The sequence below is a fragment of the Grampus griseus genome, assembly GCF_964374135.1.
Source record: "Grampus griseus genome assembly, chromosome: 2".
Taxonomy (NCBI): Eukaryota; Metazoa; Chordata; class Mammalia; order Artiodactyla; family Delphinidae; genus Grampus; species Grampus griseus.
This window is the reverse complement of record NC_139018.1, coordinates 169,473,725-169,617,903: the sequence shown is the minus strand read 5'-3', so window position 1 is coordinate 169,617,903 and position 144,179 is coordinate 169,473,725. Positions and strand designations below refer to the sequence as shown.

General features: G+C 43.8%; 1 protein-coding gene across 3 annotated transcripts; it reads left to right on the top strand.

The window, feature by feature from the left end:
- Positions 1 to 52,216: 52,216 nt before the first annotated feature.
- FAM107B (family with sequence similarity 107 member B) lies at positions 52,217 to 138,650 on the top strand. 3 transcript variants are annotated; one of them, XM_082647368.1, is made up of 4 exons: positions 52,217 to 52,288; positions 126,037 to 126,220; positions 134,527 to 134,677; positions 135,650 to 138,650. In XM_082647368.1, the coding sequence occupies exons 2-4, from the start codon at positions 126,093 to 126,095 to the stop codon at positions 135,764 to 135,766; spliced, it is 396 nt and encodes a 131-aa protein (XP_082503494.1). In that variant the 5' UTR covers positions 52,217 to 52,288; positions 126,037 to 126,092; the 3' UTR covers positions 135,767 to 138,650. The 3 variants fall into 3 exon arrangements, with proteins under 3 accessions (XP_082503494.1, XP_082503492.1, XP_082503493.1); XM_082647366.1 differs by lacking the exon at positions 52,217 to 52,288 and adding an exon at positions 117,901 to 117,974; XM_082647367.1 differs by lacking the exon at positions 52,217 to 52,288 and adding an exon at positions 124,680 to 124,761.
- Positions 138,651 to 144,179: the final 5,529 nt, after the last annotated feature.

Genomic DNA, 144,179 nt, shown 5'->3' with positions numbered 1-144,179 from the left:
AATACTTGCAATGAAGTAGATGATGATAATGATGAAGAAATTTCAAATTCAGTAATACTGAAATAAGTAGTGTAGTTTTTTACTAGAGTATTTATGATTACCTTGGAAAATGCTATCTAGATGCATTTGCTGGTTTTTTTGTTAGTGTATAGTTAAATATGCAGCTTTGCTAAAGCTATTTACCCCATAATAGGACTTCGATTAAGATAATATGGAAAGAAACAAATCATGAGTTTATAACTTAGCTTCTGCCTATGATCGGTAATGATAATGAGATGTAATGGTCATAAAAATAAACATTAGTTGAATGGACCTCATAATAATGAAAGCTAAATCTTAATACTCTCAGCTTCTATTTTCCAATGGCTTTAATTTGGTGTTTTTTATGATGAGGGGTTAGAAGAGGGCTCCAGACGTGTTTGCTGCTCATAGAGGGTCATGTTCTTGTAATTCAATGGAAATCAGGGAGCAGAATTAAGAAAATAAAAATGGTAACAAAAAGAATATGCACAGCGAGGGGGGGGGAAGTTGGCACCCTGCTCTGATTTACATGGAGGAGAGACAATTAGCAATTATCCAGCTCTAGCATCTCCCTCTACAGCCCTCCCAAGTGTCTACCCTCGCCAGTAACAGACATTGCTTTAGTTGCGGGCCTCTTCTGATTCTCTCCCCTTGCAGATCTCTGCATGACTGACTTCTTCTCTTCAGGTAGTTCTCAGCTGGAATGTACAGTCCCAGAAGCTACCTTGTCATTCCTTGAAATCACTCTTCATCCCATTGCCGGTTTTTATTTTTTCCGTAACACTTATTAGGATCCCAAATCATCTTTCTGTTGATTGGTTTCTTTACTTACTGTCCTCTCAAGAGATTGTGGCATAGGAGTTGGGTCTGGAAAGAGAGATACGAAATCCATTTGTGAAGAGAGACACATTAGCTGGTGTGTTTATAAAGTGAAAACCAAATACTGTAAGTTGAATCCAAAGTGATATCTACTTGGAGTTCTGTCCATTTTTTTGCTGACGACCTGATCCTTTGGCAGCTGTCACCTTATCCTGAGGTCTGTAATTTATATTTGCAGGGGCCCCCCAGGGGACAATGACGGGTTAATTGGGAGTGTATTTAAATTTTACCGCCATCGTCACCTGTCCTTTGAGCTCTAATAATTCGGCATCTATGTACGTTGGAGGTTTTGTTTAATGTGACCTGCCTGTAATAGACAGAACCCTAATGCCTACTCAGAATCAGGTAGCATCCCCCCTTGACTCTATGCGTGATGTAGCTGAGCAGATAGAGTAGCCCATTTGTAACAAGTCCCTTTTAATGTGATACAGCCTGGGTTGCTGTCACCTGGTGCTTCATTTCAGCAAGACCAGTGCTGGGAAGTTTCATTAGATAGATGAGGTTTACCTTTACCTCCAGCCGGCCCTTCTGGTGCCCTGAACCTCTTCAGTGGGGTTGCTCCCCACTACCTCATCCCCCAGGTTCTCTACCTTCAGAAGGACATGCAGTCAGGCTCATACACCTCGGTGCATGTTAATTCACATCATTGTGTTGCTTCTTGTTCAGCCTGTTGGTATTTTAAGCCACAAATCTACCTGTGGAATGAAAACAATGTGGTGGTGTTAGAGGGATTTTAAACACCAGCAAACAATTAAAGAACAGGGGCATTTCTGGCTCCAACCACGATGCCTGGTTACACACTTTCTCAACCTGAGCATTGGATGGCCCTGAGTGTGGGGCCATGCAACGAAGATTCCATCAGATTTTGTGTCTGTTTACAAGTGAGGTTAGATCCTTTATCGAAAGCGCCATTTTAAAGAATTATTATATCCTTCTGATACAATATTCAAGGCAAAAGTAAAGAAAAGGATGGGAAGCTAAACTGGGTTAAGCTTATCACTCTGCACAGGCAAGGAAGCATGAAGTACTGGACCCATGAAAAATGGTGGTGAGATGGAGGTATTACGGTGAAGAGGTTTCCATATACTTAAGAGATCCTTTGATGCATCCGTGATGTTGCTCATATAATAGAGGAAAAAAAAGCAAAGATGCTTTACTGATAGTGACAAGGAGGAGGCTGTAATTCCAACCAGGGAGAACTCTACGTCAGCAAGAAGGCACAGTTTGAAGCCTGACAACGTGACCCAATAAGCCAGTTATTGGAAGGTGCTGAGGACAGGGTAGGAACTAGTCTACACGTTCTCACCTGGGTGTATGCCTTGTTTCTAAGCAGCTACTGTAGCAGAGTTGTCAGAGTTTTGGTCTGCATGGCTCAGGCCCCCCTCTCTCTCAGGTCCTTCTTTCCCTGGATAATTTCTCTTTCCGTTTTGTTTCTCCATGGAATGTGTTCCTTTCCCAGAGCCTCCTGTGATTGCTCTGACTTTTTATTGTAGGGAAGAAATTATATGATCCGCCTTCATTTAACCTCTTTTTATTCTACTGAAAGGCCCTTGGAACAAGGCAAGAATCACACACACATACAACAGCTTATAAAAGGCATCGATATTGAATAAGATGAAAACTGAGCATTACTTTTCTTAGTACAGAGACTCAGGTTTATAGCTGACAGGAAAAAACAACAGATCTTGCTTAGGCTAATCTTATTCGTAGCCAAAGGAAAAGATATTCTGTAGTACCAGTTTTCTAGAAAGAGGGAGATGAACAACTTTTCAGAGGTGGCCCATCATATCTTAATTTATTCATTCATTCATTCCCTTGTGGGCAATGAGACCAATCTATGGGACAACTATGCTTTCTTGAGAGAATTCTTTTTAAAAATTAATTGGATCCTTTCTGATGGCTGTGTTTCCCAAAAAAAAAAAAAAAAGTAATATGTGTTTTAAAAACGTTGGCTCTATCTTGCCACGTCTCTTGCCACGCATTGCTTTAGAAGCAATGCCAAGTCCTTTTGAATGCTGAAACGATTTTAAATGTGTTTAAAATCCAGGAAGACTTTGTGGAATCCTCATTAGCTTTTAGTTTGCATTCACCCTGTGCTGTTAGGGCCCCAAGATTGCAACACTTGCTTCATAAGAGGCGAGAAACCATTTTATGACTGTCAAAGAATTTCATCTGAATGTTCTCCTTTTGCGAAAGGTCACCTAGGGTGGAGTGGGCCCCAGCACACTTTCAGAGGTGGCTGTCTGTGTCATCTGCACTTAGTCAAATGTTCATTTCCTGTGGTTTGTAGGTTCTTCAAGTGTAAAGTAACGAACCCCAAACGGTTAAAGTTCTTTAACTAAAAATGGATGCGATGAGGGAAAAATATATGTATTTTTTGTAACCTTTCTGGGGAAGTGAGACCAGGGTTCCACTCTGCAGCTTCTTAAGCGACGTGATGTTACTGTGTGTGTGAGGCTGGGCCCCCGAGGAGACTCAGAAGTCAGGCTTTCCGGCTGAGAGCCCTGGGAGGTGACGAAAATGAGACCGAGCCTCTGATAATTCAGACAAAATGTCTGCTTTTACTTTCACATCATAGTAGAACCGTCCAAGTGAGGTTTCTGGCCCAGCCAACCCTATTGCAGTCAAAGTCCATTCTGATCGCGCCAACAAGTTATCTTCCTCGCTGATCTTTCTGGGGCTCCAGCCAACGAATAGAAAATTGTTCAGGTGGGGAAGTTAGAAAACAGGAGCGTGGTGCACCGCCTTTATCCTGAATTTACTTTCTTTCCATTCTCTGAAACTTGGAACAGATAATCTGAGGATTCCTGGGAGGCCTTTTATTAGAGAAAATGCTACTGGGGTTTGTAGATGACTTTCAGCAAAGTCCGTATCTTTTTTTTTTTTTTTTTTTTTTGCGGTACGCGGGCCTCTCCCTGCTGTGGCCTCTCCCGTTGCGGAGCACAGGCTGCGGACGCGCAGGCTCAGCGGCCATGGCTCACGGACCCAGCCGCTCCGCGGCATGTGGGATCTTCCCGGACCGGGACACGAACCCGTGTCCCCTGCATCGGCAGGTGGACTCTCAACCACCGCGCCACCAGGGAAGCCCAAAGTCCTTATCCTTAAACCCCTTTATGGGACTTTGCTACCATACTTTTATTTTAGTCTAAGGAATCCCACTATAACCGTGTCTACTTCAAATAATAATGATTAGATGTTACCCATCACGTACATTCTTCTGAAGCAATGATGGCAGCAACCTGCTTGCTGCTGGAGGCTCATCAAAGGAACAAAGTCCTCTGAGGGTGACACATTCCCTATTCTGAGAACTAAAACCCCACTGGACAGGAGGTCATGGGCTCTAACACGTATTCGTAGAGAGGAAGACGTTTCCAGAATTTACTTACAGATTCTGCACTATCAGGGTCAGTAGGAAAAAGTCTTTTTTTTGCCTGGGTTTTCTTCACCTGTGAAGTCAGCTGGACTTGCCCTAGAATCCGAGGAGACGTTTCTCTGGTGACTGGGGGTGGGTGGATGGGGCCGGGGGTGTTGTTTGCCTCTGTCAGGAGAGGGTGGCCAGCCACAGTAGGCTTCATGTCTGCGGTGATGGGAGACTTCCTGGCCTGCCTATTAAAGTATGTCTGTCGGCTCCCAGCTCACTACCTTTTGCATCGAGAAAGTGTCAGATGGAGGAAATTGGGTTTCCAAGTTCTCAGCGCTCTCCTAGACAAAAAGCTCTTAAGTGATGGTACCACCCACGTCTCTGAAACCACAGCGTATGTCCTCCTCAGCATCACCCAGAGAGCACTCTTGGCTTTTTCTCCTCCCCCCATGGGCAGAGAGCTAATCGTTTCCAGATCTTTTATTTAGGAAATTCAACAGACTGCTTATTGTTTGTAAATGGGAAAATACAAGTTTAGAGAAAATGAGGGTTTGCTTTAGTCCTCTGTGTTCAAGGTATACCTGATGCATTGTTGATTGATGGGCACCTGTGCCCTGAGGAGAAGCAGAAATGCACCTGCACAGCTGATGGTTGGTTTTGACACTGTGCGCATGTGCGCGGTGAGACACCCCGCCAGCTTTGTCTTGTACTACTCTCCATCCGATCCTATGTCCCCTTAGCATAGTGGACATGCAGTCAGAGAGCTTTCCAGAAGTTCATCCAGGTCATAACGTCAATCAGTTACCAGGAATGAAATCTTCAGTGCGGTAATACTTGGAGCAGAATTGCCTAATGTGTGTGTGTGTGTGTGTGAGTGTGTGACAAGATGTGTTTCTACCCTATTTCACTTTCTTTTATTACTTTGTTGTTTGGTTAAAATGTGTTATTGGGTCTTCGTAAGAGCCCCTTAGAGGACAAAGAATTGGGAAGGTGACATTAATATACAAAAGCAGCAATGATTAAAGTAGCACGTGCATTAAATAAATCAAACTGTACAGCGATGCTCTTTAAAGGTTTCCATCCTGGGGGAATCTCTCTACCCCCTTCCCACTTCCCACTTCCTTTCCCTGCACGTGAATAAGGAGATGACACTTGTGTTGCATGCAACGCAGTTGGATGCCCACCCAGCTCTCTCCTGGGAGTGTACCTTCCCTTCTGTTCTCAGGATATGCGGAGTGGGAAAATCACCATCTAGAAATTCCAGCTGATTATTGTCACAAAGGCTCTGAGGAGAGAAGACGTGAAGTTTTTACATCTCACAGATTGTTGTTGTCATTGTTTTTGTTGCCCTTTACCCATGTTTCTCTGCAAACATTTCAGTAAAGTGGCATTTTTGGTCCCGGGGCCCCTGAAATCAGCTGCTTTATTTCCTTGCTCTCCCTACCTCCAGTTCAACTTGGCTTCATGGCAGCCGTACTTTGCTACACGCTTCAGTGATTCCTGGTGGATCGGCCACTGTTCCCGAATTTGTGTATTGAAGGGGGCACAGGGTCAAGCAACATGGTTGAGAAGACAGTAAGGGGCTTGTCCTACAGCTGCTTTGGGGCAGCACTTTATGTAATACTGGGAAAATGTGATTGTCCGTATCAGAGACCGGGGAGGTGGTTTGGATGAAGTTGGGGGTGCGCCCTGTCTCCCACCTTCCACTTCAGCGCACACCTGCCCCACTTCCAGCACCTGCAGGCCTCTGCCTGAGGCTTTCTCTTCCAGAACCTGCTCTAAGACCCCTCAGGAACAGCCCTCGAGCGATCACTGGTGGGACTTGATGAACCGCTACCTCTGCTCTCTGGCCCCTTGGGGAGCACAGCTGGGGAGCACGGGCCACGCCGGCTCTCAGGGTTGCCCCACGGAGCCAAGCCCCAGTCACCCCCAGAAGTAGCTGGCTGGATAAAGCCCAGTGCCGGCTGCCCCCCTCCCATCTCTGCACCCCACTCCCCTCCTGGTGTATCCTCCACCTCCTGCAAGGAATCCGAACTACAAGAGGGTCCCTTGACAGTCTCTGCACTGAACTCATCATAACATATTTGAAAGCGTCCATGAGTCTGGTTGAAATCTCAGAAAAGAAAACCTTTCAAAAAAAATTTTTTTTAAATACCTAAATACAAAATAGCTGCTTTGATTACTACCTTATTAACTGGTCAAAATGGTGGCATCGCCAAGCTTCTTAAAATTCCCTTTTTCTGACTGCAGCCCTCTGTCCTTCCCTGTTCACTGGGGATGGGTAACACGTTCAGCTTGGTTACTGATTGCATCCATGTGAACAAGAATAACCATCTACGCTGTTTTGAACCTGGTTAAAACCAAACAGCTTAGGAAAAACACCTCTGGTTCCTTATCCTTCATCACGGAGAGATGATGGGAGGAGGAGACAATCAAACACGATAGTAAAATGTTAATGAACAACTTTCTCAAACAAATTATAGCCAAGAGCTGATATTCAGTCTACGAGCTCCACAGATATTCAGAAACAGTGAGTAATTCCGAACTCCTGCAAGTTGATTTTAACTGCTTATGGCTGATGTTACAAACAGGGCCAACTCAGCTTATAGATGTGTTTTGTTTGGCCCACAGTCTTTAAAAATTTTTTTCAATCGGTGGTCAATGTTTAAAAAGTGGAAAATGTCATGTAAAAATCTAGGTTCTGATTTCTCTCGAGAAATTTGGCCAGAGACTGGTCAAACCAGGCTTGCATCCTTAAGTGATAAAAAAAAAATCAGCTGGGGTTGCATCCTCTAGATGTTCCCTCCCCATCCTGCCTGTGGTTTGAGGAGCAGATAAGATGATGCAGAGGCTGTTGCTATAGAAACAGGAGGGAATGCTCTTCAAGCTGATGAGCACTTACCTCGGCCAGTGATCTTCACACAGTTCTCTGAAGTTCCCCGCAGTGATGGTTTCTTCTTGGTAAGAGGCTAACACTATACTCTTCAGGCTTCTCATGATTTCAGGAATGGAGGACTACCAACATTTGGCAGGTATGCAGGGTACCCCCAGGAGAAGGAACCACGTAACGGATGGGTGCAGCTGAACCGCTAGAAGTGTATACCAGCTCACACTCTGGTGACACGTGACGTTGGAGGACTCGGGGTCACCTAAGGGGCCACAGTCTTCTCCTCTGGGTCATCCTTTTGTGGGAGCTGAGGAACCACCATGTTCTCACTGAGAGGGTTGCAGCCAAAGACTTCTGTTTCTGCCTACGCTCAGCAGGCCTGATGTAACATCCCTTTGTGAGCATTTGCCCATCTGGCTGTGCGCCCGGCACCTTTCCATAGATTTTGATCAAGCATGACTCCTGTGTGTATAGTAATCGTGGAAATTTTCAGCTTTCCTATCCAAGGAGAAGTTGACAAAAGGGACAAATTGCCCTTGGCTTTTTTCAAGCTCTAGAAGCAGAACAGATCAAGGACTCAAAAAGTCAGGGTGTCACAAAGACCCAATTCTGGTATTTGGCCATCACTGTGAACACTGGGGCATCCATGCATTTGGTCCCACAGTTCATCTGTCTGTGTGTTCAGCAAGGGTGTACGGAACCTGCTGCTATGCTGGGTACTGAGATAGGGCCTGAAGTCTTGCCTTCTTGCTTTTTTGTTCACCTGGAACCAGTTACTACCCTCAACCCTAATAGCCACGTTTCCAGAAGTTCGTGCTTTGCCATTTTTTCCTGTGCCTAGACTCTTCTCATAGCTGCCCTGCTCTAAGGGGTTCACAGTATGTAGTTCCTTCCGACAATTTGCAAAGGCTTCAGGAAAATGGATAATTGTATCACTTCCTTCAGGTGACTACAACTTTCTCTGTTCTTTACCTCCTACAACCAACTGATTTTATCCTTAGTTAATGTGGTCCAGCTGCCATGTTTGATTTTTGCATATTCATGATTACATTATCTGAATTGTTCTTTTCTAACAATTGAACATAAAACATCTGGTAACCATGCCGACCTGGTACTTAACAATAATACCAGCTAACATTTATTATGTACTTGCAATTCATTAGGGACCTTGCTAAGTGCTTTACATGGATTTCTTATTTGATCCTCTTAACAGCGCTATGGAATTGGTACTATATTATTCCCACTATGCAGATAAGGGAACTCAAGTTTAAAGAGTTCATTTATCCCAACACAAGTCTGCTTGAGTCCAAAGTCCTACCCTCTTAGCCATTTCAGCAACTCTGCAAATACCAAATGTCTTCTGGACAGAGTTAAGAATTTCTGAGCAGTACCATATGAGAGGGTTGATTTTATATCCTTCTGATTTGAGCAAGTTTATCAGCAGGGATCTTAGCTCGGGTGCCCTTTAGAAAGGTTAAACTTCCGGGTTTCTTGTAAGGGAGAGCCGGGGTAGGACGAGTTCTTGGAATTTGCCCTGGGCATATAAAGTCATGCTTTGATGGAGATGAAGTAAAGAAATGAGAGTCTTTACCTTTTTTTTAAAAGTTTGGTGAAGTTGAGAATCTATGTTCTATTTTTTTAATTAATTAATTTTATTTATTTATTTTTGGCTGCGTTAGGTCTTCGTTGTTGCGCGTGGGCTTCCTCTAGTTGCAGCGAGCGGGGGATACTCTCACTTGTGGTGCGTGGGCTTCTTATTGCGGTGGCTTCTCTTGTTGCAGAGCACAGGCTCTAGGCGCATGGGCTTCAGTAGTTGTGGCATGCGGGCTCAGTAGTTGTGGCTCGCGGGCTCTAGAGCGCAGGCTCAGTAGTTGTGGCGCACAGGCTTAGTTGCTCCGTAGCATGTGGGATCTTCCCAGACCAGGGCTCGAACCCGTGTCCCCTGCACTGGCAGGTGGATTCTTAACCACTGTGCCACCAGGGAAGTCCCGAGTATCTGTGTTTTAAATCTACTTAACTCTATTGGGACATTATATTTAAATCTGGTAGAATCAAAAATAATGATAAACTTCCCTAAAACTTGGTTCTTCTATCCAATGATATGATTTCTGTTTATGGTGTCACTATCCACCTTGGTTTCAAGCTTCAAGGCCAGGTCTGATTCCTTCTTTCTACTTAACCTCTGTATCCTTCTTATCGAGTTCCTTTGTCATGTTTCTCATATCTATTCCAACTTTTTCAGTCTTGCCGTTACACTCCATTTTAGGTCATTATTCCCTCTTGTCCAAACTATTTTAATAGTTTCCTAACAGGCGTCTGTGCATCCATATTTCACCTGCTCTTAAACATCCTACACACCACTGACAGAGGATCTATTCATCTATTAAAATCACACCTAGGCTTGAAGGTCCAAGTTCAATGCTATAGTCTTGATGTAATAACGGAGGACATACCAAGAAGTAATCTCACCAAGACCTCCCTTATGGCCCATGATTTACAGCCATGTGTGGACATGTCTTACCCCTGCCAGTTGTCTATACAATACTTATATTCACCTATGCACAATTGCTCAATCCTATGGTAAGAGTGTATTTTGTTTTGTAGAAAAAACACCGAACTGTCTTCCAAGCTGTATCCTTTTGTATTCCCACCAACAATGAGTGAAATTGCATGTTGGTCCACATCCTTGTCAGGATTTAGTGGTGTCAGCGTTTTGGATTTTGGCCACTCTAGTAGGTGTGTAGAGGTATCTTGTTGTCTTTTGACTGGGTTGTTTTTATTTTTTAAATAACATTTCAATTTTCACTATGAGTATATATTATTAAATTATTAAAAATTTAGTCATATAGTAAAATGGGGAAAAGCTATTGATTTAATGTGAAGTGAAAAACAGAGGATATAAAATTATTTACCATAATTACAACTACAAAACACAAAAACCAATGCATAGCTTGCAGAGCTTTACAAAAGGGAGGGAGAGGAAACAGAATGCTCACAGCAGTTGTTTACCTTTATAGTCCTAGCTTCTAGTACCATAAGTATGCAATAAAAATTTTCATGGTTCTTAAATACATATTGGAATTAGGGATGAATTAATCTATTTTCCAAATTTGCCATAATGAGATGCTACAAGTTTTGTAATGAAAAAAATAACTGTATACAAATAAGACTGATTTCACAACCCCCAAAACAATAACATAAGGGAAGGGGCTTTAATGTTGTTTATAAAAAGATTTCAAGTGTAGCATCTACTACCACGGGGCTTCCAGAAATCTCCCTCAAGAGAGCACACCCTTCCTTCTTCCTGTTTGGAACAGTGATGGGTAATCATGGTGGCCATCTTGGACCACGTGGCAACTTTGAGGATGAAACCACATGTTAAGGATAGTGGGGGTAAAACACAGGAGAGGCCTTGGTCTCTGGGGCTCCATACCAACTCTGGACCTTTCTTTTACGTGTAAGAGCCAGAAAATAAAACTTTCCATCTCATATACACCACTGTTATTTTTGTTACTGTTCTTTGTAGCCAAACCTACTTGTCACTCGTGTTACTCTTACAAGACCAGGAAGCTTCTTGAGGGGAGGATGGTATCTGTGCATCTTTGTCTCCATCCAGGCACTCGGCACAGTGTGTGTAGAACCAAATCCTCAGTAACTCTTTGTGAAATGAAGGAATAGAATTCAAGGAACTTGGAGAACTGAGTGCAAAGCGCTGTGTGGGAGAATGCGGGCATCTGAAAATGAGTGAAACGTGCTCTCTGCTCTCAAGAAACTGATAGTAAAATCGTGTGTGCACGTGTGTTTGTGTGTGGTCACTGTTTGCATCTGACACATCGGGGTAGATAAATGCGGGAAGGGGGTTAGCCCTCTGTCTCTTTGAATAAAAACAAAATGTCCATTCACTTCTCGTTCTCTCCTGGCATCCTGGGTTCTTCAGCGCCTGCTGGAAAAGCCAGACCTTGCCTGGTGTTACTGTCACGTCTGAGCTTTGAGAGCTCTTTCCTTTCCTTCGAAGCCTGAGAAGGATTATTCTAGTGATATGTGTATAGCTGTGTGCGAGCGCACAGGAAGTGGTTCCCTAGCAACAGGAACCTCCGACTGCCTCTGAGCCTCAGCGCGGTCCCTGCCTTTTGTTTTCTCTCCTCCGTCCCGCCTGTCAGCAAGTGGCCAGAGTGACTGCACCTGCTCTGAATTAGGGGGGCCGTTCGACCCCAGCCGTTCGTTTTCTAAGTCAAAGGGCCCTGTTCCTCTTTTGGTGGCGCTTCCTCATGAGGTCTGGGGCCTGTTTTGCTCCTGGTCAGACCATAATTACCTCAGATCACACTTCCTCTTTCGTCTCTCAGATGTTGACCAGAAATGGAAAATTCTGAGATGCCCGAGGAAAAAATTGAGTTTTTATGAAAAAAAAAAAAAAACCTAGTGTTTGCACATTATTTCAAATGACCTAAATTTCTTAAGGAAAAGTTGAGTAGACTCTTTTTCCCCTGAAGAGTTCATTCTTACCCCATTCTTCACTTTGTTTTTCCGCAGAAGCCAAATTCTTCATTCCTTATATAGGTCAGCATGTCAATAGGGGGTTGAATGCACAAGATGGCTGGGGAAATAAAGTATCTTCTTACAACACTGCCTCAGTCTAGCAAAATACTAAGTTCTAGAAAGAGTCATCCTTACTGGGGGCATTGATCCTCTTCCTGTTGGGGCCCCAGAGCCCTATTTTAGAAAGTGTAAATCTGTACAGACCGTAGCACATAGCTGGAGCATGGCTTCAGAATTTGCTGACTGGAAATGCCTTGCTTCATCTTTGAATAGTAACCTGTGTGAGAACAGAGATCTTAGAGAAGATGGTCATACATCTTTACCTACCAATTGGCTGGTATCCGTTGGTAACATTGACTATTTGCTCAAACTGCTGGCAACAGGCGGCTAATTATAATTGAGCCTAACAGTCCCTAGAATTCTTATCTCTATAGCTTTTAAAATATTTTCATTCACTTATTCGTTTAACCAACAGATATTTCCAATTGAGGGTCTCCTATATGTGTCTACAGACCGTGGTGTGTCTTGTGGGAAAAACATGTCTGTAACCTTGGGGGGCGTTGTCAATTTGACAGAGGAAGTAAGACATGCACCCAAGTAACTATCAAGCAAGATCATAGACTAAACAGAGATAAAACCATACAATTACAGATGTTCCCTTAAATTGACTCTTCCCATGAGAGAGCAGTGGTGGAGACAGGGCGAACCCACCTTTCTGGGTGATCAAGCAGAATGATTATGAGTGAAGAGAGCTGAGAAGTTACATCTGTTCTGTAAACAAACAGAGGACTTAGTCTCCAAGATGATTCATCTAGCTCTTTTGATTAAACTTACATTTATTAAAACAACAAAATGAAACAGCAAAACCCCGCTGTGTTATGATATTCTGTTTCCATCCAAATGGCCTATTTTTAACCAGTGTTAAGAGCCTGACATATGTCCTCCAAAGTGGCATAAAACAGAAACCAGGAAGAGAATTTATCTGGGATCTGGGAAAAGTAAAACATAAACCCGAGCTTAGGGGAAATTTGAAAGGCCACTGTTTATCTTATTTTCCTCCCAGGCAGTATTTTCCACTAGTAAATGAGAGAGAAAGAAAAATGCATCTCAGTAGCCAAACCCTCTGGGAGCCAGGCTTTCTCGTTAATAGCCATATCCCCTACGAGCTGAGTCTATCCAGGGTAGACTGTGTGCATGGTCACGGCCGTGATCATGGTTAACCAGGAAAAACGAGGTATAAATCACTGGAGATGTGGGAAAGGAAGCACCCCCCAAAGGCAGACAGCCACAGTGTGTTCTTTCTTGGGCTGGCTGAGAATAACGGGGAGCAGACATCTAAAAGCCATTCTTAATATAGCCAGGTGACAAGCCATTGGGGATCATTTCGGACTTTTAAAGAAAGAGTCACTGCCTTCTGTGGAACTGACACTTATTAAAGACGTACAAAGTGGAGAAGGCGAGACAGACCATAAGGGAGCCTTTTGTAGCCAAAAAAGTGCTTTGCACCCTAGGGCAGAAAGGACAAAAAGCTCCCAGTCATGGAAAGTACAGAATTCCCCAAGGACGTGTCCTGAGTCCCAAGGCTGGGGCTCTGCTGTGACTAAGTGATTCCTAGGGCAGAGTTCTCTCTCCCCGCCACACTCAGGATCTTCAATTTTGAACCTAATTGCTTATAAGATCTTGGCCGATTATTATTTTTAGGATGTTGTAAACAGATTCCCCGTGACTTTTGATGAGTAAGTACCGGGCTGTATTAGTCAGGGTTCTCCAGAGAAACAGAATCAATAGGATGTGTATATACATTTAAGATTCTTTCAATCTTAACATTTTTATGTATTTATTATTTTTTAAAAGTTGAAGTATAGTTGATTTACGATGCTTCAGGGGTACAGCATGGTGATTCAGTTATACATCTATATTTTTTCATATAAAATATATGAAAATAATTTTTAGATACATATGGGGAGGAGAGACAGAGAGAAAGGGGTTTATGATAAGGACCTGGCTCATGTAACTTGGGAGGGGGTCAAGACCCAGGATCTGAAGATCTGCAGATATGGGAGAGGTCAGTCCAAAGGCCAGCAGGCTCGAGACCCAGGAAGAGCTGATGTTTCAGTTTGAGTCCAAAGGCAGGAAAAATTCTCTCTTACTCTGGGGAGGCTCAGTCTTTTTGTTCTATTTATGGCTTCAGCTGATTAGACAGTCCCACCCACATTCAAGAGGGCAATCTGCTTTACTCATCCTACTGATTTAAATGTGAATCTCATCTAAAAACCCTCACAGAAACACCCAGAATAGAGTTTGGCCAAATATCTGGGCAACCCATGGCTCAGTCAAGTTGATATATAATTAATCTCTGACAGGCTTTGCCTCCTATGCCCATTCAAACAAAGTGAGGAAATTAATATTTATTGAGCTCCTACTAGACCAGACACTCTATGTTTACCTCTTTTTATAAATAAGGGGTAGGGGACTTCCCTGGTGGTCCAGTGGTTAAGCCTTTGCCTTCCAATGCAGGGGGTACGGGTTTGATCTCTGGTTGGGGATCTAAGATCCCACATGCCTTGTGGCCAAAAAACCAAAACATAAAACAGAAGCAATAATGTAACAAATTTAATAAAGACTTAAAAAAATTAAATAAATAAATAAGGGGTAATTTATTGCCCACTTTATGTAGCTGGGCATGAAGATGACAAGACAGAGGATGTATATAAGAAAGACCTCTCCTGTCTGTCAAATAAGAAGCAACGTTTCTTCAAAACACAAACTTATAGTTCAGAAAACAAACTTAAAGAGATCAGATTTGTGGTTACCTGAGGCGAGGGGTAGGGGCAGGGGTAATTGAATAAAGATGGTGAAAAAGTACAAACTTCCAGTTGTAAGATACTTAAGTACTAGGACTGTTATGTACACTGTGATTAATATAATGAACACTGCTGTACATTATATATGAAAGCTGTTATGAGAGTAAACCCTTAGCATTCTCATCACAAGGAAAATATTTTTTCTTTTCTGTCTATATGAGATGATACATGTTCACTAAGCTTCTTGTGATCATGATGTATGTCAGTCAAATCATTATGCTGTACCCCTTAAAGATGTACAGTGCTAGGGCTTCCCTGGTGGCACAGTGGTTAAGAATCTGCCTACCAATGCAGGGAACATGGGTTTGAGCCCTGGTCCGGGAAGATCCCACATGCCGCGGAGCAACTAAGCCCATGCGCCACAACTACTGAGCCTGCGCTCTAGAGCCAGTGAGCCACAACTACTGCAGCCCGTGCGCCTAGAGCCCATGCTCCGCAACAGGAGAAGCCACCACAATGAGAAGCCCGCGCACCGCAACGAAGAGCAGCCCCCGCTCACTGCAACATTGCCTGTGCAGCAACGAAGACCCAGCACAACCAGAAAATAAATAAATAAATAAATAAAATAATAAAAAAAAGATGTACAGTGCTAGATGTCAATTACATCTCAATAAAACTGGGAAGAAGGAGGAGAAAGAGGAGGAGGAGAAATTTTCCGCATTTTGTAGTAAATACAACATACCAAAGCCTACATATGTTTAACATTCTTCATAATACTTTCACAATCATTTATTGAATTTCTCATTAAAATTCCTTGAGATCAAGTGGGACAGATATAATTTTCACTTTGCAGGTAAAGAAACTGAGTCACAGAGAAAGTAAGCAACTCGTTTACAGTCACATGGAAAATTGGAAGCAAAACCAAGATGCAATGCTCACATTTTCTGATTTCCAACGTAGAGGAAAACCTCCACCATGCTTGTAATATTTATGTCTGCTAATGCATGTGGTGCTGATGGGCCTTCACAGTGGCAGGTGTCATAAGTGGGAAAGATCATGAGCTTCCAAGTCAGACAAGCTGGATGTGGATCCCATGTCAAGCTTGGCTTGTTTCACTTCAGGGAAATTCCTTGGCTGTAAAATAGGATAACGACACTGACCTCATCAGCTAGGTGTGAGGGTAACACAATGTCATATATATGGAATGCACAAGGCCAGGTACACGGTAGAGGATTAAGTAGAGAATTAAATAAGAAGAGTGTCTAGACCATAGTAAGCATCCAATAAGTGTTAGCCCTCATCGTGACTACCGTTGTGCTGTTGTTGCTGGTCCCCAGTGTATCTTGGCCTCTCCCTTCCCAGCTCTGCCACCTTACAACACTAACAAGATTAGGTAGATAAAGAGAGAGAATAAGACAGGGAGAGGGAATATCCTTGCTTCTTTTGCTTGGTCTGTCTTCCTCATTACTGGCACCATTAGGTCATTTCTAAATACGTAATACGACAGCAGCTTTAAAAAATCTTACACTGGGCTGCTCTTTTCTTGTGTCTTTACCCAAAGTGACTTTGTTTAAATTTTCCCTTGGAATTATTTGCTGGCTGCCTGCAATGGCTGCTGAGGTCCTGTACCTGAGGGTCAGTCATCTGAAACTGGCCTAACTTGGCTTTGCATCTCTCTGTCTAACCCAGGACCAGTGCACAATACAGCAACTTGTATTTGTCCAAACCGGTGTTGGCTGAAATTATTCAGAAGTCTTACGTGTCAAAAGACCCCAACTCTCCAAATGCATTTTATCTATTTACCTTTCAAAATTGGAAGTTATTATACAGCTTAGTAATTTGAGCCATTAGGAATGGAAAGTACCAACTTGGTTATTCATCCATCTGAGAAGAAACAATTGGATCATAACTCCTTTTAGCTCCAAGTTTTCTATTAAAAAGAGAGAGAGAGAGAGAGAGAGAGAAAATGGGAAAATTATGGATCTGGGCATTTCCCTTGGAGGAAAAGGATGTACCAATAGATTTTGGAGTATTTTGTCTCCTCTGGCCTCCAGCCTGGGAATCACTCACTAGCTGTGTGGCTTTGGACAATTTGACGACTTTGCTGATCTGAGCCTCAGTCTGCTTGTCATTAAATTAAGGGATTGGGACGCATCACCTATAAGATATCTTCCAGCTTGAAAATTCCATCATGCTAGCTAGAATTTATGCAAGGTGCTATCCTAGGAAATCCAACAAGCAAAAAGAAAATTCATTGGTTTTATTTCACTTGGAGGTCATCACCTCTTTATTATCCAGTATCTGCCACCCAGTCAGGTCATACTGGGCTCCTATGAGAGCTCTACTGGTCCAAATTTGGTCAGATCTCTGCTTTATTTGCAGGAGAACTAAAGCAGATGAGAATTTCCCTTAAGAGACGTGGATCCAAAGAGGGTTCACCTAGGATGTGGTAATGTGAGCAGTGAAGGCAAATAAAAAAGGGCAATCAAGCACCTCCTATAATTCTGGAGAAATCATTCACTCTTTTGACCAACACTTACTGAGAGGCAGTGTGGTCTCGAGACAGGCTGGGACCTGTGACCCTTTGCTGCAATGCTTGCACCTGGACAAACATCTCCTTAAGCAACAAAATGCAAAGAAACTATAAGGGACTAAAAATAACTGCATGTATGTGCAGTTGGGGCAAATTATGGGCAAAAGGTACAAAAAGACAAAAATAAAGGACAAATATTGTATGATTCCATTTATAAATGGAATGTAAATCTGAAGGGAATCTGTGCGCCACTTCTGAAGAGCCAGGAGCAAAAACAGGGTACTTACTGCGCATGCCCCCTGCACACACCACCACCAGAGGGGTGGGCAAAACACCTAAGCCAGCCCTCCAGCCCGACCCCTGGACACACCCCTACCTTCACCCCGTGTAATGGACCAGCTCCCCTGAGCCTCTATTAACTACCATTCTACTTTTTTTTTTTCAAGAAACTACAATTATTTTTATTGAAAAATGTGAAAGTGAAATATTTATTGCATTTTTAACATCTTTATTGGAGTATAATTGCGTTACAATGTCGTGTTAGTTTCTGCTGTACAACAAAATGAATCAGCTCTATGTGTAAATCTATCCCCATATCCCCTCCCTCTTGTGTCTCCCTCCCACCCTTCCTATCCCACCCCTTTAGGTGGTTACAAAGCACCAAGCTGATCTCCCTGTGCTATGCGGCTGCTTCCCACTAGCTATCTATTTTACATTTGGTAGTGTATGTATGCCCATGCCACTCTCTCACTTCGTCCCAGCTTACCCTTCCCCTCCCTGTGTCCTCAAGTCCATTCTCATTCTACTTTTTATCTCTATAAAATTTTTTATTGAAGTATAGTTGATTTACAATGTGTTAGTTTCAGGGGTACAGCACAGTGATTCAGATATATATAGATATATAGATATTCTTTTCCAGATTCTTTTCCCTTACAGGTTATTACAGAATACTGAGTAGAGTTCCCTGTGCTATACAGTAGGTCCTTGTTGATTATCTATTTTGTATATAGTGATGTGTATATGTTAATCCCAGACTCCTTATTTATCCCTACCCCCCTTCCCCCTTTGGTAACCATAGTTATTTGACTACCCTAGACACCTCATATAAATGGAATCATACAATATTTGTCCTTTTGTGTCTGGCTTATTTCACTTAGCATAATATCCTCAAAGTTGATCTACATTGTAGCATGTCAGAGCTTCCTTCCTTTTAAAGGCTGAATAATATCCTATTGTATGTATCTACTACATTTTGTTTATCCATTCGTCTGTCAATGGACATTTGGGTTGTTTCCACCTTTTGACTACTGTGAATAATCCTGCTATGAACATGGGTGTACAAGTATCTGTCAGGTCCCTGCTTTCATCTCCAGAAGTGGAATTGCTGGATCACACATTAAATCTATGTCTAATTTTTAGGAACCACTCATTTTCATTTTCTTTAAATTTTTTTGTTGTGCTGTGAGGCATGTGGGATCTTAGTTCCCTGACCAGGGATTGAACCCACGTCCCCTGCAGTGGAAGCGTGGAGTCTTAACCACTGGACCACCAGGGAAGTCCCTGGGAACCACTAATTTTCCACAGCAGCTGCACCATTATACATTCTCAGTTAGCAGTGCACAAGGTTTCCATTTTCTCTACATCCTCACCCAACGCTTGTTCTTTTCCATTTTCCTGATAATAGCCATCCTAATAGGTGTAAAGCAGAAACTCACGTTTTGAGTAAAACAGTACTTTGCTGTGTAAGGCTGTCTTGTCCATCGTAGGAGGTAATATCCCTGTTACTCCAACTCACCCACTGGAGGACCACTGGTGGAGAATACTGATTTTTTTGTTTTTATAAATTATGAACAACAGCTAAACTTTCTGTTGAGTTCTTTTAGCCTCAGCGGGGCTGCTTGAAGTCTAGCTGTGCAGGGAGAGTTTAAAGGTCAGCCCAGAGATGTGCGCAAAGTTTATGCTGAAAATTTGAGGCTCCCCTCTTTCCTGTTCTCCTTTCCCAGATTTCTCCCCCTCGTTTTCTAGCTGATGTGGTTTCCCTGCCTCTGTCCTTGGGTTCTTTAGCCCAGAAAGACTGCCGGTTTCTATTCAAGGTTTTGCCACTCTTCCCTCCCCACCCCAAAGGAACCATCTGACTTCAGGCTAAAGGCTACACAAGTACAAAACTCAGCTGGTGCCACTTCTGTCCCAAATGTGGACACTCTTCTCCAGGTTTGACCTGCTTTTTGGTCACTCACCAAGCCTTCAGTGGTTGTTTTTGGATTTTATTTGAAGTTGACAGTTGTTTTCTGTGGAAGAGTTGATTCCACCATTACTGGAAGCAGAACCTTATCCTCTTTTTCAGGATCCACTCTCATCCTCTCCAAAAGCTGGTGCTGCCGTGTGAATAAACCCAGGCTTTCCAAATTTTGGACACTGAGCGTATCTTTTGAAATCTTAAGAGCTAGTTTATATGATTTTTTTAAAAATTGAGAATAAGGTCTTAAAATTGTAACTCAATTATAGAAGAAAAATCACAGTCCCCTTCACAGTGTTAAGGGGAAACTCTGCAATGGCTTCACATTCCTTTACTTCCAGGCACGTGAGTTGAGGTTTAGCCATTACAACTCATTTAACCTCTTCCCTAAATTGTATTTATGCTCCACAAAGTGGCGCTACGATTAACCGTAAATGTTCTAAATTTCTCGCTATGTGGGACAAAGGAGAAGTATGAGGAGAGGAAAAGTTGTCAGGTTTCAGATTGGAAAATTATAATTCTGAGATCTGGGGGTTAATAAGAGACTGGCCTGCCTTTCTCCATGTATTCATTGCTTAACAAATATGTGTTAGATCCGCATCACCTGTTAATTAGTTTGTTTAATGAAAACTAATTTAATCATTTGTAGATTAGTGATTAGCTAGTGTGGTCATACTTTTTAAAATTTTTTAATACAGCAGGTTCTTATTAGTTATCCATTTTATAAATATTAGTGTATACGTGTCAATCCCAATCTCCCAGTTCATCCCACCACCACCACTCACCCCCGCCACTTTCCCCCCTTGGTGTCTATATGTTTGTTCTCTACATCTGTGTCTCTATTTCTGCCCTGCAAACCGGTTCATCTGTACCATTCTTCTAGATTCCACATATATGCGTTAATATACGATATTTGTTTTTCTCTTTCTGACTTACTTCACTCTGTATGACAGTCTCTAGGTCCATCCTTGTCTCTACAAATGACCCAGTTTTGTTCCTTTTTATGGCTGAGTAATATTCCATTATAGGTATGTACCACATCTTCTTTATCCATTCCTCTGTTGATGGGCATTTAGGTTGCTTTCATGACCTGGCTATTGTAAATAGTGCTGCAGTGAACATTGGGGTGCATGTGTCTTTTTGAATTATGGTTTTCTCAGGGTATATGCCCAGTAGTGGGATTGCTGGGTCATATGGTAATTCTAATTTTAGTTTTCTAAGGAACCTCCGTACTGTTCTCCATAGTGGCTGTAATTAGTTTGTTCAATGAAAACTAATTTAATCGTTTGTGGATTAGTGAGAAGCTAGTGTGGTCATACTTTTATTCATCAATAAATTAATTTATTTCATGAATTTAATTTAGTTAGTTTATGGATGAATCAATGCAATAATTTAATTCAGCAATAAATTCCTAATCCTTATTCCAAGGCACTGCAAGATTCTGAAATGCCTTCTGAAGTATCGAGTTGATTAATTTTGTTCAGGATAGTTTTAGCATCAATTATAACTTCTTGCATTATTATTGGAAAACCAGGAGTCCATGCTTAGTACATGTATCAATTTTCTCAAGGGTTATGTAAAGGTTCCATTTTCTGTTCGTCAGTTTCACAATCAAAGACCTATGTGAATTTCCCATGATGTCTTGAAAGGGGACTTCATTCAATGAGGTGCTTTTGACTAGCTCTATGATTTCAAATTGGTTGATTATTCTGGCATACGACCCGCCAGCTCATCTTGGAACCCCTCCCCACTCTGGTACTTCTTGCCGTGTACCTCCTGGTCTCTGTCCTAAGCTGGTCAGCCTCTCAATCCCTGGGGAATGTCCCGAGTCTCTCCTTCTTTATGTCATACCCCACCTATCTTCCATCGCCCACCTTTCTACATCCCCATCCTTTCCCTAAGAAAAAAGTTACTTTTGGATTTCCTTTACGTAATAATTTTTAGATGCAAATCTTTGAATTCTATTGGAGGGGATTCTGATGGTGAAGAATCTGTACTTTTCTTCACGGACATACAACCCACATAGTCCTACAGCGACCTGAACTTAGAAGAGCCTTGCACTTGGCTTACTGCTCTGCCGTCACCATCTCAAAATACTTAAATCATTGTTTTTTAACAAGGTGCATTTTTAAGCATTTTTATTTTGTGCTATCCCCCGTAAGCTACATAACCAGTCCTGCGTTAGGGAGAGGTGCTCAGTGGGTCAGGAGTTTGCAATTCACTGGGTAGGAAAAGGAGCAGCCAGGGCTATTTATGACATCAATGGCAGGGACGGGACCAGGAAGTTAGAAGAGAAGGATACGTAGGATCACCTGTCAGCAGTGCTCTCTTTTACCTTGGGAATCTCCTTAAATCGCAGGGCCAGGGTTGGAGGACATGGTGGTAGATGCTCTTGTAGATCAATTAAGGAGCTGTTCAAATGACCACAGTCAATTCTGACCTACTCTTGAGGAATTCTACAGAAGGAATCTACCTCTAAAAATAGATTGATTTTAAAAGGGCTGCCATGGAATTTACACACTGGCTCATCTGTTTCATGGAATAAGTAAACTAATATAAAAGATAGACAAGTTTATCCCAGGAAAGCCAGGAGCAAAATCCCATCCTGTAGAAATAAAAAGTGGCAGTAAGGCACTTTGCAGGTGTTTACTGTAAGGAGATGTTACGTTGGTTCAGGAAAGATATTCTGGGAGAGTAAATTAGGAAGAGGATTGTGATACAGACCTTTTCTTTTTTTTTTTTTAACATCTTTATTGGAGTATAAGTGCTTTACAATGGTGTGTTAGTTTCTGCTTTATAACAAAGTGAATCAGTTATACGTATACATATGTTCGCATATCTCTTCCCTCTTGCGTCTCCCTCCCTCCCACCCTCCCTATCCCACCCCTCTAGGTGGTCACAGAGCACCGAGCTGATCTCCCTGTGCTATGCGGCTGCGTCCCACTAGCTATCTACCTTACGTTTGGTAGTGTATATATGTCCATGCCACTCTCTCGCTTTGTCACAGCTCACCCAGACCTTTTGAAGAGGTGCTAGGATGCTGTCAAGGCAGAACCTGAGGAAACACAGTGAGATGCATATGTGAGAAGAAAACAAAGGAAAACACGTGAGATAATTTCATACTGTCCTGGAAAAAAAAATTATCTACATTAATCTAAATAGAAAGGGCTTTGTGATGATCTGGACAACAGAAAGAGGCAGAGTTGAGACTGCAGATTAATACCTTTCTGTTTGCTTTGGGCTCATCCTTTTGTTAGTTCTCAATAAGTGTAAAAGAGTCATAAAAGTCCATCAGGTAAACCATTTAAAACAGACTAGATCCCATTAGAATTCAAGGACTTTCAAACAATAGCATTTGAAGGCTCTAGCTGAAGTTCTTTCTTTTAATAATTGACTGCTCTGAGGAGAGTTCATTTCAGAACATGGTTTTGAAAACGAGAGCTGAGTAAAGACGTACATACGTAAAATTCAGCTCTGCCGAGGTGCAGTGTTTTATTTCTTATTTGTTGGGATTCTTTGGGAGCAGCGGGCATTTGTAGGCAATCCTTTTGAGAATGGTTACTGTGGTCAATCTAGCAAGACAACTATTTTTCTGCAAGTCTATTTCCACTGTGCCTTTTAACACGGAAGGAGAAGGGATGCCGCGTTGAACTCAACAACCAAGTTTGAACATTGCGTTCAAGGCACTAAGTGCTTCCTTTAATACAAACTGCTGAAGTGAGCCAGGGAAGTACATTTTGGTCTTTTCTTGAAAGCCTTGCCTATTGAAATGAGCCTGAAGTATGGAGAGTAGGAAATTCTGCAGCCAAGAAAGCCCTGTCTGTCCACAGCATCCTGCGGAAGAAGATAAAACTCCATCCGAGTTTTACCATGTTACAGAGTGTTCACCGACTGTGAAACCTCAAAGAACATATATATTATATATATATGTATATATATGTATATATATATACACATGTTTTTTTCATGTATCTTAGGTGAAAAGATTGTTCGTACTTCCGTGACTTCTGTGTTTTTTAATATTAATACTTGATTTTTAAAAGTAAATTGAAAAGTCATGATTTTTCCTTAAGTTTATAAATCTTATTTTGCTTTAAACAAGATGCCAATAAATTTCTAAAAGTCACTTTAAAGGCTCTTCGATTCATCTTGGGTCCCATTTAAAACCTAAACTCCTCTAAACATTTAAAATTACATCTATAGTTATTCCGTTTATATAGCTTTATTTCTAAGTCCTTCAGTTGTTTCTGTAACGCCAAAATTTCCCAAAACTTACTTAAGTAATATAAATCTAATATATATAATATGATAACATCTACATTATACATAGTATCTACTTACATATAATGTTCAGTTCTCCAAAACGGTTCAATACCATTTACAAATTAGGTTTTAGCTTGTCAGCTTAAAAACCATGAGTTTGAATCAGGTATCCACGCCAACTATTCTTTTAGACAATACAAACATTTCAAATGCAAGGTACACAAAATTTTACATGCAATATAACACAAAAAAATGTAAATACTATGAATTGCATTTACTCAATTATCTTTAATAGCTCAGCCAAGATGGATTCCAGTGAGAAGGATTCCGGGAGACCAGTGACAATAAACATGTAATTTCTTTTCCGTTCAACTTCATGGAACCCGTGAATTCTATCTAAAAGAGCCCAGGAAAGCCGAAGCAAGAAGAATTATCTTGCGGAGCACAGGCTCCGGACGCGCAAGCTCAGCGGCCATGGCTCATGGGTCGAGCCGCTTCGCGGCATGTGGGATCTTCCCGGACAGGGGCACAAACCCGTGTCCCCTGCATCGGCAGGCGGACTCTCAACCACTGCGCCACCAGGGAAACCCAAGAAAAATTATCTTTAGACTTCATTCTAAGCTGGCCTGGTATTAAACATACCCACCAAGGAACCAATTATACTTTCCCACATTGATTTCATTTTTCTTTCCAAGTATTTTTTGGCAGTACTGTTCCGAGGAAGTGGGATTTCCATTCCAAGTGCATTGGGTGACCTCACAGATTGAGCAGCATGTGAATTAGAGAGACTGGCCTGAGTACCAAATGAAGAGCTCGAGACATCCAGCATAAATTTTTTCACCAATAGACTGTCATATTGAGCCTTTTTTAAAAAAAAAAAATTGAGGTGACATTCATGTTACATAAAATTAACAATTTTAAAATAAAAAATTCAGCAGCATTCACAATGTGTGAAACCACCCCTTTTTTAAAATTGTAAGACATTTCCGTCCCTCCAAAATAAAGCCCTGTTCCCACTAAGCAGTTAGTCCCTGTTACTCACTACCCCTGGCCCCAGGGAACCACCAATCTGCTTCTGATTTCTATGGTTTTACCTATTCTGGGTGTTTCATATAAATGGAAGCATACAACATGTGAATGTTTGTGTCTGGCTTCTTTCACTTAGCTTGTTTTTGAGATTCATCCACGTTGTAGTATGTATCACTACTTTATTCATTTCTGTGGCTGAATAATATTCCATTTTTTGGATACACCACAATTTGTGTATTCATTTATCCATTGATGGACATTTGGGTTGTTTCCCCCTTTGGACTCTTGTGAATAATCCTGCTATGAACGCGCCTGTACATGCATTTGTGTGAACACCTGTTTTCAATTCTCTCAGGTATATACCTAGGAGTGGAATTGCTGGGTCGTGTGTGTGATAATTCTGTGTTTTGCTTTTTGAGCCAAACTGTTTTCCACAGCAGCTGAACTGTTTTATATACCCACTAGCAAGGTGAGAGGGTTCCAATTTCTCCATCCTACCCAACACTTGTTACTTTCCATTAAAAAAAATGATAGCCATCTTCGTGGTTGTGAAGCGGTATCTTATTATGGTTTTGATTTGCACTTCCTTAATGACGAATGATGTCTGAGACTATTTTATTAATAGTTTCTGTCGAGGGGGTACGCCAAGTCAATGTCCTACACTGTAGGTCCTCTGAATTCATGCTCGTTCTTTTGTAATTACTCTCAGTTGTGTCCTAGATTATGGCAAATTATATGTGATCTTCCCTCCAAACTCCAATTCCATCCCCCTTCTTTGCTCCACAGCCTAATAGGATTCAACCAATCTGTTTAATGCTTGTTTCTACTCTAAATTCTTTTAACGTTCTTTCTATCTGGCAGAGCTGCTACTTTAAACAGCTATATCTGTACGACCTCCTTTCGCTTCTGCACGTCTCTCCCGTCTGTTTAGCTGCAGGGTCAATTTCTAAAGTCATTCTGATGATAATATTGTAAGTATAACATTAAACATATTGGGAGGTAGGAAATTTCAGACTGTGATAAAAGTATGTTTTGGCAGAATCAGATGGCAGTACTTTAAGAATGAATAACCATTCATTTAGGAAATTTTCCTTTTGAATCAAATGACCATGATTGAGACCACAGTGTTCAAGAACTGGCAATTAACCTAAATTGCCTGGGTGGTCAGTTGATGCCTGGGAGGAACTAGGCCCACTGGTGCCTGCCTTGCAAATGTCCTTTCTGAAGTCACCTTCGGGCCATGGTCATATCTAATTAGGAGCATCCTGGGAGGGGAGAGATGTCGACGAGAACAGAGAGCATAGCCAATTGGTGCAGAGGAAAATCAGGATTATAGATGAGGATTTATAGTGTGACGTCCAAGAGATGGAGCGAGGCAAAAACAGCTCATGTGGAGACAGATCAGAAACGAATTCAGAGCTCACTGATCATGTCCTCAGTAGTACTTTTTATGCATGGCCCAAAGAGCTTTGCTGAGGTACGCGGAGATTGATAAGACACCTAAAGCTATAAAACGATCCATCTCAAATCCAGTCTGTTTCCATGAAAGTCAGGTCCTGCGGTAACTAGGACCTCAGGTGAGAAACCAAGTAGCAGAAGCGTTGGGGGAGACTGTATTCTTGCCTCTACACCCCAAGATCTCCAGCTCTTGGACAATTGTCTGGTACAATTGAAAACTCTAAATTGCCACTCAGATATAAAACAGCATTGTTTTTATTGTTCCCCTAATGAATTGTATATTGAAGACAGAGGAGAGTGGAGGGGTCTGAGTTAATTCAAGCTATAAGAAGGGTCTTGTGTTAAATCCAGGGCCACCCAGGGACTGGCGGTGGCCAGCAGTGGTCAGCCCTCAAAAAACTAAATAAGATCATCACCGTAACAGGAGATGGCTTTTCTCTTCTCTTCTGCTTTGCCAGCTGCAAAATAACCACTGTCTTAAAAGAATCCAAAGAGTCCCAAGTGTATTCCTGGGGGACCCAGTGTCCCCAGCCTCCTGTTGGCCCTAATGAAGGAGGAGGATGTGATTTGCTTTGATGCACAGCTGTAGGTTTTTTAATGAGGTAGGCAAGAGATCAGATTCCATTAGGACATCTCCTTTTAAGCCTAGATTATTCAGCAGCCCTGTTGAAATTAACAGTTCATTTATCTACGAGCAGCTGCACGCAGGGTTGGACGGTTTTGCTTGTAGTGTCAAACTGAGTGGGGCTGGGCTAAGGCACTCCTGAATATTTATTTAATTCAGTTATTCCTCTGTGCCACTTTTGTTTCTGCTTCTAAGCAATAGTACTAGATTTTGAAATTGCTAGAATTTCACCATAAAAATGACTAAGAAACTTGATCTAGATTGTAAACCGCAGCTCGGTTCTAACCGGAGACAAATCCTTTCTGTCCCACCTGCTTGTTCCTCTTCCACGCGACATTAATGCCATTTTGGCACATCGTGTCCCAGCTGCAAAGCAGGGCTGGTCCCTCCTGTTTGCCTGTTCTGATGAGCTCCCTGCAAGGCTGCCAGGATGGTCACATTCATGACTGTCAGGGACTGGCTGGAAATACACACTCCGTATTTCAGAGCAGGGGCCAAGCTCTGCCCACTGTTCGGGGAAGGTGTATGTGGTTAGATGATGCTTTGTCAGGGATCAAAGAAGAAGGAATGAAGGATGACCCTGGCATGGGGCAGAGATTTGGTGCCACGCTGGAAAATTGGCAGGGCTAGGAGGGATTCTCACACACACACACACACACACACACACACACAGAAGTGACATTCTGATCAACAGAATTATTGTCATGCATTTAGTACAATGGGCCACCAGGAGCACAAGTGTTTCTCACTCTTGAATATTTACTGATCAAGTTAAACTTTGTTCTGTATGTGCTTTAGGCTTACAAGACCTCTGCATTGCTATTTTTTAATATTTTATTTTATTTGTTTTAAAAAATTAAATACAATTTTTAAAGGTCACTTTACAACGATTACAAAATGTTGGCTGTCTTCCTCGTGTTGCACAACAGATCCTTGAGCCTGTCCTACACCCGATAGTTTGTACCTCCCACTCCCACCCCAATAGTGCCCCTCCCCCCTCCCTACTAAGACATCTGCATTATTTAAAAAATTTTTTTCCATATCTGTTTTTCTTTTTTAGCATTTTTTTATACAGCAGGTTCTTATTAGTTATCTTTTTATACATATTAGTGTATCTATAAGACACCTGCATTACTGATTTAACAGTTTCACTTTTCTCCCTGCATGTGTCAGCTGCTTGAACTGTTTTACCACATTTGTTATAAACGCAGCTTCTGTGTCCAAATATGGAGTTCTATGCAGGGACGTTCAAGCTCCTTGGGAGCTGACCCCCAAGTTCTTTTCACTTTGAGGTGAAATGGGCTAAACAAGTCCTGGGCCCAGCGGAAACTGGCTCCGTCATTTCTTCTCCAGTGTTTTCAGCCAGCGTTGGAAGGTCTTCCAGCCGTCTCCCGATAGGTTTCATGGTTTTATTTACTGTTCTCATTATCACTAGGTTATTTGCATTGTTCATGGGTCTCTTTCAGCACTTCCAGTGGTTATTTAATTGTCCTCCACGTGTTTTCTGACCTGGGCACCAGCCTCAGCTGCCTCTACTTTGTTTCCCGTTTGCTAGGAACCATTTGGGGACAAACACCGCGGTAGCGGATAACACAGGCAACTGACATTTTACATGCCTCCATTACTCAAAAGGATGCTTTGTAACTGATGTTGGCAAGTTCATTAAAAAGTGAAAAAACCTTTTACTCTTAAAAAAGTAAAGTTTAAAAAACGTTAAAACTTTTTTTAAAGAAGTTTAAAAAACTAGGATAAAGAATAAAAAGTATTTTATTTATATGCAAAAACAGCAATCTATCTCAAATCAGTCGCCATTTTCTTACTAGAGACTACGTTAGATGGCTCCATACATTAAAATCTAGAACAGACAAAGGAGGTTCACAATCCTCACTAACATAAAATATGCAGAAATAGCCTTTTTCGGCACATGTACAAGAATCATGAATGTCTTTTCTGGGTTATTCATATAAACAACTCGGATATATGATGAAATATGCCATGTTCATGGATTAGGAAATAGAACGTAACTAAAATATTAGTTCTTTTAAAATTAATTTATAAATTTGCAATAATTACATCAAAATTTCAAGAGGAGCTTTTGAAACTAGATAAAATTTTTTAGATTTCATATGAAAGAATAAATGATGAAAGGAGTTCAGAAAATTTTGAAAAAGAAGAGTAATGGGTAAAGAAAGTTTAACCCTACCAAATACTAAAACATGTTATAGAGTTCTAATAATGTAAAGAACATGGTACTATCAAATATGTAAGAATCAAGTACGTAATAAATAAGGCATTCCAAATGAATAAGGAGAAGGGGAAGATCTGTTTGATAAATCGTTCTGAAACAATTCCAGAATGATGAAAGTGTAAAATTTTTTAATAACTAATAATAAATTACATCATAAAAAATAATAAACATTAAGTAAGCAAATTTGCCAGTCATGGGAGGGGGGAAAAATAGCACCTCAACTTAAAAACAAAGGAGCAGGGCTTCCCTGGTGGTGTAGTGGTTGGGAGCCTGCCTGCCAATTCAGGGGGCACGGGTTCGTGCCCTGGTCCGGGAGGATCCCACGTGCCGCGGAGCGGCTGGGCCCGTGGGCCATGGCCGCTGAGCCTGCGTGTCTGGAGCCTGTGCTCCGCAATGGGAGAGACCACAACAGTGAGAGGCCCGCGTACTGCAAAAAAAAAAAAAAAAAAGGAGCAGATTGCGAGATTTAAAGATCTAAAATTTTCAAAATTCTGTCAAAAAAAAAAAAACTATAAACCTTAATAGTAAGGAATATCTGGATAAAATATTTGCAAGACAAATCATCATGCTCTTGCATGAACTAAGCACTGAAAGAACTGGAGATACACATGGCTAACACTTAAAAATAAACGTCTTCCTTACCAATAATCAAAGAAGTAAAAACAAATTTAAACAAAATAACGAGTTTTTAATTCTTCAAAATAGTAGACATTTTAAGCAATAAAAATAGCCAATGCTGCAAAAAAACCCCAAAACAACGGTGTCCTCAGCATAGAGAACAGACTGGTGGTTGCCAAGGGGGAGGGGGTTAGGGGAGGGATGGATTGGGAGTTTGGGGTTAGCAGATGCAAACTATTATATAAGAATGGATAAACAACAAGGTCCTACTGTATAGCACAGGGCACTACATCCAATCTCCTGGGATAAACCATAATGGAAAACTATATAAAAAAGAATGTATACATATGTATAACTGAGTCACTTTGCTGTACAGCAGAAATTAACACAACATTGTAAATCAACTATACTTCAATAAAAAAATATTGATAAAATTTGGAAACTGGAGAGGACCTCTGATATCACCTTGGTGAAATGCATGAATGACAGTGGGGTAAGAATCTAGCCTTAGTTCCTTTGAAAAAACGTTGGACTCCAGTGATCATAGGGCTTTTGGGATTTCCCAGCTATAGGGGTCCACTGACTGAGTGTAAGATATTTAGCACATACTCATTATTTAGCTATGAGCCAGATAAAATTTCATAATTAAAACTAAAGTGTGTAAAATTATAAATTTATTTTTCTAAAAAAAACAAACCACAAAATATTATCTCATGCTCTAACATGCTAGGCCTAGTAACATAATATAATCACTAGAAATAATGTCAATGAATGGAATAATTTTTCAACCCTATGCTGTTTTATCATAACAAATAAAGGCTTCTGTCTACTTTCCACATTAAAAAAAAGTAGTATCCTCAGCAATGTTGAGTATTACTGTTGGGAAAGATGAGTTTGACACTTTTGTTAAACAGTGGGAAAATTAAGGGAAAATGGAGAGTTTTGTATGCCTTTAGAACACAAAGCCCACCTGTGGGGTATTTAGCTTGAAGTCTCAACTCATCAAATCTTCCGTATATATCTGTGATGATTTTGTGCCCGTCCCCGTACCTCTGTGCTGTTCACTCTCCTTGGAATATTTGTGCCTTGTCCATCTTTGATGTCCTTTAAACAGGTCTCCACTTAGCCACCTACTGGATTAATGGTCACTCTAAATTCTCTCGGTAGGATGTATACGGTGAATCCCATGGCATCCTAGACTCTTGCAGCTGGTAGGCTGTTCTCCACACACTTCTGCATCTACTGCTTGAATTGTTTTTTATCCTGAGAAAAAGATGTGTTTGTTTCAAACTTGTTTACACCTGTTGTTATTGTAATACCGTAATATAATTAGACATGAAATAAGTCAACAAGGTGCGAGTGCCAAAAGAAAGGGGGTGGTTATTATGAAGATAAAATCAGATGCTTGGAAAATAAGGAAGATGAGCTGCTGAAGACAAATTGTTGTCAGATTAGGTGTGGGCAAGAGAATTATACAAGACGAGTGAAGTAGTAAAAATCAAGAAGGACTCTGTACTCAGATTGCTTTGCAATTCTCTCCCCATTCTTGCTCCCATTAAAAAAAACAAACTGGAAATTGTGTAGTTAATGCATTATGGGTGTGATCTGTGCAGGAAAGAAGGCAAGGAAGCTCCAATTAGAAGGCTTACGCTTAATAGAAAATCTTGACACTACAACAAAGTAAACCAGTGAATAAACACCCCGTATGAGTTTATGTGGAATTAAGTGTTCAAGGCATAGATTGTTTTTATGTAACTGCCTGCTCTGATTAACTGCCCATCTACCTGAACTTAGAGCCGCTGAAAGGATGTCCAGGGTACAAGTCCTTTATCAGACATCTTGGGTGCAGTCTCCTCCAGGAAGCTTTCTCTGGCTTTCCTCTCCAGCCTGGGTGAAGCCTCCCGCATCCTGGCTCCCAGCTGTTCGTCCATCACAGCATCTTATTACATCGTAACTATTTGCTTAGTTGTCTGTCTCCTTCACTGGGCTGTGAGCTTGCTGAGAGCAATGAACTCATTTTTAATTTCCAGATTCTTAGGTCTTGAAACACTGCCTGGCCCCAGTGTGAATGCACGAATGCTTATGAATTGAAGGTTGAAAAACAGATTTCATTAAAGGTGTTGATGGAATAACCAAGATTAAAAAAATAAAAACCAGGTGTGTCACTTTATGGAAAGATTATGGAAAAACTTTGTTGGTATAAGGGAGTTGTTTCTCTGGATTTAGATGTGTTCTGTAAAGAGCTTAAAGATCAAGTACCTGGGAGTCACAGAGTAACATGAATAGATTTTATTGTTAGTGTGTGCTGTCTGGACATATCGTCTCTTAACCGCAAGATATTTTTATATCTTTTCGCCTTGCAGAATTTTTGCCCCCTTTCCTTTTTGCCTTCCACGTGCTGTATTCTGTTTCCAGCAGCTAACAAGGAAGCTGTGGAACTTGGCTGGTGCCACCCCACATCAACTGGGACAGCCTCAAAGAATCTGAATCCTTCCATTATAAATCTTGTTTATTCTCCTTCCTCTCTTCCCTAACCTCAAATCAACATATGCATCTAGTCTGGGAGTCTAGGGGAGTTCTCAAGGCCATGTATCCTGTTTCCTTTAATAGACTTGCAGCCTAAGCTAAGAATTATCTTTTCTTCCCCCATCCTTTACATTCTTTAATTCCTTGGTCTTAACTCTTTAATCAAATGTCTTGCTTTAATATTCCCTTGCCCTGTGGCATTTGGCTTATGTCTAGCCACAAAACGTTCCATTTCGTATAAATTTTAAAAAGTGGCCTGCAAGAGGAAATATTTCATCCAAAGTAAATTGTATAGTTTGAACACTTAGGGCTTAGAACCAAAGAGTCCGCAGTAGGAGTCAATCAAGGAACACAAATGACACAGGCACAGTTTAAGAGAAAAGTTTTTTAATGAATTCATTCAGTATAAGCAGCAGTTTAATGGGTGCTTTGCAAACATATAAATATGGAACTGAATGTCATTCTTCTCATTTGCTGCAGGCATGCCACTTCCCCTGGAGTCCCCTGAAAGGATTATCAAATATGAAAAACAGAGACTCTAAAAAATAAAACTTCTTATTGCAAATGAATGATTATCTACATTAAGAATCCCAAAGGAATCTCAAAAAAAAAACGCCAAAAAACTCCTAGAAGTAGTATGAGAGTTTATCAAGTTCATAGGGTACACGGTCAATATATGCAAATCAATGGTATTTCTATATAGTAGCAATAAATAATTAGAAGTTGACATTTTAAAAATGTATCATTTAGAATAGCATCAAAACCATGAAATATGTAGGGATAACTTTAACAAAATATGTGCAAGGTCTGTATGCTGAAAAGTACAAAACAGTAATGGGAGAAATCTAAAAAGCCCTAACTAAATGGAAAGATATACCATGTTTATAGATCAGAAGATGAAATATTAAGATGTCAGTTCTCCCCAAATCAAGCTACAGATTTAATATCATCTCAATTAAAATTCCAGGAAGATTTTTGAAAAAAAGTTGACATGTTGATTCTAAGGTGTATATGGAAAAACAAAGGACCTAGCGTAACCAAAGTAACTTTGAAGAAAACCAAAGTTGGATGACTCACACTACTTGATTTTAATACTTATTTTAAAGCAAGAAAAATAATGCTGTGTGGTAGTGACAAAAGGAGAGATCTAGAGATACATGCAACAGAATGGAAAGTCCAAAAATATACTCACATTTATATAGTCAGTTGATTTCCAACGAAGCTACCAAGGTAATTCGATATATAAAAAATGGTCTTTTTAACAAATGGGACTGGAGCAATTGTACATCCATGTACAAAAAAAAAAAAGTGAAACTCACCCTTACCTAGCATCCTATGCAAAAATTAATAGAAATATTAACTGAAATAGATAATAGATCAAAATGTAAAAGCAAAAATCTATAAAACTTCTAGAAGAAAACATAAGAGAAAATATTTTTGACCTCGGTTTGGGCAAAGGTTTTTTTAGCTATGACACAAAAACACAAACCATAAAAGAAAAAATGGATAAGTAAGACATCATTAAATTTAGTTTTTTCTTCTTCAAAAGACACTGTTAAGAAAATAAAAAGAGAAGTCACAGGAAGGGATAAAACACCCACAAAACATACACCTGATAACAGGTAAAAGAACGCTTAAGACTCAGTCACTAAGAAAACACACAACCAATAACAGCTGGATAAAAGACCTAAACAGATATTTCACTAGAGAAGATATATGGATGGCAAGTAAGCACATGAAAAGATGATCAACATCATAAACCATTAGGGAAATGAAAATTAAAACCACAAAGAGATATCACTACATACTTATTAGAAGGGGTAAAATAAAAAACAGGACGACACCAAGTGCTGACAGGTGGTAGAACAACCGGACCTCTCATGCATCACTGATGGGAATGTAAACACAGGCAGTGTGGAAAATGGTCTGGCAGCTCCTATCTGGCAAAATATACACTTCCCATGTGCATTATTTTCTAAGATTGTTGTATAAAGTATCACAAACGAGGTGGCTTAAAACAACAGATATCTGTCATCTCACACTTCTGGTGGCTAGAAGTGTGAAATCAAGTTGTCCCCTCATAAGGATACCAATTAGATTAAGGGCCCACCCTACTGCAGTAGGACTTCATCTTAATTAATTACATCTGCAATGCTTTATTTCCAAATAAGATCATGTTCTGGGGTACTGGGGGTTAGAACTTTAACATATCTTTTTGGGGGGACACAACTCAACTCATGACACCATAAAACCCAACGATCCTACTCCTAGGCATTTACTTAAGAGAAATGAAAACATATGTCTTCACAAAGACCTGTACAAAATGTTTACAGCAGCTTTATTCATAGTCACCCAACAATGGAAATGATGGAAACTTTCAACTATAAATGGATAAATTGTGGTACGTCCATACAGTGGAATACCACTTGGCAATAAAAGAACCAAACTACTATTACATCCAAGAACACGGATGAATCTCAAAACTTCATGTTAAATGAAAGAAGCCATACAGGAAAGACTGCAAACTGTATCATACCATTCACCCAACATTCCAGAAAAGGCAAAAACTATGAGGCAAAAATCAGAGGCGTAACTGCAGGGACTAAAGGTGGGAGGAGAGTATTGATCACAAAGCGGCCTGAAACAACCTTTTCAGGTGATGAAAATATTCTCTATCGTAATTGTGGTGGTGGTTATACAACCATATATATTTGTCAAAATTCATAGAGCTGTACATTAAAAAGAGTAAATTTTACCGTGTGTAAATTATACCTCAAGAAAACTTTCACAAAAATTCTTACATACTGCAGTTTGAAAATCAAAAGTACTTACAAAAATAAGTCCCGAGATTCTGTGAGCTCTCACTGTAGGCAGTCTGCATATGAACTATTCAGATTTGAGGAATTAAAGTTTCTAACAGAGATTGTTGGACATATTAGGATTAACTGGAATTAGTGAAGGTCAGTATATCTTCCCCTGGCTGGGAATCAGGAAGGGAAATCTCCAAGAGTCAAGGTTTGTACTTTTGGAGAATGGCCCTCTGATAATGATAGGAGCAATCCTCAAAACAACCTGAGATTTAGAAAATCTAAATGTTGAGCAGTAACAAGGCTCCAGCCAGGCCCTTGTGTGAGCCTGGGGCTATTTCTTTGACTTCTACCTGAATGTTCACTACCTGTTATTTCTAGTCTCCCAACAGCCCTTCCTGAGATGGGCTGTGCTCTGCCTTTCCTACCAGGACGATTACTCTTGCTATTCATGGGTCTTGGGTCTGAACTTATCATTCAATTGTTGTCTGAACTCAAACATAGACACTTACTTCTATGTTTCCTCAATTCAAAGAAGCCATCAATTGTGAAATTATGATACAGGTACACCTCAGAAATATTGCAGGTTCTCTTTCAGACCACAGCAATAAAGTGAATGTCACAATAAGGTGAGTCACACGAATTTTTTGGTTTCCCAGTACATGTAAACGTTCTGTTTATGTTCTCCTGTAGTCTATTAAGTGTGCAATAGCATTATGTCTAAAAAAACAATGTGCATTCCTTAATTTAAAAAAATACGTTATTGCTAAAAAATGCTAACCATCATCTGAGCCTTCAGCAAGTCATCAAAGGTCACTGATCACAGACCGTCATTAACAAATATAATCGTAATAAGAAAGTTGAACATATTGTGAGAATTCTAAAATGTGACACAGAAACACAGAGTCAGCAAATGCTGTTGGAAGAATGGCACCGATGGACTTGCTCAATGCAGGGTTGACACAAACCTTCAATTTGTAAAAAAAAGAAAGAAAGAAAGAGAGAAAGGAAGAAAAGCACATGAAGTCCAGTGAAACGAGGTCTGCCATTTCCCCACTATCCGAAAGCAGAGCCTATGAAACCTTTTGTAAGCTGAAATGGTGTAAAGTGAAGAAGGAATTATACCTTATCCATCTTGCTAATGGTTGCACAAAATTAATTGAGTTAAAGCAGAGATGCTTACAGACATAGTTCAAAGCTATAGAGACTTGATGCTGAGATGCTGAATGCGGTTCCCGGGGAAGGAGATGGCGGCGCCCCTCTCCTGGCCTGGATGCTCACCGCCTTTGTAACAACCTGTTGCGAAACAGCCGCTGAACACTATTTTGGCGTTTTGCCTTTTTTTCATAAAAGCAAAAATCTGCTTCGGAGGATTCCTTTTGGTTAGCGAAAACAGGTACTAATGTAAGTCTTTCATAAAAGCAAAGTGGTGTAAAGCCAATTTTCAAGGATACTTGTATGAAGTTCCAATGACAGAATGTACAAGTTTATGTTAAATGGTATTCGGTGCGTGCCACTTTTGTTTTTTAGACTGTGTCTCCTGCATGGCTTGACTCCTTCTTGAGCCAGACCAGGGCTCTCTCTCACTTGGCCGTTTCAAGTTTAAGAGACATCTGTCTTCCCCAGGGAAAAGGCCCCAGTCCTCAGATGCACCCCCTCCCCCTTCTCTTTGTAGATCCTCTTAACACACAACAACCACTTATAAGGTGCCCAGCAAGAATCTCACACCTGCCTCAACAGGAAGGTTTGTTTCCTGAGCCTTGAATTCACGGTGAAAACCAAGGCATGACCTTCAAAAAAAAAAAAAACTTAAAATATCCTGTGTCTTTCTCCCTGCTAATTTCCTGTCCTTTCCAGCCTCTTTATTTCCTCTTCTCCTCTCCCACCCCACTCCTATCCCCCGTAAGTCCTTCCCGGCCCCTCTCCCGCTTACCGTTCCCTCTCCCCTTCCTTCTCCTCTTATCTGCTCCCCTGCACTTCTGATTCTTACTTTATTTTTGTGCTTTTGCTACTCTCTCTTTAACTATTATAAGGGATTCAAGTGTATCTTTTTTTAATCTATTTTTTATTGAAGTATAGTTGAATGACAATGCCGTGTTAATGACTGCTGTACAGCAAAGTGACTCAGGTATGCATATATACACAGTCTTTTCGATATACGTTTCCATTATGGTTTATCACAGAAGATTGAATATAGTTCCCTCTGCTATACGGGAGGACCTTGCTGTTCATCCATTCTATATATACCAGTTTGCATCTGCTACAGGGTTGCTGTTCTTATTCAATCAAGTCTTGTGTTCTCAGAAGCCTAGGAGAAAATCTGCCACAAACTTGCCAACGGTATACTCCCCAAGTGCCTCCACTTTTTTATACCAGGCGGACCCAGGCGAAGGACAATACCCTTTATCAGCCTCTGGGCGTGATTCAAGCTCATGCATATTCATGTTTCTACCTCATTAGTAGTCCCCTGGGCTGACTCTGTGTCATCGGGAGAGCATTGAGAATTGTGGAAATCTCAGTTAAACAATGTCCCTTGTCTTTGCATTTGCTTCCATCTATTTTGAAGCACAAGTTTCCAGTTGCTCCATAGAACTGCTAATCAGATTCTTTTCCTATACAGAAAACTGAGTCTTAAAAACAGCCATTCCTGCAAATGGGCAATGCGCCTTTATCAAAATTCCCAATAAAGACCCAGCTCTGCCTGCCACAAGGAGATCAGAATCATTTTTGAAATAACGTCTCTGAGAACCTTTCTATGACACAGCGGGGAAATATCTAACATCTTTTGGAAGGATTTAAAATAATTGCTATAAAAATGTTTGAAGGAATAAACTGATAAGCAGAGTTTTGGGTGATTATTTCTATAATTGGGAAGTAATATAATGATCCTTTAAGTAATTCCATCATACTGATTTTCAATATAATTCAACCAATATCTATCTAGTTTCTCTCATGGCTCTCTCACTGTGCTAAAAACACCAACCGGATGAAATATCGATTCCTGTCTGCCTTCAAGATTTTCAAGGTAATTAGGGGAAAAAAAAAGATACGTACAAAAATATCATAATATGTGACAGATAACAAGTTTGTTGCCTTCTAGAGGGTAGATAACTTGCTTATATTTATTTATTTATTTTTGGCTGCATTGGGTCTTCGTTGCTGCACGTGGGCTTTCTCTGGTTGTGGCAAGCGGGGGCTACTCTTCGTTGTGGTGCGCGGGTTTCTCATTGCGATGGCTTCTCTTGTTGTGGAGCACAGGCTCTAGGCGCGCGGGCTTCAGTAGTTGTGGCACGTGGGCTCAGTAGTTGTGGCTTGCGGGCTCTAGAGCACAGGCTCAGTAGTTGTGGCACACAGGGCTTAGTTGCTCCGCGGCATGTGGGATCTTCCCGGACCAGGGCTCGAGCCCGTGTCCCCTGCGTTGGCAAGCGGATCTTAACCACTGCACCACCAGGGAAGTCCCCGTGCTTTTTAGTTAATGTGTTGTTGTCCCAAATCTAGCTCATTCCTTTGCACACAAGGACACTTAATGAGTGTTTGAAAAATACTGGGTGTTATAAGGAAAATAAAAGAAGCAACGAATCCAGATTACAAAAGTTAGAGACTGTCTTGTGGGGAAAGTAGGGCTTGAGCTGAAACTTAATGCACAGGTAGAATTTGGATCTGTTAAAAGGGGGAGGAATAGCATTCCTGCCCCAGGGAACAGCATGAACAGCGTTCAGAGGTGGGGGGCAAGTGTGTTCATGCCAACGGGAGGGAAACTGCCTGAGCAGAATCTCCCCTTTAGCGAGGTCAGGGTTTAATATTCAAAAGACCAATAAGGATAATCATTAATTCTCTCCATACGGGATCATTCCCATCAGCTTACAAAGAAAGTAACAAGAATTACACCCAGGCCTCAACATGCCATCAATTCCTTCCAATTTAAAAACAAAACAAACAATAAATAGAATCTCTATATTTCCCTCCACCTACCTCCCTAGAAAAAGCTGCCTATACCAGCTTCCTCCAGTTCCTCCCCTCCCATTCTTTCTTTCCTTTTTTTTAAAATTGAAATTTAGTTGATTTATAATATTGTGTTAGTTTCAGGTATAGAACAAAGTGATTCAGATATATATATATATAATATTATCTTCCATTCTAGGTAATTTCAACATATTGAATACATTCCCTGTGTTATACAGTAAATCCTTGTTGCTTACCTATTTTATATCTAGTAGTGTGTATCTGTTAATCCCAAGCTACTAATTTATTGCCCCCTTTCCCCTTTGGTAACGATAAGTTTGTTTTCTACGTCTGTGAGTCTGTTTCTGTTTGGTAAATAGATTCATTTGTATTATTTTTTAGATTTCACATATAAGTGATGTCATCCAATATTTGTTTTTCTCTGTCTGGCTTACTTCACTTAGTATGAGAATCTCTACGTCCATCCATGTTGCTGCAAATGGCAAAATTTCCTTCTTTTTTAGGGCTGAGTCATATTCCATTGCATATATGTGCCACATCTTCTTTATCCATTCCTCTGTCGATGGACACTTAGGTCGCTTCCATGACTTGGCTACTGTAAATAGTGCTGCAGTGAATATTGCCTCCCATTCTTTCTTGAGCTGCCCCATCCAGGTCTCCACGCCTGTTGCTCCACCAGTGACATGGAGTGTGTAAATCCAATGGTCAGTTCTCAACCCCCGTCTTGCTGGGCTCCAGCAGTGTTTGAGATAGCTGACCACTCTAGCCTTCTTGAAACACTGGTCTCGGCTGGCCTCCAGAACGCTAGTCTCTTGGTTTTCATTCCCTGTCACTGGCTGTGCATTCTCAGTCTCTTTTACTACTTTCCAGTTACCTCCCTGATCTTTAAATGCCAGGTGGTCCAGGGTGCAGACCTAAGTCATTTTCTTGGTGATATATGCAGTCTTCTGGCTTTCAGTGTCATACACCCACAGATGACTCCTAAATGTATAGCCACAGCCTGGACCTCTCCTCTTAATTCTAAACCCATATCCAAGTACAGTTGACCCTTGCACAACGCGGGTTTTAGGGGCACAGACCCTTCTTGGAGTCGAAAATCCGAGTATAATTGGCAGTCGGCCCTCCATATCCGCAGCTCCTCATGGGCAGATTCAGCCAGCCAAGACTATGTAGTGTGCATTTAGGGAAAAAATCCCGGTATAAGTGGGCCTGTGCAGTCCAAACCCATGTGGTTCCAGGGTCAGCTCTACTTACTTGATCTTTTCACTTGGATCACTGAGGGCGTCTCAGACTCAATGTACCCAAAGTTGAACTTCTGATATTCTCACCTAGGGCGGTTCCTCTCATAGGCTCCCCCTTCTCAGAAAAAGGAAACGCCATCCTTCCCAAGTCCTCAGGCCCCAAACTTTGGAGTCACCCTTGACTCTTTCTTTCCTCCCTCCCATTCACCGTCTCATAATCCATCAGCAAATCCAGCTGGTTCTACCTTCACAATACCATTATGTGACCGTTTCTCATCGCTCTGATTCCAACCACCACATTCTCTCTCCCAGATGAATGCACAGCCTTCCAAGTTGTTCTTTCTGCTTCCACCTTTGGTCCCCTGAGTCTATCTTCACCCCGGCAACTGGGTGATCCCTTGAAAATGTACATCAAATAGGTCTCTCCTCTGCTCAAAACCCTGCCGTGGCTTCCCAGCGCATTCAGAGTGAAAGCCAGATGCCCTTCAGCAGCTGACAGGGCCTTCCATGCTCTGACCTCATTATTCATCATCTCTCATGGACCCTGCCCTTCGGCTTTGCCACCTTCCTACTGTTCCTTGAATTTACCGTGTGTGTCAGCCTCATGACCTCTGCACTGTTCTTCCAGCTACCTACAAAACTTTGCCTGCACAAGGAACACCTTCATAGCCTTCAGGTGTTTGCTGAAATGCCACTTTCTCGGAGAAACCTTCTCTTGCCACCCTATTTAAAATTGCACATTGCCACCACCACTTTCTATCTCCTTCCCAGCTTAATTTATTTTATTTTATTTATTTTTTATTTTTATTGGGGTATAGTGGATTTACAATGTTCTGTTAGTTTCAGGTGTATAGCAAAGTGAATCTGTTATACATATACATATATCCACTCCTTTTTAGATTCTTTTCCCATATAGGTCATTACAGAGTAATGAGTAGAGTTCCCTGTGCTATACTGTAGGTCCTTATTAGTTACCTATCCAGCTTAACTTTTTTTCTATAGCATAGCCGTAACGAATGCTATCAAACATACTATATGCCTTTCTATTGTTCTTCTCTTCTCTTCTCTTCTCTTCTCTTTCCTGTTTGACTCCTTGGTCTAGAGTATGCATCGGATAAAGGCAGGGATTTTTCTCTGTTGTGTTCACTATTGTATTCTCAGGAACTAGAATAGAACAGAGCCTGGAACAAAGAACGTACTTGAGAAATATTGTTAAGTGAATAAATCCCCATTTTACTGATGGGAAAAACTGAGCCTTAGAGAAGATGAATAATTTGGCCAAGGTTACTCAGCTGCTAAGCAGGGGATATAGGACACAAACTCCCATCATTTGGTCTGGGGACCTGATCACTGTAGTATTCGGTCCTCTGGTAGGCAAAGCAAGCCTTCTTTGTCTTACACAGGGCATGGAACTGTTCTCCAGGCATTTTTTATTATATTATTTTATAACTTCCATAATGTGAAAAAATTTGATTTTTTTCCCATTGTTGGGAGTTACAACTTGCTCAAAAATAAATGACAATAAAAGAACATATTAATGCTAAATCCACATGTCACTTTGTAGATTACAAAAAAAAAGGTTTTATTTGGTAATTCAGTTCTATTTTGAGAAGATAAGAAAAGTCAGGAATTGAATTAAATTTATTATCCAAAGTAGTACAATAGATCAGAAAAATTTCATGAAAGAAGAAATATTCAGAGTTGTTCAGGACTTGGCTTACTTATTTTCATCCTAATCATACAAAGAACATAGCTAATTAGGAAAAAGTTGTCTAGACATATGTTTTGAGAGCTGTTCATAACCAATAATATTTAAGACCCAGGTCTTTCTAAAACCATAAGAAGCTAAATACTATTTCTGAAGATGTGTACAGTTCTTCTTTGAAAGTAATAACTCTGATCAGTAACTATAATTCATGAGAAAATGCATTCTTCTATAAAAGTAAACTTCCCCTGCCTCTATATATTTTCTTAATTTTCAGCTCAGCTGAATTCATTAACGTTGGCTCCTTATGACAACTGTTTGAGGGAAAAGAAAGCCATTTGAAAAACAAAAACTGTATATATTTACAGTATGTAACATGCTGATTTGATACACACATACATAGTGAAATGATTACTACAGTCAAGCTAATTAACATAATCTCACATAGTTACCATTTTGTCTGTGTGTGTGTGTGTGTGTGTGTGTGTGTGTGATGAGAGCACTTGAAATCTATTCTCTTAGGAAATTTCCAGTACACAATACAATATTATTAACTATAGTCACCATGCTGTATATTATACCTGTAGGCTTATTCTTCCTACATAACTGCAACTTAGTACCCTTTGACCAGCATTTCTCCATTTCCCCTGCCTTCTTGCCCCTAGTAATGGCCATTCTGTTCTCTGCTTCTGTGTATTTGACTCTTTTATATTCCACATATAAGTGCGATCATGCAGTTCTGTTCTTTCTGTGTCTGACTTATTTTATTTTATTTTATTTTATTTTATTTATTTATTTTTTTGCGGTACGTGGACCTCTCACTGCTGTGGCCTCTCCCCTCGCGGAGCACAGGCTCTGGACGCGCAGGCTCAGCGGCCATGGCTCACAGGCCCAGCCGCTCTGCGGCATGTGAGATCTTCCCAGACCGGGGCATGAACCCGTGTCCCCTGCATCGGCAGGCGGACTCTCAACCACTGCACCACCAGGGAAGCCCCATATTTTCATAATGTCCTCCAGGTTCATCCACATTGTTGCAAATGGCAGGTTTTGTTTTGTATTGTTTTGGGGTTTTTTTGGCCGCGACATGCGGCATGTGGGATCTTAGTTCTCCGACCAGAGATGTAACCCGTGCCCCCAGCAGTGGGAGCGTGGAGTCTTAACCACTGGACTGCCAGGGAAGTCCCTCTTTTTCTTTTTAAGGCTGAGTAATATTCCATTGTATATACACATCACAATTTCTTTACTCATGGACAGACATTTAGGCTGTTTTCTTGATACACAATCTTGGCAACTGTGAATAATTCTGCAGTGAACCCGGGGGTGCAGATATTGTATCTCTTCAAAGTACTGATTTCATTTCCTTTGTGTGTACACCCAGAAGAGGGATTGCTGGATCATACGGTAGTTCTATTTTTAAGAAAACAATTTCCTAAAGAAAGAAGTAACTTGGAATTTTAATCAAGGAAAAACCAGAGGCCTGGGTCTGAGGGAGGAAGGCTTACATAACTTGTTATATTGGGTGGGGCCTGCTGGTGCCATGGCTTGGGCGATAGTGTTTGCTATGTGGGGCATATGGGAGGAGAGTAGTCCGTAGATGTCCATTCAATGAGGATTAAGTATCTGTGGTCCAGGCAGAATTTGCTAGAGATGGAGAGGAACGTGTGGATATGAGAGGAATATAGTGAAAGCAATGGATTGGTTTTGTGACCCAAGTGGACGTAGGGCCCGAGAGGAAATGAAGATTACCTAAAGTGGTAGGACTGATAGTGTCAGGGGTCCTCTTGATAAGGGGGGGTGGTGAGTAGGGAAGTTGTGAGTAAACAGGGAAGTTCTGCTTTTAATTGGTCACGTTGATAAGCTGTCTCTCAGAAAGATTAAGCATATCTCTGAGCCATGAATATCATTAATCATTCTGAAAATCAGTTTCCATAGTACTGGGCTCCTCCTATTCTGCAAGAAAATCTTAATTGCTGATCCCATTCATCAGTAGCATGTGGGACTCTCCCAGTTTCCTATTTCATTCTGAGTTGGTTGTGGCAAGTTGAATTTTTCTGGGAATTTTTCCATTTCACTTAAATTTTCAGATAAAGCTGTCCCTAGTGTTTCTGTATTCTCTTTTGAGTATCTTCGAGTATCAATAGTTATGCCTCCATTTTCATTCCTAATATTATTTTGACTTTGTCTCTCTTTCTGTCTCTCATCATTTTGGACAAAGTTTTGTCCATTTTATTGGTCTTTTAAAGAAAAAGTTTCATTCTACCTTTGTATTTCTCTCATTTATCCTTTTAAGTAGTTGTTTATGCACTCATGTAGATGAGAGCAGATGGCTTAAGCAGTTGTTGAGAGGAACGATCTGGGAAAAGCAGGTGCATGTCAAAGTACAGTTTCTTGCAATGTGTCTCAGCTGTTGACTTGCAGAAGGGCAGTCGTCAGGTCAAGCTGGAATAAGAACCAAGGCAGGTTGTTTCGGTGACTGAGAAACGCCTGGGGAGGATTACCAAACATCTCCAGAAACGAGCCTTCAGCTACCCCCGAAGGACTCTGCCCTTTTGTCAGTCATTCTTTCTCTCTTTCCTTATCAAGTTTAGCTCCTTATTAATTTAACATTATCCAGCTACAGTTAATATTAGGTAGCATTTGGTGGAACACATAAAAGAATGTTATTGCTCGAAGAGCATCTTTTAAAGCACAGGAATCATTAGCACTTCAAACGTATGGCAATTCTCTAGGCAGAGTTAATAAGCAAGCTTTCTCTGGCAAGATTTAACATTAACTGCATTTTGGACTTTAGGTGCAAGCCCAGAGTGGACTGAGCAGTCCTCCCTTTGCAGCCAAGATGGGACAGCAGCAGAAAAACCATTAATGCTGAAATTTTTAGATATAGCATATATGTATACACACACCTCTCTCTATATACATGTATATACATATGTGTGTGTGTGCGTAATAGTGCTGTAATTTTTACATGGAACATGCATTTATCTAGATTTATGTTGCAATAAAATCATTAACCACTAAGTCCAGAGGAAATAGCCTGCAGTGAGTTAAATATCTTGTCCAAAGTCACAAAGCTAGTTGGTAGCAGAGCCAAGATTTAGATCCCTTCTGCCCTAGCCTAGTCTTTTTTCTATAATTCCATGGACTTACTTTATTGCATTGCTTAAAAGGCAGGTAAGTATATATAAATGGCATTCAACTAGTTATTACCAATTCAAGCATTTTAAGGGATACTTCCTGCTAGAACTGTATCTGGAATGTAGAGCAAGAAGAAAAAGAAGTTGAAGCAAAATGTAGAGTGTTCTCAGTGAATTGGCCACTTGTTTTCTGTGCTAGTTATTCGAATCAGGAAGCGTATAGGAATTATCTTTATTATGCTTACGTGCAGAGATTGTTTACTCATTAATATTTACTATTAAGACATCTTAATATTTTTGACAGGATGAGCGTCTGAGTGTTTTTTCCCCTCCCTTTGCTTTTAGAGATTTTAGTTTTAATGTACAGGAAGACAGTCAGGAAATCCTCTTTTTCTGGTTTTGGATTTATGTAAAGAAAAAGACGTAAAACTCAGATCTTTGCATCATGCCCTAGTTGTTTATGTGACTAACAGCTGTTTCTTTTGACTCTTAGGCGATATTTAGTTGCAGATATTAATCACCATTATATTATAGAGTCCCTTTGATTTTAAAATTATGAATAACAAAGAGCAAGTGTTTTGTGAAAAAGGAAATCAAACATTTGAGGCAACTCATATATTAAAGGTTTTGAAATGACAACTCTCCTGAATTTTAAACTGTCTAGAAATGGCATAGTGTTCAGTTACACTATGAAGCACGGCTCTGTTGTGGAGTTTGCCAAATGCTTTGTAGCAGATAACTAACTATTAAAGGGGAGAGTGTTCATTTTTCTTAGTGGTACCATTAGCATATTTAATGAAGTGATTCCATTCCTGCGCTCACAAATGCTCATGCAAAGAGGCTATTTTAAAATAACAGCTCATGGGGCTTCCCTGGTGGCGCAGTGGTTGAGAGTCCGCCTGCCCATGCAGGGGACACGGGTTCGTGCCCCGGTCCGCGAAGACCCCACATGCCGCGGAGCGGCTGGGCCCGTGAGCCATGGCCGCTGAGCCTGCGCGTCCGGAGCCTGTGCTCCGCAACGGGAGAGGCCACAACAGTGAGAGGCCCGCGTACCGCAAATAAATAAATAAATAAATAAATAAATAAATAAATAAATAAATAAATAAATAAATAAATAAATAAAATAACAGCTCATGATCTTGCTTATAGCACATGCTTTTTGATTTGAGTCTGTCATTTTGATCCTTTCTAAGTACTACTAATTTTAAAAGGTACATATACGCTGTATTTGCTTGGCAAGCCATACATCTTTTCACAAAACACTTCCACAAATGAGTTCTATAAGTCTCTTCATTGAAAAGCATTATCTTCATGGTTATAGAATATTGCATTAGTGTGATGCAACAATGGTGCAAAGCAGTTAAGCAAAATCAAGGAAACACTTATGTGCATATTATTATGCTGTTTAAGTGATAAAATTAGTGTGCCATATTCTTAACTTTGTTTTCTTTTCCTAGTTTTTCAGTAGTCAGGTCATCACAGTTTAATGAAGACTTAGGACCCCTTGAGCTGTGTGGGAGCTAGCTTATTAACCTAACTGGGATTCCTTCTCAGGCCTGGCTTCTTCTGGTTTACCTAAGTAGCTGAGGAGCTTGTATGTGATACCTCCCCAAGGCCTCCATCTTCTGCCCGCCCTCACATCTGTAAGTTTTATACTAAAGAACATCTGTCCATCTGCCTATCAGTCCATCTATTTATATTCTGGATTGTATGGGCAGAATTCTGTCCCCTGGTATACACATACCTTCTCCCAGTCACTCAGTTATACACCAATCTAGGTACTGCTGGGAAGGGATTTTGCAACTCAAAGGAAGGTCTCAAATCAGTTGACCTTAAGATTGGGAGATGATCTGGGTGGGCCTGACCTAATCACATGAGCACTCTAAACCTGAGTCTAGAGGCAGAGATGGATGTGGGTGGAGATGAAGGGGGGCAGAGATTAGAAGCACCAAAGGATTTGCTGGGTGCTTGCTCACTAGATGATGGAAAAGGCCTCCTTAGTAAGGTATGTGGGCAGCTTTTAAGAGCTGAGAGTGCCTCCCAGTTCAGCCAAAGGAAGATGGGAACCTCAGTCTTACAACCACAAGGAACTGAATTCTGCCAACAGGACCTTGAGCTCCAGATGAAGTGAGCCATGAGTCCTGCCAACATCTTGATTTCTGCTTTGTGGGACCTTGGGTCGAGAATCCATCCAGGCCGTGCCTGACTAAAGCTGTGATGAGCTAATATATGTGGGCTAATTCTGTGGTAATTAGTTATGCAGCAACAGATAACTAATACACTGATTTAGAACCTGGTCAACCTTAGCTTCTTTAGCGTCCTAAAGCCTTTGTCCTTTCCTCCCCGCCTCTCATTCTTATATGAAACCAGAAGCAAAAAAGCAGAAATCACATACATACTTTAATCTCTCTGTTCAGGACGTGAGACCAGTAGCAATTTATTGAATCTGTTGTCGGTTTTATGTTTAATTGCAAAGGGTTTTGGCTGGTTTATAATCAGGATTTCCCTGAGACGACTGCTATCACCTGTCACAGCTACCCTCCATGCTGGAGTTCCTTAACTCTGATGCAGGGGAAGATTATTTGCAAACATGGCTACAACAACTCCTCCAATCGTACATAGCATCCTTGCACTCAGGTCCCTTTGAAATATGACCACCGCTTTGCCATCAAGGGGTGGAGCCCCCAAACCTTGGATATGGGCTAGGTCTGTGATATTTTCGAATGACAGAATGTAGCAGAGGTTAGACCTCGAGAGGCCTGATGGCTTCCTCTTTCACCCTCTTGGACCAGCTGCCCCGGGAGGAAGTCACCGTGAGCCTGCACCTGAGGGACCCAAGCAGACAACTCCTGTCAACATCTGGACTTTGAGGCCACTCAGGACAAGCTGTTCCCTAGCCAACCTCCCAGTGACAGCTAAACGCATGGTAGAGCCAAACAGAACAGAAAGCAGAGCAAAAACAAGGTATCCCAGCTGAGCCTCATTCAAATTGCCAATCCACAGCACTGTGAGCAAATCATTCATTCTTATGTTAAGCCACTATGTTTTGATGTGATGTGTTAGGCATTAATAGATAGCTGATACAGATATTAAAGAACATGACTTTAAAAATATGAATTGAAAATTAAGATTTTATTTCATTTTGAATGGATTATTCAAATGGTCTTTTTGAACGGATTATTCAAATGGTCACGGACACAGTGCAAAATTTAAGATACAGAACAGTATACATATAAAAATAAATTTCCCTCCTCTAGGGCAATGTTAAGCCTTTCTCATCCGTTTGGAGTTCTGCAGGATGATGGTTCGGGCATAAAGCAACTCTTTCAAGATTGTGTATAAGGAAAATGACCAAGTGGGAGATAAAGGACAACATATCTCATTCCAAGTTGATTTGCTTTGTTCCACTTTATGTCCCCACATGTTCATCTCTGCTTTCCTCACTTTTCCTTAGGAATGAATTTAAAAGACCCCCTATGTCAAAGCAAGAGGATGAGGTTAAAGTTGAGTATATGGGTGGTCTTGCGGGTGAGTGTTATAAGGTGGAAAATTATTATGTATGTTTTGCCGTAAAGTACGATTAGAGAATCTAACACCAGTGATTGGTTAAAGGACTCAAAAGCCACTCAGGGGAGAATTTTCTTTGTTTTGTATGTGGAGAAAGTGAGCAAAGGGCCTCTATATACCTGGTGAAGTGTGTCAGCCCAATAGTAGAAACCCAAGGAGGTACCACGGGCTCACCTGACCTTCCTGGGATTCTGTCCACATCCAGAATATGGAATCTACAGGATATCAGATTCAGGCTGAGAGTTAGGTGTCACCTGACATACTCCTGGGAGGTCTAGCTGTGCCCTGAAAATCCAGGCTTATTTATTGGACAAACATCTATCATGCCTCTACTGTGGTCCAGGCACTGTTGATAGAGGCTGTGGATACAAGTATAAATATCACTCTGGTCCATAATCTTTAAGTTCTTATTTCCAGAGTCCACCCACAGTGACTCCAGGGGCCCCAAGCCAAATTGGATACTTGATCCTGCCTGGATTAAAATCCCCCTAAGATTCTCAGGAATGTGAAATACGAGCCCCAAACAGTAGACTTAATGAATGGGTGTTGGCATCCTGTCTTTTAATAAAGCTTTGATTCAAGAAGTTCAAAGTAAATATTTGACGTACTTTTTTGTTTTTGGTTTAAAAGAAATAATGGTTCCTGATACAAAGGTAAGGCCAAGGCTGAGATCCTTGGGCATTAATACCTCAGTCTATGGAATAAGCTGTTTCTCACCAGGGCAGGGAAAAGGCTGTGTGGTCACTTATCACGTCTAGACACTCTGTCCACTGCCCTGGCATCATAGTAGTTTGTCCAGGCTGCTTTGAGGGGGGGTACATTATAGGCTCACTAGTGGGTCCATGCTTTTCTAGTGTTAAGAGTCTAGAATCTAATGCATTAGTCTGCTGAGCTGCCATAACAGTGGCTTAAACAACAGTCATTTATCTTCTCACAGTTTTGGAGGATGGAAGTCCAAGATCAAGGTGTCAGCAGTGTTGGTTTCTGGTGAGGCCTCTTCCTGGCTTGCAGATGACTACCTTCTAGCTGTGTCTTCACATGGCCTCCTTGTGTGCACAGAGAGACAGATCTCTGGTATCTCTTCCTCTTCTTATGAGGTCACCAGTCCTACTGGATTAGGTCCCCAACCTCATGACCTCATTTAACCTTAATCACCTCCCTAAAGGCCCCATCTCCAAATACAGTCACATTGGGGGGTTAGGGTTTCAACACATGAATTTGGGGAAGACACAATTCAGTCCCTAACATTTGTTATTTGCCAGATACTGGGTTAGGCAGGAGGATGTAAAGATATGTGTATCTATCAAGTATAAACTCTGCTCAAGGAGAGCACTTTTTTTTTTTTTTTTTTTTTTTTTGCGGTATGTGGGCCTCTCACTGTTGTGGCTAATCCCATTGCGGAGCACAGGCTCCGGACGCGCAGGCTCAGTGGCCATGGCTCACGGTCCCAGCCGCTCCGCGGCCCGTGGGATCCTCCTGGACTGGGGCACGAACCCGTGTCCCTTGCATTGGCAGGCGGACTCTCAACCACTGCGCCACCAGGGAAGCCCCAAGAGCACATATTTATAATACAGTGCACTAGTTATAAGGCCGTGCTAGGTATGGGAAGGGCAGAAAAGGTCCATTCAGTTTGAGCAGGTCAGCAAGTCTTCTCAGAGCAACTTGGATCTCAGACAGGAGAGAAGCTCTTGGGGGTAGGGGGGGTATGAAGGTGTGCTGGGTAGAGGGGAGGCATAGAAAAGCCTAACAGGTGACAGATTCTTTCATCCAGTCCTCATAGTCACAAAACAGGGCCGTTTAGCAAATACAACACTCTGGCTGAGTGGCACCATGGGTGTTTGTTTGGGGGATACAGCAAGAGCCTAGGGAAGTCATCAAGGTGATATCAAGAGGTACGCTGTGCTACGGGGTACCGTACGAAGGAGCTTGAACTTGGCCATGTGGTAGGGATTGGGCATCCCTTAAAGGGTTTTGAGAGCAGATGTGCAAGTGGAATGTTCACTGGGGAAGCAGTTTGGAGGAAAAGCATATGTGAGATTGGGGTCTGGGGACAGCTGGGGGGCTACTGCCACAGTGTGTTGACAGACCCCAAAGGCCAGCTGGGGCAGAGCCAGTGGGATGGGGACTGGAAGGGCTATCAAGCCGTCACACAGAACGTGCAGGACTTGGAATTGTCTCCCCTGTGAGGAGTGAGGGCAAAATCTAGGCTGGATCCCAGGTTCTGGTTTAGTGACTGGTGTATCCATTGTGAAGAACAGAACCAACATAACCCAAGAATGGGAGGGAAGTAAGACTTGCGGGAAACACCGTGGATAAAGTTCACACAGGTCAATTTCTTGGGTTGGGAAGGAGCCCATCTCTCTAAATCCTCTGGCAGGTGACCCCACCCCTCAGTGGGCTTCAAGGCCTAGGGATGACCAGGCTCTTGAAGTACTGTGACTTTCCAACATTTTTGGAGTAAGTAATTGGTTTACCAAAATCCATAATTGATATGACTTTTCTGTGTGATTGTGACCCAAGCTGTTTCAGTCAGAAAAGCTTCCCAGTAAATAAGCCCTTATTCATCTGTTGCCAAGAAAATTCAAAAGCTTTTGCTCTAAAATCCATTACCTGCTGTCTTTATTGTTTGTTACTCTGAAACATATCTCCCATTTTTTTACCTGCTGTGATTCACGTAGATTGTAATCTAAGAGTCTCGGGGTTGGGCAGAGAAGCGATTTGCTGTAAGGGAGCTGAGAAAAACGAAAATCCGAGAGGGAAAAAAACAAACCCTTTTCTCCTTCGCATAAGTTTTTTTTTTTTTTTTTTGCGCGGTACGCGGGCCTCTCACTGTTGCGGCCTCTCCCGTCGCGGAGCACAAGCTCCGAACGCGCAGGCTCAGCGGCAATGGCCCACGGGCCCATGTGCTCCGCGGCATGTAGGGTCTTCGCGGACCGGGGCACGAACCCGCGTTCCCCGCATCGGCAGGCAGACTCTCAACCACTGCGCCACCAGGAAACCCCCTTCGCATAACTTTAAATCTCCAATTACCCTTTGAAGAGCGAGGGCGAGGGGGAGGAGTCTGAGCAAATTCCCAGGTCACTGGGTTTCAGGCTCTGGCTGGACAGTACATCTGATTCCGTGTCCCTCTGAGTTTTCTTCGGTGACGTGTTGGCAGAATTTCAATGGGGACAGTCTCTCTGAATGTCACAGGAGTGGAGTGGCGATGGAGGCCAGACACCCACCAATCAACCAGTCCCGAATACTTGCGGTCGTGTGTGTGTGTGTGTGTGTGTGTGTGAGAGAGAGAGAGAGAGAGAGAGAGAGACAGACAGACAGACAGACAGACAGACACAGAGAGAGATCTTTGATTGTGGGCCTCGCAAACGGGCGCCTGTCACCTTTAATTTCCCATTTCTCTCTCTCTCATCCGGTGACACTCAGTTTTTTTCTTCCAATATTCCCTCTGCTTTGAGAGATTCCGAAGCCAACCAAACTAAAACCACAGAACGAAAACCTCCAGGAATCAAACTGACAGACTTTTTCCCGGCGCAGTCCCCGCGGGCCGCGGTCCGGAGCGCCGAGCTGCAGCCAGCGCGACGGGGCGTGTCCGGGGCGTGGCCTCAGCAGCCTAGCTCCGCCCAGCCTCGCCGCTTAATTCGGACGCGCGGGGCCGCGGGGTGTGAAAGAGCTTCTTTGCGCTGGACTGGCCGTGCCGCCGCCGCCGCCGCCGCCGTCGGAGCCGCAGTCGGAGCCGCCGCCCGCGCCGCCTCCCGGACGCCCTGAGCCGCCGGGCCGCTGGGCGCCGCCGCGGCCGCCCGGAGCGAGCGCCGCGGAGGGAGCCGCGCGCCTTTGTGCGCGCGCCGAGGTGGGTTCGCCTACCGCACTTACTTTGCACACAAAGACTGGGAGCGCGGGGGAGGCGGGGTGCCCGCCGGGGCCACTGCGCGGCCGGCCGGTCAGCCGCCCGGCTCCGACCCTTGACGCGAGGGTACCCCGGGCGGGAAGGGCCGCCGGGCTTCCCCTCCCCGTGGCCGGCGCTGGGCGGGGGTCCCTGCGTGCGCTGGAGGACGGCGCGCCGGGCGGTGGGCGTGCGGGGAGCCCGGGCCACCCCGCACCGTGCCGGGGACGAGCCCGGGGTGCGGGGTCGGGGCGTGGCAGGGGTCGCGCGCGGGGGTACCCGAGGCTCGGGAGTGCAGGGGATGGGGGGGTGGGCGCCGCGAGGGAGGCGAGCCTGAGCGGCCGCTCCGCTCGGCTTATTGTTGCTTCCTCGGCCCTGAAAATGGAGAGACCCTGCCTGGAGCGGGGATGCGCTGCCCACCGGGTGCGCCGCGCGCGGCCAGATGCCGAGCCCTGGGCGCCCGGCTCGCCCCCTGCAGCCCCGGCCGCCGCGGAGCCTCCTCCTCCTGGGCAAACAGAGGAGGGGCCGTGGAGGCTTTGCGCCGCTGGTTTAAAGGTGACCGGGGCACCGTTTCCAAACAGTCTGCAAGTAACTTTTCTATTTTTGCCTCTTCTCCGCTCCCGCTACTCCAGTGAACCCAGTATGTTGGGTGGCGTCTGCCCCCAAGGAGTCCTAAAATTTTGGTTCTCTTAACTTCTCCTCAAGCATCTTCAGGTCCCTCGGGGATGGCGTGGATGCGTCTGGCCAAGTTTTGACTTGCTGTGTAGGGGATGGTAACAGTCCCTCTGAAATGCGAAGCGGAATCCCGCAGAGGATAAATGCGGTATCTTTTTCTCTGCAGCAAGATACCATACCTTTCTTTCCTTGAAAAGACTTGACTTAATGACAGTAGAGCAAAGTTATTTAATGAAAATGAGTTTGATATTCAAGATAAATACAGAAAACCGGAATGCGGCCTGTTAGACTTTATATTTTTAACTTGAGGATTTCTTGCTAACAGGTACTTAGTTTCCCCGCCGGCCATGTGCCCTCTCCATCACTTTGGAGATTTTAGCTGTCCAAGTTGCTTTAAGTTGAAATAGTATCTGGAGGGCCTGTCTAGAGAAGATTTCTTAGTGCTAGTCTTTTCCAGTTTAAAACTTTTAAGTATAAAATTATATATATTTATTAAAAAATTGAAAAGAAATAGAGGGGAAAAAAAAGTCACTCATGTACCAAACCACCCAAACATACCCGGAGGATAAAGGCATCTTTGCTTCATTTATGGCTTGGCAGCCATGGTGTGGAAATGCATGTGTGTGAATGAATAAATCAGGGAGTTACTGATTATTAATCTTTACCACTCTTATCAGCCTAAAACACAATCTCTAATAACCGTAGTCTACAGCAGTGTTTTGCCAACAAGTCGTTTGAAGTGTTTTTCCTCATAGCCTTGCAGATAACCACCTATACAGAAGGGGGAGGGAAGAGAAAAAACAATGCAAGTTCCACTTAATAGGGAAGAACGGACAGATAGAAGCGTTTAATGTACTATATTCTTTGGATTTCAGGAGTAGTTTCAGATTGGCTTTTTTTTTTTAATAAAAGTAAACCTTTTGGCTTTTAACATATTCAAAAAAATAAAATTGTGTTCTGAGATCCATGAGAAATATGTGATGGAAAGGAACTCTTTGTAGAACAAGGAATAGCCATGGTTTTGTAGCTGGTGACTTGCTTGCTTCTAAAAGACCTTGCGCCACGTGCCTGTGTTCTGTGAAAAAACAAAAACAAAAAACACATTGTTCCACCCCAGATTTAGCCACTGAATGCTTTTGTCATTACATACTTTTATTTTCCACTTGTAAAATGTTCCGACATTTAATTTCTCCAATATGCAAAGTTAAAAAGAGGTTTTGGAGACAACTGTTAGAAGTACTAGACTGATCACTAGGATGATGCAATACTTTTTGAAATCAGAAGAATTTGCAAGGAGGAAGTTGTGGTTATGTACTGTCAGGTGCAATCTTTGTTCCTGTTTCTAACGTGGGGCTCCTTAATCTGTGAGTGTGCTTGGACGGGTTATGGTGCAGTACAGTCAGCCCTCCGTATCCCCAAGTTTCACATCCCCACATTCAAACAACCAAGGATCGAATCCGCAGGTGCCAAACCCACGGACACAGAGGGCCGACTGTATTCATTTTACTGCACCATTTTATATCAGGGACTTGAGCATCTGCGGATTTAGGTATCCTCGGGGGTCCTGGAACCAATACCCTGTGGATATGGAGGGTCAACGGCAGTGACCTGTGAGTGACTGTGTAAAGTGTGTAATCTGCTGTAATAATGGCACCTCTCTCCAACCATAAGTCAAAAGAAACTAAAATAGGGGCCATCAGAATCTCTCAATCTCATTTTTCAACCCTGCTATGACCTTGAACGGTCTGAGCAGCACAGCCAAGCTGGACGTGAGGTTAGAGTTGAGCTGTTTTGCTCTTAAAAGTTCTGCTGCCTCGCAGGGTGGAGAGAAAAGTTTGGGAGTGGTCCAGGGTTACAGACTCGTATGGCTCTTTGTGATGGCCAGACACCTGTCCCTGTTGCCTGGAGATTCCATTCATGGGATGTTTAGAAGCAGACTTGGTTTGTGCTTGAGAGAAGTGCTCTGAGAGATCCGGGTCCTGAACTGTAAGTGGTAGGATGGATGCTGTCCACCCTCCCTCCCTCCCTCCCTCTCTCGCTTCCTTCCTGTTACTTTTTTTTTTTAACATCTTTATTTGAGTATAATTGCTTTACAATGGTGTGTTAGTTTCTGCTGTATCACAGAGTGAATCAGCTATATGCATACATATATCCCCATATCCCCTCCCTCTTGCATCTCCCTCCCACCTTCCCTATCCCACCCCTCTAGGTGGTCACAAAGCACCGAGCTGATCTCCCTGTGCTATGCGGCTGCTTCCCACTAGCTATTTAATGCCACATGTAAAGGTGGAAAAGACTTTTAAAGATTTTTTTGGGGGAGTGGTTAAGGCATGGAAAACTTTTCTCCAAAAAGAGGGGACATAGTAGGTTAGTAATATAGCTTCATATTCTTAATGCCCCATCTGCCCCTTCCCTCCAGAATTCTCTATGCAAATGTTTGGAGAAAAGGGGCCAGGAGGTTTGGTTGGGTGAGGTCTAGATTTTAGGCATTTTTAGAAGTCCCCGGATATCTTGAGATATTGACTTGTCAGCCTTCTTTAAGTCTGGAGAAAGTAGCTGTGAGCACTGACCCGTTTTTGCATCTCACTTTGGGCTCATGTCATGTAGGGAAAGCTCTGTGCAGCTAAGGAGTCCGTGTGCGCAGCCCCGGGCCACTTAGTGCTGGGATGACCTGATGATGAGACTTCCCTGCGTTTTTTTTGTGTAATTTCCTTGTTTAAGCTTGGCCTTGTTTTGCTTTTCCTTTGTGAAGCAGACCAGTTTCTCCCCTTTTCCTTCTTGTGCAAGAGGTGCTGGGCCCCATCCGTCTGAACTTTAAACTTTTCCTTACACTCAGTACCTAGGGAGCTCCGCTGAAAAGGAGTCGATGCTTTCCACTGCATCTGATGCTGCTGATTGCTAGATCCCATCAGTAAAAGAAAGAAAATGATTGGCCAGCTGCCACTTAGTCCTGGTAAATCGTCGAGTGGTTATTTTTGAGGCTGCTGGGGGAAGCTTTGTTTTCTATTCATTCCTTCATTGAACAGACATTTCCTTATTGCTTCCCGTGTGCCCGCACTGCCCTTGCATCGGGCATACCGCAGTTGACAAGTCCCAGGGGGTCCCTGTCCACATGGCAGGGCAGGGGAGGAAGATATTTAAAGAATTGCATGAGTTACACAGACATTGTCTGATGACCGTGATATTAAGAGCTGTGAAGGGAAGGTAGCACTTTGTGAATTAAGGCATCTCAGCAAGAATGATGGAAATCCCACCTAAGGCTGCGGGACTGGGTTTCTGACTCTAAGGTGAAGGGTAGGGGGAGAGGCGTGAAGGGTAGGGCGAGAGGCGTGGAGGGCACCGAGTGTGATTTGCCCGGGGCTGATCAGTTTAAGAGCAAGGTGTAGGGGCTTGGCGGAAGAGATTTGCAGGACTGTTTGGTTGTGTTTAGAATTCGGCTGAGGGGTTGGGACGCTTTCTAGGGCAGAATTGAGGAGGGACTGGGAAATTGTAGTCTTGTTTGCGTGTTCTTGCTGAAGGTAAACCTGCCAGCCGGTGGCCCTGGGAAGCCAGCTGTGGTGGGGACATGGCGCGCCCACCCCAGGTTCTGTTACAAATGAAAAGGTAAGAGGGGGATGTGGGGAAATCGTGGGAAGACTTATTTAAGAATGTTTTCCAGACTCAGGTGAACTGTAGGAAGGAAAATGGAGAGCAATGTAGAAAAAGGAAGGACTGCTGCTTTAACACAAGGTGGACTCTTTAGCAGTTCCATCCTTCCAAGGATCTCATTTAAGGCCAAGCAGCTGGTCAGAGCAGTTGTAAAGCAGTAGCTGTGGTCTGTGTTGTGTGTGCCTGGGGAGAGGTGGGAGGGACGCGTACTTTGGTGACAGTAATTGTCCCTACCCACCGCATAGTCTAAGAGTTTTGTGGTGTGAAGAAAAGCTCCCTCCACCCTTAGAGCCATGAAACAATGTGATTCTGGGCTGTCCTCAGTGCTATTCCTGGTCATGCTACTGAATTATAAATCCTTAGCAGTTGTTACACGGAGAAATCTTAAATGGGGAATTGCAGAGCCTAGGCAGAAGATAGAAAAAGTGCAGGTAGACCAGCTGTCCGCATCCTGGTGGGTGGTAGGTGCGCGTTGTCTGGAGGATTTTTCTCGCCTCGTTCTCTGTTCTCCTTTCTGTTGTCAATGCCAAGTGTGTGATAGTGGAGCCTCTGTGGCCCTGTTCAGTGCCAGCCCTGGGCGGAAGAGGTGGGGTTGGGGAACGGGGCGTGTTAACGAATGTGCCATACAGTTTGGAGCTTTGAAACCAGGTGTGTCTGAGCTAGTACCAGGCCCCGGCTTTGTGACCCCCACAAGTTACAGAGCCCCCGGGGGCTTTAGTGCTCTTGTTTGTGAGATGAACTTTGTAAGATCTACCTCCGAGGGCCTGAAGCCCCAAACACGTGGTCCCTGAGCGTGGCCGGCCAGAGGCGTTTAGGCTTTTGCTTTGTCGCCCACAGATTTTTGGTAACAGTGATGATGCCAAGATGCCGATGAGGGACACTGGTGCGGGGTGGCAGAGGACGAGGGGCTTCTCCCTTCTCTCCTTATCTGACCTTTCAGGATGCCTTCACGCCTTCAGGAGGGTTTTAGAGATCCTGGCTTTGCTATCAGAAATGGCATGTTTCATTCTATTCTTGGACACAGGTTCTGGCACCCTTCATAAAGCGACGTAACCAAGTGTCCGGGAGAGAGGCCGTGATCCTGTGGTGTCAGCTTTTCTGTGTCGTTATTAGTATATATGTAACACAGCGCACTCTGTGAGCGTTCAGATTAAAACTCACGTTTTATCCAGGTTTTTGAGGCATCTGGGCCTGATACATGCTCATGAGTTTACAAAACCATGCAGTGCTCTTACAAACTCCCACTGTATAAATAATCAGAAGTTGTTTCTGGATGTCTAATGGAGAGGTACGAAAATTCCCCTGTGCTGGAGGAGGTTAAGAGTGTCATTGTGAATATGGATATATAGAAGGACTTTCTTTAGAATGTTCTTTTCCCTTACAACTTAATGTCATTTAAAATAGATAAAGTGGGACTTCCCTGGTGGTGTGGTGCTTAAGAATCCGCCTGCCAATGCAGGGCACACGGTTCGAGCCCTGGTCCGGGAAGATCCCACATGCCATGGAGCAACTAAGCCCGTGTGCCACAACTACTGAGCCCACGAGTCACAACTACTGAGCCTGCCCTCTAGAGCCCGAGAGTCACAAATACTGAGCCTACATGCTGCAACTACTGAAGCCTGCGTGCCTGGAGCCCATGCTCTGCAACGAGAAGCCACTGCAATGAGAAGCCCATGCAATGCAGCAAAGAGTAGCCCCCTGCTCGCCGCAACTAGAGAAAGCCCGCATGTAGCAACGAAGACCCAACGCAGCCAAAAGAATAAAAAATAAATAAATTTAAAAAGTAAATAAATAGGGGCTGCCCTGGTGGCGCAGTGGTTGGGAGTCTGCCTGCCGATGCAGGGGACACGGGTTCGTGCCCCGGTCCGGGAAGATCCCACATGCCACGGAGCGGCTGGGCCCGTGAGCCATGGCGCTGAGCCTGCGCGTCCGGAGCCTGTGCTGCGCAACGGGAGAGGCCACAACAGTGAGAGGCCCGCGTACCGAAAAAAAAAAAAAAAAAGTAAATTAATAAAATAAAACAGATAAAGCTGTGGTCAGGGTTCTTTGTCTTCCTTTCCTTTTTTCACGGATGCCCAGAGTAGTGTAGTGTGTTGGAAAGAGGGAGGCCTAGTGTTCTAAAATGTTCGGAATCCTGGGCCCAGGGACACCATTAATTAGTACGCATGTGGTTTTCGAGCAGGTCATTTATTTCTCTTTCTCTACTTTCTCATTTATGAAATGCAGATAATCACCCTTGCCTACCTCTTAGAGTGGTCTTAGGGTGAGTTGGAAGCCTGCCTTTGTTTTACCTGGTGGAACGCTTGGGACCATCAGTTGTCGTTCCTGGGACTGCCATAGGGTTCAATAGCGTGCCAGCCACCCCTTCTAGGATCAGGTGACTCTTGCCGGGTGAGAGGAGGCAGGGCACAGGATGGTCAGGGGGACTGGCCGCAGTGTCCTTCGCGTTCCTGCTGGGGGCGGGCAGGGAGCATCGGTTATTCTGTGCTCGTGGAACGTGGCACCGTGGACGTGTACTAGACTGTCAGACTAGAGTGCAACCTGGCTTAGGCAGGTAACCTCGTAGGGCTTCCATATTCTGATCTGTGAACTGTAATTATAATAAATATTTTTATTATTACCAACTAACAGTTCTTGGGCACTTCCTATGTGGCAGGTGTTGTGCTGAGTGCTTCGTGAGAGTTCTTTATTCCTTCAGCAAGTATTTAACGTGTTTTTCTCTATGCCAGACCCTGTGCCAGACTGTGGGGCACGTGGGTAGGACAGTGTCAAAATCCTGCTTGCGTGGAGCTTGTCTTCTAGTGGGAAGACAGAGTGTAAAGGAGAACGTAGATGATGTGATTCCAGGCAGTGTCACTGCTGTGGAGGAAATGAGGTGGAGGGGTTGGAGTCCGGCAGGGGCAGAGGTGGGGTTTTTAGTAGGGTGAGGCCCCTCTGAGGAGAACTTGAGCTCTGAATGAGGGAAGGGGTGAGCCTCACCCCCGTCCGTCTGTGCAGAGGCAAGGGCGGATAACGGCCCAGGGGCCAGAGGTGCTCATCAGGTGGGGCCTGCGGGCTGTAGGAGACCAGGGGAGGGTCCTGAGCAGGAGATGGTGGAGATCAGCCTTGTGTGTGTAAATACCCGCCTGCAGCCGTAACTGCAGAGGCCAGAGTGGAGGCAGGCGGACCCGTGGGAGGCTTCTGTGAGTCCCCGAGGACTGGGGTGGAGCTGGTGAGAAGTGGGTGGATGGATACCTGAAATATCCTGAGGATGGAACCCTCAGGACTTGGTCATGGATTGGGGCAGATATGGGAAAGGGGAGAAGTCATGAGTGATACCTCTGTGTTTAGCCTCAACCCCTGGGTGAAGGGGGCACCGTTTATTGATCTGGGAAACTTGGGGGAGGATTATAGATGTGCTCCAACAGCTCTGACAGGAATACTGTTAGGGTTGCCATTTCACAGATGTGGAACCTGAGGATTAGAGAAGTAACAAGTTTGCTGTAGGACTAAGCCGGGTCAGGATTAGGATCCAGGGCTGGTCCTGGCCCGAGCCTAGCGTCCTCAGCTGTTTGGCTGTGCTCTGCAGAATATGTGAGTTTGCTGTCAGAATAGATTGGTGTGAAAGGACTTGTGCAGGCACTGTGAAAGCACATCTTTTTTTCCCTCAGTACAGCTTATTGAGGTATCAGTTATGTACCGTGCAATTCACCCATTACAAGCATACAGTTCCATGATTTTTAGTCAGTTTGTACTGTTGAGCACCATCACCCCAGTCCAGTTTTAGACTCTGTAGTCAATTCCTCTTTCCATCCCCAGTTTCAGGCAGACACTGATCTTCTGTGTCTAAGGTTATGCCTTTTCTAGAAATTTCCTACACAGAGAATCATACAATATGTGGCCTTTTGTGTCCAGTTTTGTTCATTTAACAGAGTGTTTCTGAGGTCCATTCATTGTGGCACACCGTGTCTGCTCTTAAGGAACATTTTTTGCCTTGGCCAGAAAGAGGTACTCTGTGCTGATGAGAATGATTTCCAGGGAGATGGGCCTTCAGATGATGAAACATAATGATGGCTAGCATTTCCTGAGCATTTCCGATTATGCCAGGTGTGGTTTCATTCATTATCTTCTGTGGTCTTCCAAGAAGTTCTGTGAGGGAGGTACCGTTAGTGTTAGTGTTTTACATATGAGGAAAGTAAGCATAGAGAGATGAAGGAGCTTGCCCCAGGTTCTAAGAGCTGGGATCAAATTTGGGCCTCCTCTCTGCAGAACTTTGCCTCGGCCAAGACTCAAGACTCCACATTCCCTTAACCCTGTTGATAAAACTTTTTTTGCGGTACGTGGGCCTCTCACTGTTGTGGCCTCTCCCGTTGCGGAGCACAGGCTCCGGACGCGCAGGCTCAGCGGCCATGGCTCACGGGCCCAGCCGCTTCGCGGCATGTGGGATCCTCCCGGACCGGGGCACAAACCCGTGTGCCCTGCATCGGCAGGCGGACTCTCAACCACTGCGCCACCAGGGAAGCCCTTGATAAAACTTTTGACTCTTAGCCTCAGAAAGGGCTTGGAATCCCAGTTGGAATAAGGCACTTAGCAGGTAAATCTAAAACTGTAGCTTTAAGGAGGATATTTATGACTGCGTTTTAGTTTGGGCATCATCACATGGAAAGGATGATGTCTTAAAGTGATCCTTTAGTGAAGGAGCTTCCTTAGGTATGGTGTGAGCGTGGCACCAAATTCCAAACACAGAATTATGTCATTAGGCAGAGCTTGTGTTTTTGAGTTGGTCTTAAATATTACGTTTATCAGAAGTACCATTTTTTTGGTATGAAGTTTCCCAAGGCTGTTACCTTGTTATTAATGGGTGGAATTAGGCATCATGTATTTTTCAAAGTGTTTTATGTCATTATATTAGATGCTAATACAATTTTCCCTTCTATGTAACAATCCTGCATTTAAACAGTAGTTTTTCCAATTCATGTATAGTCCATATTGGAGGATTTTGTGCTCCCCATTGCAGAGGAGTTCTTTGTGCATCACAAATATCTGAACGTTTTGAGAAGATTTTTAAACACTTCATACCTTTCTGTCTGTACACTTGGGTGTTCATCTTGCTTCCTTCTCTCCCATTTCATAGGTACCCTGCTTGCTTCAAATGTTAACTTCTCTGTTCAGAGCATGGATTTTACGCTGTTTACATGAATGGGTTTCCTGTGAAGCCCAAGGCTGCTAGAATCCTGTTGGCTATAATTGTGCTCAGGAACCTGTACATTTCCTCTCTAGATTGCCCCAGGTACTGCCTCTTTTTCTACCAACGAGGATCTCCTGCATCTTCTTACTGAGAGTTTCCCCTTCCTGAGCAGAGCTGGATGTGGCCCAGCCATCCATGGCTCAGTTTCTGCTCACGGGCCCCGCCCTTTCAATTGGAGAGTGGCTGAATTGCAGTTCCAGACCATCAGAAGGCAAGGGGTGGGGCAGCCCCGGAATATGTAGGACTCCCCATCTTCCCTGCATTGATTTCACCCCTCATTAGCTTAAAAATGTCTTTTGATAGTTGGTTTCTCACACCAGGGTCTGAACAAAGCTCACACATTGCATTTGATATGCTCCATCCTGTTCTCCCTGTTACTGCTTTGTGGAAGAAGCTAGTCCGTTGTCTTGCAGACGGTCCCGCATTCTGGATTTGGTGAGAGTTTTCTCTTTAAACGTGTTCCACCAACCTCTGTATTTCTGTAACCTGAAAGTTAGAACGAAAGCTTTATTAGATTTGTTGATGTAAAACAACCAGTTATTTTCCCAGCAAAATGGCTTTGTTTGAGAACAGCAAAGAATCGCATTTTGGGACCTAAAACTTATGGCGACCCACAGGTAAGTCCAGAGAACAGAGAAGAGGAACAATCTTTTCTAGAGGAGAAGGATTTGGCCGGGACTGTTATAAACAAAGAGTCCATTGGAGGAAACTGGGAATTCAAAGTATAGTGGCTTTTCATTGGGTGACTTGTGACAGCCTCTCATTGGCTGGGCTGTTGCCAGGCGTAGAAACCCTTCTTTCCTCCTGCTGAGTGGTAAAGTAATAACCTTCTTTCTGTTGGAGATGCAGAGGTATCTCTTTTACTTGGGGTCTGCAGTTGACATAGAGTGGTAGGGCATGAAAACTCCCCCTTCTGGCTTCCTGATTCCATTTTAAATGAGGTTTCTGTTTATTATTTTTCATAGATTCACGTTCAGGTTTAGGGGGGCAAGATTAGTTTGTTGGCCGTGTTGTACACTTCGTGTCCCATCGTCTCAGGACGGTGTCTGGTTGTCTCCCTTGTAGTGATATTGAGGTTGATCGTTGGGTCCATGTGCTGGGAGTTTGATCCTTTCATTGTGAATTTCCACATCAACCTTTCTCCCAGGGTCTGTTAGCTTTCATTGAGGACTGTTGCCTGAATTGATCATTTCATTAGAGGTTGTTGATTCTCCTCTCTTAATGAGCCTGTTAGTGAGTGTGAGATGAGATTTAAACTGGCCAGGGTGTCTGCTTAGGGACAGCTAAAGAATTAACAGAGAAGCAATGATTGGCTTGGCTTTATCCAAGCATAGCAAATACTTCCAATACTCAATACTTCATTAGAGCTAATTGCTATTTGCACCACCTTTTATGAATGTTACTGTGCCAGGTTGATTTTATTGTAAGTTTTGTTTAGCAGCAATGTTAAATTCTGTCCGTATTTGCTAACTTGGGTGCTTGGCCATCACCTAAATTAAGAGGTTATGACATGGGTTTATGGGTGAGAATGCCAAGTGATGGTGTAGACCATGATAGATTGTGTTCTTCAATAATCATGTAAAATTTCCTGACACGTAAGGACACGTATGCCTCATCTTTCCTTATAAAAGAAGTAAGTCACTGATGAGTTTTAAAATATAGGAGGTGGATGATAAATCTGAAATAGCTGAGTTTCCGTTCTGCCTAGATGGAAGAGAAATGGACCTCTGCTGGCAGCTTTCAACTTCATTGTTAAGATCAGAAAGGATGGATTATTGCAATGTGTCCAGCAGGAAGTAATTGGGAGTTTCTTTTATAGGCGGGGGTGGGGTTGGAGGGTGGGGGGGTCGTAGTAAATGATTTAATTTGTGTGTGCTCCATCAGCTGCCAGGGGCCACTGGGACATGTTACAGTAGCAATCTGATTTGGGGACAGTCGCAACATTTGAAGGCCCCTGGGATGGAAATATATCGATTCTCCTGTTACAGGCAAGCCTGCCTTTTGCCAGCACATGTTCCTGGAAACCACAGTGTGCAAACAGTCTTCATAAAGCGGTTCTAGGATCCCCACAGGCACAGTATCATGATTAGGAGTTGTGCCTTGACTAGACCCTTGGTATCAAATAAATCGTGGCTATGACCAGTAAATCATAAAGGTGTGACAACTAGACACCTCAAAGAATTTGAAATTAGAAACTACCCTGCATTATCACAGAGGGTTTGAGCTTGGGGAAGCCTTAGAGATCAAGGGATCATCTAATCTAGACTCCTTATTTCTTTTGGTGAATAAACCACCGCTCAGACGCGTCAACTAGCTTGCCCAAGACCACACAGCTCGTTATTGGTTGAGTTGGAACTAAAACTCATCCCAGAATAACAATCACTGACACGTGGGTGTTTCCTAAGCACGTGCTAAATGCTTTACATGCGTCGTTTCTGTGATCCTTATCCCATGGTGCAGGACTTTAATGGACCGTATGTTACTGAGGAGCACACTGAGGCCTAGAGACTGTAGTTTATCCTAGATAACACAGAACTCAGCTACGTTGGCCCTCCATACCCATGGGTTCTGCATCCGTGGTTTCAACCAACTTCTGATTAAAAAAAAAAAAAATTTCTGGAAAGTTCCAAAAGGCAAAACTTGAATTTGCCATGCCCTGGTAATTATTTACATAACATCTACATTGTATGTACAACAATTTACATAGTATTTACATTGTATTAGGTATTATAAGTAATCCAGAGTTGATTTAAAGCGTATGGGAGGATGTGCTTACGTTATATGCAAATACTTTATGTAAGGAACTTGTGCATCCGTGGATTTTGGTATCCACAGGGATCCTGGAACCAGTTCCCTGCCAATACTGAGGGACGACTCTATTCACTACAGAAAATGTGGTTTATCCACCCTATGGTACTGTCTTCTATGTTCGCCATTTCTTCTTTCCTTCCTCTCGTTCTCCTCCTCGTCCTCTTATTATCAATATTATTATTATTATTCTAACTTTATTATTCTTTTTTTTTTTTTTTTGGTGGTACGCTGGCCTCTCACTGTTGTGGCCTCTCCCGTTGCGGAGCACAGGCTCCGGACGCGCAGGCTCAGCGGCCATGGCTCACGGACCCAGCCGCTCCGCGGCATGTGGGATCTTCCCGGACCGGGCACGAACCCGTGTCCCCTGCATCGGCAGGCGGACTCTCAACCACTGCGCCACCAGGGAAGCCCTAACTTGATTATTCTTATGAAAGGAATTATTCCTAATGGCCCATAAACTTTGCCTTTCCATGGCTTTCCATTTACTCTAAAGATCTATATTAAACCCACCAGCTCTAATATATTGTAAATATAGTCAACGGAAAGTGATGCACTAGCTATAATAAAGGTTGAAACAATAAGTAACTTTGCTTGAATTCTTAGCATTTAAAAGAGCTTTTGGGGCTTCCCTGGTGGCGCAGTGGTTGAGAGTCCACCTGCTGATGCAGGGGAAGCGGGTTCGTGCCCCGGTCCGGGAAGATCCCACATGCCGCGGAGCGGCTGGGCTCGGGAGCCATGGCCGCTGAGCCTAAGCGTCCGGAGCCTGTGCTCCGCAGCGGGAGAGGCCACAACAGTGAGAGGCCTCCGTACCGCAAAAAAAAAAAAGAGCTTTTGGAACTGAAAAACTTCCTTTGATCATTCTTTAAAAAAAGAAGATCACCACTTATCCTTTAAGTACTTGAAAACATCACCAGGATATTTCCTTGCAGCAGGTCTGGAGAGCAAAAGTTCCTTCCGCGAGAGCCTCCGCATCTCTTGCTGCCTCTTTACTCCCTCCTCTCTCTAACCTTCCTCCTTCAATCACGTTAGGGACAGTCCTATGGCAGAGATCTTGGCAGGAACAGGTCTACTTTTAGGAGCAAGGGTGTGAAGGGTGGTGGGTGGGGAGCAGAGGTGGTGAGAAGTAGCCTCTGGAACTGGGAGAGGGTGTTGGTGTTGAGTGGTACGCTCTCGTTTTGAAGCCTGCATGGCTCTCACCTTGTTTCCGCCCATGCTGCCCACACAGAGCCCGGTGTGGGTGCCAGAGAGGGGGCATTTCAACTGCATGAACTGTGTCACCTGAGTACATAATGGAGCGGGGAAGTGCGGAGACCCTGGTAACATCCAGGGAGATCTCTACTTGGATGTGGTTTGTACCCTGGCCCAGGGGTGACTTTAAACAGTTTGTGATAAAACAAAAACAGTTGGCTTGGCAGCTCTCCGAATAGGTGCCCAGGTAGAATTTTTTATTTGTTTATTTTAAATCCTTTTAAATTGCAGTTCTTCATGAGCTTCCTGTGTCAGACATGCAGCTGAATCTTTAATGATGGGCACTACCAACACTGCTTTTTTCCCCTCTCCATTTGCGCTCGAAACAAAGCTGCCTGCAGGTATGGTCTGGAAGATGCTGCATGCATGGGCTTCTCAGTGGATGGTGGAGCTGATTCATTTCAAATACTGCCTATTTATAGCCTCTTCAGAATAATGGTGAGACGGTAGATGTTCTCTCTACCACCGCCATGTAGGTTAACATGACTTTTTAAATGGAGATAAATTACGTTTTACTCACAGATGACTCATTTCATAGTCCTTTTTAAATACACACCCTGCCGTTTCTCTGAAGTGTGTCACTTTAATAATCAGCCCGTGCTGGAGCATTCTCAGTAAGCTGTAGGCTTGGAAGGGGGACGAGGCCTTCCAAAACCTGGAGCTCTGTATGGGAAACTGGTGCTCAGGGAAGCTGAGGACCCCAGCATCTTACAAGTCTCCTTAGTGCAGATCTAGGACCAGAACTCTCTTCCCTTGACTGCTAATTCAGCACGAGGCTTCCTTTGCTCTGACCTGCCTTGCCTACCCTCACCTACCCCCATGGACCGGCACTTGCCGCCACAAAAGAACAAAAGCAAAAACGAAAGAGAAAACGTCCTCGTTACCGGCATCCTGTAATGTGGGCGATGATTTTATTGCAGAAAAAAAATAATGTTTTAAAGAAAAACCTCAGGTAGTTCTGTCATCCTAAAAACCTTTCTTTTCTTAGTTCTTGTCCGTTCTAATACAAACTCTTAAAAACGTTAAACGTTAAAAATAGTTATTTATACCATAAGCAGAAGCCGAGGTGTTTATTGAAATGTCTGAGAACTCTCTTTGCTGATGTTGTCTGTTGTGCCCGTTTTGAGTTTTAGGGCTAAGCTACTTCCTGTGTGTGAATAAATACATGACGTCTTTCTCTGTAAACAAATACATGAGACTATATTTCTCTAAATTAAAGAATCAATATATGCGTTCTTTCCACGATTTTGGAGGAGAGCTTCGCACATCACCGTTCCCTGTAAGTCTTCTTTCAAGTGTTTGTTGTCATTGGCTGGTTCTGACATTGGCACGCTAGAAAGAGCATGAACCTCATGTCTGGTGGACCTCTGTGAGCCCAGATTTTCTCATCTCTACAATGTGAGTATTAGGCAGGTAAGTCACCTGGCCGGTGTCTGCACGCAGGTGTTGACTAATGTTAGTGTCCTCCCTGTGTCTGCTCTGCTTACACTCGTGTCTGGATGTGATGTCATACCTGATTATTTTCACCCACCCGATAGAACAAAATGATTCAATTCCATTAGGACTCAATTCAAGGTTGCCCCAGGTTTGGAGTGACTGTCTGCTTCACCCATACCGTCCTCATGGGCCTTCTACACCTGAAGCGCTGAGCCTGTTGTATAAGCAGAGGTAGATAGAGAGATGGGTTAGGAAGCTGGGGATGAATGGCCAAAGCTGGAGCTCTGGAGCCTAATTGGAGAGTGGACGAGGGACCACTGGGCTCAGGGGTGTGGATATGGCTGTGAGTCAGCTTGGGTGCTTGACTCAGCCCATAGCAGTGGGCTGGGGTGAACAGAGGTTTAGGACCTATAGGCAGGCAGGGTTCTTAGAAACAAAGACAGGTTCTGTAGAGGAGGAAGGTTTTCAGTGGCCCAGGATGGAAGTGAAGTAGGGAGGATGTGACAGAAGTGAGAGTGAAGCTGTGGGTCAGGCATCTGAGCCACGGAGGAGAGAATCAGGTCAGTAGGTCACCAATAGCCAGGAGTCCACAAGGGTGCTGAATAAAGGCTCTCACCTGTTCATTTGTCGGTTCATGGGCTCCTGTAAATGCAGGAACTGATTGCTGAGTGAGGGCCCTGCACCTCCAGGCAAGCGGGATCCAGGGTCAACGGTGCATGGCAGGAGAGCAGCCGGGGTCAACGGTGGGACCCAGGGTCAACGGTGCATGGCAGGAGAGCAGCCAGGGTCAACGGTGGGACCCAGGGTCAACGGTGCATGGCAGGAGAGCAGCCAGGGTCAACGGTGGGACCCAGGGTCAATGGTGCATGGCAGGAGAGCAGCCACCTGGTCCCTCCTGGTTTGTTGGCGGAGGAGCTTGGTACGCACGCGTCTTCTTTGTCCAGTGTAACTATTAGTAGAGCCTCACCCACACCCAGAGTGACCTGGTCTGGTTGATAGATCATGTAGTCACCCTTCGTACATGTCCTCAGTTGCAGGTAAGTATTTGCTGTGTGCATGAAAAAAATCCCGATCAGAAGTTGGTCTGACGTGAGGTTCTGTGGTGAGCCCGAGGCTCATTACCTGCCTCACTGAGGGAGCTTGGCTACCACCTCTTTGCTCCTTAATTGAACTCTGAAGAACATTCTGCATTACGTTTTTCCACGTCCTTTTCTCTCTTGGTTTGTCTTCAATGATGGTCTGTTTCGGCAGTGATCCGCTAACACCGTAAACAGTCATCTAGCTGCACCCGCAGGCATCTCTAATTGCACCTGTTTGCCGGGAGCTCCTCAGGAGACCCTGCTGTCCCCCTGGGGCTCCCTGGGGTGCAGTAGCCCGACCTGAGTAACACCTTGGTGTCAGGGGTTGGTGAAGAAAGGAGGAAGAGTAGGATGCTTTGCCTTCTTTTACTGGTCATCCTGCTGAGAGGGGTTTTGACGTCTTGTTTGAGGGTCTGGGTATTGGGGCGTGGGACAGGGGAGGTAGGTAGGGTGGGGTAAGTAGGGCTCAGGGTGCCGTCATGAGGCTGTTACCAACACACCCCAGGTATTTCTGGTTCCCTTTGGCCTGGATTCTCTGTGCCTTCCGGTAAGAGCTTCATTCCCCAGAAAGAGAGTTGACGGGCTCAGTGATACCACCGTCGCACAGGATTAGCCAGTCAGGTAGTTTGATGGCTTTGTTTGTGATGAGATGGGGGGAAGGACTCCGAGGGCTTGCGTGCCCCGGGCTGAGAGAGCGGACGTCGGCTGCACTTCGCCCCTGTGGGAGGTACTTCCGTACCTTTGGATTTCTCTGTGGTCACTTGCTTGCGGACTGCGCTTTTCCATCTCTGATTGGAAACTCCGAGGGCAGGACCTTGTCATCCTAATCTCGTCCTACCCAGCGTCAGGGCTTCTTCCTAAGTCACTGCTGCTGTTCAGGGTCGGTCATGGATGCTGGCTTCAGACCCTGAGCGTGGCTGTCTGTTGAATGGTGCTGGACCAGCTTCATAAAGTTCATACAGCACCTGAGGAGGGCTGGGCATCTGCAGTCAGGCTTTGTTTCAGACTCAGTGTGGGTCAGCATCTGAGATGTGCAGGAGTCCCTCGAAGTTCCTTTTAACAGCATCGTTTTTGTATCATTTTCTTCCCACGTTTCCTGAGCTCAAAACCATCCTTTTTAAGGACTTGCCTTGAAACACACACACAGACACGCACACGCCACCACCGCCAACAACAACACAACAGATCCTTTTAGGGGAAAGTGTTGTCCTGTACTGTATCCCCAGGCCCTGGAGCTCAAGAAGAATTGGCCTTATGATACACTGCAGAGGGTCCCAGCCGTGTCGAAATACAGAAGACCTTCTGGTGGGTGGACGATCTTGTGTGTCTGTGTGTTTTCCTTTCCTTTGCTTCTGTTGGTGAATTACTTCCACTGTGAACTTCTCCCCATCCTTGCTGGCAGGATGTTGGCAAGTAAATGTGCAGGTTGGTTGGGTGGGACCCTGTCTTCTTCCTGCACCCCACCCACTCTGTCTTTACAATTTGGGTGGGGTGCCGTGTCAGACCACGACTTCCGTGACCCCCGCCTTTTTTTTTTTTAACATCTTTATTAGAGTAGAATTGCTTTACAATGGTGTGTCAGTTTCTGCTTTATAACAAAGTGAATCCCGCGACCCCTTTTTAAAAAACTAGAACAAACAGAGAGCTGTGCCACCAACTTGTGACCTCCCCTCGATGAAAGGATATTAAAATGGAAAAGGGCAGTGGGCGGGTGGGCGGTTGCTTGCCCAGGAAAGTGAGTTTGCATCGTGTTTTCAGAGTTCTGTGGTCCATACCATGCTTCTGCATTTCATGTCACTTGCGGTTAATGAATAGCAGATACTTTTCCTGTAATCTTTTTGGTTCTGGGTTGCATCCATTTCCCCAAAGAGTCCTGGATCTTAAATAAGACCCAGACTGTCTTATTAGCTAAGTGGAAAAGGAAATGTCCTCCCTGCTCTGCCTGGGTAACTTCCGTCTAATGTGTATTTTTCTCTGTGCAGTTTCTTTAAATAGAGAAGCAGTGTGAATTGGTGGGCTCTGAATCACGCTGCTTGGTTCCACCTTCTGGGCCTGCAGTTTACTAGCTTTATCAGTGAAATGGGGATAATAATAGAACACACTTCGTAGAGTTTTACAGGAATGCAGCTAGTGCACCAGCAGAGTGCCTGCATATAAGGCAGCACTCAGTTCAGCGTTGAAAAATGTGGGTATTGATAATAACATAAACCTCAGTACTCCGGTGCTGTGTTTGGAACTGTTATCCATCTCCTAGGGGTATGGTCACCGTCTATTCTTTAATCATGATCAGAGCGAATTGTTTGAGAACTTGTGCATGCATTTCTGGGGTTGACAAGGAAGAATATTTGAAATTGGGAGTGGCCCAGAAAACCCGGATCCCTTGGATAACTTGCAGCGAACAGGATGCTGGTAATATGCTCTCTGGTCGGAGACTGGGTTTTATTTTAATGTACCTGGAGTCTTATCTGCTGTCACCAGGACTGCGTCAACAGAATGCCCGAGCTGAAACGGTCAACCTCAGCAAACATCGCATGGAATTTTAAAACCATCTTCCTCAACACCCTTAAGTGTGCCTCCTTACTGTAGTGGCTTTGATTTCAGAACCTGCAGGGGTGGACCCCTGCAGAGGAGCCCAAGTCACACGTCCCCTGGGACCTCCCGATGGTTTTATCAGGCTGGGCGGGGGACTTCTTTCAGCCTCTTTCAGGCCAGTTGATTCCCACAGCCTTTGGTGGCGTGGAACTCTGAGACCTAAATCATCCGCTGCTACAAGTGAGAGTGTGTCAGGAGCTGGCCGCGCCCTGTCACCTCGCAGACCTAGTTTCCAGCCACTTTCCTCTTCCATGCGCTCCAGCCACACTGGCCTCTTTTCTGTTCTTCTTCGTCACCCTTTACAGAATCAGCTCCCTGACCCTCTTACCCTGCTCATGTGTCCTCTTCCCCCAGGTGCTTGCAGACACCTTGTCTGTCCACCCGTTTCTCGCCCGTCTTTCCCCTGCCCTCGCCCCATCACCAGAATAGAAAGTCCACGAAACCAGGGTTTCCGGCACCGAGACACTGCTTTGTTCTCACAGGCGGGCCTTTGCTGGAGCTCCAGGTGCCCTTTCGGTAGGTGGGGTGGCCTCTCCTACCTCCAAAGCAGCACAGGGTAAGAGGTCGTTAGGTTTTTTAAAAAAATTTATTTAGTTAATTTATTTTTGGCTGCGTTGGGTCTTCATTGCTGCTCGTGGGCTTCTCTTGTTGCGGAGCATGGGCTCTAGGCGTGTGGACTTCAGTAGTTGTGGCTCGTGGGCTCAGTAGTTGTGGCTCGTGGGCTTAGTTGCTCCGCGGCATGTGGGATCTTCCTGGACCAGGGATTGAACCTGTGTCCCCTGCATTGGCAGGCGGATTCTTAACCACTGCGCCCACCCAAGAGGTGGAAGCCCACCCAAGGAGGTCGTTAGGTTTTAATCACCGAGGGTAACCGAATCTTCTGTGTTCTCAATATGCCGGCAGAGGGAAATACTTGGGAAGAACATTCTGCAGAATACTTTGTTTTAGGTTCCATCTGGGCATGACGTCAGGATCTTGGGAGGCTAGATGTGAGGATCAGGTTAGCATCACCTTTCAGTGAATTAAAATGAAGGTAAGGCCGGTGAATTCAAGGCCAGGCATAATCCTATGCCTTTGGCCTTTAACGTGTTTTTTTGTATTTAATAGAAAATAGCCATGTGTTCAATGCCCTTTTATTTGTGGGTAAATGAGTATAGGATATTAGCCACAGTGTTGCCCCTTGTTCTTTATATAAAGTCCAAGTGGGGAACTTCTTTGAGACTATTGTTAATGCTGTGATATTTTTTTCTTTCTCTTGGGAAGGAAGGTGAAATGCCACTTTTTTTCCTATGAGAAGTATATAACTTTTTGGGGGGGGGTTCTGGCCACTAGGAAGCTCAAAACCACCTTTAACACTCAGATCTGGAAATTGTATTAGCCCTGGTGTATCCCACTTTGGCTGTTGCTTCTGTAGTGTGGCCTTAATGTTTAAATTCTGTTTATCTAGTTGCCTGTATGACTTGTTTCGAGGCATCCTGAATATTCTTTGGAAAGAGCTAGAGGATGACACAGCAGTTTTGTCTCCCCTCATCTCCTAATGAGAGGTATTGAATAGCCCACTTGCCTTTGAAATTCTGTTGCCTTGTGTGTTTTTGCTTGGGTAATGCAACTGACAGAAATTTCTTTATTTGCTTCGGTAGAATTTCCATTTCTTTGGTTGATAAACCCAAGGAAGCCATTTTAGGGTACTTTCCAGCCGGATAGGGAAGTAGGAACTTGTAAATAGTCGGAGTACAATTTCGAGGTGACTTTCTCACTGGTTTTATCTGGTTTATTCCAGTTGCGAGATTTTGGTTACTTTGCAATTGAAGGCTTTAACATAAATACGCACTGTTGTAGGGAGACCAGATAACTCACATCTGCATATTAAAATACAATTTCTTAGGCGTTGCTGTTTCCAGAGGATTCGAATGTTTTCGTTCAGTAACTTAGGCACCTTCCTGTGTTCAAAGATTTACCCTAATTGCTGTGAATGTTTACAAGCGATGCTTGAATAGCTGAACCTACTTTCGAGAAGCTTATATTCTAATAAATTAGTTTTCATTGGTGTCAAATTGGTACCTATTTCATAAGCAATTATGGAAATATCTTTCCCCTTAGAGGATCAGTTCATTTACTGACTTGAGTTTAACGTGTCATACGATGAGTAGGTCTTTTCCAGGTGTTTGGAACGGAGGTTTTTCTGAGAGACAGAAATTAATAGAAAGTGAGTGTGGTATTTTGCTGTGTTATGATTTTGGGAAAGTCTTAAAATGAAATTTGTGAACAAGGCTCTCATTTTTAGCATGCATTGAAATGAAAATATTCTGTACTTTGTGGAGAGTCTGCATGGAAAAGGCGCTTAAGATAGTGCTAAGTCGCAGATGAATTAAATCACTGCATTCTTACATTTGATTCCACCTGTATACAGTGTTTGATATCAGCAATGCTTTGTCGGGCAAGATGTACATATTTCTCTTCTGCCTCTTTCTCCCTCATTTTAGTCTCTTCCAAAATAGTCTTGTTTTTCTTTTACTCAACAGGAATTCCTAAGTAAATACTTCTTCTGGTGACTGAGGTGGAGTTTGTGTTCTCTTCTTGCCTTGTCAGTGGCCCCTAGTTGCTTTCTATGGAGAACAGATCCTGAATGAAGGATGCTGTACTTATAGCAAGGATGAAAAGTGAACAGTTGGCGAGATCCCATCTCTCGTCAAGTCTGAGATGGACTTTTTTTTCTCCCAGTGAAGACTGGTCATATTTATAAGATGGTGGTCTTATTTCAGAATCTCCAAAGGAAATTGTATCTGTGATAGAGAAGGATCTTGTTTATTCTAGATTTTCCTTCACTGGCTTTGAGAAAATTACTCAAAGAGGTTTGGCAAAGTGAAGAAAGATGAAAAATGGATTGAGTTGGTGGAATGTGTTAATTCACCTGATGTTCGGTAAACTCCTAATGTAAGACCCAGCGGCCTGGGCATATAGGTAAGGATGCAGGATATCTACCCTCGAGGAGCTTACATCTAGTTAGGGAGGCTGAGCCCATACTTTGAGTTAACAAGTATGTCAAAGTAGTTGCTCATTCTGTTCAAAGAAAAGTTGGTACCACTTTGCTTTTTGAACTTTCCTGATTGGAAGAAAGCTTGGTACTTCCATGCACTTGCTCTGGGCCTGAGACTCGGGGCCCACGATGAGCTTTTTATACATAAAAATAGGTGTCAGCTTGAGGACTGAGTTCGGTTGGGAAGCACTGGGAAAAGGACCATCCTTAGGTGGTATTAGTCATAGAACCTTTACTGAAGCTTGGTTTAACTCGTTCTATTTCCCAGCCTGCTGCAGCCCCAGAAATGTTTATTGCTGGACAAGGTTTATTTGGAGGAAAAAAAGACTTTCATACTGGAGCTGTATGTGAATAGAAAACTGGATTATAAGTAGATACGTTTATTCATATTTGTGGTAAAAACTTTGGGCCTACTTAACCGGAGTTCCCACTGTGGACGTGTGTTGTCACGGTATAAGTATAGGTTTATAGATCTAAGTTTAAAGGACATTTAGGGAAACTGGATCTGAGATTAAGGTGAAGGAATAAGGCCCCTCCTACCTTCTTGAGGGCTGAACTCCTCAGATCTCAACTTAAAAAGCCAGGGCAAACACCGTGATATTAATCAGCGTACCTTTGAAATGAAAGGGGTTTTTTAAAAAGAAACAATTGTTTGATCAAAAGAAGCCTTGCCTGATTATTTTCATTTTTGACCTACTGCTTGAAAATGGTGTTTAAATTTCTTCAGTTTCCTTATTTTTAATAGAGGCGACACATTACTGATCCCAAAATACTTTGGGAAGATTTAATCTACTCAAATACCCTTTCTCCATTCAGTGTTCTGATCATTTCTCCTCTATTTAACTAACTTTTCATAGTGTTTCACCCTTTTTATCAACACGTATTTTTTTTGAGCATTACGACTCTCTTTCATTTTGTAATAAACATCCTTATTTCTGTTTTATAGCTGGAAAAAACTAAGGTTCAGTAGTGTAAGTTGAACACACTGTTTGGATTCTAATTGTTTTAGGAAAAAAATGCCCAGTCTTCTCTCCTCTGTTTCTGCTTGACTGTGGCGCAGCTGCTGTGCTAAACACCTTCTGACAGCAGATGTTTGGGGGTTTTCCGCCCCCAAGCAATTGTCTGGGGCACCAGCTGGGTGTCCTGCAATTTACTCTATTCTGTTACTATCTACCTGGAAGTTGGTCCCAGGAGACCGCCCCCTCCCCTCTTCACATGCCCATCTCAAGTTGTAGGTCCCCAGGTTACCCACAACTTCTGTTTGACTCGGCTACAAATTGGAGGTCCCCATGACCTCGTCCGCCTCCGATTCAGTTATTTGCTAGAACAGCTCACAGAACTCAGGGAAACACATTTACCAGTTTTTTTTTAAAGGGTAAGGATATAGATGAACAGCCAGATACAGAGGACAAGATCTGGGAAGGTCCCCGAGCACAGGAGTTTCTGTCCCTATGGATTTGGGGTGTGTCACCCTCCCAGTATACGGACGTGTTCACCAACCCGGAGGCACTCTGAACCCCATACTCTGGGGATTTTTATGGAGGCTTCCTCACACAGGCATGATCAATAAGTAACTCTATTTCCAGCCCCTCTCCCTTCAGCAGAGGAGTGGGGAGTGAGGCTCAAAATTCCAAGCTTCGAATCATGGTGTGGTCTTTCTGGTGAGCAGCCCCCATCCGGGAGCCGGTCCAGAGTCACCTCATTAGAACGAAGGATGCTCTCAGTGCTCTTATCATTTAGGCATTTACAAGGGTTTCAGGAGCTCTGTGTAAGGGACAGGATCAAAGACCAAATATTAGAAGAGACGCCCCCAGTTGCTCTTCTTTAGGAGTTCTCTGCCTAGAACTGGGGGCAGGGACCAATATATATATTTTCTGTTATCTCACACTAATGCTACAGATGACAGATTACTTCCCAATTGTGCTGATTTCACCAGGATTACATAGTATAGAAAGCCTTCATCTTTTAGGGGAATTTCTCAGTTGTTGACTGCTTTCTAACTCAGGTTTTTTTGTTTTTAATTTTTGCTTTTAACTGTGATAAAATATATATAACATAAAATTTACCATCTTAGGCACTCAGCACATTCACGTTGTTGCGTAACCAGCACTATCGTCCATCTGCAGAACTTTTTCATCTTCCCAAATGGAAACTGTACCCATTAAACGCTAACTCCCTGTTCTCCCCTCCCCCAGCCCCTGCACCCACCGTTCTGCTTTCTATCCCTGTGAAAATGACTACTCTAGGTTTTTCATATAAGTGGAATCACACAGTATTTGTTTTCTTGTGGCTTGATTTATTTCTCTTAACATAAGGTCTTCATCCATGGTTCATCCATGTTGTAGCATGTGTCCGAATTTCAGTCCTTTTTAAGCTAAACAGTATTCCATTGTAGGTATCAGATACATTTTGTTTACACATTCATCTGTTGATGGATCTAACTCTGTTTTTTATACTGTGGGTCACAATCAGCATTTTACAACATAAAATACAGTAGGAAATGTTTGCCTATATTAGGGATCAGTACTGTTTTGTGAAGTGTGTGTGTGTGTATGTGTGCGTGTGTTGTACTAAGTCCTATTGATTTTTTACTTTTTTTTTTTTTTTTTTTTTGCGGTACGTGGGCCTCTCACTGTTGTGGCCTCTCCCATTGCGGAGCACAGGCTCCGGACGCGCAGGCTCAGCGGCCATGGCTCACGGGCCCAGCTGCTCCGCGGCATGTGGGATCCTCCCGGACCAGGGCACGAACCTGTGTCCCCCGCATCGGCAGGCGGACTCTCAACCACTGCGCCACCAGGGAAGCCCTGCTTTTTTACATTTTTTACAGGCAGAGTAGAGTGGAACACGTTGGTATCTCCCGGGTCTCATGCCACTTCTCACATAGAGAGGTCTGCAGTGTTTCCCATGTTTTGAGTGGGGTGGACTAGGAAAGAACGAGCAGGAAGAATAGGTGAACTCATGGGGCGTGGTTGTTTGTTTTAAGTGTCACATGTCCACAGTGATACACTTGGAAGGAATTCAGGTGAACCCAATAGCCAGAGAGCATTGTTTGTAAACAGTTTTCAGGGTTTTCCGTGGAACCTCTTTCTCCTGTCTTCCTGGGGTGCTTCCACCCCCCCCCACCGCCGTACACCCCGCAGGGCACTCAATGAGGCAGGGCTGCGTCACCGGGAGAGCCTGCAGCTCCCGTGTGACGGGCTTGAGGCAGAAGCTGTCATGGACTGTGGACCAGAGCTGAAGTCAGTTCACTGAATATTATGTCTCATTCACGCCTCCACGGTTGTCCTTTCACTCTTTGCCTAGCTCTAGATTTGATATTTCCTACTAATTTCGTACCAACAGTCTAAACCCTCCTTGGTTTAGAGGGGCAGACCCTTCAGCCCAGAGGTCACTCAGGTATTTGGACAGAATTGGGACTAGCGCTCAAGGCCTTTCTTCCACTGATGCCATTTTTCTCACTGTATTAAACGCTTCCCCCCAAATAGAAGCATCAGAGCATATTTTATGAGTGGACCGTCTCGTCATGAATTACGATCCTTAGGAGCGCAGATTTGCATTGTCTCAAAAGCCTGGATGGGATGTGCCTTGTGGGGTTACAGGCAACGTTAGAACTCCACCTCCGCTCGTTGGGGAGGGGATTTGTCAGTAGTTGGAAAGGTGAATGGAGAGTGATCAAGGTGTGCGAATGTCGGGCTGGGGATGGTGCACATGCAGACCTGGGGAGATCCTGGTGTGTTTGGGGCGTGCGTGTGTGTGTGTGTGTGTGTGGTCACACCACTTAATGAGGGAGCTGATTCTTAGGGGGAAATGTTTGCTTTTGTTGATAGATTTCACTTAGCTTGTATAGAGGGTACTTGCTTGCAAGCAAGCTCTGCTGATCTTTTCTGCACACGTGCTGGCAGAGACAGCGTGTTCCATCTGGAAGGTCGGTAACTGGTACCAGGGTTGGAACAGTTTGTTTTTCATTGTTTGCTGTCCTTTCTGTGCCCGATGAGGTCATACAGTTGCACACAGAGCTGATGCAAACTTTCCTGCTTTCCGAAGTTGCTACAACATCTCCCTTTGAACTTTAACTCTGTTTTGATTTCCAGTAAGAGAGCTTCTTGGCGGGGTGAGGGGCAGTGGTGGTAAATCCTTGTTCTGGGTGCTTTTCTTTATTGCTAGATAAAAGTCCTGCTGTTGGGAGGCGCGTTCTTACTGTGATCTTTTTATTTGTTGCCTTGAACAAGGAGCCTGCACACATCCAAAGAGATCAGTGTTCATTCTCCATGACGTTTGGTTGCTTCTGCCTTGAGTAGGTGACAAGTGTGGGGTGATTTTCTGGGCAAAGTTTATCTTACTAAAGGATAATTTTTAAAATGTTGGATATTGATGATGAAAGCATAAATACGTGTTTATCTGAGGTCATAATAAACCTTGAGATCTTCCCCTGGGCCACTGAAGAATCTAGTCTTTCAAATGTGTGAACTTGAGCTTGTGGATTTAACAAAACAGCAGATCTAAACAAGACTAAATAAAAAGTCACATCTTGTTATGGTTTTGGATGTCGTGTCTTTGCCAGGGAGAGAGTTCTGTAAGAGGCTGTCTGCCTTGCAGTCATAAACTACCTTTTTTTCCCCCGACGATTTCTTCCAGTGCCCAGCCATCTCTGTCAAACTCTGGATGAGTTGCCCTTGGCTCACCTTTTAAAACTATCTTTTGATGTTGAGTAGGTTTTGTCTCCCTTCTTTTATCCAGGCTCCATTCAGTGTCTGGGCTTCTGATGATTAAACTGTGCTTTTTCTTTGAAGATCTCCACTCCTGGTACAGTGTGACTCCAATGAAAATTACCGATGTGTATTTTGGAATGCTTCATTTTAGCAAGATAGCACTTGCTTTGCAGTCGTTTTGCTCATCATCTCCACTTTCTCCCTGCTGGTTGTGGGTATAAAAAAACACAAGCTTGTGAAAACAGCAACAAAACACTCTGAGAGGCCTTGGTTTTAATTTACTGCTTATTCCTTGGTGGGGTTTAGGAAAGATGCTTTCTCGGGTGTCCATTATGGAAACAGTATTTTCAGTCTCTGTTCATACCTGTCTAATGACCAAAGGGATTTAAATGCTCTCCTTGATTGTGGTGTCATAATTTCCACAGTAGCTTTGACTTGAGTTGCTACTACTGCTTCACACTCCTGCCTGCCCTAGGTGTGCACAAATATTTGGTGACAGGGTAATGTTGATACAGACAAACAGATCACACACACACCTTTTTTTTTTTTTTTTTTTTTTTTGCTGGGTGCATTTGCAGTGCCTTTTCGTTTGAGGAAAAAAAAATATGGGCTACCCTTGCTAACGTAGGGCTCCTACCTACCTTGTGCACATTCATATTTATATAAAAATAAAATTTTCAAAAGCAGTGATACCTGCCATCTTAAGGAATAATGGCTTCGCTTTTGAAAGCTTTCCTTTACAGAAGAACTCTCTTTCTGAAACTAAGGAAAGTGGTTTAGAAATGAGAGGAAAATGGGCTTCGTTGGTGGGGATTCCTGCTCCACTATCTGTGTTCGGGTTTTTGCTGGGCCTCTGGCTCTCCCAGCCTGCGTGGTCGGGGGTGGAGCCAAGGCTCTCTGTCTGTCACGTCCCTGGATCCCGGGAAACGGCGAAAGCACACCTGTGAGGCTGGCCAGCCCTACTTCTTTCAGGAAGCCCAGCCTGGAATTGACGGGGAAGGTGGGGAGCTTGTGGGCCGTGTGAGAGAGGAGGCAACGGCCCTTGATGTCCCTCCCAGGGACTAAGTGTTGAGTAGCCATCATATCTCCTGGTGACCTGTGAACTTACTCTACTTTTTTGTTTGGTTGGGACCCTGTACCCCCAGGCCTGGCTTAACTCCGTCTTCCCCAAAACTTGAGAGCAAGGCTAGACTGAACAGAAGTACCTGAGTCATTCTTGAGTCGAGGACCTTTTTTTGCATATTTTTTTTCCAAATAATACTAAAACCTTTTTGCTGTTTTACGGTTGAATTTTTCTATCTTCCATAAGACTTCAATCTCCAGATAGCCTAATCGTAACACGCACGCATGCGTGCATGCACACATGCGCACATACACACACGACAGAAGACGCAACTCACCACGACACAACACATGTAGACCCTCCCCTTCTTCTATGGTGATGTGAAAACTTTAGCATTTTATTGTCCAGAAATGTATGTCTGTACTCTGTTTCTATGTTAGTTATTGGCAGTGATATCAGTAAATCCATGAAGATCGTAACTAGTGAAATGTGAGAGGTTTAAGGAGACTCTCAGGGTTGGGTGAGGGTTTGAATATCAGAACAAAGTTGATTATTTGTGAAACAGATATCTAGGAATTGAGTCCTGAGAGGAAAGGACTTTTTAGACAACGACCAGAGGAACTCACTGTAGAGCTTTGACAATCCCTAATCTCTCTTCTTCAGGATAAATCTCTATGTTTATACCATATCAGAATGTCAGTGTGTTAAAATACACACGTGCTTCTGTGGCACACACATTGTGGGACAGCAGCTCCCCTGTAGTTGCCATTTAGTGTGTCACCAGCCATCCATCCTGTGAACCACACGGTGGGTGGTACCCACCCCACTGCCTTCCTCCCTGCAGCTACCTCGGTGGGATCCCCCAGCCTCGGAACTCCTGGAACTTTCCTCCGAGGACTGTTCTGTGCTTCCCTAGCCTTCCAGACTTTTCCACGGTGCTGTGACTCTTGCTCCGTGGTCAGCCAGTTTCTCCCCCGAAGTCTTTCCTTCACTTCCTGGTTCGAATCCAGATGGAACCCAGCTGCTTCTCCCACATCTCGGGATGGGGTCCCCGCTCCTCCTGGCTCTCAGATCCTTCCTCTTCTGTGCACTGCTCTCTCGAGGCTGACTTCAGTCATGTTCTGTCTCTGATCCTCAGTGCTGTCGCGTACTGTTTGTGTCTCCTCATTTGTTGAGCCTTTTGGCACCTGGGTGGCGATCTTCTGCTCCATCTGGAGTAGTTGTGAGAGCTGCCTGGGTGATTTCAATGCAGCCAAAGCTGGGTGACCAGCAGTCCCGGTTTGCCCAGGACTTGGGGGTGGGGCTTTCTTCGATGGGGGGGCTTTCCGTTTTAAAACCATGCTGGTTTGCCTGGGACTGGGGCCTTTCCCAGGACACGAGACTTGGATGCTCAAACTGGGATGCGTGGGCCACCCTGAAAGAGTCACTGTTCCAGATGTTGTTAATACCGGGAACAGCTCCTTATCTGGAATTCAGAGGTCCCCCTTGATGGCCAGAACCTTCTATCCTTCCAGTTCACCTGACAGACTATCCCTAGTATCTTCAGACTTTTGTCTTTCCAGGTTCGTTTGCAGCCCGTGGCCCCTGCTTTCACCCGGCGTGTCCATCATGCCCTGCCTCTGCTTTTCTAATTCCCTGGCCAGCATTTCACCAAGGTGCTTATCAATCCACTGAATCCCCTCCTATCTGCCGTCCTGGCACATCCCAACCCTGGAGGGTTGGGCAGCCCGTGGTCTCTGCACCTGCCCCTGGACTGCGAGGTTCTTGTCAGAGAAAGTCACACAGATGCGGCGATAGAGTCTGGTCGTCAACTTCAACACTGCCTGGAAACCAACTGATTTCTTCATCAACCCTCTCACTGTCCCGCGTGACTATTTTCAATTCTCTCAACAGTTCTTAAATCTCCAGTTTCATCGTCAGCCCCATCCTGCCTGCTGGTCCCCCACTCTCAGCAGGTGTTCTTTCCACGGCTAGTAAGGCAGTTGTGTGAAGGCCCTTTGCTCCTTTTCCCACTGCCCCTCTGCAAACCTGCTTGCTCCTGGATCCTTTTCTCATCTTTCTGTTCACAGTGTAAGCGGTGTCCATCTCCCTCACTTTCTAAAGATCAGTTTCTCCGCAGCCATCCCCTCCCTGTTTCCATCTCTGTCCTGCTGTTTCTTTCTCATGAGGATTTATGAATGCTCAGGTCTCTCCCATCTTAAAGCAAAAACAAAACGGAACAAACACTGTGAAACCCACGCCTTGCCTGGTACCCTCCTCTTTCAGCTGTCACTTTCTCTCTCCTCCTCTTTGATTAAACGTTTTGAGAGGATATTCTACTTTCTGGCCTGTAGGAGTGATCTGCTGCCTGACAGAGCATCATATAGGACACACAGTTTTTATCTCACAGTTTCTGTGGGTCAGGAGTCCAGGCACAGCTTATACTAGCCTGTACTTCAGGGTCTCACCAGGCTGCAGTCCACGTGGGCACTGGGGCTGTGGTCTCATCAGAGGCTCAGTTGGAGAAGAATCTTCTGAGCTCACTGAGGTTGTTGACAGAACGCCTTTCCTTGCAGCTGTGGGACCTAGGTCACCCTTAGTTCCTAGAGGTCATTGCTCTTCCATGACACAAGGGATTTCACTTAATTCATGGCACCTTAGGTCCTCACAGATGGCGAGGGAGGGAGAGGGGGAGAGAGAGGGAGAGAGGGGGAGAGTGTGAGCGAGCAAATCCAGCAGGATGGAATTACGGGAGTGATATCCCATCACCTTGGTCTAATTCTGTTGGTTAGAACTGAGTCACAGGTTCTGCCCACACTCAGAGGGAGGGGATTAAACTAGGGGGAACAATGGGAGATGAGGATCATGGGGACCACCTTAGTCTGGCTGTCTGTCTCTCAATTTGCTTATTTCCATTCACTCCTTAAACCACTGTATTCTTTTTTTTTTTTTTTAATCTCCACCACTTTACTGACACTAATCTCAGAGGCAGAATTGGCTACATGATGTGCAGGGCTCCGTGCAGAATGACAGTGGGAGGCTCCTTGTTCAAAATTTATTAAGAATTTCAAGATGGCAGCAGCAAAGCATTAAACCAGGTGGGGGGCTCATCTGAGCACAGGGATGCAAAGGTCCACACCCGTGAGGCCAGCCTCCCTGTTGCTAAATCTAGAAGGCACTTGCCTGTGTGCTTTCTTACTTGGCCTCTCAGCAGTTTTTTTTTTTTTGCGGTACGCGGGCCTCTCACTGCTGTGGCCTCTCCCGTCGCGGAGCACAGGCTCCGGACGCGCAGGCTCAGCGGCCATGGCTCACGGGCCCAGCCGCTCCGCGGCATGTGGGATCTTCCCGGACCGGGGCACGAACCCGCGTCCCCTGCATCGGCAGGCGGACTCTCAACCACTGCGCCACCAGGGAAGCCCCCTCTCAGCAGTTTTGCTTGTCCACTTGCCACTGCTGAGAGCATCTCGCTTTCTGAAACATTTTCATGTCCCTGAGCTTTTGAGACCTTGCGCCCTCCTGGCTTCCTTTCTCTTTCTGGATCTTCCCCTTCAGTCTCCTTTGCAGGCTCCTCCTCTTTATCCTTCCCTTTATATTTGAGGATTTGGAGGCACCTTTGTCACCCTGTGAGTTTCCTTGGCCTCAGTTGCTTGTGGATTTGGGGCTCCCAGATCTACGTAACCAGCCTGTATCTGACTCCCAAGCTCGGGCACTCACATCCAAGCTTCCTTTATTCACTCGTATGCTTTATGGGCATCTAAATGCAGTGTGTCTAAAGGTGATCTCCCTGTTTTCTCTGATCAAGCTCGTTTCTCTTCAGCGTCATCCATTTTGGCCAATGGCTCCACTGTGTCCCCGGGTGAGTTTGGATTTCTGGTGTTCCTGTGTTCCTGTCTTGAGCCCCCTCTCTCTTCTGATTGATCTTCCTTGTATTTAAGGTCTGTGCCTCCACATGGCTGTGAAGAGCTTGCCCTGGGGCTCTATTTCATCCGGGCGATCTTCTTGTTCTCCGGGCCTCCTGGGCTTGTTTGTTCAAACCCAGCAGACTTCACTGCTCTTCCTCAGTTAAGGGTCTGCTTCCCCGCTTAGAATAGGAGCCTCCTGAGAGCAGGGACGCAGTTTTGTTCACTGCTTTATCCTCAGTATTGGGAAGCCGGGCACCTGCTACACCCTCAATAAATATGTTATTTTAAAATTAATTAATTTATTGGCCACACCTCAGAGCATGTGGGGTCTTAGTTCCCCGACCAGGGATTGAGGGATTGAACCTGTGCTCCCTGTGGTGGAAGCGTAGAGCCTTAACCACTGGACTGCCAGGGAAGTCCCAATAAATATGTAATATTTTATTGAAAGAGTTTTTTATTTTCAACCTGAGTTTTAAAAAAGCATGACTGTTTTGTTCCTTTGTAGAAACCATACGTTTTGGAAAAACAGGACAACTGTATAGGAGAATTCCTGTTCTAGAGATGCTAGGAGTACCTATAATGTTACAATAGTTTGGGACCTTTTGATTGGATTGTTGTTGATTAGAAAGTAAAGTTGTAACAGGCACCACGTGGGTGTTTTCTTATTTCCATGGAGTTCTGGGCCTGGTGGTTGGGAGGGAGCCTGTGTCATTGGGTCTGCAGAATTCAAAGAATTGCTTGTGTCATTTGGTAGCAGGAAGTAAAAACATGGTAACTGTGGAGATAAGTAGGTATCAGGTACCATCATCTGAGTCACTCTGCTCTTACTCCAGACGTTTTGACATATTTTTATTTTTTTAACCAACAAGTGCAGAGGTAGTTGTTGTCAGAGATCTACATTTCTGATTTTCCGGGATCCTGTTTTCCTTGCAATATCTGCTTTAAATAGTGTTTGGTAATAGAATGTCGAAATACATTTCAGTATTTGGGGGCCTAATTATTTAGAGACTAAACATGGGCTAGAAGAGGACGGATTCCATTCAGCAGAGACACTGCTCATCTATCAAAGGCCTTGGAGAAGTCTCTTTAAGCAGAAGTCTGTTACAAGCAAACAAAATAATACATACACTTATTTGTTAAAGAGACCCTTTATTCTACAGCCTAGTGGCCCTCAAACTTTTTGATATCAGGACCCTCTGTTTATACTGTTAAAGAGTATTTGAAGACCCTCAGAGACCTCTGTCCATTGTAATATCTATTGATTATTTACCGTGTTAGGAATTAAAACAGAGAAAGTTTAGAAAATTCGCTTAAAAATGGCAAAAATAACAGTAAGCCCATTACGTATTAGCAGAAGACCATTCTTATTGGAAGGTAACGTTTCCAAAACAGAAAAAAATAGTGATATGAACGTTATTTTACATTTGTGCACATTTTTAAAATAAGTTTTTAAATGGAAATAACTATTTTTCAAAGTTAAAAAAATTAATGACATTGGCGGCATTGTTTTACATTTTTGCAAATCTATTTCATAACCAGCTTTAATAGAAAATAACTGGGTTCTCATAACTGCTTCTGCATTCAGTGTGTTGATAGGTTGTTTTGGTTGAAGTATACGTAGAAAATCCAATCTTACACAGATACATAACTGGTAAAGGTGGGAGTACTGAAATAACCTTTTCAGAGAATTACGGATGGTACAGTGTGGATTCTGAAACCGCAACAGTGATCTTTTCTCAGTCTGTTACATTAAAATTCATTAAATTATCTTTCATTTTGAATAGGACAGGAGGGTAGATGAGTCAGTTATAATACACCTGTATAATGGCATATTATGCAACCATATTTTAAAAGTATTTTATCACAGATGAAATGCTTGCAAATGTCATAAATTGTCTACTTAATATGACCCTCATTTTGCTAAAAAAAAGAAAAGAGATGTGTATTTGTATTAACTGAAAGGAAAATATATCAAAATATGGATATGTTTAGTGATGCATTCGTGGATGATACTTTATTTTCTGTATACTTTTCTGATTTCCAAATTTTCTATGATCATATTGCTTCTAAAACCGACAGGGGCGGGGAGAGTTTTTTTTTTGTTTTAATAGCGAAATAAGTATGTCTGTTAAACCTTTTCCTTCGTCAACAGGTCACCTTGTACATGAAAACCCCAGTTTTTATAGTTGGAGTGGTAACAAAAATCCCTTTTCCCCCTTCAAGTTTTTGTTTATTTAACAGATTAGTGTAACGTTTCTACGCCTGTTTTCAACCTCAGAACTTTTCCTCTTTATTTGAATAACAATTAATTGATTTATTAGAGAAACCTTATTCAAGACTTATTCAAGCAAAGTGTTGCTTGTGGAACTTTATAGCAGGGGCACAATTTGCTTTTTCTCATTTCTGCTACACCTCGGGCAAGCACTGATTCTTTTTTTTTTTTTTTAAACTTATTAATTTATTTATTTTTGGCTGTGTTGGGTCTTCGTTGCTGTGAGGGCTTTCTCTAGTTGCAGCAAGCCGGCTTTCTCTAGTTGCGGTGAGCAGGGGCTACTCTTCGTTGCCGTGCATGGGCTTCTTATTGCGGTGGGCTCTCCTGTTGTGGAGCATGGGCTCTAAGCACACAGGCCTCAGTAGCCGCTCCACGAGGGCTCAGCAGTTGTGGCTTGTGGGCTCTAGAGCCGCAGGCTCAGTAGTTGTGACGCACGGGCCCAGTTGCTCGGCGGCATGTGGGATCTTCCCGGACCAGGGCTCGAACCCGTGTCCCCTGCTTTGGCAGGAGGATTCCCAACCACTGCGCCACCAGGGAAGCCCAAGCACTGATTGTTATGTAAGAAAAATGCAGGAGGATCTTGTCCTACAGTGATAGTAGAGCTCCTTGCATAGCTGAGAAATATTCCTGGAAATTAACATGCAATTAACCTCTCAGTTATTGCCTCTGAGTCCTTTTGTCAGTGGTGTGTTGAGTATTTCTCTTTACAATTTTTGTTTCAAAGACTTTTTTTTGATGTGGACAATTTTTTTTAAAGTCTTTATTGAATTTGTTACAATATTGCTTCTGTTTTATGTTTTGGTTTTTTGGCCACAAGGCATGTGGGATCTTAGCTCCCGACCAGGGATCGAACCCACACCCCCTGCATTGGAAGGTGAAGTCTTAACTACTGGACCGCCAGGGCAGTCCCTCTCTTTACAGTTTTATGGCTGGAAGTAGAAGTGTCTACCCAGAGATGCAAAGGGCATCTCACATCTGGGGATGAGCTCCCTGCTTTTACCCCTGGATTTAGGAAGCATGTTTGTTCACTGTTATGTAGCTGATGTGGTATTGTCCTAACGTATTGCTACTTTAAGGCTTCTGTCCTTTGTCTGTGGACAGGAATCCAAATCTGCTGATGGTCTATTTTCCTGAAAGTGGAGGATTCCATCCTGTTGGTCTTTCTTCATGTTCCTTATGATATGATTAAGTGATTACTAAGATGGCTACAAAGCACCCAAAAAGCAGGAAATTAGCAGTTTTGCATCCTCTACTTATCACTTTAAAGATATGAACGTTGTTACTTTGATATTTCCAGCTGAACGTTCAGTTCTGTGGCTTTAGTTAATACGTTAGTGACTGTTAACGTTCGCAGTCTCTCCCAAAACTGTTTACTAAGGCACAGCTCACTTTGAAGTATAAACTGTGATGGGTAACTACTTAATTGTTCGTCCTAATACCGTTTTACATTAAAAGACCATTCTATCCTCTGCTTAAAACAATTGAGAATATTCTACTTGGGGGCACCCTTAAAGCATTCATCATTATATCTGGAAATACTCTAATTTAATTTTAGTCAGATTTTATGAGTTGAGCATTTTGGAGGCTAAGAAATATACTCCAAATAATACCTAGTGGTTTCTTCCTTTTATAATGGAAACCACTCTTTGACTTTAATTATTTCTTGGGTCTGTCATCGTCTTTTATGTAATAGACTGGGCTTGGAAGGTATCACAGATTCTAAGAAAGACACGAGAAGTGTCATTATTATTGCATTACCATGATCATAAACTGCGGGAGCCTGTGGAACATACCTGAAGAACTTGCCGTGATACAGAAGATAGGCTTCATGAGGGCAGGAGCTTTGATTCCTTTCCTGCTAATTGCACACTGTTTAGAACGGTGCCAGGCACTTAATAGATGTGGAATAAATACTTGGTGAATTATTGGAAGATTGGACTCCCTGGATTCCCTCTGTGGGCTACGGTAAACAATAGGCATTTGCTTTCCAGGAGTCATATCTTCTCCGAAAGGGCAGGAGTAGCTTTTTGAAAGTGAAAGGCTTGTTGTGTGTGGCTTGACTCAGACCCCACCAGGCACCGTGCCTGACGCACAGTTGCTGGTCAGATGTTTAGAACAAAATCCCAGTGGGACGGCCAGGTAGTTGCTTCTTTTCGCTCATGTTTGTCAGTGGCTTCTAGAATCATCCCAGGCCCAGTAGGTGGAGAAAATGGGGCATGAAGAGCCCAGGGAGGTTGATGGGAAGCTGTTTTGAATTTCTCATTTGTAAATACTGGGACTTTGGCATACTGGAATGTGATTTTGTTTTGATGATAGGCATGGAAATGGTATGAACAACCTGGATTAAAGTTCTTGTTGAAAATAACTTGGCGCGTCAGACATTTATCGGAGGCTCCATCAGAATTGATGGCAGCTGTTTTGTTCTTTTAAATTAATTTATTTTATTTTATTTATTTTGGGCTGTGTTGGGTCTTTGTTGCTGCGCCTGGGCTTTGTCTGGTTGCGGTGAGTGGGGGCTACTCTTCGTTGTGGTGCGCGGGCTTCTCATTGCGGTGGCTTCTCTTGTTGCGGAGCACGGGCTCTAGGCACGTGGGCTTCAGTAGTTGGAGCACACGGGCTCAGTAGTTGTGGCTCGCGGGCTCTAGAATGCAGGCTCAGTAGTTGTGGCTCGCAGGCTGAGTAGTTGTGGCTCGCGGGCTTAGTTGCTCCGCGGCATGTGGGATCCTCCCAGACCAGGGCTCGAACGCGTGTCCCCTGCATTGGCAGGCGGATTCTTAACCACTGCACCACCAGGGAAGCCCAATGGCAGCTGTTTTATACAGGTACCTAAAACAGTTTCTGTCATGCCTTCTCCTTCTCGGGGACCTGCCACACCTCTGTCTCACTGACCATGTCACAGGGGAACCACATCTGGTTTCCGAGCCCTGGGTTACCTGCCCCTCTTACTGGTTCGGCCGAATCTCCTGTCCCTCACCCCTTCAGTCCCCGTGTTTCAGTCGGGCTGGTGTCTCCATTGTCTCTCCCATCGGTGGGCCCTTCCTACTCCTTAAAAATCCCCTGCCTGGTCACTGCTGACTCCGCCTGGTCACACCCGTCTTTTGAGGCTTGTTGCTTCGTAGAGTTTCACACTCTGACTAATCTGTTTTGCCTACCCGCCACAATTTTGTTCTGAATCAAGATGTAGTGTTACGTGATACTCACGTTACTTGTGTTGATTTAGTTTTTACAAAAAAACTAAATACTCTTAAAAGGGATTCTTGTACTTCTTTTATATTCCCTAAGCCTGTGATGGGCGTTTGTTCCAAATGAAAAAAAAGAAAAGAAAAAATACGAAATGCTGATGGGACAGACTTGATTTTGGAACACTCGCTTACCCGTTCCAAGGATGTGGGGAACATAGGGGCCCTGAGCTAGTTAATAGTGTTTGATTGTCTGGATCTCAAGCCACTGAGTGAAGCCGGGTGTGAAATAGTCCTGCCCTGCTGGTTGAAGTGAGACTGTGCAGGCTGGGGTTGTGGATTTGGAAACCTGGAGATGGTGTGAACATTGAATGAACTAGAATGTTTCAGCTTGGGAAGGAGGATGTTGGAGTTTAAGACAATTTTCTTCACATTTATAGAAAGCATTTACCAGTTCTTGCGGCACAACACAACACAACACTTTTCTGATGACCGAATGAGAAGCTGTGGGCTGAAAGGACTTCAGTTCAGTGAGACTGATTGAAATTGCTCATGGGAACCTTTTTAGTTGCTTTTTTTTTTTTGAAGAAAAGGGTAACTTCAATTTCCCTGGTGTGGTTTCCCCTAGAATGGAATTCCTGGAGGGCAGGGCCGCCAGTGTTATTTGCCATGTGTCCTGGTACTCAGTGCTGGCACGAGAGGTGCTCAGTGAAGGTGGGTGGATGGATGGATGGATGGATGGATGGATGGATAAATGGATGGATAAATGGATGGATAAATGGATGGACGCATGGATGGACGCATGGATGGACGCATGGATGGACGGATGGATGGATGGATAAATGGATGGATGGATGGACGCATGGATGGACGCATGGATGGATGGATGGATGGATGGATAAATGGATGGGTAAATGGATGGATAAATGGACGGATGCATGGATGGGTGGTGCAGCTGCTTGGTCTTGGAGACGGAGGGAGCGGAGACTCTTGGAGATGGAGCAGTGGCTCTTGCTGTCCTGACCAGCCTTGCTCTTTCCCTGGTTGTGTTATGGCCCAGACCCCATTGGAGGTGTGGCTGATCATGATGGGTGCTCCTTTAGTGCTTCTCTACTGGAGCTGGACACACCTTTTTTTTTTTTTTTGAAGTTTCACAGATGATTCTGGTGTGCAGGGGAGAATTGGAAACCACAGCTGTAGTGTTTGAAGGAAAATGGAAGTTAACTTAAGCCAGTTTGTCCACATGTAAATAAACAAAAGCAGCTTATCCTTTTTGCCCGGGGTGGGGGTGGGGGTGGGGGTGGGGGGAGGGTGTTACTTTGCTGAGATGGACCCACCTAACTCGCTAGTTGTTTTTCTTCCCCCTACATCTTCGTCTGCTGTTTTGGACTTTTTTTCCCTACGTTTGGCTCCTGGCAGCTAATAAGAACTCAAGCTCTTTGGGCACATTTTTATTATACCTGGAAGAACATATTGTAAAGGTGTTGAAGTGATTCTTAAAATTTAGCAGCAAAGTGTAGGTGGTTTCCAGCTCCAGCCACTAGATTTAGAATCTCCCTGCTCAACTCCCCGTCCACCCCCCGGATTTCCAGTCCTCTCTGCCATCGCCAGCAGCTTAGTCTGAGTTCAGAATCGCAGGAAGGAAAGCGGTTGGGAAAACCGGGACCAGGTGAGCACTGCCCGTTGACCTCTCTGTTTAGTTATCTTCCTGGACAATTCTTGAAATGTCCATCCAAGTTTGGTCATTTTCTGGCTGTGTAATAATGCAGACGATACTTTGTGAATCAGTAACCTTTTATATGTTATGCATTTTGGCATCACTAGGAAGGTTAAGTAGTTATTTACCTTTTACACCGCAGGGTGAAGTAAATAGGAATTTGGAAAGTTGTTTGTGAGTGCGCGTGCATGTGCTTCTGCTAAGCAGGCAGGGGAGGAGAGCAGTTGGGGACCCTGTGGTGAATTGCAAAGCATAAGGATGCATTGATGGGGGAGGTGAGGGAAGCGTGATGCACTGGGGAAACCCAGAGGGAATTACCTGGACTGAGGGAGCGTGGGTCCAAAGAGGAATTTAGTCTTTTTCTCTAAAAATTAAAAAAAAAAAATGATTTGCCTGACTCCAAAACAGGAAGGGGTGGCTCTGCCTCATTTCTGTTTCCTGCTAGTAGAGGACTTCTCTCGCAGGAGGTAAAAACACCATCACACAGCAGTAAAGAGCCCAGACGCTGGTGGCAGACCCACTGGACTGATGAGGCTCTTACAGCTGTACAACCTTGCACCAGTTGTTAACATCCCTGGGCCTCAGCTTCTCCTCTTTCAATAAGGACAGTAATCCCTCCATCATAGGACTGTCTCGGAAGGCAAATGACGTGAAAGACGCAGTGTTCAAGATGGTGCCTGGGACTTCCCTGGCGGTCGAGTGGTTGGGATTCCGCACTTCCACTGCTGGGGGCACGGGTTCGATCCCTGGTCGGGGAACGAGGATCCCGCATGCCGGGCAGCACGGCCAAAAACCTAAAAAACCAAAAAACCAAAAACAGTGCCTGGAACATAGTAAGCACTGAATAAATTTTAACAAGAAGGAGGACTAGTATTTCTAAGGATTACCTGGGAACCAGACTGTCATTGATAACAGTGTTTCTATTACAGATTTCAGTGTTTTAAAACTCCCATTTAAATCAGGAGATTGCAGGAGTGCACAGACCCACAGGGTGGATATTCAGTGGGGAGAAATAGAAAGAGTAGAAATTAACTTTGCCCAAGACAAGTGAATACTTTTCTTATTGGTCCGTGACCAACTTAGGACAAAGAAAAATGTTCATGGGCTGCATCTTTTCTAACCCTGCAAAATTTACTGAGACACTGAATTGCTTTAATAAGTGATAATCAAACATTTAGTAATTGTAAGCCCTGGAGATACAGTGGTGCACAGAGAGCAGTGGCCCCGATGCTCAGGTAGCTTCATATCTAGAGGGAAGATGATCAAAAAACATGTTCCTAGCAGTAAAATGAACAGTTCCCCAGGCTGTGAGAGGGTTGGGATGCGAGCCTAGGACAGACTGATGGTGGAAGGACCCAAGTTAGGTGGGGTGATCTGGGCAGGTGATGTTTGAGTGGAGATTCAAGGGTGAGCCAGTAGTATGGAGAGATTTGGGATGGGAAGGGATGGGTTGGAGCAGGTACTGGCGTGAGCACAGACTAGGTAAAAAATGAAGCGAGGGCTTCCCTGGTGGCGCAGTGGTTGGGAGTCCGCCTGCCGATGCAGGGGACGTGGGTTCGTGTCCCGGCCCGGGAAGATCCCACATGCCGCGGAGCGGCTGGGCCCATGAGCCATGGCCGCTGAGCCTGTGCGTCCGGAGCCTGTGCTCCGCAACGGGAGAGGCCACAACAGTGAGAGGCCCGCATACCGCAAAAAAAAAAAAAAAAAATGAAGGGAGGCTGCCAGGACTGGAGGGCGGGGAGCAAGGCTGCGGGGAGAGACGGAGAGATACAGGGGACGAGGTGTGAGAAATAGGCCCGGGTCAGGTCAGGTAGGGAGTGACGGCCATGGTCAGGGGCTTAGAGAAGCTTCTGGGGAGTGACCTGACCTAAATTACATTTTCAGACAATCCCACGGGCGGAAGATCAATTCTTAGTGCAAGCTTCCTGCTGTAACATTTTTCTATTTGATAATGAAGAAAACATGAGGAGAGCGTTTTTAGCCATGGCAATGTTGGTATCTGGATATATTTGAGGAGCAGGAATGACAACGAGACCTTCTGGGTTTTCAACCTGAAATTACGTTGCAGCTGCACTGTGAGGCCAGGCTGGTGGCCCTGATCACATCCTACAGGCTCCCGGCAAGAGGAGCGCACAGGAGGCGGCTGTTCTAGCCAGAGGTTGGCACCGCTTTGTGGTGTCAAGAGCAGAGCTGTCATTCGTCTGGGCTGTGACCGATGAGAACACTGCGACCTGGCCGATGGCTGGCAAGCTGAGTGCTGACCGATGTATTTCCGTTTTCAGTCACAGCATCCAGGCCAAGCCGGGAACAATCCAGAAACTCCGCGATCAGCACTTGTAGATCTTCTGTGCTTTTGGGAAGAGTAACATGGGCTGCTTTAATGTAAATTTCTGATAGCCAATTACAGATGATGAAATCAGTTGTTTCGGATGACAGAGAAGGGCCCTTTGGAAGGCCTCTTTAAAGCAGTCGTTATTAACCCAACAGTGCTCGTTTTTATGTGGAGCGCTGAGAGAGGAGTGCTATGCTGTCTTACTGGTTTGCCTCCAAGTATGGAAGGTCCCAACACACAGGCAGTGAGGGGCTGCATTTCAGAAACAGGCTTTAATCGGGATTTCTTCTGGTCATGGGTCTTCCGAGGAGTCACCCTATTATTTTGTGTTATAGTTGCAGATGGGCAAAAAGCAGATTTCTCACGTTTCCCTTTTTGGGAGGGATGGGGTAGTGTGTGTGGCTTCGAAAGGCCTGTCTCTGTTGGAGCCTGACTTTGTTGCCTGGTGCAGTGTGTGTGTGTGTGTGTGTGCGCGCGCGCGTGCGTGTGTGTGTGTGTGCAAGAAAGTCTGCAAGTTTAGATCAGACTGCCCTGATTAGTGAGAACCTCTGGTCTCCTGGTCTGGGGCCCACAGGTGAGGAAACTGACCCCACGGGGCAGGATCTTTTGCTGAAAGCACAGAGCCTGTCGGTGGCTGAGCTGGGACTGGGACCTGGCATTTTTGGTGCTGGGACCTGTGCCTTTTGACAAAACACGTTGTTTAGATTAATTGTAAAGAAAATGGTTAGTAGCAGATGTAATGAGGAAATAAATAATGTCCGATTATTCCAAGCCAGTGAATTGAATCTTTTTAAATCTGCAGTGAACCATTTTAAGAGAAAACAAAATTTGTTTCTTGCTTGTGAGGTAGAAGCAGAACTTATTTTTAAAAATGAAAATGAGGCAAAATGAAACTAGATTAAAGACAAATAAAAATGTTAGTCTAGGATACTTTGTATCTTTGTTTTATAAGCAGGCTTTAAATTAGAATGTCGGTGGGCATACACACTACTATATATAAAATAGATAACTAATTTAACTACTGTATAGCACAGGGAACTCGACTCCATACTCGGTAGTGACCTAGATGGGAAAAGAATCTAAAAAAGAGTGGGTATATGTATATGTATAACTGAACCATTATGTTGTATAGCAGAAGTTACACAACATTCTAAATCAGCTATACTCCAATAAAAATTAAAAAAAAATTAGAATGTCAGTGGGAGTGACATTTAATGATTCTAAATTCATAATGTCATCAGTACTTAATTAAAATAATGGATGTATCAGTGAATCTCCTTTTGTTAGATGATATTATTTAATCTGGTAGTTTCATAATTAATTTTTTTCCTAAGGGTAAAAAGACGCTGTATCTCTTCAGATTATTAAATAGCTATATAGCAACAATGTCCTGTTTTCTGAACATTCATAAATTCAATGTATGTCCTTTAGACTTACGGGTGCTTTTATCCAAGTCAGCTTCATGGGTTGTATTCTGCTTTGGTTTGCCAAACCAGTTATTTCTTAATACTTGGAAAGTAGTTTATATAATTAGTGATAGATGTATAGCGTAAAACAAAGAACTAAACTGCTAAATACCAATCTGAGCAGGCGTTACTGTCCACTGTTGCTATGACAACTAACAATTTAAGTCTAACATATATAGCTGACTTGTTACACCTTGAGGGCACATACTCACACAGCTCATCTCTATTTGCTGTTTTAAAAAAAAGGCCCGATTCAGTGATTAGGTGATGGTGTATTATCGACATGTCTTTCATCAACTTGGTTAAATTAATTTGGTCGGTGTGCTTTGGTTCTTTCCATGGAACAGCCTGTCAGTGCTTCTGTTTACCCACTTTTTGGGATAAGGAAGTGGAGGGGGTAGCATTTGCCGACTAATGTGGACAGGAAAGCAAGGGAGAAATGTAATCCTATTTTGAAAAATTCTGTCGACACTTATTAACTACTTGGTCCTGGTACTTCCTCTTTCAAAAACCGATTTAATGCAATCCTGCCCTCCACTGTGAGGTTGTTTATTGCCCTCAGCAGAATTCCTGGCATATTTGAGGCCCTGCCCCTCTGATTCCTGCCGGATCCCCAAGCCACAACTGGCTCAGTCGCTCTCCTGCCTTTATTCTGTCCCTGGTCAAGACCTCGTAGGGTAAATACAGTTTAACCCTAGTGATTGTTCTAGGGCACTCCTGCTGCCCCATCTGAGTCCCAGCCTTTGTGGCTCTCTGCCTGTCATTGTCTTGGCTTTGAATGAAGTCTGATAACTTTGCCCTGCCTTACAAACCTGGGACACCCACCTCCCTTCCCTTAGTAAATAGATTCATGGGAGGTGGGTGTTATATGCAGTGCTGATGAAATTGAACATACTTCCTAAGGTTAGTAATAGGTATTTGTGTGGGAGGTGTGTTTGCAGGGTGGAGCAGTGAGAGGGTAGAAGGAAAAAAGATAAGTTTTCTGACTCTGAACGAAAGATAAGAAGTTTCTGACTTTGAACAGGTGAAGCCCGCTTACCTGAGAAATTTGGTAACCTGTGCTATGGCCGCTGAGATACTGGCTGGGGGGAGGGGGTGATGAGTCCTTATTAACAGTCAGTCATTAATCCAGACAGCAACCCTGAGAGGGAAAGATAAGGAACGCAGAGCTCAGAAGGCAAACGCCCAACAAAGATTTTGAAATGAGTTACAGCTTATGTTTGAACTCTGGCCTTCCCATGACTAATTGTACGACTTTGGATAAGTGCCTTAGCCCCTCTGGCCCTCTACCTCCAGTGTTGTGAAAATTCAATGAGGTGATGGACGTGGACATTTAGGACCGTGCCCAGCCCACAGCTGATATTTACTGAATAATTATTTTAATATTTTTCTTGTTGAACCAAGGTCATCCAGCTAACACGTGGCAGAGCGGGCTCTGACTTTCTCAGACTCGAAAGCTTAGCTCTTTCTACTGTTTCATAACCACCATTACTGTCGCCATGTCTCTTTTCAACAGGAAGAAAAATACATCAATTCTTAGTTGTCTCCCTTACCATTTTCCGCATGTTTCCCACATGCGGGTATAAATGACCTTTGACGGTTGGGTCGCAGGTACCTGGGACTGGAGAACTTCCTCTTACCTATTGTTAACTCCAGTTAAGTGTGTGGAATTTTGTCCTGCTTCTTAAAAAATATGCAACTAGAATTATTGTTTCGGTATTAAGAATCTGAGTTACACTGTAGTTTTTTTTTTTTTTTTGTGGTACATGGGCCTCTCACTGCTGTGGCCTCTCCCGTTGCGGAGCACGGGCTCCGGACGCGCAGGCTCAGCGGCCGTGGCTCACGGGCCCAGCCACCCCGCGGCATGTGGAATCTTCCCAAACCGGGGCACGAACCCGTGTCCCCTGCATCGGCAGGCGGACTCTCAACCACTGCGCCACCAGGGAAGCCCTACACTGTAGTTTTTAACACAGAAGCAAATGCCATTACAGTTAGCTTTAAATATTGATGTACTATGGGTATCATTTTATTTATGGATAGAGAAACTTTTGAAACTGCTTTTAAAAGAACACTTTAAGAAGGGGAGAAAATACTGCCTCGGTGATCTCTGTTCCCCATGTTCATCATCACAGGGAAAAAGGCTTGTTACTGAACTATGAACAAATATCATTCTCTAAGTAATCTTTAATTTGTATTTCTTTACTCATTCACATATAGCTAGGAGGATTTGAGGTTATTCTTTAACAATTGGAATAAGGATATTTTAAAGATTAGACAGAGGAGAAGATGATGACTTTTTAGTATCAGTAATAGAAGCTCAAATAAACTTTTAAAAGGTCATGGTTTTAAGTGCTTCTCATTTGGAAGGAATGATGACAGTTGGCTGCTCGGCCAGTTTATGTTTCTGTTGGAAGTTTTCGGGTGCTTTCCCTGGTACCCGGAGTGCTGCCAGGTGATGGTGGCAAGTTTAAGTAAAAGAATTAGGACAGAATTTTCCCAGCTGCATCCATTAGTGGGTCACAAGAAGCAATACAAAAAAAAGAAACTGAAAAATATCAGGGTGTATATAGCATAAGGCTAGTATTGCTTCTGGAAACTTTTACTTCAGCTAATTTTAGTGTGGTGTGTTATTGGGTCCCCGTGTATAAAGAGGATTACAGACAGAAAGCCATCGATCTGAGGTATTTTAGAAAGTTTATCAGCTTTAGAGCAAGTTTAAATGTTATATAGAAGGGAAGTTCCACTGAGTCCTTAACATTGATTTTCCTACATGGCTCACAGAATGAAATTTAGGAACACTCAGTGGTAACTCAGATTTTTTTCCCCCAGAGCTAATATATATTTTATAAATGGAAAATAAGATTGGGACTTCCCTGGTGGCGCAGTGGTTAAGCATCCGCCTGCTAATGCAGGGGACACGGGTTCGAGCCCTGGTCCGGGAAGATCCCACATGCCACGGAGCAACTAAGCCCATGCTCCACAACTACTGAGCCTGTGCTCTAGAGCCCGTGAGCCACAACTACTGAGCCCATGTGCCACAACTACTGAAGCCTGTGCTCTGCAACAAGAGAAGCCACCGCGATGAGAAGCCTGCGCATCGCAACGAAGAGTAGCCCCCGCTCGCCGCAACTAGAGAAAGCCCGCGTGCAGCAATGAAGACGCAACACCGTCAAAACACACACGCGCACGCGCGCGCGCACACACACACACACACACACACACACAAAACCTGTTAAAAGAAAGAAAGAAAAAATGTTTATGACTTCAGCTCTGAAGCTTCATGGATGAAATTACGAAAGTAAAGTTGATAGGGTCCTTCCTAATTATCACATCACATGTACTGTTGTGTTTGTAGATTTTGTACTGTAGACTGAATTTAAAAATCTTAAATTGGACTCTTAAATACTTGGGTTCTTACTCAGTTTGACATTTGTAAGATTACAAACTAAAGGGTAGAGATTTTTGTTCATTGAATTACCTTGAAAACTTTTTAAAAGAAGCATCTTATTTTTCATGGCCTTTGGCTGCATTTTACTTTTGAATACTTCATTAAAGTAGGTAAAACTATCCTATCTTAAGCTTTTCAGATTCTTTTTTTGTTTGTTTTGTTTTTTTAAGGCATAAGGGAAGTAGTTAGGTGTCATGATACATCTGTAGTTTCTTGTTAAATTATTTTATAACTGTTCTTCCGGAAGCGACTGATGATTTCCTTTATAACTGGTTGTAAGTAGAGGACAAATTTTCATTATGGATGTGTTGATATGTCATTTGTCCTTGCCCTTTTCATTTAATTAACCAGTAGCTTCTATTACATGTGGAGTTTAAAACAGACACAGTTAAAGTTCTGAACTTTTGGACAGGAGCTGTGAGAGTAGTCAGAAGCTGATGGGAAGTTTCTGGATGCCAAGTTCTTGAGTAAGGAGTCCTGTTGCAACAAAAGAAATGAAAACATTTCAAACTTGGGTAACTTCAGAAGGAGAGAGAAGCGAGTTCTCCATTTCCTGTGGAACTGGGTTCGGGCAGAGCGTTTACTAGTTACCAGCCTGTCCTGTTCTTTTACTTAATCAGTACTGCTTCTGCAGTTGTGTCAAGACTTGGGGAAAGCATGTAAAACAACTAGTATAACAGGTTAGCAGCAGATTTGATTGTGATGCCAGAGTGAGTAGCCTGGTGGAGGATGTGTTGGTACTCAGGGCACACGTCCTAATCCCTGTTGGCTGAGGACCTGGGGGCTGTAGACACAGGGGTAAGTGGTTTGAGTTCTACATACTTGGATGCGGGGAGGAAGGGGTGATGGTTAAGGCTTTATTTTAAGAGAGAATTTCCTTGAGGATGGAAGCTACCAAGTAAATAGGAGAGTCTTGCAATCGTCATAAGTTGTACTTAAAACAATTTATGTTTGAACATAAACACCCTTAAAACATCTTGTTGGAAGGAAGATGAATAATATCACTCAACTTCTATAGGATCTGGAACGTGATTGGTGTATCTGTTGCTCATTACTCAAGTAAGTGATTATCTAAGGCCTCTGTTTATTCTAGGAATAGATAAATTTTTGAAATCTTGACTATTTTCTAATGAACAGTGAGCCCCCTTCCATTCCAGCAAGAAGAAAGGCTGTTATGCTTCTCAGACATCGTGGCCCCTGGTGTCTGCTGGTTTAAATGCAGGCTCCGTCTTTTTAGGCTTTTGTTTTTCTGTGTTCCCTGTTTGCCAAGTAGGTTGCTGTCAGTTTTTCCCGATTCTTATTTTGGGAGGTTTTCCGCTGCCTATTAACTGCATGTAGAGAAAGGGCTCCAGTGGAGGCCCAAGGGAGATTGTATCCAGTTTCCGGGCTGGGTGGGCCTGTGAGATGGGGGTGACTGAAATAACCGTTTAGGGTGCGTAGACAGCCCCACGGGGCTGGGGGTGCCTTGTTTTTGTTTTCCTGGGGCTGAAGGAAAGCCTGTGGGAAAACGGTAAGGCCTGGCGTCCTAGCATGACAGGCCTCCTGAGGGAGTTGAATTAATACGTGGAGTTCAAGCAGAGAAAGGGAAGAGTCAGCGCAGTTTACTCCCTCGTTCCGGGGCCAGCGCCCGCTACACATGTGTTTACGTTTGAACTTTTGCCAAAATCCCGGTAGTTTAGAAAGGGAGGTTTTGTGCAGAAGGCAAAGCTAAAGGCTGAAAGGGCTCCCAGTAAAAGGTCCCCCGTCTTTGTTGCTTACTGCAACATTATTACAGATGCTGTGAGGACTGAGCACTTCTAAGAAATGGTCGTTGCTCTAGTGTCCCTTTCAGCTTTGGAGCTGAGGTGCAGAGTTGCTGCTGACCTTACCCGGAGGGGCCTGATGAGCCCCTTGTCCGGAGGCTGGAGTGCCTTTGAAGACAGTTGAATTGGATTTGTGTCCTAGTCAGCTCGGGCTGCCATAACAAAATACCATAGGCTGAGTGGGCTAAGCAACAGATACTTAGTTCTCACAGTTCTGGAGGCTGGACGTCCAAGATTCCTGGTGAGGACTCTCTTCTTGGCTTACAGACAGCAGCCTTCTTACCATGTCCTTACATGGCAGGGGTAGGGGGAGATGCCAGCTCTGGTGTCTCGTCCTCCTATAAGGACTCTGGTCCCATCATGGGCCCCCCCCATGCCCTCCTCTATTCCTAATCACCTCACAAAGGCCCCACCTCCACTTACTGTCACATTGGGGGGTGGGGCTTCAACGTATGAATATTGGGGGACACATTCCCCCCATAACCGTCTGTGTGTGGCAGGGTTGGTTGTCTACCTAACAGCCACTGCTGTCCCCTCTTCAGTGCTGGAATGCCACGTCCCCATTTTCCCAGCGTCCTTTGTTGCTATGGTGATGACACGATGTAGCTCTAGCCAATGAGGTGTCAGAAGGCCCCCCGGGGGCTTCTGGGAGTGGCTTCCCTCCAAGATAAAGAGACCCAGTGTGGGGGGGCTTTGCCAGTCTGCCCTTCCTCCTGGAGGTGCTGGGACTGCTGAGCAGAGCAATGAGAAGACCCCAGAGCCCCCATGACACCACTGAGCTCTGAAGCAGCCTTGCACAGCCTGACACCACATTCTTACGAGAGGTAAAAACGAGCCCCTGTGGTTGCAGCTCCTTAGAGGCAGGTGTTGTTGCATGTGGCCCAGAGCATCCTCATTGATGGAGTCACAAGGGGAGAACCTTCCTCCTTTTGGAGCTGGAAGGAGGTACAGTCTTAGGAAGAACTTCTCCCAGAGACCTCCCCGGCCTTCCCACCCTCAAAGTGTATGTATCACACTAGTGATTGTGGGCCTGTCTTCTCCACTAGCTGTGAGCCCTGGATGGCAGGGACCATGTCTCACTCCTCCCTAGATCTTTAGGGCCTGACCCGAGGCTCATACAGAGGAGGGACACTCATGGTTCTGGCCTTGCTGACAACAGTGGGCTTAATAATCCTTTCTTGGTTTTGGTGTCATAACAAGACTGGCTGTTTGTTGTTCACAGAAAGCCCACGGGGTAACCAGAAGAGGGGTAGGTGAGAAAACAGACTTTAATTAAAAGGACCTGGGCTGTGCCCATAGCTGCTCTCTGAGGTTTAGTTAGCGCCAGTTGATCCTCCAAAGACCCAGACGGAGATGTGCCCCAATCCTCACACTAATTTTTCACGGTGGAAGCAGAAATCAAATGTCAACTTATATTCGTGTAATTAGGGAACATGTTAATGAACCATTCAGAAAAACACATAATTGTAACCATTGTTTCTTGCATGAAGATCTCTTTAAGAGTGAAAAAAGTTTTCCAGACAAACTCTAGCTGTGCTGTATTTCAAAAGTGAAAAAGTTAAGTTGAGTGACTGTAAGTCAGAGCACCTTCTTCAATGGAAATAAACCTCTTTGACCCACAATATGGCTGAAATACAGCGTATTTGAGATGAAAAGTTGTAAAATATAGGATAACTGGCTGTCATTTTACCAGCAAGGAAACAGACGTAGAGAAGTGATAAGTCAGGATTTAGGTTTGTGGACCTTTTATTTGAGGTTCTTTCTACTCTAATGTTACTAGTAACTTAGTAAGACAAACGAGTGTGGAATCCCACCAGCCAGCAACCACCAGGAATGCACGTGTCACTGGAGAGAGGTTCGGTTCATTTAGCTTCTGCAGCGGGGCGAGTGTAGCCTGGAAGAGTGCTGGGATTCTCTGGGAAAGGCAGAGTTGCGTCTTTGCTCATGCTGGGTGCTTTGAAGATGGGGTTAAAGAAACGGGGCCAGACCCGGGCTGGATGTGGTCGGGAAGCAGTCACAGTTCAGTGATTGGGTATCTTAACAATTTTTATATATAGGAGGCCGGACATTAAAGTGGGGTTAGAGTTGTAACTTAGTAAAGAATTAGCAGTCTCAGGTTCTTGAGAAAGCAGGATGGCCATTCATTTTTGTGGAGGTCAGCGTCTGGGTCCTATGCTGAGCTTTCTTTATGTCCTGATGGCATATTGGGGTCGGTTGTCAGTAAGGCCTGTCCTTACTTCTCCTGTTGTCAGTAGGGCTGATTTTCACTTTTCCAGTAGTTTATTTGATTTGATCCAGTAGTTTATTGATGCTTGAGGAAGGGTAGGTTTTAATAGGAGAAGGATAAGATGGAGAGTCTAAAGAGGGTGTCTTAAGCCACGGTGTCTGAGCAGTCACTGGTTTTTAATGTTATGGTTACTCAGTGTCAATATCAGTTTAAAAAAAAAAAGGCAAATGAGTCGTTTTCTCCTACCCTAAGAGGCATTTTTTTTTTTTTTATCATCACAGTGACTTTGTAGTTTTCTGGAGTTTGGTAGGATATAGAAGCAGATGGAAGTGTGGCTACTTATAACTGAAACATATTATCATCTTCAAAGATGCCATCCCGTTATTGATGGTAATGTTAATGGTGATGTTAGTGTCAAAAACACCACCCCCCCAAAATGAGTAGGAAATGTAGAAAATCAATTTAGAAAATTCAGTATAGGAGTCAGAAGTGAGAGAGGCGGTATGGTCCAGCCAAGTGAGGGCCAGAGGCAGACACGGGTTTCAGTCCAGGCGTGGCCACTTTCTGTGTGAACTTAGCCAAGCTTCAGTCTCTCTGGGCCTCAGTTTCCTCATGTGTGGTGCTGGGAAAGTTGAGCAGATGGTCTCTGCTCTTTCTAAATTGAGTCCTTTTGAAGATAGTCTCCGCTTTTGAAAATATTTGTTCGGGTGCCCAGCTGGACCAGGTCATGCATTTTATGAAATTATTATTCCGCTCTTGAAGACAGGAATATTTGAGGGCTTTGAAAGCTGGTCCAGCAGGAAGTTTTTTTCTGGTCTGTGTGGTTTCCTTCCTCTCAGGAGGGACCAGGCCTAAGCCCACCATCTTCCCAGTCCGTCCATCCCCTTGGTAGTCTCCTGAAATGAATGACTGAGGTGTTTCCTCCCTAGAAAATCACATACAGTAACTGTGCCAAGGTAGGCTCCGTTATTCAGAAATTTGCAGTTTGGGAGTAAAGGCTGGTGGCGTTTGTGTGCAAACTTGAATTTTGTGAATATAAAATAGCATCATATAAAAATCAAAGTATTACGTTACATGCAAATTTTGAAGGCAGAAGACAAAAAAGTAAAAGAAATCGATCAAAAGTTGCATAATTTCAAAGATGATAGGCCGGGTGGTTTGTCAAGGGTGTTTATGGAATCGCCAGTGACAGCCCCACTCTAGCTGGTGATAGGAAGGCCTTCCGTGTTAAACCCGTATCACGCTCCACGCTGTCACTCAAGGGCATTAAGGTTGTTTCTGCTAATGTGGGCTGTTATTTAATGTGCACTTAAATCAAACCATCTTTTTAAAGACTTCAGGCAGGTCTTCTCCACGGGGTTTGTCAATGGTGGTACCAGCGATAGTGGCAACGCCTCTTTCCCCCATCAATAACTTTGTAACAGAAGTGCTGAAACACTAGGAAGAAGACACAAGGATGGGTGGGATGCATCATGCTGTTGATTTCGGGGAAGCAGCACAGAGCACACTTCCAAATATAAGATTTATCCTAGAGAGGCCCTAGAGCAGAGGGGTGCGGAGTGCGGACTCTGGAGCTAGCTGTGCGAGCTGCCACTTACTGGCTTTGCAGCCTTGGCTAAGTTACCTAGTCTCTCTGGGCCTCAATTTCCCCATCTGCACAATGGGGCAAATTTTAGTATCTACCTCAGAGGTGGTGTGGCACACAGTAAACAAAAAAACAGATCTCTGTGCCCTGCCCCAGCGATTCTGATCCAGTGCCTTTCAGCTCGGGCATTTGCACTGAACAAGCTCCCTGGCGATGCGGATACTGCTGGTCATTGGGTGACACTCTGAATAGCTTTTGTTCATGCAAACGCACAGACTAGAAGATAAAGGACATGCTGTTTTGGAACCTGAAATTTTTCTCCCATTTGATACATCGTGAATATTTCCCCTTTCATTATTTATTCTAACAATATGATTTTATTGAAGCTGCACTGTATCGCATTATTAGACATCTAAGTGGTTTCTTTCCTTTTTCACTATCATAAATCATACACAAACTATTCTTACACATATTTTTATATATTTTGTGTCCTTGTCTGATTACCTCCTTCGAGTAATTCCTGCAAGGGGAATTACCAGATTCACGGGTATGTACGTGTTCAAGCCTTTTGTCACACACTGCCCACACATTCTTCAGACAGGAAGTGGCAAAAATATATCTTCTTACGAGTAGTCTATGAGAGTAGACAGTGATTTTCTGAACGTAAGGCAATGAGAAAGAACTGTCATTGACTCTCTGAAGCTCCTGTGTATTTGGACTTTGGTGGGAGTTGGCAGGAAGAAGATGGATTTATAGAGAAGACAAAGACATGTTAAGAAAAACTAGAGGAGAAGCAAGAGGGCTGAATTTTTTAAAATTTAATTTACTTTTTATATGACACATTCTTATTAGTTATCTATTTTATACATATTAGTGTATATACGTCAATCCCAATCTCCCAATTCATCACACCACCACCACCACGTCCCCCGCTTGGTGCCCATATTTTTTGTTCTCCACGTCTGTGTCTCTATTTCTGCCTTGCAAATGGGTTCATCTGTACCATTTTTCTAGATTCCACATATATGCATTAATATATGATATTTGTTTTTCTCTTTCTGACTTACTTCACTCTGTATGACAGTCTCTAGGTCCATCCACATCTCTACAAATGACCCAGTTTCGTTCCTTTTTATGGCTGAGTAATATTCCATTGTATATATGTACCACATCTTCTTTATCCATTCGTCTGTTGATGGGCATTTAGTTTGATTCCATGACCTGGCTATTGTAAATAGTGCTGCAGTGAACATTGTGGTACATGACTCTTTTTGAATTGTGGTTTTCTCTGGGTATATGCCCAGTAGTGGGATTGCTGGGTCATATGGTAATTCTATTTTTATTTTTTTAAGGAACCTCCATACTGTCCTCCATAGTGGCTGTATAAGTTTACATTCCCACCAACAGTGCAAGAGGGTTACCTTTTCTCCACACCCTCTCCAGCGTTTGTTGTTTGTAGATTTTTTGATGATGGCCATTCTGACCGGTGTGAGGTGATACCTCATTGTACTTTTGATTTGCATTTCTCTAATAATAAGTGATGTTGAGCAACTTTTCATGTGCCTCTTGGCCATCTGTATGTCTTCTTTGGAGAAATGTCTACTTAGGTCTTTTGCCCAGTTTTTGATTGAGTTGTTTGTTTTTTTAATATTGAGCTGCATGAGCTATTTATATATTTTGGAGATTAATCCTTTGTCCGTTGATTCGTTTGCAAATGTTTTCTCCCATTCTGAGGGTTGTCTTTTCATCTTGTTTATAGTTTCCTCTGCTGTGCAAAAGCTTTTAAGTTTCACTAGGTCCCATTTGTTTATTTTTGTTTTTATTTCCATTACTCTAGGAGGTGGGTCAAAAAGATCTTGTTGTGATTTATGTCAAAGAGTGTTCTTCCTATGTTTTCCTCTAAGAGTTTTATAGTGTCCAGTCTTACACTTAGGTCTTTAATCCATTTTGAGATTATTTTTGTGTATGGTGTTAGGGAGTGTTCTAATTTCTTTCATTTAAATGTAGCTGTTCAGTTTTCCCAGCACCACTTATTGAAGAGACTGTCTTTTCTCCATTGTATATCCTTGCCTCCTTTATCATAGATTAGTTGACCATAGGTGTGTGGGTTTCTCTGGGCTTTCTATCCTGTACCATTGATCTATATTTCTCTTCTTGTGCTAGTACCATATTGTTCTTGATTACTGTAGCTTTTTAGTATACTCTGAAGTCAGGGAGTCTGATTTCTCCAGCTCCGTGTTTTTTTTGCGGTACGTGGGCCTCTCACTTTTGTGGCCTCTCCCGTTGCGGAGCACAGGCTCCGGACGTGCAGGCTCAGTGGCCATGGCTCATGGGCCCAGCCGCTCTGCGGCATGAGGGATTTTTCCAGACTGGGGCATGAACCCATGTCCCCTGCATTGGCAGGTGGACTCTCAACCACTGAGCCACCAGGGAAGCCCCTCCAGCTCCGTTTTTTTTCCTTCAAGATTGCTTTGGCTATTCAGGCTTTTGTGTCTCTGTACAAATTTTAAGATTTTTTTGTTCTGGTTCCGTAAAATATGCTGTTGATAATTTGATAGGGATTGCATTGAATCTGTAGGTTGCTTTGGGTAGTATAGTCATTTTCACGGTATTGATTCTTCCAATCCAAGAACATGGTATATCTCTCCATCTATTTGTGTCATCTTTGATTTCTTTCATCAATGTCTTATAGTTTTCTGCATACAGGTCTTTTACCTCCTTAGGTAGGTTTACTCCTAGGTATTTTATTCTTTTTGTTGCAGTGGTGAATGGGAGTGTTGCCTTAATCTCTCTTTCTGATCTTTTGTCGTTATTGTATAGGAATGCAAGAGACTTCTGTGCTTTATTTTGTATCCTGCAGCTTTACCAAATTCATTGATTAGCTCTAGTAGTTTTCAGGTGGCATCTTTAGGATTCTCCATGTATAGTATCGTGTCATCTGCAAACAGCGACAGTTTTACTTCTTCTCTTCCAATTTGAATTCCTTTTATTTCTTTTTCTTCTCTGATCGCCATGGCTAGGACTTCCAAAACTATGTTGAATAAGACTGGTGAGAGTGGACATCCTTGTCTTGTTCCTGACCTTGGAGGAAATGCTTTCACCTCTCACCACTGAGAATGATGTTTGCTGTGGTTTTGTCGTATATGGCCTTTATTATGTTGAGGGAGGTTCCCTCTGTCCCCACTTTCTGGAGGGTTTTTATCATAAATGGATGTTGAATTTTGTCAAAAGCTTTTTCTGCATCTATTGAGATGATCATATGGTTTTTATTCTTCAGTTTGTTAATATGGTGTATCACATTGATTGATTTGCATATATTGGAGAATCTTTGCATCCCTGGGATAAATCCCACTTGATCATGATGTATGATCCTTTTAATGTGTCGTTGGATTCTGTTTGCTAGTATTTTGTTGAGGATTTTTGCATCTATATTCATCAGTGATATTGGCCTGTAATTTTCTTTTTTTGTAGTATGTTTGTCTGATTTTGGTATCAGGTTGATGGTGGCCTCATAGAATGAGTTTGGGAGTGTTCCTTCCTCTGCAATTTTTTGGAAGAGTTTGAGAAGGATGGGTGTTAGCTCTTCTCTAAATGTTTGCTAGAATTCGCCTGTGAAGCCATCTGGTCCTGGACTTTTGTTTGTTGGAAGATTTTTAATCACATTTTCAATTTCATTACTTGTGATTTGTCTGTTCGTATTTTCTATTTCATCATGGTTCAGTCTTGGAAGGTTATACCTTTCTAAGAATTTGTCCATTTCTTCCAGGTTGTCCATTTTATTGGCATAGAGTTGCTTGTAGTAGTCTCTTATGATGCTTTGTATTTCTGCGGTGTCTATTGTAACTTCTCCTTTTTCATTTCTAATTTTACTGATTTGAGTCTTCTCCCTTTTTTTCGTGATGAGGCTGGCTAATGGTTTATCAATTTTGTTTATCTTCCCAAAGAACCAGCTTTTAGTTTTATTGATCTTTGCTATTGTTTTCTTTGTTTCTGTTTCATTTATTTCTGCTCTGCTCTTTATGATTTCTTTCCTTCTGCTAACTTTGGGTTTTGTTTGTTCTTCTTTCTTTAGGTCCTTTAGGTGTAAGGTTAGATTGTTTATTTGAGATTTTTTTTGTTTCTTGAGATAGGATTTTATTGCTGTAAACTTCCCTCTTCGAACTGCTTTTGCTGTATCCCATAGGTTTTGGATCGTCGTGTTTTCATTGTCATTTGTCTCCAGGTATTTTTTGATTTCCTCTTTGATTTCTTCAGTGATCTTTTGGATATTTAGTAATGTATTGTTTAGCTCCCATGTGTTTGTGTTTTTTACGTTTTTTTCCCCTGTAATTGATTTCTAATCTCATAGCATTGTGGTTGGAAAAGATGCTTAATATGATTTCAGTTTTCTTAAATTTACTGAGGCTTGATTTGTGACCCAAGATATGATCTATCCTGGAGAATTTTCCATGTGCACTTGAGAAGAAAGTGTAATTTGCTGTTTTTGGATGGAATGTCCTATAAATATCAATTAAATCTGTCTGGTCTATTGTGTCATTTAAAGCTTGTGTTTCCTTATTAATGTCCTTTCTGGATGATGTGTCCATTGGTGTTAAAGTCCCCCACTGTTACTGTGTTACTGCCGACTTCCTCTTTTATAGCTGTTGGCATTTGCCTTATGTATTGAGGTGCTCCTGTGTTGGGTGCATGTATATTTATAATTGTTATATCTGCTTCTTGGATTGATTCCTTGATCATTATGTAGCATCCTTCCTTGTCTCTTGTAACATTCTTTATTTTAAAGTCTATTTTATCTGATATGAGTATTGCTACTCCAGCTTTCTTTTGATTTCCATTTGCATGGAATATCTTTTTCCATCCCCTCACTTTCAGTCTGAATGTGTCCCTAGGTCTGAAGTGGGTCTCTTGTAGACAGCATATATATGGGTCTTGTTTTTGTATCCGTTCAGCGAGCCTGTGTCTTTTGGTTGGAGCATTTAATCCATTCATATTTAAGGTAATTATTGATATGTATGTTCCTATTACCATTTTCTTAATTGTTTTTGTAGGTCCTTTTCTTCTCTTGTGTTTCCCACTTAGAGAAGTTCCTTTAGCATTTGTTGTAGAGCTGGTTTGGTGTTGCTGAATTCTCTTAGCTTTTGCTTGTCTGTAAAGCTTTTGATTTCTCCGTCAAACCTGAGTGAGATTCTTGCTGGGTAGAGTAATCCTGGTTGTAGGTTCTTCCCTTTCATCCCTTTAAATATATTGTGCCACTCCCTTCTGGCCTGTAGAGTTTCTGTTGAGAAATCAGCTGTTTACCTTATGGGAGTTCCCTTGTATGTTATTTGTTGTTTTTTCCTTTTTGCTTTTAATAATTTTTCTTTGTCTTTAATTTTTGTCAGTTTGATTACTGTGTGTGTCAGCATGTTTCTTCTTGGGTTTATCCTGCCTAGGACTCTCTGCACTTCCTGTATTTGGGTGGCTATTTCCTTTCCCATGTCAGGGAAGTTTTTGACTGTAATCTCTTCAAATATTTTGTCGGGTCCTTTCTCTCTCTCTTCTCCTTCTGGGACCCCTATAATCTGAATGTTGGTGCATGTAATGTTATCTCAGAGGTCTGTCATTTCTTTTCATTCCTTTTTGTTTATTCTGTTCTCCTGCAGTGAATTCCACCGTTCTGTCTTCCAGATCAATTATCTGTTCTTCTGCCTCAGTTATTCCATTATTGATTGCTTCTAGTGTATTTTTCATCTCATTTATTGTATTGTTCATCTCTGTGTGTTTGTTCTTTAATTCTTCTAGGTGTTTGTTCTTTAATTCTTCTAGGTCTTTATTAAACATTTCTTGCATTTTCTCGATCTTTGCCTCCATTCTTTTTCCAAGGTCCTGGATCATCTTCACTATCATTATTCTGAATTCTTTTTCTGGAAAGTTGCCTATCTCCACTTCATTTAGTTGTTTTTGTGGGGTTTTATCTTTTTCCTTCATCTGGTACATAGTCCTCTGCCTTTTCATTCTGTCTATCTTTCTGTGAATGTGGTTTTTGTTCCACAGGCTGTAGGATTGTAGTTCTTCTTACTTCTGCTCTCTGCCCTCTGGTGGATGAGGCTATGTAAGAGGCTTGATGGGAGGGACTGGTGGTAGGTAGAGCTGACTGTTGCTCTGATGGGCAGAGCTCAGTAAAACTTTGATCCATTTGACTGTTGATGGGTGGGGCTGGGTTCCCTCCCTGTTGGTTGTTTTGCGTGAGGCAACCCAACGCTGGAGCCTACCTGGGCTCTTTGGTGGGGCCAATGACAGACTCTGGGAGGGCTCACGCCAAGGAGTACTTCCCAGAACTGCTGCTGCCAGTGTCCTTGTCCCCATGGTGAGCCACAGCCATCCCCTGCCTCTGCAGGAGACCCTCCAACACTAGCAGGTAGGTCTGGTTCAGTCTCCCCTGGGGTCACTGCTCCTTCCCCTGGGTCCCGATGTGCACACTACTTTGTGTGTGCCCTGCAAGAGTGGAGTCTGTTTCCCCCAGTCCTGTCGAAGTCCTGCAATCAAATCCCACTAGCCTTCAAAGTCTGGTTCTCTAGGAATTCCTCCTCTGGTTGCTGGACCCCCAGGTTGGGAAGCCTCACGTGGGGCTCAGAACCTTCACTCCAGTGGGTGGACTTCTGTGGTATAAGCGTTCTCCAGTCTGTGAGTCACCTACCCAGCGGTTATGGGATTCGATTTTATTGTGATTGCGCCCCTCGTACCGTCTCATCGTGGCTTCTCCTTTGTCTTTGGATGTGGGGTATCTTTTCTGGTGAGTTCCAGCGTCTTCCTGTCGATGATTGTTCAGCAGTTAGTTGTGATTCCGGTGCTGTCACAAGAGGGAGTGAGAGCACGTCCTTCTACTCCGCCATCTTGAACCAATCCTAAAGAGGGCTGAATTGTGGCTTGATTTCAGGGTAGTTTCAGGAGTCAGACTTGAATTAATTTAATTATAGTGTAATATCTAATTGCTGTAGGTGATTTTATGCAAAGAGGAATAAACAATGCTTTGTTTTTATTGATCGTATATGGTGTATGTGTGATTCTTGACTAGAGTATTGGGAGCCCCCTGGATTGGGAGTTTTGGTTTAATAAAGTCTAGTCTGCACCCCATCCTATGTGGGCAGCTCTAGCCCTGGACCAAGTGGCTGAGACTCTTCTAGAGGGACTCGAGGGAGGGTGGCTGCATCTGGGGAAGTGCAGCAGTCACGAGCAGAAAGCCTGCTCAGCGTAGATGTGATGCACTGGGGACAGGAACGAGAGGAGTGGAGACCGAGGTGGGGTGTGCGTGGAACGTACTGGGGCACCTCCGTGGTCTGTCTGGCCCTGATGGTGGGGCCAGAGTTCCACAGCCTTGGGTCAGAAGCCCCTGTGCTGTGGGGAGTGACAGACCAGCCGAACTCTTCTGTATTATCAGAATGTTAGAACCAGGAAGGGATCTCAAGGGTTATCTGGTCCAGCCTTCTCTTTGTACCGATAAGGAAGTTAAATAATTGATTATTTTCAATTAAGTGTCACCTCATAAGCTTCTAAAATCAGATAGTCAACCTTGGAACAGAATTGGCTGGTTTTTTTCTCCTTGTTCTGGGAGAGCGAGGGTTTTGAGAATTGAAGTGGCCGAATGGTGGACGAGAAAGCAGACAGCAGGGGGTGACCCTATTGCTCAGCCCTGGGACACTGAATTGATTTCATGTCAAACCTGCACCGTCCCTGAGTCACAGGAACTTCCCTTGTGTCTCTCGTCATGTCTGCACACGTCTGTATGGTCCCCAAAGGCTTCAAAGTAGCCTTGGACGTAGGGGAGCTGTCTTATGCCAGTGCTGTGTTTTCTAGAATTTACACACACTAGTTTTCTTAGAGCAATTCCCCCAAAATAGTTTTCTTCTTTTCCTTTTAGTAAAGAAACACATGTGACAAATACTTCTTTTAAAAAGCAACAGCTGCTCTGAACACAACTGTGAGACTTCTGCCACTGGGTGACACTGTTAGACCACAGAACACTCTTCAACGGATAGAATCAAGGATCCCTGAACTTCAGATCTCATCACGCTGCTTCACCTAGGAGAGAGAGAGAGACTCTGAACCACTTAATGGTCATCTATCAAATGTTATTTGATAAGTGTAATTTATCAGCCTATGGCAATTTTAAGGCTAATGAGTTTAAGGTAATCAATTATTTAAAAAATCTGTTAATTGGACAGCATTTCAGTTGCTTAGAGGTTTGTGCAGATTGATGGGCCGCATGTTAATGAAGTGCTAATTACTTCACGGGAATATTTATGCAAGCCAGCGCACTCAGATTTATTTCCCAGCAGACAACAATCTGAGTTATCTTTCTGGGGCAAAAGACTCCTAGCTCGTACGCAGCAATTCACGTTATGGACTTTGAGTGAGGGTTTCGGGGAGTCATCTTGTGCAAGAGGGAGCATCATCCGCTGGGCTAGAAAAATGGGCATTTGGTTCCCTGGACTGATCTGTATCAGGAGAACCAGGAACTTTTGTCTCTCACTCATTCTGTGCTTTTTGAAGATCAAGTGAGGACAGAGTCTGTTCAAAGCATGAGGTGCCCTCTCTCCCCCTCCCCTGTTTCTGGCCCCTTCTGTAAGCCTGAGCTGTGCACCTCACTTGTCAACAGGTCAAATTGAGTTCAGCAGTACGCGGAAGGCTCATAGTGGTGTTTCTGGGGATAAGAAATGAGGAAGAGTCAGGCCTTTCCTTTGCAACTTTAATGTGAGGGATAAGCAAACTTGTAGTTTTCATACAGGCAGCCATGAGCATCCTTAGAGAAGTGTTAACGGCATCCTGTTGGGACAGAAGGGAGGGAAACTGCAAGAGGAATCAGGAAAAGCTTCCCGGGATGAGCTCCTTCGTTTGGATTCTCTGTTGCTTCAGCATCTGCCCCCTTTATTGGGTGCAGTTCTGTCGGGTGCCCACGGGGTGGCGCGCAGCCCAGTGCTGGGAACGCAGGAGGGAGTAAAGCCAGATGTACCGCTGGCCCCTGGAGCTCAGCGTAGGCACAGGGCGTCGGTGGCCCCAGCTTCCTGCTGGTTCTTCTTCGTCAGCTGCTTACAGTGGGGCTAATTCCGCTTTGGATGGCATAAGTGCGAGGCGTTGTGCTCCAGGTGGGGGGATGACTTAAGTCAGTCGGGGGTCTTTTCCTTTCTGAACGGACGCACATCGGTCCTTCAAGGGGGACCACTTGGAGATGCATGAAGAACTGACTCGTAAGTGTCAAGTTCACACGGGAAGGGAGTACCGCGTGAAATTGTTCTCAGCACTGCAGACAAGAGGGAGATGGCCTGGGGGAGTGGCCGTGGGGAGATTCAGGAGAGGGAAGCATCCCACCGAGAAATGGCTCACAGAGAGGGAGGGCCGAGGGCGTTGGGGACCCAGAGAAGGGTCTAGGCTGGGCCTGATCCTGAGAACTCTTGGTGCCAAGAGATCAGGCTGGAAGAGGGCACCTGGGCCTCTGGTGCAGGGAGGCCCAGGAGAGAGGGTTGTCCAAGGGGCTGGCTTTCAGATCAAGAAGGAGATGGACAGCAGCTTTGAATTCCAGGGAGAGGCTGGGGAGAATGTACCCCAGGAAGCCAGGAGCACCCCATATTCGTGGACTAGGAGGTTTTCTGCGCTTTCTGTTAGGCATCCAGTGGTGGCTTTTTGTCCCTAGTGCCTTACAGGTCACAGACAGCCCCTGTGGACAGGCCTGGGGGCCAGAGCACAGGACCTTGGATCTGAAAGAACATCTGCCCCCCAGGTAGCAGTTGGGAAGCAGGAGGTTTGCTAAGGTCCTTCCAGGTTGAAATCCCTGTCGATTCGTACTCAGGCCCAGGTGTTTCCTTGGGGAGAAGCCTGAGTGCATCTGCTCAGATGAGAAGCCGCCCTGTGCTGTTGTCCTGCGGGAATGTGAGCGACACAGCAGGCCCTGCCGCTCCCCGTGCGGAGGTGGTGGCCCTCCTGCAGCTCTGCTGGGGTCCCCCTGCCGGTGAGGCCCCCGCCGGCTGGCCCTCCTCCTTCCTTCAGGCGTGCTCACTGCTTGCAGAGTTAGTGCTGTCGTCTACCAGGGAATTCTAGAATCTTCTCTGGAGGCAGAGGGAGGGAATGTAGAGAATCCGTGTCTCATCTGAAATTCTGGGACTTGTTTAGTTATCGGAGTGAAACATCACCTGGATCAGCTGCCTGCCAGGACGGAGGGATGTCATCGCTGGCTGAGAGCCCTTGAAGGATTTTATTCACCTCTTTCACCATTTTCCCTTCCTCCCTCCACCAAGCGGCTCAGGGAATTTTTATCCGTTTTATATTAGTTTTGTTCTACCTAGAGACTTTTCTTCTTTTTTTTGGCTGTACCGCGCGGCTTGCGGAACTTCCCTGACCAGCGATCAAACCCGCGCCCCCTGCAGTGGAAGCACGAAGTCTTAACCGCTGGACCACCAGGGAAGCCATAGAGACTTTTTTTTTCTCACACCCCCAGAGTGGTTTTTGTTTTTGTTTTCATTTTCTCTGTATAGTTTGTCTTCCCCGTTTTCCAAGGTAGCTTGAATATCCACCTTTCTAGTAAAACCAGATTATTCAGGAACTGCTTTTGCTTTTAACTTTTACTTAGGCTTTGAGCATGACCTCATTAGGCAACATAGCAAACTCCTTTTCTTTTTTCTTTCTTTTTAAAATTTTTTTAGCAAAGCATTAGACTTTGGGGAGCTAGAAGGCAGAAGGAATTCAGTCACAGGGTTAATTTGCTGGTTTCCATGGAAAGCAACCGATACTTGCATCTGCTGTCAGCATCACCTTCTTCTGATCAGGCACCGGCAGGATCTTGGGTGCCCAACTTAGGTATAAGTGTTCTCTGAGGTCCTGACGTTCCGGGCATTTACTTTCAGGTTACCTCTTGTATGTGTTTGAGTAATTTTGTGTTAGATTATATTGAAAAATGCACTGTTAACGGTGTAGAAACTTGATTAGAAACGTGCAGGAGCAATACACTTTACTTACAGTACCAGTGCAGTGCAGTGCAGAAGTGTAAAGTACTGTGCTTTGGGGGGACACTTTTGCTGTCTGTCTTCCACCCATTGCTTCTCTCCCCACCCCTTTCCCACAGGGTTTGACTGAACCTTGTGCAAAACATGCCTCTAAAGAGATCTGGCCTGTTTTCTGTTTTGTTTTTTTTGTAGAGTTGCCTGCCATTGGGTCGTGAGTTCAGATTCCACGCGGGCCATGGGAGGTTAAGTAAATCGTGACCACTAATAAGAGTGACTTGATGTTTGAACAGTTACTCTTTATATTGGACTAACTTATGTTTTTATAGATCCCTCACATTTGTATGATAGCTCTGTACGCAGCGTAGTCATTTACAACAGATTACTGAGCAATCAGGGCGACACAGCCATTCAGCTGTAAAGATAAGAAGACTGAAGCCCAGAGACTGGGAGATGGTCAGGGTTTTCACGGCATCCCAGCCTTGGGCTGCGGGCTCCTCTCTGTGCTTTGGCTGTGCCATCAGGGATTTTGTTTTCTCCCCTCCACTTCGTCCCTCCCTGACTCTCTCTCTCTCTCTCTCCCATCTAAGTCCAAATTGGAAAAATGAGCAGAGGCCAAGATGGGGTTCACCATTAAACTTGGTCTAAAATAGTATACTTGTAGTGCGTGGTCATCCATTTTTCACTGTGATAGGACATTGATTCATGGAGGGTTAGATTAATGAGTTAATTTGTTGGAACTACTTAACTGTCCAGTTTATTGAACATCTGCCACATGGGCTGGTACGACGTATGGTGAATGTTTTCCTTAAGTTTTTTTTAATGCTTGGGACAATTCTGCAAACGTGGGTGTACGAGCCCTGATTTACAGGTGAGGAGATCAAGACACAGGTTAAGTCATTTGTACAAAATCACATAACTGGTAAGTGGCATAACCAGGCTTCTAATCCAGGATGGGTGGTCTTCAAACCTGCTGGTATTACTTCTCATGGACTGAACAGGGTTTCAAATGGATGAAATAACAAAACTCTAATAATATAGCAGCAACTGAATGATCCCTAGATTGTAAGTTTAATAGCTATTTAATATGTACTGTATTTATTGAGGGATAATATGCATACAGAGCAGGGCATGAGCCCCAAAAGTGAACCGATTGGTGAATTTTCATAGTGAATGTGCCTGTGTAACCAGAACCTGTATCAGAAAACAGAACCTTACCGGCACCCCAGAAGCCCCCTTTCTCCCCACCCACTGCCTCTCTGCTCCCAAGGTAACCGTTATCCTGACATCTGACACCAGAGGCTGGGTTTGCCTGTTTTGAACATCAGATCCGTGGAATGATCCAGGATGGACTCCTGTGTGTCTGGCTTCTTCTGCTGACGTTGTATTTGTGAGGTTCGGTCCTGCTGCTGTTGTCATTCTCATTGCTGTGTATTCTTCCGTTATATCCTCACACCACCATCTACTTCTCCATCCGACGGTTAATGGACATTTGGGTTGCCTCCAGTTTGGGGCTGTTACGAATATCGCTACTCTGAGCATCCTTATAAAAACATTTATATGTTTTAAAGAAACTGTGTCCCTCTCGCAACCTTTCCCCGCATTAATGTGACTTTCTGCAAGATGTTTTCTGGTTGGGGTTATAAAGCTATGATGTTATAAAGCTTCTAAAAGCTTTCTGAGAGAGAAAGTCATCCTGTTAAAGCGAAACCTGTTGTCTCCTCCCCTGCCTCCCCCTGCCCCACCATTATCGCGGCCCAGAAGAGTGGGATGCTTGAGGGCATACCCGTGGAATCAGACAGACTCTAGTTCAAATCCTGGTCCTGCCCTTTCGTAGCTGTGTAACCTGGGGCAGCAGTAGCAGGGTTATTTTTACTAGTCGTTATTTGTTGCCCATGACAGCACTCATCACAGGTGACATTTACTGGACGCTTACTATTCCAGGCCCTGCATTGGGTGTACATTTCTCATTTATTCTTCATAACCCTATAAGATAATCTTTCTCTGGCTGCTGCTGCTTCTTCCTCTTCCACTTCTTCTACCTCTTCTTCTTCTTTTTAAACTGGTGAGAAAACTTGGCCCAAAGTCACACTTACAGTAAATAAGAGAACTGGAATTTAGACCCAGTTGGTGTGACCTGGAGCCCCTGGCCTTGAAGCTGTCTGAGCCTCTAGGGAATTTGGAGACTTCATGGAGAATAAAACCTCCTGCCTCATTGGGCCGTCATGAGGCTGAAATGATGGGGAGAAGCTTGTGGACAGCATCGAGGGAAGATGCACAGTGACTCCACGATGGATTCCTTTTGTGGCATCTCTGATGCTTTTTCAGGGTGAGGTGTGGGTGTCATCCTGGAAATGGACGCCTCGTGATTTGCGGAGCTATCGCCACCTACTGGTTGGTCCTGCCTCACCCTGACCAGCTCATCTTTAACCTTGGCACGCGTTCTGTCTTCCCGAGGTTTTTCTTGACTTCTTTCCCATCTTCTAAATATAAAATATGTGCCTTATTTTTTTTGTAAAAATACATTTTTGGGGGATGCAAAAACCGATGAGAATACTAGTTTGGTATTTTCCCAAGCGCGTCAGTGTTTGGCATGTGTACAGCAGCATCTTTGTGGCCAGTTTATTGCGGGTGTGAAGTTCTAGCAGCAGTGGGCCGGGTACAGCTGGAAAAATCACATTTATGAGCTCTTGTGGATGGCTGCGGTTTGGTGTCATTTGTCAGCCTTAGTTTATTAGGTTTGTGGCCACAGAGGTCATCTGGGCACTTGTCTGATGCCTTTGGGTACCAGATGCTGCCACTGTCTCCTGGCAACGAGACTGAATCCTTAGGTTCACCCCAGGCTTAGGAGTTTGTCAGTGGAGCCCTGGGCTGTTTGGGAGAAATTCCCATTTTAACTCACTCTCTGGTCTCTCAAGGCCTTTCTCCTCACAGCCAGCCAGCCTCCCTTCTGGGAACAGTGGCTATTGCAGGAGACTCCCGTGGGTCCAGAGACAGCCGTTCCCCTTCCAGGTTGACCCAGGCCTGGACTTGGCTGGCCTGCGATCTTAAATGACTTGGGTTTTTCAGGGTATCGTGAGAGGGTTGCTGGAATCTCTTAGAGACAGCCTGGGAAACAAATGCTCTTAAAAACTGCCTTGGAATTACTTTGCACTTTCCAGAAGAAGTCGCAGCAGTTCAGATGTTTAATTGTTTAGCTTCGCTTGGTTCTAGTACAGCTGTAACCTGCACGCACCGACAGGTTTCAGGTATTGTCTTCTTCCTTTTTATTTCTTTCATTGTTTAAAAAAATATTTGTTTGTTTATTTATTTGGTTGCACCGGGTCTTAGTTGCGGCACGCAGTCTCCTTAGTTGTGGCATGCGAACTCTTAGTTGTGGCATGCATGTGAGATCTAGTTCCCTGATGAGGGATCAAACCCGGGCCCCCTGCATTGGGAGCTTGGAGTCTCAGCCACCGTGCCACCAGGGAAGTCCCAGTATTGTTTTCTAAAGGATTCATTTATTAGCACTTCTAGGTAGAATTAGATTTTAAATATTAAGGGAAACATGGAATTTAGCATAATCTGTAAATTCTGATTTTTCATCTCAAAGGATTAGGTTTTAAATTTTATCTTTGTGGGAATTCCTGGTGGTCCCGTGGTTAAGACTCTGCGCTGTCACTGTTCAGGGCCCGGGTTCAATCCCTGGTCAGGGAACTAAGATCCCATAAGCCCTGCGGCCAAAATACAAAAAAAATATATCTTTGTGATGTAACAATATGTAAGTGAACTACTGGAGCCAGGAATAGACTGATGGGAAACTCAGACGCAGTGAAATGTTTGTTTTATTAGTCGAGCTGTGGAATTTTTCTGTGGGGATGGTTATTCGCCTCTGGAAACCAATCAACACAAAATACCCAGGACAGGCAGAGGCTTGGGCCCAGAGTTAACCTTTGAAAGAGGAAAAAAATGCAAAAGCAAGGACTCAGAAGGCATCTGTAAGGATGGGATTTCCTTACTCTCTGGGATAGTAGAGTTTAGTGATGATTTCCGTTTCTTGATTCTCAGGAATTAAAGGCAGAGTTTTCATCAGGTTGCATTTTTCAGTGCATAGCATTAGTATATGTCTAAAATGCAAATCTGTGTTGTTATTCAGTGGCTTAAAATCTTTCAGTGAATCCCCTCCACTTCAGAACAGCATCAGAGATCCTCACTAGCAGCCTTGTTTCCTTGATACACACCCTACACTGTAGCCTGAGCCATTCAGAACTCCATGTGTGTGTGATAGACTTTTTACACTTTGCAGAAGGTTCTTAATGTTTGTAGCCTGAGTGGGTCTTAGAACCACTGAATGTTACCGGCGAGAACGTGAAGGGGGCTTTGTGGCCCTTTCCCCACGCTGGTTGAGAAGAAGGGCAAACTGGAGAGAAAGGAGAGGGAAAATGTTTGTGCCTTCGTTTCAGTGCCTGTGGGTCACCTAGTTGAACTCGTGTTTTCGGAGAACTCTTATGCTTTAAAGGCCTCGAGAGGTAGAGCTTTGTATATACAGGGTTTCCCAGACCTCTGAATAAAATGTGGAATGTTGTTAGCCACATAGTTTGACTAATAATAGTTTCCATTTATTGAATCTGGCATCATAGACATGCCAGAGATTATACCGAATACTTATATCCACATTATAGCCTGTTCTCTTTTTTTTTAAGTGTTATTTTTTTTTTGTACAAAATGTGTTAGTTTACTAACTCTACTTTTGTCATACATTGGCAACCTCTTTAATATCTAGAGACTAGATATTATAAAATTGGGACCCATTGGTCCAGTATATACAAAATATATACAGTAAAGTTAAACAAAATGCATGTAACATATAGAGCAATGGATAAGCTGAAATGTTCTAGTACCTGCTAGCAAAACATCTTTTGCAATCTTCCCTCCCACCTCCCTAAACCCAATGAACAAGCACAGAGTATACTGTTCAGAGAGGAGGTTTAACAATTCCATTTCCAAAGACAGTATTTCCCATCAGTTTTTAAAAGCTATTTACAAGAAGCATTATTCTACTAAAACTACTTTTAAATACATCAAGCACTTCTAAACATCTAGAAAGAATAGATATTTCGTATAAGAACTTACTTGTCCACTATGTACACAGCACTGTTAAATAAAATTGCACACATGTAACAATGGTTATAATCTGAGGTGTCTTCTAAATATGACCATTTTGGCCTGAACCATTTCCTCCCTCACTTCCTTCTCTCCACCACCAATCCCGTGGACAAGTACATGCATATGTAATGCTTAGAGGTGGTTGAACAAATTCATATCCAAAAGTCATTTACAGAGGACAAGCTTTCCTATGAATTTCAATAAAGTATACAAAATGTGCTAATTTTACTACTTTGTCATACACTAGCAACCCCTTTAACATCTAGAGACTAGATGTTGCAAAACTAGGACTCAATTTGTCCATTATATACACTATATACACAGCAAAACAAAATGAACATACAAAAAATGGTTTTGTCTGAAAATGTCCAGGTATGAACACACTAGCATATTACCTTTTGCAATTCTTTCCCTCCCTCCTCCAAACCACTGAACAAGTATAGACAATAGTATACTGCTCAGAGAGGTGGTTTAACATTTAACATTCCCAAAGACAGTACTTCCTGTGAATTTTAGCAAAAAGTTATTTACAAAGTGATATTTTACTACATCTACATTTAACATACGTTGGGCACTTCTAAACATCTAGATGGACTAGATGTTTCAGATAAGGACTTAATTTGTCCACTATATACAGAGCAGTACTGAATGAACTGCACACATGTAACAGTTATAATCTGAAACTGTCTTCAAAATACCAGCATTCTAGCCATTCTAAGACCAACCCCCTTCTCTCTCTCTCCCCTCCACCCAGAGGGCTATCACACTCAACCCAGAGGGCTATCACGCTCAAATTTTCCCCTCCACCCAGAGGGCTATCACGCTCAAATTTTCAGAAGACAATCTTTCCTAGAAATTTTAACACAAAATGTACAAAATGTATTATTTACTAACTCTATTTTTGTCATACACTGGCAACCTCTTTAACATCTAGAAAGACTAGATGTTGTAAATTAGGACTCATTTGTCCATTATATACTCTATATACACAGCAAAGTGAAACAAAATGCGGGAACATAAAAAAGACAACGGTTAATCTTGCCTCACTATAAACACACTGGCACAGAGCTCTTTGCACTTCCTTCTCCTCCCCGCGACCTTGCACCAGTGCACAAACACAGTGCATACTGCGTACTGTTCAAAAAGGTGGTTTGGCCACCCCTCCCTCCCAAACAACATTTCATACGAATTTTAACAAAAAGATATTTACAAAATGTCTTTTTACTACCTCTACTTTGAACAAATATCAGGCACTTTAGAAGATCTAGAAAGACTAGATATATCAAAAAAGTACTTATTGTCAACTACACAAAATGCACACACAAAACAATGGTTCTAATACGCAAATGTCTTCTGTGACCAGTCTGGCACAGAACCTTCTTTTCTTCCTCCTCAACGTCTTCCATTCCATGTCCTCTAACCCACTGAACAAACGTGGACCTCTGTGGCTCCTGATGTCGCCTCTAGAGGTGGGCAAACAACTCCATTTCGAAAAGTCATTTCCAGAAGACATTTCTTTTCTACGGTTTTTTTAAAGAAACAAATGGGCATTTACAAGACATGTGACTTTAACTCTATCATACGTCGGCAACCTCTTCACATCTAGAAGGCCTATATGTAGCGAAAAGTTTTCTTTCGAAAGGTTGGGGGGAAAGTTGAGAGCAGCTTTTTCATATTATATACACAGGCCTTCTATAAACGGCCAGTAAATCCTCCCAAAGGGTGGCGGGCACTTCCTATTGGCCGCGTGTGGTACATTATTCTACCATTTCTATCTTCCAACATCGAGGTCTTGGTAGAACGACGACCAACCGCCCGATGACCCGCTAACGTTCCACCCGTCGTCGACCGGGGCTCCGCTCACCTTCCGGGCCCGTTAAGGCCTTTGTCCGTCGTTGTCCGGACGAGGTGAGGTCTCGTCCAACTGGGGCAGAGAGGTCACCTCAGGTCCCGGATCCGCGCGGGCTCCAAGGCCTAAGGGTGGCTGAGCTGGCGTCCACGTAGAGCCCCCTTCCCGGGCCCTCGAGGCTCTAACGGCCCTCCGCAGCGTTCCAGTGGCCGCCATTCTTCTCGCCCTGCCACGCCCGACGCCCAAAGACGCCATGTCCTCAGTGGCCTGCCGGAGGCTTCGCCTAACCCCTGCAGCGTGGGGTCAAGAGACCCGGCGGTGGGCGGGATCTGGGCTCCGAGGGGCCGCCGCCATTAAGTCGCGGAGGTGGGGGTGGGGGAGCAGTTCGTTGCTGCTTCCAGGCTCTGGCCCTGCCAGTGGGCGGCTGCGGCGAGGGCTCTGGGGCTCGGTAAGACACAGCCTGAGCTTGTCCCGGGGGCCCCCCAGTTCACCTGCCGACCAGAGGCCGGAGGGCCTGGAGGGCCCCGGGCTAGAAGGCCGCGATCCGCTTCTCACCGCGCTCTGTGCTGGAACTCTAAGTGTTATTTTTATTTATTTATTTTTTGGGCTGCGTTAGGTCTTCGTTGCCGTGCGCGGGCTTTCTCTAGTTGCGGCGAGTGGTGGCTACTCTTCGTTGCGGTGTGAGGGCTTCTCATTGCGGTGGCTTCTCGTTGCAGAGCACGGGCTCTAGGCGTGCGGGCTTCAGTAGTTGTGGCTCATGGGCTCAGTAGTTGTGGCACACGGGCTTAGTTGCTCCGCAGCATGTGGGATCTTTCTGGACCAGGGCTCGAACCTGTGTCCCCTGCATTGGCAGGCGGATTCTTAGCCACTGCGCCATCAGGGAAGCCCCTTCAGCCTGTTCTTACAACAACACTCATTTTAGAAGGTGGGAGAACCGAGGGGCAGACATCTTAAGCTTTGTCCAAGATCTCAAGCCAGGTTTTCTTCTCCTGTACTGAGCTGACCTTCATTTTCCTTCATTGACTTGACAGTTAAAAAAAAATTACTTTATGAATCAGTTACTGGGCCAGGGGCGTGTATATGACAAGAGTGTCTTCATGTTACTTTCTGGAAGAATGTTTCGTAGCAATAATAACATCCAATTACAAAGTGCTTTTACTCCCAGACATATTTCTGTCTCCTCCTCCTTTCGGGCTGTGGATGCTCGCTGCTCGGAGCCCTTCCAGGCTTTACTTGCTGCTCTGGACTCCAGACAGCCCAGGGCTTCCCTGTCCTGCTAGTTATTCGTGGGCTCTGTTCCATCATTTAAGGACTGACTGTTCATTGACTCAGTCCAAGGGGTCTGAGGAATATGAACGTAAACCAGATGCGGTCTTTGCGGTGAAGAGATGATACGATTTATGTACATTTTGCTGCAACACAAGGTGGAGGTTGGTGAGTACTAGGAAAAGGGGGCAAAGAGAACCCCATAGTTGTCTAGAGGTCAGAGAATTGCACCTGGGGAGTTGGGCGGGGGGCTTCGTGGAGGATCTGACATTCATCTGGACCTGAAGGTGTGAGTGAGATTTGGCTTTGTGGTCCAGGGTTGGGTAGGGAGCAGATCAGCGGCCCTGCCAGAGGGCACGTTGCAGGCACAGGATGCTGGTGGGGAAGGCAGGGACTTGTGAACACACGGGGAGCAGTGAGTGTTCATTTTCCTTTCGTCGAGGACAGGATCTGTGAGCTGGGAGGGTTCCCTGACGATCAGAGCTGTGTTTCCCAGCCTTGGGAGCCATGGGGAAGGTAGTTGGCAGAGGGGAGAAAGTCGAACAAGGAGGTCAGTTAGATGCTTATTGCCATGTCGTGGCTCCAGGGTGGAAAGTTGCTGAAAAGGAACCAGACCCCAGATTGTTCTCTGGCCACCACCACTGCCAGGGGTGCTCAGGGACACACAGTGTGGCTCCCAGCCAGTTCACCCTCCTTCTCGTAAGTGACCTTTCCCAGACCCCAGTGTGGTCCACTGTACGGGGGCCACAAGGTCTCCCTTAGCCTGGTTTGCAGTCACGCTTGAGGTCTACACGCCTGACTCAGGCCGGGACTCCCTTTCCCGTCCCCACTTAGAAGAAGGGCAAACCAGGGAGAAAGAAGAAGGAAGATGTTTGGGGGCTTCAGTTACGGCAGATCCCCTCCAGCCGCTGCCCAGTTACCGTGTCACCACTCAGGCGTCCAGCGACATCTCCCACCCAACACGTCCTAAAGGGAGCTGCTGACCTCACTCCCATCTGCTGTCCGAACGGCCTCCACCACGACCGCTCTGTCCTGTTGCTCAGGCCAGGCCCCTTCGAGACATCCTCGGCCCTTCTGTGTCTCATATCTCGTGTGCAGTCCTTTAGGGGAGTCCTGAGGCCCGGGATGAAACGGCATCTGTCTGGTCTAGACCATCTGGGTCCCCTGACACTCACCTCCCGGCGGCGTCTTTCCTTGGCCGCCTTGGTCTGTCCTACACTCAGCAGCTAGAGTCATTGTCTGGACGCATAGTTAGAGCTCGTCACTTCCCTGCCCAGAGCCCTGCATGGCTCCCGGCTGTCACTCAGGGCAAAGGCCAGAGCCCTGACACTGGCCTTCAAGTTCCCGCATCGTATCGCCTTCACCCCACCCCTGCGTCCCCACTGGTCCCTCTCCATCCCCACCCTCGCTGGTGTCTGTCCTCCCTCAGACCCATCAGGCATGCTCCTGACTCCTGTCTCATTCCGGTGTCTGGAATACTCTTCTCCCCACCCCTGCTGACACCTTGACCTCAGGAGGGCAGGAATCTGTTTGCATTTGATGTCCCGGAGATTATCCCTGGTTTAGGGCAGAGAAATCAGTCCTTTTATGGAAGCATATGGGCCTTCTTGTCTACTGATTAACTAGGATGAAACTGCTCTTGGCTTTTCAACAAAATCAAGACTGCCTACAAGCGTGTTTGGTGCCTCTCCAGTCTCCACCAAGGAGCACATTCTCCTCGGGGTGCGTTCACGGTCAGGCTGCTGGGATGGGGTCACTAACCTACCACTGTCGAGGTTTGTGAGTTTCCATTTGGGGGAGGGCTGCAGGCATGCTTGTTTTTAAAAGGTCAGTGCAGGTAGCATTTAAAGAATGTTTGGTGTAATTTGTTAGATATATATATTATTGCTCATTAATTTTGAGCCTTAATCATGTGTTTATACCTAAAATATATAAACGAATGAGGCAGCTACAAGTTTTCTGTTTTAGTTGACTTATTTATTTTTTGGGCTTTTGTCCTCTTTATTTTCACGTTGATTTTCAAAAGATTTTTCTTTTTTTTTCTGTTTGTTTTTTTTTAACTAATTTTATTGGAATATGGTTGCTTTACAATGTTCCGTTAGCCTCCACTGTGCAGCAAAATGAATCAACCATACACATATAGATATTCCCTCCCTTTTGGACTTCCCTCCCATTTAGGGTTACCACAGTGCATTAAGTAGAATTCCCTGTGCTTTGCAGTATGTTCCCATCAATTGTCTATTTTATAAAAAATGCTATAGATGACCTTATTTCCAAAGCAGAAATAGAGACACAGACGTACAGAACAAAAGATTTTTCTATAAAAATAACATCATAGGGGCTTCCCTGGTGGCACAGTGGTTGAGTCCGCCTGCTGATGCAGGGGACACGGGTTCGTGCCCCGGTCCAGGAAGATCCCACATGCCGCGGAGCGGCTGGGCCCGTGAGCCATGGCCGCTGAGCCTGCGCGTCCGGAGCCTGTGCTCCGCAACGGGAGAGGCCGCAGCAGTGAGAGGCCCGCGTACCGCAAAAAATAAAATAAAATAAAAAGTAGCATCATAATTTGTTATACAGAACATGGGTTTTAAGATCGGAGGGTGTTCCTTTTCTTTCTTTCTTTTTTTTTTTTTTTTTAGTTTGAGATTTACACTACTGGTAAAATTAACCTGGACGAGTTATTTATTTATTTTTTTTGCGGTACGCGGGCCTCTCACTATTGTGGCCTCTCCCCTTGCGGAGCACAGGCTCCGGACGCGCAGGCCCAGCGGCTATGGCTCACGGGCCCAGCCGCTCTGCGGCATGTGAGATCTTCCTGGATTGGGGCACGAACCCGTGTCCCCTGCATCGGCAGGCGGACTCTCAACCACTGCGCCACCAGGGAAGCCCTGCCCCTATCTCTTTGACAGAGCTTCAGAGTTTTCAATGAAGTGGTGAAGGGGCCCCGTGGCGGATGCGGTGTCAGCTGCTGGGCCAGCCCGGCTGTCCTGGGCCTCGGCCTCTGTGCAGACGTCTGAGCAGAGACCACAGTGAATTTCATCTTTCTGTTTCAGACAGCCCGCTGGAGGATTCTGACCTGAAGGACACGTATCTCATCCCGAGAAACATCATGGCTGAGCCAGACTATATAGACGATGACAATCCTGAACTAATTAGGCCTCAGAAACTAGTCAATCCTGTCAAAACATCCCGGAACCATCAAGACCTTCACAGAGAACTTCTTATGAATCAAAAAAGGTAAGATGCTTTCTTGAGTGGAGTTTTCCTTAGGGGACTTTTAAGGTAACTAGATTTAAGTTCAGTTACGTTTACAAAGGCTTCGAAGAGTTGTTTGTTTCTTGACCACATTTAACACTTCCTATTCCTTTCGCATCCTTGAGTCAGGGCACCCATGATGTAAAGCCGTGTGCAGGCTCAGCTGCCGGCCCCAGGGTCTCTCGGAGTTCTGTGGTCCTGGGTCCCCTTCTCAAGTGGATGCGTATTTTAGAATTTGTACAGAAGGGGCTGGATTAAGGATAAAAGAGGGTGTCCTACGTCGAAGAGGAATACGTTATTGCTTAGATTTGTAAAAATTCTGAATTTTCCCCATATATCTGGGGAAATGTGAGAACAGATACCACCCACTTCAGCATCTGTAGAGTGGCAGGGAGAAGTCTCTAGAACCACATCAGACTTAACAGTAGATACGGACCCCCTTTCTTGTGTTTTCATTTGTTTGTTTTTAGGTAGCATTTTAAATGATTACTATCATTTTTATTATTATTAATTTTTTTTTGGAGAGGAGCAAAACATTGACCTTCAGTCTTCTCTGTAAACCATTTGTTAGTTCCACCTGTGTCATACGTAATTTAGGGCATTGGGTTCAGTGTACTCTGCTTTTTTTAATTTTGAGAGTTTATTTTATGGAAGTCTAGCTGATTTACAGTGTCGTGTTAATTTCTGCTGTACAGCAAAGCGATTCAGTTATACATATTTATAATCTTCTTCATATTCTTTTCCATCATGGTTTATCACAGGATACTGAACATAGTTCCCTGTGCTATACAGTAGGACCTCGTTGTTCATGCATTCTGTATATAATAATTTGAATCTGCTCATCCCAAACTCCCCATCCATCCTTCCCTTACCCACCCCCCTTGGCAACCGCAAGTCCTCTTTCTGTCTGTGAGTCTGTTTCATAAATAAGTTCATTTGTGTTGTATTTTAGATTACACATATGAATGATATCATATGGTATTTGTCTTTCTTTTTCTGATTTTGGTTAGTATGATAATCTCGAGGTCCATCCGTTTTGCAGCAAATGGCGCTATTTCATTCTTTTTTGTGGCTGGTACTCTGCGTGTTAAGTGATTATGGGCAGGGCTACTGGACTGGGAAAGCTAAGGATGAAAAGTTGCTTTATTTATTAGGACACAAGGTTACTAGAAGATCTGTTAAGCTTCGTTTAGAACTGTTTTCAGGTCTTCATAGTAAAACTGTGTGCTGATCTGAGTTGTGGAACTGTGGCACTCATCTGCTCACTCTTTGCTAAGCCTTGGTGGAAAGGTAGCTACTGCCCACTGCACTGAAAGACGTGCAGACCAAGCTCAGCATTGGGGTAACGTTTTGGAAGAAGGGCCTAATTAAAAATAAAAATGAAACATTTTAAAAAGGGATGAGGGGGCATTTTTATGGCAGTTCTCCGTCGGAGTGTACCTCTGCCAGAACTCATATCTTCTGCCCCAGGAACTCTTTGTAACTACATTTCTCCCTCCAGATGTGGGAATGTGACTTACTTTCTGTCCCCAGCACACTAGCGTGCTGTCTGAATAACGCTTAATCAGTAGAATGTGAGTTTGATCCCTTTTGAATAAGTCCTTAGCTTCTACCTGTCTTTGTCGCATAAAAACAACAAAACCCCCAAGGATTTGGTATCATCATGCCCATAGCAAAACAAGACTGTATACGTTCCTAAACAGACCAGAGAATTTGGAGGCCGTCCTTCCTGGGAAACCATGTCTGCATTTTGGTGGGAAGATGGAAAGTTTAATATCCTCTAAAAGAGGGTAGCCGAATGGTTTCCTAAACCAAATAATTTTCTGATTGTCTTTACCTCTTGGATCTCAGTCCCCTTGGCTGTCAGATAGGAGTAGGAGACTTAGTTAATCTCTAAGGAACATTCTAGTTCAAACTGTTGTTGGGTTTTTGTTTTTTCTATTTTATCTATGAAAAGGCTCCACGTCAGAATAGAGACAACGGTAAAGCAAAGTTGGTGGAATAGTTGTTCTTTGAATTAGAGGCTATAGGCTATTCTGCAGAAATGTAGTTAGTAGCCTGGGTCTGTCTGTGTAAAACATTACATTCAGTTTGTGCAACTGAATCTGTTTCCAAATTTCCTGGAGTAGGCACATTCTGTGAAAATGGACCTCATTCCTGTTTGCCTTTCTGTCGCCTGTTCTTTCTTTTCCTTGTTTGCACAGCTGACTCCTTAGCCAGGCCCAGCTCAGCTAATTTTGGAGAATGCTCGTGTTCACTCGAGCACCGTGGTATAGAGAGGACCTGGGCCTTGAGGTCAGGGAGAAATGGTATGAATCTGGTTTGCCATTGAACTTGACCTACCTTTTATGATCCTGGATAGGGTCTTCCTTCCTGAGATCTGCTTCTTCATCTCTAAAGTAGGGGATAAAAATATCTTTCTTATAAAAAATGAAAGTAAATGAGAGCATGTTTAAATACCTGTTAAAACACCTGGCATATAAGAAGTGCTCATTTAGTCCCATCCATCTTCCCCCTTACTATGTAGCATCATCTGAAATTTCCTGTTGCTTTTTCCCCTTTTTCTCTGAAAAGTTCTGGTCTGGTTGTAGAAGTACATTAAAAAAAAAAAAAGAAAATTAAAGGGAGGTTTCAAAATCAAATGAATATATCTTATCCTATGCCTTCCGGTTTTTTCAAGGTAAAATCTTAGTTTGGTAGGATCCTCTTATTAGGAATACAACTGGTTTTAGAGTGAAAACTTCTCAAGCAGTTTCTTCTCTTTTATTCATCTTCTATCACGCATGCTTTTTAGAGACTGTGGGGTTTTTATTTCTGTTTTAGGGCCAAATAATAGAAAGCATCACATCAATAACATATATATATTTGGTTAAAGGATAGTGATAGTTGCTTACTGGTTTGTACCATAATGAACCTCTGTTTACTTGTCTGCGGTTTGTAAAGGGCCTTCCCATATTTTATCCAGTGATCTTTCCAGCAACCCAGTGTGTGTTGTCTTGGGGTTGTTCTCATTCGACATGTGAGTGAGAGGAAACTCAAGAGTCATTGGCTGAAGAGTCTTTTCAATTTCACATGATAGTTTTATTGGAATAAAAAAAGGGTAGAAATCAACATAGAATTACAGGCAGTTTAAATTAAAGACAGCGATGAATCAAATTTAATAACCATATAAATGAGAAGAAGGGGTAGGGGTAGGAGAGGGAGAGAGAACTGAGATGTACACGAAACAGGCTCTGTGGAGCTTTTCCTCTGCGTGGCCACAGTTTCACTCGAAGACCTGTCGCAGTCCAAAGAGTTGCCTTGCTTAGGAGAGCATATCCTCATAGGTATTCTAACGCCGTATCCTGCACTCTTTCAAGTATATCATTCTGCTCCTCTATTTGCTGTCTTTCGGACCCAGTTAAGTTTCAGGTTAAAAGTCTTTAAAATGTGATCTGGTCACAGTTTACCACCAAGTCTGACGATTAAGACCCTGTGTCAGGTTCTCAGATTCTTTGTTCCTATAACAAGGCAGATTGCAAGAGGCATTATTTTTGGTAGTTGAAAGATCAGTGTTCAAGAGGTCTTAAAAAATGAGAATATTTCCAATATAATTTAGAGAGAATCTGTCTTCCCTAAAAAGAGTACTTCTGGGGCAAACAGAGAATGCCCGACTACTCTGCATCCCTACCAGTGGCTCTTTGGCTTGTACATTTCAGTCGACAGTTTCGAGGTCCCTGTGTTTTTGGTCACTCTTCAGTTGGTGTGCTTTGTCAGACAAATAGGTAGATCCTCAGTAAATGCTTGTTGCCGTGCAACGTGGAAAAAAAATATGGGAAGCTGAGGTCGAAATATTTACATTTGAATCCACGCCGGTTGAAATGGCTCAGTCATAAACGTGGAGCAGGGCAGGCCAACCCAGGAGACTCCAAGATTCAAGATCAAGGGCCTGAAAGTCAAAGGCAACCCTTCCCCTCCCCGCTACAGAAAAATATTAGGCCAGGAGGTGTGTGGCTGGGTGGGCAGGGGAGGGAGCGTGTCGTGTTAGAGTTGGCGCCAGACCTGCCCCTGCCTCCGTGCTGACCTGGCTCTGGAGGCGTTCTCCCTTTTACGGGTTCAAGTGTGGCCGGTGTGGAGGCGGAGTGGCGTGAACATAGACCGGTCCAGTCGGCCCCTGAATGTGTTCAGTGGTTTATATGAAGTGTGAAACGTCGTCTGTACGTCTTCTGTACGTCTTCATCAGTGGTGGTGGGAGTACAAATTGTTGCGGCCTATTTGGAAAGCAGTTTCACGGTCCACATCCAAATCCAAAATGTGCAGACGCTTAGCCAGCAATTCTGCTTCTATGAATGTAGCCAGCAGAGATGCTTGGATAGGAGAGATATAAATGGACAAGGAAGCTCCCCGCCTCATTGCGTTCAATGGGGAACAATTGGAAACAACCTAAATGTCTCGCATTATGGACATGGCGAAATTTGGGCACTTCTGTACTCCGATAAGGGTCTAGAGAGTGTGGGGCACACTCTAAACAGTGAGTGATCTTTGGGTGCAGGAATGGGTGCAGGGCCTCTACTGTGTACAATTTTCCGGGCCACCATTCACCTAGATTACAGTGCAAGTGGTGCACCCCGTAGATGTCTAACAGGAAGAGTCTAGGTGTGCTTTCCCTTTTTTTTTGCGGTATGTGAGCCTCTCACTGTTGTGGCCTCTCCCGTTGCGGAGCACAGGCTCTGGATGCGCAGGCCCAGCGGCCATGGCTCACGGGCCCAGCCGCTCCGCGGCACGTGGGATCTTCCCGAACCGGGGCACGAACCCGTGTCCCCTGCATCGGCAGGCGGATTCTCAACCACTGCGCCACCAGGGAAGCCCTGCTTTCACTTTTTATCTTGCATGTATGTATATAACACCTAACCTTTTTTTTTTTTTTCTTTTCAAAGAGCACATATTAATTTTAAAAATCGGCTTGGTCCGCTGTGATAGTCACGAGAAGCAGTTCGGGAATAACTGTTGGTCTTGGGTGGTACCAAGCCCCCAGGTCGTAAGCAGTTGTCAGTCATAAAGGGATTGAAAGTTCTTGTTAATTGAATTGATTAAAGAGAATCAACGTTGTCATGCAGAGACTGATACTGTAATTTTTATGAAATTTGGAGCTTATTTCTGTCTTGCTATCTCTGCAGCCTGATCTAGTTTTAGACTCAGAGAATCACCTAGGCAGTGCTTGACTTTTTCCATTCAGCATAGAAAGTTAAGTGAGCTGCTTGATAAAATATTAACTAAATTTGTATGACTTCTTGACTGTTATAAGTGCAGGACATTTATCATATAAGCACCATTTTCCTGAGTTTTGTGTTACTAAATATTTTATCTTACTGCACCACTGCGTAAAATCTTTGAACAGAAAACGCATACCGTATATTAAACCCATTCACATGTTGTGATAGAATGCCAGCTTAACGCGTCATACATCAGAGTTTGTTCAACAGCTTTTGCATAAGCCAGAAGCACTTAATAACGGTTGAAGTTAATTTCACCAGTGAATTATAGTTTGAAATTTAAATTATGCAGGTAGCTAAATTCTTAATCCTAAAATTTAAATCCCTTAACTCTGTCTGTACTGTCATCCTGAGACTTTTTAATAGTCATGAAACTGCGTGGGTCTTTACTCAGATTATTTACAAACATTTTCCGGTGCTCAGTGACACTTAAGTCTATTGGAGTGAAGTACCATAAGCAACTTTTCTTATTACACTAAGACTTAATTTCCAGAGTAGTCTGTCTATACTTCTGTCCTCCTCATACAATCTTAATAACTGTGAAATAAGTTGTAAATCGCAAAAATAACCCGTCTCTTTTATTTCACTGGAAATATGGCTGAACTTAATATTTCTTTCTGTTTTTTTTTAAAATCTATTTATTTATGGCTGCATTGGGTCTTCGTTGCTGTGCGAGGGCTTTTTCTAGTTCTGGCAAGTGGGGGCCCCTCTCCGTTGCGGAGCACGGGCTTCTTATCGCAGTGGCTTATCTTGTTGCGGAGCATGGGCTCTAGGCATGCGGGCTTCAGTAGCTGTGGCACGTGGGCTCAGTAGTCGTGGCTCACGGGCTCTACAGCGCAGGCTCAGTAGTTGTGGCACGCAGGCTTAATAGTTGTGGCTCGCGGGCTTCAGTAGTTGTGGCTTGCAGGCTCTAGAGAACAGGCTCAGTAGTTGTGGCACATGGGCTTAGTTGCTCCGCGGCATGTGGGATATTCCCGGACCAGGGCTCGAACCCGTGTCCCCTGCATTGGCAGGCGGATTCTTAGCCACTGGGCCACCACGAAAACCCCTCTTTCTGTTTTTTTAAAACCGAAAGTTCTGCTAATGAAAATTGGGAAAGGGAAGGCATGTTATTTTAACTCTGTCCTTTATCTTCAGTGATGGAATCCACTGACGGTTACTCTGTAAACAGCAACTTTGCAAAATCATTTATTATGATCTTAAAAAGAGGTAGAGAGGAGAGATGCCAGAATTTTTAAAAATCACCACTAGGTAGATGTGGAAGTGTGACACTGAGGATTATTTTACAGATGTGATAGGGTGAACTTGAAAGAGATTGAGGCAAGGGTGGTGTTGAGATTCTTAGAGCCAGAGCACGTTTCGGAAATTCTTTCACTTAACGGCAACTCACGTGACTCCTAGTTGATTAAGTCGCATTAGCTGATTGAAGTAGAGTGGAGAAGAGCCACGGAGGTCGACAGGCCTGATCTACAGACTCCCGGGTGTCATCAGCAAGGTCAGCAGGCGTGTGGGGAGGCGCACAGGCCACCTCGGTGGTCTGAGGCTGCTTCAGCAGCACCGGTTTCCCGCAGCCCAGAAAAGCACCGGTGCCGGTTGGGGCCACGTGTGCATGTGTGGACACGTGTGATGCCATTGTCACTCACCCCCTGGGCTGCTTGGCACTGATAGCGTTCTTCCTGTTCTGTGGCTTGTTTCTTTCTTTTTTTTTTTTTTCTTTTTTTGCGGTACGTGGGCCTCTCACTGTTGTGGCCTCTCCCGTTGTGGAGCACAGGCTCTGGACACGCAGGCTCAGCGGCCATGGCTCACGGACCCAGCTGCTCTGCAGCATGTGAGATCTTCCCGGACCAGGGCACGAACCCGTGTCCCCTGCATCGGCAGGCGGACTCTCAACCACTGTGCCACCAGGGAAGCCCTTTGTGTATTTTGTTTGTTTGTTTCTTTTTTGGTTTCTTTTTATTGTCAAAGTTAATAACGAGTTGAGATGACTCAGGGGCTAGTGGAGACTGGCTCAAGAGAGAGAGGATGGTGAAGAGGGGGAGCCCGGACTAGAGAAATCCTGAGGAACTAGCCGAGGACATGGAGACCAGGCAAGTCCCAGCTGACCTTTAACATAGATAGAAATCCCACCTGCGAAAATGCCAGTGAACGTCGTCCTTCTCCTGACCTGCCTCAGACATTTCAGATGAGGGTTGCTAGGGAATGGCCCGACTTTGGGTTTTGTTTCGCCCCATTTGAAGAGATGGCAGCCTGATTGATCTCTCCCCAATGTCGAGGTCCCCTGAAGGCTGACTTCCGTGTGTTGTCAGCAGTTGAAATGGTTCCAGAGCACTGGGCTGGGATTCGGGATCCAGGTTCTCCAGGGCCATGCCCCCAGCCATGATGGAACCTTGGACGTGCCTTTCAGATGCGCAAGAATCCTCTCCCAAGTCCGAAACGTGAAGGGTTGGAAGAGGTTTCTGGGCCATTTGGTCGTTGAAGTGTCTGTGCTAGCTTCTCTCGAGGCTGCATTTAGTACTTGGGGTCAGGGGCTCGAGCCTGGGAAGCTTCAACATCTTCCTCTCCATGGTGGGTGACCGTCCCACCCAGCGAATGAGCATGCTGTTCCCCGCCTTCCCCACCCAAACCTCCTGCGCTAACCTCCCTTGCATGACCTAGCGTCTGGCATACGGTAGGCGCTCAGGATGATTTTATCGAGCGATGGGTTTTGCTTACTGTTGGAAGGTGCTCTCGCGCTTTCTTTCATGCTCATGGATTTCTGAGGCTCCCAGTGTCAACCATTAGCTGGTGGTAGGCATCACAGTCATGCTAAGTCACTAGACCCCTCTTCTGTGGTTGACGCCTAAAATTTCTATTCATGAAAGATGCATCCACTAGATTAAAACTGTTAAATGTTGTTAATGCTTTAAATATTTTTTTAATTAAAAAATTTATTTTTACTAGTTTTAATTAAAAAATTTTTTTTGAAGTATAGTTGATTTACACTGCTGCATTCATTTCAGGTGTACAGCAAAGTGATTTGTTAATGCTTTTTTGCAGGGGACTTGCCCCTCAGAATAAGCCAGAGCTGCAGAAAGTGATGGAAAAGAGAAAACGGGATCAAGTAATAAAGCAGAAGGAAGAGGAGGCACAAAAGAAGAAATCTGACTTGGAAATAGAACTATTAAAACGGCAGCAGAAGTTGGAGCAGGTAGGGGTGATTGGGGTGAAAGGTGTTTTTTCGGTTGTTGTTGATTAAGGGGCACAATGTATTGATTTGGTACATTTGTATCGCAATATGATTGCCATCGTAGTGCTAACTCACACCTCTGTCGCATCATATAATTATCATTTCTTCTAGCTGGTGTGGACAGTTAAGTTCTAGTCTCTTAGCAACTTTCACGTTTATAATCGTTTTGTTGTCGATAATCCCCGTACTGTGTATTAGGTCTCCAGGACTTACTTCTCTGCTAGTTGCGAGTACGTACCCTTAAATAGCATCTTTCGCACTCCCCTAGCTAGTCACCATTTTACCCTCTGCTTTTACGATTTCACTGTTTTTAGATTTCACATGTGAGAGAGATCATACAGTACTTGTCTTTCTCTGACTTACCTTGTCCTGAGAAATAAAGGGTGCTGGAACAAGCAGAATTTCCCAGACACGTCGGATGTAAATGTTTTTATACCATGAAAGGAAAAGCTGAGACAGGTGTCCGCAGATGGACTAAAATACACTCAAGATAAAGGGAGGGATTCTGTTGAGGACCTAGAAGGGATTCAGGAGGCAAAGCCAAAACCAGGGAATATCACAGAATGCACAGCCCAGTGCTGGGAGCTCAAGCACTTGAGTGAAGTTCAGCTTCACTTAAGACTGTGGAGCAAGTGCGTGTTGCCCTCGGGTCCTGTTTTAAGTCTTAGCCTTAATCTTTAGGCTCTCGTCATCCCTCGGTATTTCAGCAACAACCAGTCAGCTGCTGCTCCTGTGCAGAATTCTTACCCCAGCAGCTAGATCCAGCCACGTATGTAAAGATACAAATATATTTAAAGCGGAGACCAGGAGAAACTTCCTTCCATTGGGAAATGGAGTTGTTAGGGACTTTGGAAAGAGGAACAGTGTTTTTGGAAAGCCTCTCTGTTTGTAAATAATTTGGAAATAATTTTCCTGTTTCTGAATTCTGTTTAGCTTGAACTTGAGAAGCAGAAATTGCGAGAAGAGCAAGAAAATGCCCCAGAGTTTGTGAAGGTTAAAGGCAATCTCAGAAGAACAGGCCAAGAAGTGGCGCAAGCCCAGGAGTCGTAGGTCCAGGCTGCAGAGACCGCGCACCAGCCCAGCGCACACAAAAAGTGTGTGCAGGGGCCTCCCCAGTACTTAACCTCAGGGCCAAAGCCCCTGGAGAGAATCCCAGCCAGCAGAGAACTGTTACTTTGAAAAGAGTTTGGTTTTGGTTTTCCTACCATCCGGGTTGGATCGGTTACACCTGTGACTGTTGCAGTTCCTATTCGCCAAATGAAGGACGTTGCCCAGCACTTAAGTTGGGATAATGGACCTGTGTGTTCAAAGACTTAAAAAATAACAACAACAAGAAAAAAAGGAAGAGGACACTGGCATAAATTCCTGAGAGTTGCACTACTTGGTTTTTCTTTCAAGCCAAGTTTAGTGGGGCACAGAGCCTTTTTTCTTTTCAAATGTAAAGAAAATGTGTTTCGTTCTTCCTTTAGTTACCCGTTCAGTAATTTAGATCGCGCAGAAATGCGTTTGATCTGTTATATCCACTGTTTGTAAATTCTGTTTTCTTGTCTATTTACACTTTCACCCACGTTAGGCTTAACACCAGAGAATGTTAATATTCATGTTGAACACAGTTCTTACCTTTGTCGGCATTAAGATTCAGAAATAGAGTGAGGAACTTTAAAAATATGGGAACAAAGAGATACATAAACAAGACTACGTAAACGTCTGTCTTGATCTTATTTCCGTTCCTGTTGGTTCCCTGATGCTTCACGGTGACCTTCTACTTCAGGGAAGGTCCATCATATAAATCCATGTCTTGCTTTGATAACTGTTAGGGGGTTGGTATTGTTTTATTTTGTTGTTAAGTTTCTTGCTCAGCCACGCCTTTTATGTGAAATAATCTCCCACTCCTTCGAGGAATAAAAACTAGTCCGTATAACCCAACCTCAGTGTCAAAAGTAGAGGGTCCAAATCTTTTGGTTTCTCCTGAGAGCAGTGTGGGGAAAGCTCCCATGTGGAGCTGTGAAGGAAGAGTTCTCTGGGTATTTTAATGTGAATCAAATGTAGATTGGTCTCAAGGAGGCCCATTTGGAAGATATATAGCATTTATACATTTTTAATATTATTTGAAGCCAACCTTTGAAATTTTCTGATTAATGGTCACCTAGCTCTTTGCCCTTTTTTCTTGTGAAGAAAGGCTAGTTCACCACTACCTTAGTGATGGTGATGCGTTCGTAAGGATGATGTTGTGACTACTGTTGATCTCTCAGGAACAGCTGAGGGGAAGGGGAGGCTGCTCGGTTGGTGCTCTCCAGCTGGCATGCTGTACTCCACGTGTGAGCCCTGCGTTACCAACTACAGCCAGATTCTTAACGCAAAATCCCTTTTCTATTGCCGGGATGGGCAGGGGGACGTTCTGCTTGGGGTGGTCTAGAAGAATTTGTGTGGATTCAGCATGTTCTTTGTAGAAACGGTTCAGCCGGTAATTCCTACACTGAAGGCTCTTCTTTTTTTTTTTTTTTTTTTTTTGCGGTACGCGGGCCTCTCACTGTCGCGGCCTCTCCCGTTGCGGAGCACAGGCTCCGGACGCGCAGGCTCAGCGGCCATGGCTCACGAGCCCAGCCGCCCCGCGGCATGTGGGATCTTCCTGGACCGGGGCACGAACCCGCGTCCCCTGCATCGGCAGGCGGACTCTCAACCACTGCGCCACCAGGGAAGCCCCGAAGGCTCTTCTTATAATTTCTTTCAAGAGTCATAGAAAGCTGGATCCTGAGCTTTTGAATCCTCAACAAGCCTAAGTAGAAAGTAGCTTTCTATGGGAATTCTGTAGTTTTCATGGTTGGTGATTAGGCTCCTGTTCACCCCTAATGTGGACAGGACAAAAGTAAATGCATAGATAATATACTGCTAGTCATAGAACATGTTGATTACACCTGAAATGGATTATTTCTCTCATCAGCAAGTATTATTTGAATAAAATATGAGGTGCTTAAGGTACAATGTTGCTCTATCATAATTTACTTTTGAAGGATGGAATGGTAACTATTTTTTTCCATCCTTCTTCCTTTTCAGAGAGGAAAGAGCATTAACTGATCATCTTGAAAGTACGTTTCCGATTGTACGTTGACTACAGTTCTGCCCCTGTGCATGTGGACTAGTGATGCAATTTGTAAAATGAAGATTCAGGAGTAGCTCATAGCCTTGAATCCAACCGGATATGTAAGATCTTTAGATTCTGTATCCTTGAAGCAATTCTGCCACTTGATAAAATTCTCAAGGGCCCTAACAGGCTCCTTTAGAAAGACCAATTCTGTTCCTAGAATTTACCTAGAATGCATTCTCCACTGGGAAAAAATAAATTCCAAGAGTGTTTCCCTCCCAGTCTCACTCACAAATCTGCAAAATTATTAGTGGTTAGCAGTCCAAGGTTTGGCCAAAAGAAGACTTGTAAATAGTGTCAAGCGATGTCTCCTCACTAGACGGTGGAATGTCCAGATAGAAAAGCTCTTTGAAATTGCCAGGTCAGCTCAGCTTATAAGCCTGAGTTTAAAAAGGCATCATTCTCCCTCCACACTTTCATACTGTACAGTCCAGACCCCTAGGACTCATGAACATCCAAGCAGTTTTGTGCTTTGAGCCAATTTTTGAGGAAAATGGCTCCGTTTTTCCACTCTGCGGTTTTCTTAAAATCGCTCCGTGTTTTCTAGTCTCCGAGCAGCGTTGCTTTCTAAGCTATCACAGTTGACTTCATTCTTCTACTCTGAAAAATTCTGACTTGTTTGAGTGTATATAATATATATAAAGGGAGCCTTAATGGATTTGTTTTCATAATTTAATATTTTTTGTATTTGCTCTTGTATAATTGTTTTTAATGGAAAGTATTACAGAATTGAGGGTGGAATTCTTAGAACCAAAGTTATTCTTAATAAAAATCACCACACGCTTGGACCATGCACCCGTGTTTGGCTGATGTGTTTAAGACGGTTGTGTGGAATTGGAGGGGAGTGGGTGCTGTGTTCGATTCAAGGCTTAGAAGGTGGTTCGAGGCTTTCCCTCTGATGCCTTCCCCCCAAATCAGTTATGTCCTCTCGCCTTGTGTCAGTCAAGGCTGATGATTTATTCTGTCAAAGCAAATTCATGCTAAGGTGTTATGCTACACGTTGCTTAGAATATGTGGTATTTTAGCAACAGCCGTCCGTGCTACAGATCAAAGTATGCTGAATTTTAGGTAGCTTGGTAGGACAGTGGGAGGTATATTTTGGGAAGGGCCGTTTTTTAGTGCTTGTGAGCACACATGACATGCCATAAGTATGACCATGAAATTATTTTGCTTATTCAGCTAAATTAACTTCATCCTCAAAGAAGTCACTTTGGGAAGCTGTACACATGACTGCATTATACTGTTGGTAGAAATAGCTTGGAGAGTGAAGTTTCTATACTTTGTCCTTATTTTCCACCCCCAAATTACTACTGAGCTTAGTCACCCAACTCCTAATGTCTTTGGAGTCTTTTGAAAAATTAAATCTACTCAGAGCAGTGAAGATTTGCTATGTCTAGGGTTTATACCATGAACTCCAAAGACCAATGAAGAAGGTGGGCTCCAAAAATAATTTGAAAAGTGGAATAACAAGGCAATTTTCCAAGGTGACAGTTTTGAGGCTGTCAGTCCATTTCATTGGACCACTGTATGTTCCCTACACTAGTAGTCATAGACTTGAAAGAAGACAGAGGTCAATTAATATGTTTGGTAAGACTTAAAATGCTACAGTACAGCTAAAAGAAGTATTAGAATACTACTTCGAGGCTTACATTTACTAGTATAATGAAAAATGAAGTGTTTTATTCTAAGGTTTTAGGGTAAATAAAATCTTTATGAGCTAGCCTCACAGTCTCACAATTATAATTTCTACTTTTTTTTCCCAGGTGAGAAAATGCAGTCTGATTATCAATTGGGGATGTTGTGGAACATCTTCCCACTTGCCCTTAGATTTCCCAGCAAGATGGTAATGCCAACCAGAGTCTGGTATGCCTTATCGATACCTTATATAATTAGTAGGATCATACTGGGAATTTTTTCTACTAAGAATCATCAAGTGAATTCTCTGAGACATTTGGTTCTGTATTTTCTTGAACATACTGTTGTGTTCTTCTAAATTTGTTATTTCTATGCTCATGCCTCCTTTTCCACTTGGTTATTATGTGTGACCACTGCTGATGATTACTCTTCTGTGCTATAGTTTCCAGTGTGAACCAACAAACCCAATTGTCTATCAGCTGGTGAATGGATAAGCAAAATATGGTATGTCCATGCAATGGAATATTATTCAGCCGTGAAAAGGAACATAGTACTTATACATGCTTCAGTATGAACAAACGTCAGAAACATTATGCTAAATGAAAAGAGGCAGACACAAAAGACACATAGTGTACAGTTACATCCATATGCAATGTCCAGAGTAGATAGAACTATAGGGACAGAAAGCGGAATAGTGGTTGCCTAGGGCTGGGGGCGGGTATGGTGAATGAGTGCAAATGGGCATGAGGTTTCTTTTGGGGGGGTGATAGAAATGATTTAAAGTAAAATTGTGGTGATAGTCATACAACTCTTTAAATATACTAGTAATCATATAAACATAAATCTACTAATACCTTAAAATGGGTAACTTTTATGGGATGTGAGTTATACCTCAGTCAAGCTTTTAAAAATGTACATATCCTTTGAATGCACAATTAGATTTCCAGGAATTTGGCCTTCAGAAGTATTTATCTGCACGAAGATTGTTGTTCAAAGATATTGCAGCATTTCTCATAATTTCTCAACCCAACTATATTTTAGTAGTTTACTAGATTGAGTATAATACATCTGTATTCCTTATTATGGGCTATAATGCATATCTTTTAAAATAATAAGGTATTATTATTTTATTTTACAGAAATAAGACTTTGAAGCTATACTATTATATAAAAAAGCAAGCTACAGGACAACACATGTAATATAATCCCATTTACATGAAAAAATTAAAAGTGTATCCATACATCTATATAAATGCTTATCGATAAGACGGGATGTTTACCTATCATGTAAACAGTAGTCACTTCTGGGGAAGGGAAAGGAATTGGGGTCAGAAATGGGAGATTCCTAGTTTAATTTGTGTATTTTTATATTTTTAATAATTTTACACAATTAAAGTGTGTTCTTGACCTACCGGTGTTTAAAATGGCATAAGAAGCAAAGAAAAAGCTTGGGGAAAAAAAATGTGTGCTTCATACAAAATCGTCTCTTAAAAATGAAATGATATTCATGTCATAATTATTTATGTGTTGAGCACATGTATGGTGAAAAATTACAACAGAATGATTTCAGCATTTCCAAAAAGCAAAGTAAAAGTGAATCCGTTTTAAGAAACTGTCAAGAATCCAATTATTTTAAGCACACAGACCTGTAATTGAAGCAGAATCAAAGGAAAAGAGGAGCCAGGGAAGGAATAAAGAGAAGCAAGGGCTCCAGAATGGCAGTGAGGAACATATCAGTTCTTTGTCGGCCCCCCAGTGATGAACCAGAGACCTAAGCCGGGGCTCCTTGTACGAGATCCAGTTGTAGGCTTCACCATGAAAACTCTGCCCTTTAAATGTTTCCTCTGCTACTGGAATTTAAGGTAGTGTGGCTACAATATTGGTTTTTCCTACTGTTGTTTTTGTTGGCTGAGGTCAAGGGGACTGGAAAGGTGGGGACATGCAGCTTGGTAATGAATTACTGATACCCTGTGCACACAGTGCCTTGGGGGAGCTTTAGGTTGGCCTATCACAGCCTTCTTGGGACGTATTCTCTCTTGGATGATAGTGAAACTTCTGTCTACCTTCTCCCTTGCTTCCAGGTGAAGCCTTCATCCTATTACTAAGAATATTTTATTTCTCTTTCTGTTTCTTCTGGATGAAGGAGGGTTACCATTAAAGCTTAGACTCAGCCATAAAAAAAGAATGAAATCATGCCATTTACAGCAACATGGATGGACCTAGATATTTTCATACTAAGTGAAGTAAGTCAGACAGAGAAAGACAAATATTATATAACACTTAACACGTAGAATCTAAAAATTAGTACAAATGAATCTCTATACAAAACAGAGACAGTCTCACAGATGTAGAAAACAAACTTCTGATTACAAAAGTAGAAGGGGGAGAGGGATAAATTGAGACATGGGAGTAACAGATGCACAGTATCATATAAAATAGATGAACAACAAGGATCTGTTATTTAGCACAGGGAACTATATTCAGTATCCTGCAATAAACTATAATGGAAAAGTATAGAAAAAAGATATATACATATATACGTGTAACTGAATCACTTTGCTGTGCATCTGAAACTAACACAATATTGTACATCAACTATACTTCAATAAAAATAAATAAGTAAAATTTTTTAAAATGATTTAAGCTAGCCAAAAAAAGAAAAAAAAAAAAAGATTTTGGCTAGCCAAAAGAGGAGCTAGCCAAGAACTGGAGAAATGCTGGCCTTTTACAAAGGGCTAATAGGCACTGGGATGGAGGCTGGCTTAGAATAGAATTTACGTCAGAGAATGTAGGGTGCAGCGTCAATTGTCCTGACTTCACTGTTGAAGTGGGAGGTGTGATCACATGGGTACCACCTTGGTCATTTGCCCACAGTTATTTACTCATTCAAGAGGTTTCAGGAAACCATCACACCTGTGTCAGCCAGGTACCAGCGAAGAGGGGGCAACACGACCAAAACATCTACTGCAAGCCAGGGGGGCAAAATCTTACACAGTGAACTGAGAACCAGAGTCGGGTTCATGGATAACCTCTTTAGGGCTGGTAGCCAACCTAGGGCCTTCATGAGGAGAAAATTCACTGTGTAAACTCAAATGAGCGAAGGCAATTTTCTGGTCAAAACTTGTGAATTGGCTTTAATTTGATGAGCTGTTTGTCCCCATTTCTCTTTCCTTCCTTAGTGATTTCAGTGTTTCTCAAAGATGCCAGCTCAGTCAACTGAAAGTACTTAACCGAAGATATTTACAAGATATCTTGCTAGAAGCTGGTTCCAGCCCTTGGGGTGTTTATAATCTTGTTCAGAGATAAGACATTGCTTAGGATGTAACAAATAATAACAAGCATTAAATTAAATGAACTGCCACAAGAATGCTGAGAAGATAAGACCTATAGGAGCAAATTAAGAAAAGAAAAGAAATACACTAAATCATGTGGGTTTACTGCTACGTAGATGCTCTCATAAATGTTCTCTGAAGGGAAGCAGTAGAAAGGAACAGTTCAAATGATGTTTTAAATGAAATGCGCATCTTATTGATCCTTGATCTTCCTTTTTGCTTCACAGACTCTTCCAAGAATAAGACTGGACAGTTTGAAAACCCAGGTTTTTATGAATATCAGTAATAGGAGAGTGGAGTGCGGCGAGGAGAGCACAGCAAGTAAGCTCACAGGCCCGCCACGCACAACAGCTTGTAGGGTTGCCAGGTAACGTCTGACATTATTTCCAAAGGACTTCCTGAGGTACTTAAGGTTAGGCTATGGGTGAGTATATTTTGCTTCCTAGCGTGAACCCTGAAGAACTGTGCAGTTTGCGGTGACATGATTAATACCAAGCAAGTGGCAGGCTGTTCCCACGTGCCTGGAGTGGGCACACAGGAATGAATGGCACTCCGGGGAAGCACACAGTTCCTCTCCAGGCTGTTTGTCCGTTTTTATCACAGTGCTCAGTGACGGGGCTACAAAATCATGTTCAGTCCCTGTTGTTTTGGGGCTTAAAATCTAATAAGGTGCCAAATATTATTCAAAGAATCACACAAACAGAATGTGACAACTGTGGTGTGTGCTATGAAGGCCCCCAAAGAAGCAGGAGACCAGGCAGTGAGGGTGAATCCACAGGTCAATTTGCACCGACAAATCTAGCCAATTAGAAACTACTAGAAAGACAGAAAGATCGCGCCAAGTCTGAGTAGAACAAGATTGAACGCATGTAATTGCTCTTTCTCTTCCACATTTTATTCTTCGGACAAGGACATTTAACCCATAATCCAAGACTTGGAGGATTCCAAATGTAGGCTGTTTATTTACTCGTACTGATAAGCTATTCATCTTAGAGATAAGTCCCCTCCTCCCTCATTCTCAACACAACTCATTAACTACACCCCCACCCCTTCTCACATAGTGAAACAGAAAAGACATTTTAAGGCTGATCAAACATTATCCAGCCAGGTGAGTTCTTTTCTGCAAACCTGCAACTTTGAGGCTCTCATGAATCCCCTTGCGGTGTTGGAGGTGATGACTTTCTTTACCGTATTTTCCCGAATGGCCTGCTTCGTACACAAGATCTCAGGGAATCCGGCCCACATGGTATCGATCCAAGCTGTGCTGGCTTTTTCTGCAGTGCTGCGTCCTTTTCCTCTTGTCTTATTTGACCCGTGGTGGCTTTTGGCTCTGGGTATCCAGTGTTGCACCTTCC

Coding starts and splice junctions, on each gene's coding strand:
- FAM107B (XM_082647366.1), top strand. CDS start 117,908: ATGTTTAATTGTTTAGCTTCGCTTGGTTCTAGTACAGCTGTAACCTGC. Junction 117,975..126,036: donor CACGCACCGACAGGTTTCAG/GTATTGTCTTCT, acceptor TTTCTGTTTCAG/ACAGCCCGCTGGAGGATTCT. Junction 126,221..134,526: donor CTTCTTATGAATCAAAAAAG/GTAAGATGCTTT, acceptor GCTTTTTTGCAG/GGGACTTGCCCCTCAGAATA.